The 116,160-nt window shown below is 37.1% G+C and overlaps 5 protein-coding genes across 12 annotated transcripts; 4 read left to right on the top strand and 1 right to left on the bottom strand.

The window, feature by feature from the left end:
* Window positions 1-2,310: 2,310 nt before the first annotated feature.
* Window positions 2,311-38,759, top strand: LOC137397927 (dynamin-1-like). 8 transcript variants are annotated; one of them, XM_068084010.1, is made up of 22 exons: window positions 2,311-2,551; window positions 3,255-3,328; window positions 6,780-6,929; window positions 12,577-12,780; window positions 16,198-16,305; window positions 16,657-16,828; window positions 17,781-17,903; window positions 19,076-19,211; window positions 21,210-21,236; window positions 21,868-21,935; window positions 22,782-22,920; window positions 23,852-23,950; window positions 25,413-25,523; window positions 28,491-28,502; window positions 29,408-29,521; window positions 29,641-29,773; window positions 30,502-30,620; window positions 31,911-32,205; window positions 32,672-32,792; window positions 33,931-34,170; window positions 34,309-34,329; window positions 38,085-38,759. In XM_068084010.1, exons 1-22 carry the CDS (start codon window positions 2,385-2,387, stop codon window positions 38,149-38,151), a joined length of 2,700 nt encoding a protein of 899 aa, XP_067940111.1. In that variant the 5' UTR covers window positions 2,311-2,384; the 3' UTR covers window positions 38,152-38,759. The 8 variants fall into 8 exon arrangements, with proteins under 8 accessions (XP_067940111.1, XP_067940109.1, XP_067940116.1 ...); XM_068084008.1 differs by having other exon boundaries at window positions 34,300-34,329; XM_068084015.1 differs by lacking the exon at window positions 38,085-38,759 and adding an exon at window positions 35,564-35,665 and having other exon boundaries at window positions 34,300-34,329.
* Window positions 38,760-48,209: 9,450 nt separating this feature from the next.
* On the top strand, window positions 48,210-59,944 carry LOC137397949 (uncharacterized). The gene is made up of 4 exons (XM_068084045.1): window positions 48,210-48,311; window positions 52,208-52,355; window positions 56,534-56,675; window positions 59,853-59,944. The coding sequence occupies exons 1-3, from the start codon at window positions 48,269-48,271 to the stop codon at window positions 56,646-56,648; spliced, it is 306 nt and encodes a 101-aa protein (XP_067940146.1). The 5' UTR covers window positions 48,210-48,268; the 3' UTR covers window positions 56,649-56,675; window positions 59,853-59,944.
* A 14,216-nt stretch (window positions 59,945-74,160) lies between these two features.
* On the bottom strand, window positions 74,161-85,320 carry LOC137397931 (outer dynein arm-docking complex subunit 3-like). The gene is made up of 12 exons (XM_068084019.1): window positions 85,186-85,320; window positions 84,943-85,064; window positions 84,568-84,645; window positions 82,514-82,695; window positions 81,931-82,114; window positions 80,878-81,045; window positions 80,287-80,450; window positions 79,881-80,027; window positions 78,795-78,951; window positions 78,070-78,225; window positions 76,852-76,936; window positions 74,161-74,688 (listed from the first exon to the last, which is right to left on the bottom strand). The coding sequence occupies exons 1-12, from the start codon at window positions 85,244-85,246 to the stop codon at window positions 74,561-74,563; spliced, it is 1,632 nt and encodes a 543-aa protein (XP_067940120.1). The 5' UTR covers window positions 85,247-85,320; the 3' UTR covers window positions 74,161-74,560.
* Window positions 85,321-94,477: 9,157 nt separating this feature from the next.
* On the top strand, window positions 94,478-109,526 carry LOC137397937 (trans-1,2-dihydrobenzene-1,2-diol dehydrogenase-like). Its single transcript, XM_068084027.1, has 8 exons — window positions 94,478-94,623; window positions 95,487-95,598; window positions 99,004-99,167; window positions 100,506-100,563; window positions 104,047-104,241; window positions 104,658-104,782; window positions 106,399-106,555; window positions 108,948-109,526. The coding sequence occupies exons 1-8, from the start codon at window positions 94,522-94,524 to the stop codon at window positions 109,046-109,048; spliced, it is 1,014 nt and encodes a 337-aa protein (XP_067940128.1). The 5' UTR covers window positions 94,478-94,521; the 3' UTR covers window positions 109,049-109,526.
* Window positions 109,527-111,993: 2,467 nt separating this feature from the next.
* Window positions 111,994-114,683, top strand: LOC137397942 (uromodulin-like). Its single transcript, XM_068084036.1, has 2 exons — window positions 111,994-112,286; window positions 113,997-114,683. Exons 1-2 carry the CDS (start codon window positions 112,223-112,225, stop codon window positions 114,632-114,634), a joined length of 702 nt encoding a protein of 233 aa, XP_067940137.1. The 5' UTR covers window positions 111,994-112,222; the 3' UTR covers window positions 114,635-114,683.
* Window positions 114,684-116,160: the final 1,477 nt, after the last annotated feature.

Genomic DNA, 116,160 nt, shown 5'->3' with positions numbered 1-116,160 from the left:
CTCAAGATTTGAGGGACTGTCCTTTGTCCTCATACCCTATCTGGTGGCTAAATAACCTATGCTATTGACAATGTATTATTACTGCATTGTTTCTTAGTTGAGATTCCTCGTTGTTCAAAATAGCCTCATATTATCGAGAGACCTGTATAATAGTTGGTGATTGTCTACTCTACCTAATACGCTTAGGCAAACATTACTCAAGGATTCAAGTCTATAAATCACATGTACAAGCAAAAAGTAATAATAGTGCATTCGTGCAATAATAAAAAAGATATATAAATACTTAGTACTAGTCGAATGGCCAGTGTTGCATGGGTATTAAAAACAGCTTATAAACAGTGGCAAGTAATGTAGTTGCAATTGGCTAATTTGAGTAAGCTAGTATACATATTGCTGAACTTACTAATAAGAACTGTGAGAGCAAGCTTTGTGAGCAAGTGACGTTGCACATAATGCGGAGTCGCTATGCGTATTTTATCCCAGATAATGATTCGTATTGCCCAAAAAATCCATAATATCCCATTTAACTTGATGGGTTAGCTGGTCACCTTGAGTATGGAAGGTTCTGAGATCAAATCTTCGGCGATACAGATTTTTCATTACTAGATTTCAATTGCTATACCTGGACAGACACCGAACAACAACGTACGATGACAAACTTTGAGATTTATATACATATCTAGATTAGTAGATCAACTGTGTCCCTCTTATCTTTCTATAAATCGCTCAGTATGTCATAATTATTATTTTTTGAGAGTTGTTTTCTCATTGCAAATTTAACTGAGCTGTTCATAGAACATTAAGTTACGTATATAATGTACATTCAAATTATGTGTCAAGTCTTAATACAATAGTTATCACAGGAGAGTGTAACCCTGCTACCACAAAGGATAAACACTTGATAGTGTTAAACAGGTATTATGCATATGTGCAGTATAAATGGATATCTACATTTGAGTAATATAACAAATCATTAAATTATATTCAAATTATTGTAAATAGCTAAAACAAGTACTAAAGGAAAATATAAAGAGAAATCATATATGTAGAAAATTCAGACTGGTTTAGCCTAAACATCTCATTTGCTATTGACTCACATCTACTATTGACTCACAACCACTATCGATTCACAGCTGCTAAACAATTTTCAGATAGTCTTTTACAATAACTCAGTGTAGCAATATAAGAAAACAGTAGTTTACTCCTAGTTTGGTGATAATGCCCTAAGCTAATGCTTGTCTTGATACACTTATTTATGAGTTGTCCGCAGCCAGTTTCTCAAGAATAACAGTTGTTCCATTTACCCACTACTACTACTGCAACTACTACTGCTACTACTATTACTACTACTACTACTACTACTCTACTGCTACTACTACTACTACTACTACTACTACAACAACAACTACTACTACTATTACTACTACTACTACTACTACTGCTACTACTAATACTACTACTACTACTACTACTACAACAACAACTACTACTACTATTACTGTACTGCTACTACCACTGCTACTACTACTTGGTGACTGTTTGTTGTTAAATAACCAATAAAACTAACCGAGTACAAATGTTTCCCAGGAATACACTAGTAGTCATCAAAAGGCCAGTTGATTGATCTTCGCAAGTACAGGACATGGTGCCATCAAAAAGAATTGTATGTGGACTCATTAGTGAGTTATGTTTAGTTGCCCAGTAACTGATATAAAATTCAACTATCTAATTTTTTAAAAATTTAACATGAATTTTAAACATTTTCATAACCAATTGGCTAATGCAGGTGTATCTGTCAATCACACATTCACACATCATGATGTGATGCCTATTGTATATACTGTTATATACTGCAGTGTACTGAAGCGCAATCAATTTAAAAGGTAATTTTGATGTCAATACACCACATCTGTTTTAATTGTACATTACTACTCTTTGATGAGTAGAATGGTTTGCCTTAGTTATTTAATTTTTTGCAATGAATGTTGAAGAGATTGTTAGTAGTTGCTTACTCTTGTCAAGGTTGACAAACGCTCGTAATCACTAGGCTGATCAATCATGCGGCAGATCAGACTGGCAAGCTCAATTAAAATGTTCGGCGAATTGTTCCGGTTTCCTAAGAGTAAAAAAATATCACAGACTTTATCATAGACACTAAACCTTGGTCTTATTTTCAATGTATTTGATGAACGCTAATTTGACTTACGGTAATCATGAATCACTTTATGATTTTACCACAAAGGATTTTAGTCTACAGTAAAAATGGGTGGACGTCTTCCGTATCCTCGGCCATATTGATTTCCGATCAAACTACAACTGGATGTGGGAAAACTAGGATTCGACAATACGAACACAATCTTCGGTTATTCTGAAACAGTTTCAAAATGGCCGCTGGAAACCAGGGAATGGAGCATTTAATTCCTTTGGTGAATAAACTGCAAGATGCTTTTGCGGTTTGTGGAACACCTATCAGTCTAGATTTGCCTCAAATAGCTGTTATCGGTTCACAATCGGCCGGAAAATCAAGCGTCTTGGAAAACTTTGTTGGCAGGTGTGTATGTGTATTTTGTTTGCTTGTTTTTTGTGGCGCCTTGCCAACGTTTTTGCTTTGTACGCGATGTTAAGTAGGTACGGTCGCTATGTAACTTGACAAAATTTTGTAACGGGTTATCTTACGTTCTGCATCTTTTGTCGCGTACACATTACATTTAATTACATGTACCTGTTATTAGGTTCCGTCAGTTATTTTAACAGCTCCGTTTATAGGATAGAAATGTCTGAATTTTTTAAAGCAAAATATGGGCGCTGAAGCTGGTGATCCATCAATAGCCGAAACATTAACAGATTAATTATATAACGTTTATAAATAGAATATTACACACATAAAATTGTTCTCTCGTACATTAGTTGTAAAACGTTTTTTTCAATAGACTTCAGGTTATCACCCAAGTTTTTATTTTAATAATAGCAGTGGTTGGCATAAGGCGTGTGGAATATTTTAAGCCCCCTTTCCCATATAGCAGCATAGTGTCATGACTACTAATAACCGTATTTATATTGATTGATCTTCTTAGAAGCTGTATTGATATTGTGCAGCTCATGACCAGCTCATTTGCCTGTTTTAATCTCTTATCTTTATCAGAGAAGCCGTGAAGGATAACTTGTCAGTACAGAATAAAACTGGTGTCCATCTATATCTGGGCTATATCTTACATCAATTTTACTCAACTATATAAAATAAAGTTTTATTGCAGAGACTTTCTGCCAAGAGGATCTGGCATTGTCACGAGGCGTCCACTGGTTTTACAACTGAGTAACAGTCAGACAGGTAAGGTTATCTAAAGGGATATTTTCTAGGGCTTTATCAGGGCTTTAATAAATTGCTGATAAGGAAGGTACATTAGTTTGCCTTATGGCAGCCCTCACATTGCCTCTATTTGATGTTGGTTACGCGACTGTCTCCGTATTGTACCGACATTTTTACAGAAAAAGGTGCTGTTGCACCAGCTTTTTCAAATCATGATGCATTACACACGGATACGGGCATTTCATTGTGCTGGTTCATTGTTTGGACTTGATCGGTTTCACAGTCTCATGATTCTTACCAATTATAATTGACAAATCATGCCACTCGCTCATCAAGCTCTCGGGCTTGACTCACGCTTGCTAATGCTCGCATTGGGATATTGCGTCATGCTTCTGATATCATGAGCTGTTAGTTGGTAGTAATCTATTTAGAGGTTTATGATAACTGGTCCCAAATTTCCCATTAAGGATATCTCAAGGGAAAGATCATTAGAAATGTTTTTGATTAACAGCGTGCTATTTGTGTTACTTTTAGTTAGAAAGTATACTTTTTTATGTACATAAGTACATGATATATAGCTAGTACAATGCGGTAAATTTTTATATTTTAATAGAGCTATGCTAGTGAACTTTTAACCAACCCTATTGCTGTTGTCTGGCCGTTTCATATGGTTGTTGGTAGTTGTTTAATGAAAACAAATGCTATGCATTTGTGAATTGGCTTTTTATGGTTTTTTTGAAAATGGCTGCAACCGAACTAATTTTTAAATTTGACATGATTTATACAGAAATATATTGTTTACTGTGCTGGTCTGTGGGCCGCTGCTAGATACACTTGATAATATATGATGTTGGTTTTTTCTTGCTAAATATTCAGCTACAAATTAGCTTATTTTATTTACAAAATGGCTGTCATTGAACTGTTTATTGGAAATATTTTAAACTGTTCCTCGATAATGAAATGCCTTGAACTTCTCGAGAGGTAAAATAGATGTAGTTTTTTAGAAGTACCATATTTTCCGCACTGCACTATAGGGCGCCCCGTATTATACAGTGCAGTTTTAATTCCGTGGTCTATTTATGTATTTGACCAAGATATAAGGCATACTATATTATAAGATGCATATAAAACACAATGACAACAACAAAGGCAAAACAGTGAGTTCAGTTAACCATATTGGATAGAATATTCATTCTTCCACAAAACCCTCAAAGTTTTCAACCTAGGTATCTGAATTAAACAGCCGAGTTATTTCACTGTCCAACATTACAGTGAAATATTTCCAGTCCAACATGCCGGTCGGCTGCAGTTCAACATCGGCTTTCTTAAAGCTCTACTAACAATAGATGCTGATTTTACCTCGACTCATGCATCCACACTCCATCCGCATATGGTGGCGTAACTTACTCACCTGCTGCCTCAAGTTTAAACTTAGTCTCCGTAAGCATGTCACTTTACCGATGCCATTTCTGGACGTTTTTTTTAAACAAGTTAATATCAATTTGCAGCCCATCCCGGCTGTATGATTAGTAGGAATTTTTTATTGTACCGGTGGGAAATGGCTCATGGAGCGTGGTTGTAGTGCACTTACCAAAGGCACACACAACAGATTTTAGAACCCAGTCCACATACCGTGTTAACGGGCGCATTGTCGAATTTGTTTAAAAGCTTTTAGGCTTTTAAGTGCACCTTATAGGTTATAGATTTTTTAGATTTTTGTTATATATCGGTTTGTATCAACTACAGGTATACCTGGGTATGGCTAGTCAGCATCACCTAGCAAACATGGCAGGTCAAGGGAGGTAATTTCAAATTCAGCACTGGCTTAAGTTCCTTGATGATAACATTCAAAATTAGCTGGGAATAATCTCATGTCATGCGCCATTAAGTATGTACGCAGCTCATTGGTATAAAGTGCTGCTATAACAATGCTGTAAAGTTCAAAGTATAATTGTCTATCATTTTGTCACAGATTCTAGACTTTTCTACATCATGCTTACCAAGCATTGTCATCATATGTCAGACGCATGCCATTACTTACTTACACATGATTAGTAATGTACTCGCTACAGCTTTGAGAATTTAATTATTTTGTCATTGATTATATGAAGTAAACTGCTATCTAGTAGTTAGAAAGTGTGGTTATTCTTTTATTTAAAACAAACTAATAAAATATAACAGGGATAATTACAGAAGTTTAAGTATGTGTTGCCAAATAGCTAGTTGAGAGTAAATTAATGGATAATTTGATTATAAATAAAAGTTTTGTAGGAAAAGACAAAACTAGAAGTAATGTTTACATACAATAAAGTGAAATAAATGTACCTTGATGAGTCTGCTGATTCATTCGTTGTCATTTGTGTGACCTTCACCCTGAGCTTCACCTTCTACAAAATATACACTTGTGTATATTTTCACTTGTACAATCATTAGAGCTACATTTGAGTTCCTCATATATCATTTATAGAATGGTAGAATTATTTGTAATATATATGGTATAATATATAATATGTAATATAGTATAATATGTATTATATATGGTATAATATGTAATATAATATAATATGTAATATATATGGTATAATATAGTATAATAACATATATCATATAGTATAATATATCATATAGTATAATGTGTAATATAGTGTAATATGTAATATATATGGTATTATATAAAAATAATATAATATGTAATAATTGTTGTATAATATATAATATATATGGTATAATATATAATATAGTATAATATGTATAGTATATAGGGTCTAATATAGTATTGTATAGTATTATAGTACTGGTATGATATCGTAACAAGGGTCATGTTCCTGAAATATATCTTCTGGTAACAAACAATTTTAAAATACATGTAGATGTTATTTTTACCGAAATCTATTGATATAGTGATTAAGTCACAAATAACTTATTATAGTGAAAGTGTTAATTTTTTCTGCTTTTATGTACAGTAGAATGGGCTGTCATGTTCCTGCTAGACATTAATTATAACCTGCGCGGTAGTTGTTTGCTCTCTCACTCCATATTTGGTTGTGATAGTCTGAAATATGGGAAGCCAAGCGTCAGTATTTTTTCACTTTTTCACCAGTATTCTTCTGTAGCACTAGTGTATCATGCCTTTGCAGAGAGAACTACTTTTACAGAGTTATCTTCTTTCGGCGTAAAAAATCGCATAAGTAATTTTGCTATGACAACTTTTGGTTCTAGTGTAAAATCTATAGGCTTTGAGTAGAAATATCAAAACATTCGATCAAGCCATCACTGTTTGTGTCATAAAATTACAAACATTTCATGTTAAAATGAGCTAATGATTACGAATTGGGACACACATTGCTTTTCTGTTGGTTTCTTGACTGACCAATTAGGGTATATCCACTTTGGAGTTTCTTGCGTTTAGTTATGGAGCAACAGCCAGAGCGCTGTCGGTCATGACAAGTGAAACAGGTGCTTGTTTTTGCAGAGTATGCCGAGTTCCTTCACTGCAGAGGGAAGATCTTCTCGGACTTTGATGACGTACGGAAGGAGATCGAGGCGGAAACTGATAGAGTTACCGGCTCGAATAAGGGCATTTCCAACATTCCTATCAACCTACGTGTTTATTCACCTCATGGTTAGTGTTTCTTCCTGTTTTGGTCATTGCTGTCATATCACCTTGTTGACTTATATGGACTCTGGTTTCAAATGCGCATTTGCTTTGGTAACAATATTCCATTTTTACTCGTTTAAATCATTGGTGTTAGTGCAGTCACGTTTTTATCTTCTGCAGATGATACCCACTAATTGCCCTTTATAAGTTGCCACCTTATATCGATGGGTTTTATCCTCTGATCGTATCTTATCTATTGATCTATAGCTCATTGGAGTGTACTTGATTCATCCCTACAGTATATAGTTTATTCATTGCATCAATAATCAAATTAAATTCACTGTGTAAAGCGACGGGTTCACTAGCTCTCCTGTTAACAAAAGGGTTTCTCAACTAGAAGTTTAGTTCACATTAGATGTCAGGAAACTGTGATTCAAATGTGAACAGTTGAATAATATACATGTATGTACGCTTTGGTATTGACAAACAAGGATGTTTAGGTAAGCTTTCTGCCCTGCTTTACCAGTTTGCACAAGGAGTTACACCCTCTTGATTGAATCTACCAAAAATTTCAAGAATCTTTTAAAGTATATAAACAGTTACTGATCTTTTAGTAATTTAGTGTTTTTGTATTTCATTGTCTATCAACACTCAAGAAACCATAAAAGCAGTTGGCAACAGAATACTATAGGCTACTACATATTTAGTAAACGACATACACATTTGTGTAGATGTCAACGATATACAATGTATATCTGTAATGAAGTCTTATCACTAGGTACAGTGACGGACATAATAGTTGGGTTACACGATCAGCTTCGGACTTAATAACTTTCAAGTTTTTACAGATAGCTAGCTCAAAACTATATATATATATATATATATAGGCCTATATATTGAAGTTTCCTATACTGCTAATAAATTAATAGGCCCCCAAGTGTAATTTTATCATTTCTCAGTAAAGTTAGTCACCAAGGGAGCATATCTGCAAATATCACCAATGGTCACCATTTTTTACAAAAAAGATTTCTCTGATTGGAACTCTTTAATATTCTATATTTCTTGAGGTTTTAATGACTTTTTTGTGACATGGTGGCCCTGAAAACGGCTGTCAAGTCAAGAAATTAGTTTTAATATTTAGTGTAAATGACCTTCACTCACAAGTTTGTTGCGCTGAGCCTGTTGTTATCGGGGTCTGTGAATATGGATTTAAGGGAACATAACTTCTCAACAAGCACTTCAAGTAGCTTCAGCTGCAACAGTAGCAGATTCTGATAAAACATTACAGATTGGGAGTTTTAATAAGTTTGTGTAATTTCAACCAAATACCAGGTTTTTTCAACATTTTCAAGTCGTGAAAATGAACAGAAACATTCTCGACCTATATTCGCAAAATATAGGCCAAAAACACCTGCATTCCTATATAGTTATATTAAAATCCTTTGTTTTTGATCTAGATTATTTAAAATTGTTGGTTCAAGATTCTTATTCATAAAGTAAAGCGTGTGTTAATAAGTTTTAAAGAGAAGACTTGCAAGGATAGTTAATTTTATGAACATTTTAAAAATTTCTTGCTCTTCACAAGATGTACTCAATTGTAGCAATTCCATAGCGGCCAATCGAAAGTTAATGCTGGACGTATAAACACAGCAGACTGTTCAGTGTTTGTGGAATCTGCTTCATTATTGTTTTATAATTACCGTATCTGTCATGTCACCAAAGGTGACATGACAGATGTAACCAAAGCGTGTAAATTGATGACTAGATTGGGAAATTGTTAGAATTGCGGCCAGCAGGAAAGCTTTTGTCTGTGGCATCCAGCATTGGCTAATCGTCAGCATTGACATCATATATCGTCATACGTCTGTTTTATTCAAAAAATGGTCACCTCGTGTCATAGGTTGGAGCTTGCATCGCGAGTGTTTTTGTCTCCAAATTTGGTTTTTGTTCAAGATTCTAAAATCAAAATCATTGCTGAAAAACATAATATCATCATTAAATGGGTGTAATTTTAAAATTCTATCAGTTAACTATTAATTTGAACAGCATCCATCATGAGCCTGAACAAGTTGAAGCATTTTGAACAACTAGTTCTGAAGACCAACATTTTTACATTAATCATTAGTATTTTTTCGTGAAATCATTTACAATTGTTTGATATGCAGGTCAAGGACAAATGCAGAGTATTACCGCTATATTTATGTCTTATAATTATATTAATAGTTATAATTCGCGAAATTTGCCTTTTCATGCGTTTTGGCGGATTATTTTATTCGTGGAGGAACACATACATGAATAACTTAATCCATGAATCCAGCTAACAATAAAGTGAAAACCTTCACACACAATGTAGCACGTGTAGCACGTGTTTAATCTTATGTAAAACTTTTTTATTCTACATTAGTAAACATTTAGTAAACATGTCTGCAAACCAAATCATATACCATAATGTCTAAATCAAAATCGTCATCGTCAATTTCATCAACTTCAGTATTAAAAGTTGTTGGAAGCGATTTCACAGTGAGAAACTACAAGAGCGACTTTTGACGAGGACAACATCACGCTGAATTCTATAGGGATTTTGACAACCTTAAATAACTTCGTAAAGAATTGTGATGCGTTGGCAATTGGCACAATTCAAACTCCCGACGAGGATCACGAAAAAGATTGGAACTCAGCTATATTTACTAACTGCGCCTAGTGACTAGTTTTTAATTTTATGTAGTAGTTTATTTTATATATTTAATTTCGTATAGTATTCTCCCCTTTTTAAGAAAAGAGCTACCAATTTTAAATATTAACATAGTTTAACCGCCAGTGGAATTATTTGCCTGCCAATTCGTGAATACCTTTAATGTTAAGTGGATGTTCATCTACTGTACTTCTCTATTAGTTTCATAGCTGGCTGTCGAGACAACTACAAAGGTTTAATATGGTGGTTACTGCATTATTACAGCTTCATTGGCTGCTGGTTGAGGCTTCTGAAGAACTTCGTTTAAGATATCGTGAGATCTGTCATGAAAACAAATGTGAATAATACATTTGTGTGCATTTCTAGCTATTCCATTTGTGTGCATTCCATTTGCTTCTTCAGAGAGTCGTTACTACAGATTCTAAGTTTGTTTTGAGCAGCTCTGTCTATACCGATATCGGTAGTATTATATAGTTGTTGCTCGAGTGTCAGCAAAGTTTAATATTGGTTGAATTTTGGTTTGTATCAAACCCATTTGAGCATTAAAAACAAAACATGTAAAATCTTCCATTGTCAGCTGCACCAAAGTATAAAAACCAACCAATTTTTCATGTTAAGTATAGTAAAGGAAACTACCGGTTCCCTTTACTCTCCACAAAGCAGTCGAGCAATAACACCAAGTGTTAAGTGGCAATGGTATATATATATTTAGTAAATAAATCTATATATATATTTCTCAAAGTATGTCGTATGTGTGTAGGTTTTCCGGCTATAGCTATTATTAGAACAGCTGATCTGGACAACAATGCAGACTCAAAGTCATGGCTTACCTTCATTGGAAGCGTAATTTTATTAACTAGCTTAGTGGAATTTTCCATTGGCAGTATGCCAGGCTACTAGCTCGAAAGGTACAGTTGTTTGACAAAGTTTTAAAACCTTTACAGTTTTTTCATTTTTTTCTTAATTTATTCCAACTACACGACACACTTCTCTCATGATATGTAGTTTGAAAGTTAGAATGGCAAATGTTGTTATATATTAAATACAAATCAATTTCCTGTCCAAAGACTCTTCTATTACACGGGCAACACCGGGTAGCACAGCTAGTATATACATATAGCCTACATGCATGACAATCAAGGAACATATACATGCAGAAAGTGTGTGCGTTACCACTTTGGCTTTCGAATGATATCTTCTCCATATTATTTTGTTAGTCATAGCTTTTGGTAAAAAAAAGTGGCGAAGGCCCCTTTTCTTTGTTCTTTTACACCGGCATCCTCTCGGTCTCCTCTTTCGGTCCCTCAGCTTGCTCTCGATAGCCCGAGCTCCTAGTGGTGGAAGGGCCTGTCTCGATCCCTCGTAGGCTCGGCCCTGCAACCGGGGTGGCCAGCAAGTTTATTATTACGGCCTTGGTCACCACGCTCTGCTGTTACACTATTGAATACTCAGCAATTACATCATGTAGCTGGCAGTATCTCCACAGCCCCATCCTGCCAAGGGTAGTACAAATCTATAATTGGTTTTTGGCATAATTTCAAGTGTGAAAAGGTTTTTACTCTAGAACGTCGTTAAACTTTCCCCATACACCTTTGATAGGTTGTTTATGGAGTGGATAGGCTGGTTGGCATGGTAATAGTAATTCACTAATAAGGGAAACTTACTTCTTTCCAGAGTAATGGTAAATGACGAGGAAAAATATTCTGCTGTATTCCCTTATCAGGCATGCATAATATCTCATTAATCATTCACTCCATCCATCTTTTCCTTGGAGGTACTCCGTATAGCTGGTCAGACAGCCACTCTGACTCAGTTGTTACCACCTATTAAAATATATTATATGATGAAAGCTTATCTTAGATTTCAAGACATATGAGAAAACCATAAGGCTAACATAAAATTGTTTGGGATAGCTTTGTAAAAAAACAGCTATCCTAAACAGCTTTGTTTGGGATGTTTAATGTAAAAACGGTACGTTACAGGGTTTTACATTATACGAACAGTAAATACACATAACTACCAAATCCATTCTAAGATTTTCTCAAACACTCCTTTGACCCTTCAAAAAAAATAAAAACAACTTTTTAATTTAATGACTATCATTACTGTTGTTAGTTTGTATCGATAACTTTACTCCTTACTGTAAAATAGTAATTATAGTCCTTTGATTCAAGTCCTTTGATGCCTTTGATTCACCCTACCATCTGATATGCTCCATTGGTTTTCTCAGTGCCACAGCTGAGGAGCTGCCATATATCTTGATATATGATACTTGTTAAGCTATCATATTATATATAACATGCATTATCTAATATATTACATCTAACTTTAGATGTGGTGTAAATATGTTTTCATAATTCTAATTAGATTTAGTTAGACATGGAATTCGATATTGAATCTAAGAACAAGTTCACTGGTGATCACATTCAAGGTTGTAATAAATTGTATCGATAATTGGTTCTTACTCTCGGGAGATACGTCTAGTGGACCGGTTGAAAGCAGCTAAGTCATTTTTCCATTATGAAACAAAATGTCTGTTTAAAAGTATATACTATTTTCATTGATTACAACTTTACTCCAAATTGACTTATGCTGGTTGGGCAGGGTAAACTAAGACAAACATGTTTTTTGTACGCTTTTTAGTACAGTGATTCACTGTGCTGTTTAAATTTCAGGCGTTTTTCATTCCGTCCTATTTCTTCCTCGGTTATACTCATACAACCAGTTTTGAATGAGTAGGTCCTTTCATGTGCACTTGCGCATGTGTACAGCCGGTAGCAGACGACTCCCAATTGGACTCTAGCATCTTCTTGCATGCACCTCATGGAAAACTTATTTTTTATTGTCAGGGGCTACAAGGCATGCCTGCTGCATTTGTGGTTACATTAAAATTTTATTCTTTGAGGTTTAGCTAGTAGGAGTTGTCAACCCTTGTATCATGGACTATACGTTTTGCAATGCTCAATTGGTCTACTCTAGTTCTCAACCTGACTCTCATCGATCTGCCCGGCATGACTCGAGTAGCTGTTGGTGATCAGCCACAAGATATCGAAATGCAGATTCGGAGCATGCTCATGGAGTTCGTCGAGAAGGATAACTGCCTCATCCTCGCGGTCAGTCCGGCCAATACTGATCTCGCCAACTCTGACGCACTTAAACTCGCCAAAGAGGTCGATCCTACAGGTCAGTCATCATCGTCTTACACGTTCATAGAAAGTCATTCATATTTTCTGTCATACCGATGTTCTCCCACTGCCAGATATATTAACTTATTCTACTAACATTTTTGGATTTAAAATACTGAATGGCTTAACCCCTTCACACATCACTGATATGTTTCAATTCTCAACTACCAGATATCCACCGCCTGATGGTTTTATTTAGTATTTACCAAAAGGTACACTCAACAATTATATGTCTTTCAATCTTTTTTATTAAAGAATTTCAAGTATCCTTCGTTTTTTCGTGACATCATTTTATCGTTGTCAGCCGTCTTTATAGACAATTTTATTGTTAAAAGCACGAAGCTTTTGCCATGAATTTTTGAAAACGATCCTTTTGTTTGCAATTTTTTTCTTATTGTATCAAAACAACACCAAAAAGTACTAGTAAATAAAGAAAAACGATCGTTTTCTACAAATATGGCGGCTTTTTCGTGAACGAGCGCATGTACAAACGACGTGATGGCATCAAAAAAAGCGATGGATTGTGTAAATTTTTTTATTGATTTTGTTGTCACCATATGTAAAACATTTTTTCATAAAGTGTATAAATGTTATACTATATATAATATATATTATATAGTATATACTATATATATATTATCCCACGACCAAACATGAGCGAAGCGATTGTTTTGGAGCTTTATGATAAGTGCATATGTGTACACAACTCACGAAAATTATTCATGAACGGCCAACCCAAACCCTTGTGCCCAAATTTCATCAACAAATTTAACCATTTTTCTATGGAGTCGTTTAAGTATAATAACGATACAAAACACATATAAACCTATTGAAATATGTCACCAAGTCTTTGAAAAGTTGACGCAATATCCTAAAAATTACCATCTGATCGGATTATACATAACTAGATAGATTAATTTGGCATAAAATCGCAATAAAATCTTGACAAGCCTTTTTTAATCAAAATTAAGACCGGCCAACGAAACGCCGATAAGGCCGTGCGACAGAGAGTAGAACCATTAAGTCGTGCGCATTTCATGAGAAAAACGTGCACATTTCAACAGTCTATGGCATTGTCCAATTGCCGAAGGTTTCTGTAATTAATGTAGCAGTACTGAAAAGTAATCGTTTCTTTTTTGCCGATTTCAAAGTAGGTAACTAACATTTTGGACACTTATAATGAGTACCTTGGTATTCCAACTGATGTCCAAAGCAGTAAAAGCAAAGGAAATGACGATGATATTTTTCTAACGATTCTTATAAGATTATTACAATCTTTAACTATAAGAATAATTATTCGATTTTGTAAGATTATTATAAGATTTAATTACAAGAAAAATCATTCGAATTTACAAGATCGAAGTAGGCCTATAGTGACCGATGGTGTGCAATATGTTACTGTTATTATTTTTCTAAAGATTTTGTCGATGATACTACAGCTGTGCCCAATATCGCGGTACTGCCAAGCCGTTTTTAATATCTGCAAAATTAAGTTATAGGCCTACACTTTGTTATAGATATACATCTATTTCAATGACAACCAACTAAAATCTGTTTAGATTTTTAAATTCAGCATAATCTTTTGCATGTGAATACAAAAATCTCGATAAATATCACAACTTCTTGATATTGGTTGCTATGACGTTTTAAAATGTAAACAAAACTGTGCATTGGTTTTCGTTTCTCAAACCTTAACTCCAGTTTTCTTAAAACTATGTTTTCGCACTAACGGTAAACATACATTCAGTTTATTGACCATAAAATCTGCTGTAATTAAGCTGGAATCATTTTTTTTGCAAAATAACTGAGAATTTTCTCCTTCTGCTAGTGTAGATAACTCTAAATCTCACACACCCGACTTTACCATGGTTTCTGTGACCATGACCCATTTCTTCACTTTGGTTACAGATCGCTGTCAAACCATTCTGCATTCAACACAACCAACTTTCAAACTGTGTATATTGCCTAGCAGCTTGCCATTTTACTTCTAATATTGCATTTCTCCTATTGCAGGGGGGAGATATAAACATATAATCTTTTCCTTTCATTATTGCTGTTTGTAGTACATAATAGCACCCAGTACGTTACAGCTACCATTGCAGCCACCATTGCAGTTCTCCTATTGCACTGCAGTGCCATTTGACTGCTAATATTGCATTTTTCAACCAGCAGTACCCTTTATTTTTTCCAATATCACTTTGGTCGTGGGCTGTATGACAGGAATTTCTAGTATCTATAATATGTATTACATATATAGTATATATTATATACTATATATAATATATGGTACATATTTGATATATATAATATATATTGTATATATAAAGTATATAAGCAGCACCATCAGACAGTTTTCTGGTGTGCTCTGATTATGTAAGCTTCAGTTAGTTTCTCTAGTTTGACAACCTTTTAAGACTTAGTTAATACTTTCAACTAGTTGTCTGTATTTAGAAAACACAATAGTAATAATAATAACTGTAAGACAAGATAATAGTAATAAGAGGTTATTTATCTCCCGCTAATCATACAAGATTTATATTACAGTCGGGATGACAGAGCATGATGACGTGATTAAGTTTGAAAATCAATATGGAAAATGTGAACCTTGCTTTAGCCATAGACATAGCTTTAGCCATAGACATAGCTCTAGCCGTAGACATAACTTTAGCCATAGACATAACTTTAGCCATAGCTTTAGCCCTAGACATAGCTTTAGCCATAGACATAACTTTAGCCATAGACATAACATTAGACATAGCTTTAGCCGTAGACATAACTTTAGCCATAGACATAACATTAGTCATAGACATAGCTTTAGCCATAGACATAGTTTTAGCCATAGACAGCTTTAGCCATAAACATAAGTGTTATAAGTGATACAGCTTCACCTTGTTTTATGTAACACGTTCTCTCTGTTTTTGGACAGAGTGTGTCAGTAGGTTGGGGGCGCATGTTACGTAGGTGGGAAAGAGATATGTATGGTGCAAACCATTTTATATCTGAATCTCCCTCTGTCAAAACCAGGGCTTCATGGAATCATTAATGGAAATGCTGCTGACAGGGTTCATGGCATGTCCGTGCTATCTACCATCGATGTAGTGATGCCTTACTATGGGAGCCAACATCAACCACTGTTGTAACAGTTATAACATAGAGTCAGTCATTTCTGGGTAATCGATGGAGTTGCTATTGACACCTGCTTCGCTTGTCAGAGTCGATTTGAATAATTTATGTTGGCTCCAACAAACAGAATAGTGTAACTCTTGATTTTTCTTGGTTGAGATACATACAGTGTAGATGCACTTCTCTGATTGAGCTTTACCAGCTTTTCAAAGTCCAAATGGCTTGTCATTTGGGTATTTAACTGTTGCACTCTTAACTGTTGCTCCGATTATCTTTGACCTCTGTGTTGTAGGAGGCAGGACTATTGGCGTGATAACTAAGTTAGACTTGATGGATCAAGGAACTGATGCTAAAGACATTTTAGAAAACAGGTTATTACCACTACGTCGAGGTTATATCGGTGAGTTTTTCACTCCCCATTACGCTCCTTGTCCAAACTTCATTCGTAAGTTTTTTATCGTCACAAACAAATTTCAATTTTTTCAGTTTTTCATTTTTTTCGCCTTTTTTCAGGAATTTTTCATTTATTCCCAATGATTTCAGCCATTTTTAAAACCACCCCTAGTTTTACTTATAATGTTCCGATCTTTTCCAAGGAACACGATTTCTACTAGCCTTACAGTGATTTGTCTCCTCCTTACATTTTCTACACTAGGATTCGTTTCCTCTTTACACTTTCTACACTAGGATCTGTCTCCTCTTTACATTTTCTACACAAGGATTTATCTCCTCTTTACACTTTCTAAACTAGGTGTGGTGAATCGTAGTCAGCGAGATATCGAAGGTAAAAAGGACATAAAAGCTGCTCTTGCTGCCGAGAGAAAATTCTTCTTGTCACACCCATCTTACAGACACATGGCCGACCGTATGGGTACTCCGCACTTGCAGAAGGTGCTCAATCAGCAGCTGACCAATCATATAAGGTGAGCATCGGATTTAATTGCCTTCAATCCCATGATTGGCTAATTCGGAAGTCATGTTTGAAAAGTATTAAATTACGCATGAGATATCTGAGAATTCTTACAATGCACAAATAAAACTACCTTGAGATATCTCAAAGAGAAACCTCAAAGAGAAACATAACTAGTTTCACTTTACTGCTAAGTATAAAAAGTTGTTCGCTTGGAATACTGATTTTGTTTTTACTACATATTGTATAAACTGCGTAAATTGGGTTGGTTTTGAAATGCTTCACAAAATTAATGTCCTTCAAGGTCATATAAAGTCTAAGTAATGGTATACACATCTTTCTGATTATTACTGTATGTATTTAACATTAAAATAAAGGTCTTAATTACTTTAATGTTAAATATTTATAAATTTAATATAATTTATTATTGTACTTTTACTTTTTTACATATTTTTATATACTGTATTTGTTTTAGTGCTCAAGTTAGTATCATGAAATATTTATCTGCAAGTTGAGTGAGAAAAAAACGAAAGACAATATATATAGAGGCTTGTAAAATTGTTTGCTCTGACAAGCGACAGTTTGTCAGAGTTTTCAGTTTGTCACAGTTTTTTTTACTACATGTTGTATAAACTGCGTAAATTGGGTTGGTTTTAAAACTCTTCACAAAATTAATGTCCTTCAAGGTCATATAAAGGTCATATAAAGTCACTTCATTCTGATTATTACTTTATGTATTTAACGTTAAACATTAAAATAAACTTCCTAATTACTTCAATATAATATAATATTTGTAAAATTTAAAGGTTGACTTGCAGCAAAATTTACGTTACAGTTATTTGGTATCGAAAGATTCACCATGTCTTACTCTGCTATGTTGTAGGTGCAAAATGTGTGGAAATGTGATTACAAGCTCTTAAAAGCTAAAAAACGAACACTTAACAGTTAATCATAATTTGTTACAGAGAAACTCTACCACAACTACGCAATTCTCTACAAACTCAACTTCTGGCCATGGAAAAGGATGTAGCCGAATATAAGCACTTCCAACCTGGTGACAAGCATGTCAAAGCCAAGGCTATGTTAAAGTGAGCCACGTACTTGTAAAGTTTTATCCTGTTTGCTGTAAATCATATAATTGGGGCATTCTTCAAATGTGCTCTTCAAATCAAGTTCAGATCATTTGATACTTTTATTTGATTTCCTTATTTGTAACTAGCTGAATGCCCGGCAGTCACGGGTAATAAAGAAGGTTTTTGCACCGAAAGTTCATTTTTAAAATGTTTACCATTCCAACTTTTAAATGAAAGTGTTTGTTTATTTCTGTGTGCGCTATTAGTTTAATTATGTTTATTCTAGATATACATAGCATTTTGGTGAATTATGGGCACGTGTTTTCTTTTAGTACACCGGCTGTCCCATGTGCCATTAAAGATTAGCATGTGTAACAAGTATTCCCAAGGTATATGGCAAAGTGGAGGCGTGGCATAGTGGTTAGCGCTCCTGTCTGCAAAACTGGTGTTTCCGAGTTAATTCCGGTGTGAAGTAGTTTTATCGTTCCTAGTAGTTGAATAATGAGCATTTTAATCGCTTTAAGTAGTCATATGACATACAAAAAACACTTTAATGTATATATATATACATTAAAGTGTTTTTTGACTCTGCTAGTATATATATATATATATATATATATACTAGCAGAATGCTCGGCATTGCACTGCTATCAAAAACAGCTTATGAAACAGTGGCAGGTAATGTAGTGGCCTGCCACTTGCCATTAGCCTGGCACATTGCTAATGGCTAATTTGAATAAGCTAGTTATCTACGGCTCTTACTAATAAGAGCCGTGAAAGCAAGCATAAAATTACATTGCACATGAGAGGTAGCACATTTTCATCCTCGTAGCGACATATATCGCCAAATTAATTAATCAATCTCGCATTGCCTAATTGGTAAGATTTTTGCCTGACGAATTGGAGGTTCTGAGATCAAATCCTCTGCGATATGAATTCTTTATTCCAATATTTAATAGCTATAGCTGGACAAACCGAAGTGGAGAATCACAGAACAACAGACATACAAACTTTGAGATTTTTATATATAATATATTTTTAATATTTATATATAGATATTATATGTATAGATGCCATTAGTCGCTGGCTGCACGTGCCTTTAGCTATCCTGAATACAAGCTGTATTCATTTCAAGAAGTTTATAAGCTTCTCCAAACCCATACCATAAAACCTCTGCTTTATTGTAGTATGATCAAATCCTTTGGAACAGAGCTAGAGCAGGTTATTGAGGGGGCTGGCGACAATGTCTCGACCACGGAACTCTCTGGCGGAGCTAGGATAAATAGAATTTTCTTTGAGAGATATCCATTTGAGTTGGTCAAGGTGAGTGTCGTTTAAAACAGCGAAAAAAGTTTTAAATAGCTTCACTGGTTCTGAATGAAGTGATATGATTGGATGATGAAATGAAATGAGAGATTGGATGTTTTTGTTTGATTTCTAACCTGGCTTTAGCATCTCTGATACCTGGCTAGCACACTACAGAACTATATTATTCACGGAGTAATATTTTGTGGAGGTTGTCTTCTCATGAGTTTTCGCGGACTATTTTATTCGCGGAGGAAAACACAAGAATAAATTAATCTGTGAATCTAGCTATCAATAGAGTGCAAATCATATACATACTATAATGTCTACATCAGAATCATCAGTGTCATCAACTTCAATTATTCGTCATTGGAGATGATTTTACAGTGAAAAACTGCTAGAGCGACTTTGCTGAATTGTGACAGAATTGAAGAAATTGTGACAACCTTGAATAATTTTTTAAAGAGTTGTAGTACAGTGAGCGCAATGTGTCACAATGAGCGATGGGTGCAACTCTAACCCCCGGCGATGGTTACAAAAGAATTTGGAACTCAGCTATGTTCACTGACTATGCCTGGTGATTAATTTTTAAGTTTAGACAGTAGTTATTTTTCTTTTTAAAAAAGACAACTAATTATTGGGGGATTTTAATTGTTCACGGAATTGTCTGTCCGTGAATTCGCAAATTTTGAAATCCACGGAATAATACAATTTTGTAGGGAATATACATCTTGCTCATTCTTTCATATTGTGTTTTATTTGTTGTTGTTGTTGTTGTTGTTTATTTCGACTAGATAATATTTTTTCATAGAACTTAGTTGTGCACCGAGTATCTAAATATAGTGATTGATGAGTCTCATTATATTTATCCACAAGTATTTTAACTTGACTCGATAGTTTGCTTTTATGTATTCCCACGCAGCGATAAGATAACTCCTGTTAAGCTTATTTGATACAATATTAAAACATCTTAAAAAGACAAACAAGCACATTCAAACCTCGATACATAAAGTTAATTCATGTATCAAAGCTGTTGTATGTTGGATCTAGTATTCATAAAAGAATACATCGTATTTCATTTGTATCATTTCGTATGCCATAAAACTTATTTGATAAGTCACTCAGGTACCTACATATAGCATTACCGATTATCTATTTCATAAAACCAAACCACATGAAAACTAAATTTGAAAACCTAAACTAAAAAAGACATTAAATAAAAAAAGTAATAAATCAATGAATGTTATTACTGTCCTATCAAGAGTAGAGATTTATGGTATAGCAATGGGGATGCAGCAAATTGATGGTGCGTAGGTAAATGCGTAGGTAGAGGATGCGATAGACACTAGACTATGCGAACTTATGTTTTTGTTTTCATGTTTTTGTTTTTTATTTACTCGTTATTTACTCTCAAGATGTTTCCCTTTCTCATCATAACTACTAACTAGCTTCAGGGATTTTGCAAGAGTACACCCAAAGATACTCGGCATGTTTTCCTATTCTCTGTTGTTTAATTTAAACAGAATTTGAATCTCAAAAACATTTAAAATAACTTTTTTTCATATTCTTTTTACCACTGCTATCTCTCCCACCAATCCTCTAGGTATCCATGATTTTAAAACTCTAAAGCCCAGTCTACTATTGTTCTACCAATGGAAAACCAACTGAAAGGCGTACGCGTACATATGTACCAGTTTGCAGTGTTTAGGGAATCTTTGAACATGATATATCGAAAATTGCATGATATATCGGAGAAAGTTTGTGCTCTAATTCTGTCGTATTATGAGATGATTCTAATTCTAGGTTTGACTGAATATTCCTCCAAGTGTTGAGGGTGTCATGCGAAATACTACCTGTTATCTGTTGTCAATCGAGATGCAATGCAATTTTTTATCTTTGAGCAAGATCACCAGTTATCTCATTCAAGGTTGTAATAAATTGTATCAATAATTGGTTCTTACTATCGGGAGATATGTCAAGCGGGCGGGTTAAAAGAAAAATGACAACTCATTGCAGGCATTTGGAGGGACAGTCTTGGGGACGGTGAGATTCTAAACTCACCTCGTAAGCACTCCCAATTCGAGGCTTGGAAAATAGCTCTTGGCATGTCTGCATGACACGTTTGAGCTTGTCTCCCTTGTCTCTTGTCGGCAGCAAAGCTTTACAGGAGTTGTCCTCTGCTGCTGCTTTTACTTTTAATAAGTTGTAACTATATGGAGAGCTGACAATTTCTCTGCAGCATTGTATATGTGATATGCACTCAGTAGCTGGCTGCATGTGCCTTGGGCCGTCTTGCATATATGCGGGTTGTATCTGTTCTATCTGGTTTGGATGATCGGAATAGGAAATCTTTTGATTAAACTTAAATTCTTGTCTTATTCACTAACAAGTGTGTCTCAAAAAGGGGGATAGCTTCCTATTCACAATGCTGCCCACTAGCACGCTTTTCCTACCCTAGGCTCGACCTGGTCTGACCTTTGACCTTTAACAATATACCACGGCAAGAAAATTTCAAAATTGGTAGAGTTGTCATTCCTTGGCGAGTTCAACCAGTGTCATTACTTGGGTGATGACCGCTGATGATCAGCAGAGCTGTCAAAGAAAGAGATGACAACTACTGACAAATGCTAGATGATCGCAGTAGACCCTAGCAGCTTATTTTTTCCGTTCGTAGGATGAGTTTGATGAGAGGGAGCTGAGGAAGGAGATAGCTACAGTCATACAGAATATTCATGGCATACGGTAAGCTTAGACTCCCTCTACTTTAAATTTAGGCGATTCAACTGCAGCCGTCGCTTTGAGTGATGATCTAGCTTGTCCGTTTCAGAGTATGGATTATCTATTTTCCTCCTGGTTATATTGCAGACTAAATGAGTTTTGAGAGCATTACAATGAGCTAATGTAATTCATATTTGCTAACGTGGTATATGAAAAGCAAGGGAAGGCGACTCCACAGTTGAACAGCTTTGCATTTTACCCATCAATTCTCTTCATGTCGATCTATACAGTGATTGTCTGTCAAAGGCTTAAGAATGCTGTTACTATACCTGATGGTTGTTTGTGCCTGCGTTGCAGCGAATGTGCGATAATTTGATGTGTGCGCGTCTTTGAGACAGAAAACTAATTGTGAATAGTTTATATAACTAATATTGCTAGGTGTCATACACTAACAGGTTGTTATGAGCACATGTGTTAAACATGCATAGTTGAATTGTAGCACCTGTTCAGTACTGCCAATTGATCGTTTGTGATGTCATATGTGTACCTTACCTCTAGAGAATGCATACTCTATTATCTGATGAAAAGTGGTTATAACATTATTTTCGGCTAAGCGAAATGAGAGAGGTCTAGGTTCGCAGCTTTACTATAGCATATATGCTTGTAGGAGACCCTCAGTTGAGTGCTAGTTGGTCTTCCATCTTTAATATAGTGTTAGAAATAGCTGTGAGTTAGCTTTGTCCCTCTCCGTTAGCATTGGAGTGTCATTGACGATGGCAGGTGCTCATTGGTTGCGTGTCATGTAGTGGCAAGTGCTCATTGGTTGCGTGTCGTGTAGTGGCAAGTGCTCATTGGTTGCGTGTCCTGTAGGACGGGTCTTTTTACACCTGATCGGGCCTTTGAAAAGATAGTAAAGACTCAGATAGCGAGACTGAAGGCTCCGTCACTCAAGTGTGTCGACCTTGTTATCACCGAGCTGACAAATGTCATTCGTAGCTGTACAGAAAAGGTTAGTATAATACTAGTGTTACATGTACTAGTAGCTGTACAAAGAAGGTTGGTATAATACTAACACTAATATAACGTATAACTTCTATTTGAACGCCACCTTTATTTGAACTCTACCTCTATATAAATGCCACTATAAAAGAAAGGTTAAAAAATACAACGCCACCCTTTAATTGAACGCCACCTCTAATTGCCTGCCACCTAGACATCTTTTGATCTTTACGAACCCAGAACTGAAAGTGACCAGTAGAAAAGTGTCCACGAAAGAGTACTAATAATGACTCGGTTACATCAATAACTATTAATTTTTTTCGTTGTTGCTGTATTGGTTGCCATGAGTTTAGTGACGGTGTTCTTGAAAAGATCTATCATCACAATCATCAGAACAACTCTCATTCAAAGTTACTAAGGTCTAAATCCTACCCATTGTTTTTATATTCGTCCATATCGTGCTTACAATCTTACCTGGAGACTATCATATTCATTGTTTTCAGATTCGTTCATATTGTGGTTTACAATCTCACTTGAAGCCTTTAAAATGTGGTGAACGATGAGAATACTCTTTAGGAACACCGTACGACGTAATAGCAGCCATTGTTATGGCACATTCTGGACACACCAGCCCTAACCGAAGTCAGAAAATTAATTCCATATCCGCTATATTCTGTCCGTTCGCCATTCTATTGCGTCTGTTACATTCTTAATTACAGTTGAAAAATGTGAATGTTGTATTTGCTGAGAAAACATTGTCCAATCTTATGCTAGGATCTGTTGTGCCTGACCAATCAACATTGAGCATTGCTAAAGCTTCTGAGCTTGGGTTGGCCAGCTCAGCTACAAACCGATAGTCTTGACAGTTGTGAGGCTGATGGTGATCTTGTCTTGTCAACAGTAGTGTTATCTAAAACACAACTCCGATATGTCTGTTGTAGATGAGCAGGTATCCTAGACTCAGGGATGAGGTAGAACGAATTGTAAATGACACGTTGAGAAACTACGAACAAGAGGCCAAAAATCAACTTATGCTCATGGTAAGTTCTGAGGTTATGAACACTTACTTCCCTGCCTTTCATTCAACTCTCTATACAGTCTAGATTATTAAAACAAGAATGTAGACTGGGTTCCATAAATCGCATGCTTTATAGTTCCCTGCTTTGCTGTTTAGCACCATTCCTCCTTTAGTTTATCATATAACTAGCGGGCTACCCGACGTTGCCTGGGTATTAGAAATCAGCTTTTAGCTTCGAAGTTGTGGTGTCGATCGTAGGAATGAGGAGGACGAATTTACATGATGCGCAGGAGTGGTCGCACCACTCGCAAATATTCGTAGCTGATGATTTTAAGCGCTATGAAGAAATTGTCGTACAACTCCGCGTTTTCTATATTAGTCTGTTGCGCTTTTATCTACAACGGGCCGCATAATTTATATCGCGGCTGGCACTCCTAAAATGCGTCTCAGGTCAATGTCAAAGCGTGTAAGAAATTTTTATTTAAAGTTCGGAGTTAATATTTTTTATTTTGAAGATAATATTTTTGAAACGCGTGCATTGAAAACAGCTGTAAAAATTCTGTAAGGATGTCACTAATGAAAACGATGAAAATCCAATCTATCAATCGCAAAGATTTGTGCAATAATATGAATATCGATGTTTACATGGTGCACAGTACTTCGTTGCTACGATGTTTTTAAAATACCCCCTTGAAACGGAGGTTTGAATCGCTTTGAAGATTTAAAGATTTGGAGTTTTGAATCATTTACATGCTACGAAGATAAAAAATATGACAAAACTTCGTAGCATGTAACACTAGTGAATGAAAGGTAATAATAGTTGCTTGCCACTTGCTATTAGCCTGGCACAGTGTCAATGGATAATTTGAGTAAGCTTACTAATAAGAACTACCAGCTTCTTACGACGTTACGCCATCACTTTGCATCGTGATGGCGTAACCCTATTTACCCTATCGTGAGCCTTTTTCCTCCCATATAGCGACATATGTCGCCCAATGAATTCATCGAGCTTGCCTGGCTGAACTGGTAAGGTGTCGGACTGATGAACTGAAGGATTCGAGAACAAATCTTCTGCGATATGGATTCTTTATTCCAAGGTTTTAATAGCTTTAGCTGGAACTACACATATACTCACAAACATTGAGAAATACATACTTATATAGATTCAGGCTACCTTTATCAGCCATTGATGTAACATGGATCACTCAGGGAAGGGCGTGTTGACACACTTCAAAGGAGTCCATGTAGCAACTCTTTGAATGGTTTGACCACCCTTGACCTTCATCTGTCATTGACCTCTCTGTGGTTTATTCATCTGATATTCTTCCTATATAAACACATTTATAGAGTTTCCACTGGTTTTGGCCAGAAAATTAGCATCGGCAGCAATCTAGCCTCTTCAAATTCAGCAAATAATTTTGCTATATATATTATATAGATATAGCATATATATATTCCACTGTATATATGTCTTGATCTCTAAGGTGGAAGTGCAGCTGTCTTATATGAATACAAGCCATGAAGATTTCATTGGTTTTGCAAATGCTCAGCAAAAGACAGATCCGACATCAAGTCAGAGGAAGCTAGGCAACCAGGTTAGTTCGAGCGTAAAGGTAGACACCTGCTACTGTCTGTCATGATGCTGTGATTCACATACAAAGCATAAGGTTAGAGACACCTGTTATTGCCCGTCATGATGCTGTGATTTACATACAAAGCATAAGGGTAGACACCTGTTATTGCCTGTCATAACACACAGCCAGGGACCGAGTGTGCAGGATTATATGTATAGATGATAGACTAATATATGCTCTAGTCTGATTGTTGTCTCTCTTCTCCATGTTCATGACTATATTATTTCCTATTAGCTGGCTGATCCGAGCTCAGGCTACGCCAGTGCCCGGTTGCGATGCTGTGAGAAAGATACAGATGCGCTCTCCATGTGAAGTTGTGTGTCTCTAAGCAACACAAACTGTGAATAGTCTTGACATAGTTAGGCGTTCAATCATACGAGTAGTATAAACAGGCAGGGTCATGACTAGTGCTGGGACGATATTACGATATTTCGGTATATCGTCGATATCACTTTTTGATACCGACCGTACCGAGTGCTTTCTGCCCATATCGAAATTTCGGATACCGTCGATATTGGACGATATCGACGATAATATAGATTCATCGGTTTTTTGACGTCATCGCATTGTTTACAAACGCGCTCGTCCACGGAAAAGCCGCCATCTTTGTAGAAAACTATCGTCATTCTCTTGATTAATAGTATGTTAGTTAGTAATGTTTAATTTTGCTGATAACAAAATAACGAAAAGCCTCTATTTTCAGGCGTATTATCAAATAAAATGAAACCTGTGAAAGTATCCTGAATGCAAGATAGTAGTGAACAATTCATGTTTAGTTTGAGATTATTGGTGTAAAAATTAAAATAAAATTTACATGAGATGATGACTTCAAATAAGTAATGAGGATAACTTTTACAAAAATAAATTGATTGATACTATATACAAGAGTTCAGGTTTAAAGAATAGGTCTTCTATGAGTATTGATTGTGGCAAGATTAATTGTTATTAATAATTTGATGACTATAATATGGCCTGCATCATCTGACTGTGTAAGTATCGTTGATGTTTACATGAATAATAGTATTTTTGATGTTGTTTTGATACTACAATAAAAAATTTGCAAATAAAAGCATAACAAACATAATTAATTGCAGAAGCTTCGTGTTTTTAACGATAGGAGTTCTCCATAAAGATGGCGGACAACGATAGAAAGACGTCACGAAAAACGAAGGATATTCTTCTTTACCTATTTGATATCCGATTCTTCGGAGAATTATACTGGTATATATATTCATTAGGGAGTTGTTCTTTCATGGCAGTTTTCTGGCAGGTAAGACAACTCCGAATAACATAACCGATATTTCGATATATCGGTTGACTACGCTATCATATCGTACCGAAATGAATTTTTGATATCGTCCCAGCACTAGTCATGACGCATTGGAACTGCACCGCGTCATTCTAGTGAAGCGCCTAGTAATTTCGTATTTTTTAATTTAATTTTGCATTAATTTTGCATTACAATTTTCTAATGTGGACATCAGAATGGATTTCCAATGGATTTTCTAATTTTGTAAACTGTGATCTACTGCGCATTTACTTCCGCGATGCATTGCCTTAAGCCCAGCTAGTCTTGCGTACTGCGACTACTCATTCTTTAAAACTAGAAACAGGATGTGTACTGCAGTTGCGCATTAATGCAAAGTTGATACGGTTGATCAACTGACACTGCTGACTTTCCAAGCATTTGTAATGCAATGTTATCGCATTGCCACAATCGATGGCTTTTAAAAGTCGAAAATGGAACTGGATTACATACGCGGCTTTAGCTTTGATCGCCTCCAATAATTACCATCGACTAATCCAACTGGCTTGAACTAATTTAGTCATTTCGGAGTAGGAGTCAGGCCTTATCATCATTTCCATCAAATGGGGGTCTTTGTATCATATTCTCATTAACATTATATATTAAAACCATAATCTATTGTTATTACAACCAAATACAACATGCTTACTGCAATCAGTTAATTTGCACACTTATACTCAAGCTTGAGCAGCATTTACATCTTGTAATCGTGTTGTTGTTGTGTCAAAGTCAACTCAATACTTGATCCTGTGATAAGATTTTACGAATATGTGCTGTATACAGCATAAATCAAAAGCTCCTAATGCATCTAATAGTACCAAATGTTCGCTAGCAACACTCTCACTGCATGCAGTACTGCACACTATGCAGTAGATCATACTGCCAATGCACCGATATTGCTTATTGCGCATTAATAAGTACTTGTACTGCATGTACCCTGTGTACTGCGCAGTAGTAAAAGTGCGCAATGCAATTTATTCTGCATGGTTGTGACATGCTTGCTACCACTGCATTGCTAATTCAACTACCCTAGGACACTTATATATTCGCCTCACTAACTTTCGCGTTTTCGCGGAGTCATCCTCTCGCGAAAATTTCATGAGCGAAAATAAACTATCATAACGAACGAGTGAAAACGCGGAATTAAATAGCTTTGTTCATTGATAGTCCAAGAAACAAATGGCAGTAAGAGATCAAATTGCGTTATCGATATCGCCCACATAATTTTACCTGCGGTTCCCAATTACAAACTAGTCCCACATTGAAAAGATTTTTCTTACCAGTAAACCGAACCTTAGGAGTCTAATTATGTTTGTTCCAATGCATTTATTTCACATCACTATATTTTCACACTCATTAAAGCTGCGAAATTAAGTTGCAGCGAACTTTTACTCTGTATGCTACTCACGAAACTAAATATTAGCGAAATATAAGTGTCCTAGGGTACATGGATATCAATATAATTCAACTACATGGACATCTAGGGAAAATTTAATGCAACTGTAATATATTTTACATTTAGGCATCAGTTATCAACACGGCAGTTATGATTTTTTAAAGGTCAAGACTGTGTAGCCATTGGTTTAGTTGCTGCTATCTGATCATTAATTGGCTGTTTGCAGGCCAACTGTCAGGTAAAACTGCTGAGTGACGTTTACACTCATTCTCATCACTCTCTCCTTTATTCTCTCTCTCGTCTTCTCTTCATTGATTTCATGTTTCTCTTCTCACCGTCTGTTTTGCAGGCTCGCTTGTTTTTGTATTGCTCTAATCCCTACCTCATAGACGTGCGCTCAAGTAATACCGTGAGCTAGGTACAATATTGTTACGTAGCATTCTGATATTATTAAGGGTTTTACATTTCATCAATATTTGATAAATTCTCTGTTTGTAAGGCGGTAGTTGCGTGATTACTGAAAAAATATGCTGGTAGTTCTCTCTCTCTGCAGAAAGTATCAAAGATCAGGTTATGTTGGTTTGCTTCAAATCGAATACTGATTTTGATTGGTCGATTGAAAATAGAGGAAAGTTTGTTGATAAATTCCAGTTTTTCATAAACATGTGAAGTTGAAAGCCTGGTCATGCTTGCATACGGTGTTGTAACAGTGGGGCTAGACGCTCTTGATATACACTGTTTTAAAAAAATGATAATGCTAGACTGCTCCTTCGGTTTACTTGCTGCCTGCTCCCTATGACCAATGCAACTGGCACCTTTGCTTATGTAGCGCCTGTATATTCACGCCTACTGACGTCTGACCTGTCACTCGCTGCCTTAGTTTGATCAGGGTAGCGGCTGCTTCTAGCTTTGATAGTTTGTGGTGTTTGACAAGAGGCGAAGGTGGGTATTTTGACATAGAGAGAGGCCTTATGCATATCTTCATCGCATTACCCTACAGGCCATGGAAATGATATTGTACTATAGGAAATTGTCTTATCTTTACAGTAGTTTCAGACATTATAGTTTTTGGGCGTTTTGTTTGTATTGAGAATGTAGGTAAGTTATCTCTGTCAATCGAGTAAACTTACCTTTGTGCTACAGGTCATCCGAAAGGGCTACCTTCAACTACATAATATCAGCTTTATGAAGGGAGGCAACAAGCTCTTCTGGTTTGTGCTGACCGCTGAAACCATCTGTTGGTTCAAGGATGACGAGGTAGCTACATACCTAGTGATATCAGATTTGTGGGTATTTGTTGGTTAGTTGTCTTCTCCTGACGGTTGTGGTGTTTATTTGTTAGTTGTCTTCTCTTGACGGCTGTGGTGTTTTTATAGGAAAAAGAAAAAAGGTTCTTGCTGCCTCTAGATAACATCAAAGTAAAGGATTTAGATTCTGCCTTCATGTCAAAAAGACACAACTTTGCTCTCTTTAACGTCGAAGGCAGAAACGTATATAAAGATTACAAAGGTAGGCTACAGTCTTAACTAGGCTGGCTTCCTATTCCTCTTAGTATTAAGGCACCTGCGACTACTTGTCACTGCCATCTTGTGTCAATATTGCCAGTATTGCTGGTACAGTAGATGCCTCTAAGATGTAAATACATCGTTATACCAGTAAAATACATATAAATCTGCTCCAAGGTTTTTCCAAACTCACTCCTTCAAAATGAGAAAAGCTTAACTTAACCTCTCAATATAATGACTCACAGTAACTGTAGTATTATTAGTTTATATCGATAATTTTTCTCTTTTCTAACACTTGGTTTATAGTCCATACTAATGGTAAGTTTACATTAAGTTAAATTGTTAAATTTAAAATTTAACGTTTACATTAATTTAAATTGTTAAAAGTTAAATTGGGGCACACACCGTCAATATCAGTTTGTATGATCTACAATCAATACAATAGAACAATCGATGCATTACAAAAACAAACGATACTCCTGCAATGATGAGACGCTTCACCATTGTTGGTAGAAGGAGATTACAGGATTTCAATATGTAGGAAGGAATCTATAGGTCGTAATCATTTGGCTGTAAACATGAAATAATGCCATCCTCTCATATTCAAGATAATCCTTCGATGTGTCCAAGCTAAGCATTTCCAATCACTGATTCCGTATAATAAAATATTAGTACACATTTTTTTTAATAATGACGAGGTGATTGAACCTTAAAGCTGTCGTCTGCTTGCAGAGTTGCAGTTGTCCTGTGAGACTTCGGAGGAACTCGACTCATGGAAAGCGTCTCTGCTGCGAGCCGGCGTTTATCCGCAGAGGGAAAAGGAAGCTGAGGATTCAGCGAATGGCCACAAGGTAAGATGCTAACCCTTTAGGAACCTCAGGCTATAAACACGCTAGGGAGTTTTGCTAGCATATTTGCTCGCAACATAACGAGAGAATGCACATTAGTTTAACCCTTTGAACCCTTGTCTGTTCTTGTCAATGCGTGTCAGTAACCCTGGGCAATTTGTCCAACGATCCAAAGTTTTTAAACTTGCATTAAATACATCTAAATGTGCTCATAATACAATGGTATTTAATAAAACGCTAGCAAAATAGTCAGGCAGCCCACAGCAAATGTCATCAAACAAAAAAAAACATTACTTGACCATTATCCGGGCTAAAACTATAAAAATTGTACGATTTTAAATACTTGTAAAATAATTTACAGTAGTATCACATCCATTGAGCACATGTTCATCATCATTTCATGACTAAACATATATTGGAAAATTATAGTTAGTATCATAAAATTCTTTATCTGCATCACAATCATTTATGACCTACCAACAAATGAGTTGTATGGATTTTTTCGCGATATCGTTCTGGTAAAGTTTGTTATTACGACGAGGGAAATAGATAAAGATATTTTGAAACTTACAAATGGAAGTGAAATGTCTGGTCTAACATCCTGTGCAAGAATTAATTTGATTGGTTTACACTGTTACTTAGAAACAGCTTTTGTAAACAAAGCCATGTGAATGCTAGGGTTCCGTCTGCACCCTACGCAATTTTTGGGTATTTTTGTTTGTAGAGTAAAATGTAGCAGCTTTTCATTGGCTAACTTGGTTATTTTTACAAACTCAGCTTGACTGTTAAAATAAATTTGAAAAGTGTTTCTTTACCTGATCGTACTGGTCGCTCTCTCGCTGTTTCGACAAACTTCAATTTAAACTGTTTGTTAATTGCAGTGCAGTTAACTACGTTTTTTCAGTAGATCAGTACATGTAGATGTACTGTATGTCTACTAAATGTACAGTAGACCAATCAGCAAGCTAGATGCTTAGTGAGTTTTACTTCAGCAATTGTTTGCTGAAAGTAAAGGGAGTTGGGAGTTGTTCACCCTTACCTTATACTAGTTTTTATCTCATCGCCCATTTGCGGGTCTGCTCTATACTAGGTGTGGTTGCTATAGCAAAGGCTCTTCAGTTTGTAGATGACTGCTGAATTTAGTTTTGTAGCCTTAAAATGTCTAATTTGTACAACGAATCTTTTAGTTTGGTCACAAATAGTCTGAATATTGGGTGATAAGCATTGTGGCTTGATCGTGAATCGTTTGTGTATCTGATAATGCGGCGCCTGATAGCGTTTTTATTCTTACAGCCATCAGAGGAGAAGTCTCTCGACCCTTTGCTTGAGCGACAGGTGGAGACGATACGTAATCTTGTTGACTCTTACATGAAGATCGTGCGGAAGACGACGAGAGACATGGCTCCCAAGTACATCATACACCTTGTCATCAATAAGGTTAAAGACTTCGCAAGCTCAGAGCTTGTATCGCACCTTTACACGGCGGCCAATCAGGAGGACCTGATGGAGGAGTCCGAAGAGGAAACGAACAAACGAGAGGAACTTCTAAAGATGTACCATTCTACAAAGGAGGCGCTCCAAATCATCAGTGAGTCGTCTTTTCTTGTTTCTCTTAGATCTCACCGGTAGCATCTCCTCCGCAGTTCATTTATGTCTTGCATTAAAAATATGTTGGAGTTGTCTTCTTTCAGTTCTACCGTTCATTTTTGTAACAAAGCAAAAAATCTATTTCAAAATTTTTTTCGTTTTTATTTTATTATAATTATTGTTATTACTGTGACTGTTTCAATCTGACTTGATGACCCATACAGATTTGGCTATTCCGGTCTTATAATATGTTTAGTTTCTCTATGATTTCTTCTGTTCTGTAGGTACCAAGGCTATGCTTCTTAACCAGGTTATGTTGTTGTAGCCTAATGCACCGCTTTGGCTACTTTCATCTTCCAATTTTCATAAAATTTTGTCGGTCTAATCTGGTTTGCTCATCGAGTGATGATTTATCATGAGAGGTTGTCAAGTGTGTACAAGTGTCCATAAGTGCTTCTGTCCTGTAGGTGATGTGAGTACACGCACTGTCAGCACCAACTTGCCCCCTCCTGTCACCACCGATTGGATACAGACCGATGACTATGGCAACAGGGGTCCCTCTCCTGTCAACCACAATGCCCCTACCATGTGAGTTCAAATACTAACATAAGAACCCTACGTCAAGTTTGTCTGCTTAATGTAGTAGTTGCAAATACAGGTTTATATATGAGCTTTTGGAGTTGTCCATCTTTAATCTTGGTGAAACTCATAGCTGTTACACCGACTATAGCTATAAAATGATGCAGCTAATCTACACGTGATATCGACAAGCAAGCTCACTAATAGACTATCGACATCATTCGGACGGTCCTGACATCAATGCTGGATATTCCCGACCGTTAGTTGGTATAGATGTTCTCTTACATTTTTATTGAACGAGAAAAATATTCCGAATGGTGATACATTTGTCAGCGCTGACGAGTCGATCTGAGATACAAACATTTGAAACTGGATTTTTTCGATTAAGGCTCATTTTTGGATATTCACAGGTGCATCGGTTACTATTCTGGCAGCTTAAGTTTTAACATCTCTCTAGCCTCAGTTTTAACATCTCTCTAGCCTCAGTTTTAACGGTTCTCTAGCCTCAGTTTTAATGGCTCTCTAGCCTCAGTTTTAACGGTTCTCTAGCCTCAGTTTTAATGGCTCTCTAGCCTCAGTTTTAACGGCTCTCTAGCCTCAGTTTTAACGGTTCTCTAGCCTCAGTTTTAACATCTCTTTAGCCTCAGTTTTAACGGTTCTCTAACCTCAGTTTTAATGGCTCTCTAGCCTCAGTTTTAACGGTTCTCTAGCCTCAGTTTTAATGGCTCTCTAGCCTCAGTTTTAACGGTTCTCTAGCCTCAGTTTTAACATCTCTCTAGCCTCAGTTTTAACGGCTCTCTAACCTCAGTTTTAACGGGTTTGATCGAGTTATTTTGAGTTGAATTGTCATCTCGCATCCCATAAACAAATATTATTTCCATCAGGTTATTTGCTGATCGTGTTCATTCGCGTTACCAATTCATATTGTATTTTATTTGGTACTGAAAAAATTATTACGTGATTATTATTATGGTTCACAATTTTTAATGTCTGTAGTTGGAGAATTCAGCCAATAAATAAGCACATTTCCTCGGCTTGAACTGAGGAACAGATAAGGAGTTGTTTACTCACGGCAGCTCCTCATTTTGCATGAGTCTGTCATTAGATATTCGAAGTGGTGCATCACTTGCTGCATATTTTGCTGCAGGAGGTCTACATCACCAGCGCCCAGCACAAGACGACCAGCTCCTGGTCTGCCCAACAGGCCAGCTCCTGGCCCTCCTTCACGCTCAGCCCCAAGCATTCCAGCGCGGCCTATCTCCTCCGGCCCGCAAGTCCTTGCCAACTCTGTTGGCAAGCCTAACTCGCATCAGGTCAACACAGCTGCCGGCATGGCAGCGGGAATGGCGAGTTCTTCGGGTAGTCTCCCACCACCTCTCATACCGACGTAAGTAACTACTACTTTACTACTGCGTGAAGTGCTGCGCGTATTTTAGCCAGTCTACGCTTGCTTGTTAGTCCATGCTTGCATCGGTTCATCGCTCGTGTTTATCATTCTATCCTCGGTTATTTGAAGCTCTTCCAGTGCGGCTGCAGATCTTTCCAAGTAAGTGAATATATTGTACCACCTGCTCCATAATGCTTTGCGCTCCTTTTTTGGATCTTAGGCCATAATATTTACACCTTCTACTTATTCTCTGCCTTGGGTTATTGCACTAGCTTGTAATCTTGCCGTATGACTCGGTTCAAGGTCAGAGATGCATGCTATGTTGTCTCCCCTTCTTCCACACAATTTGCTCTTTCATCTCTCATTTTAATGACATCGCTCACTCCCTGGAGAGGGTACTACATGTAGATGAGACTTGTGTATATTCGATGCAGGACTACTTGTCGGCTTCTCCCAAGATACCACCAGCCCCTAAAATATTCATCACCGACTTGTAGTGTAGGTGTCAAGAGATATGACTTCTGCGACCATGCGTTGATTGCGTGCTATTCCAAATTTCTTCCTTGTAATTCCTAATAGTTTCTAATAATTCCTTGTAATGCCTTGAAATGCTGGCACCCTAGAGTTACCTGTCACCTAGTGTCACTTGCCACCTAGTGTCATTTGCCACATAGTGTCACCTGCCACATAGTGTCATAGTTTATGTCAGTAAATCAGTTACTTTACTGACTTGTGAAGTATGGCTAGTGACATGGGTGTTTGTACCAGTAAAATATTTGTTTTTAGTTAGAAAAATGAGTGAGTTGGCTTATCTTAAAATATCCTGAGAACTCCTGACAATGCACAACATTGTGTTCAATTTTTGTTTACTGAGACGTGTGATTGGTCAGTTATTAGCTGACTCCTAGTTTATTGAGCATTTATTCAAATGGAGGTTTTCTTACCCAATGCATGGCAAGTATGACTTGGTAGTCTTCTCTGGTTTCTGGTACCTCCTTTGTCATACACGTGGGGCCGGTTAACCACAGCTTCGGGACTTTCTCTAACCTAATGCAGGCAATCTAGCATTTAACCATCTCTCTGACCTCATCTGACACATCTCGGCAGCAGGTAGCAGGCAGCTTGAACTAGCCTTACTAAACTTGATATGACTATAGCCTTTTTCTTTGCCAAGTCCTTGGCATGGTATACTGGAAGAGTAGTTGGCAAGGCACGTTACTTGTGTAACACCCTGCATATGCAACATTCTATCTCCTAGGAGAAAGAACTCATTTTTCTTGCCAAAATAATTTACAACTCTAGCCTATGAGATAAATGTGAATTTTCGAAATTGTCCCTTTTTTTGTCTTTGGCATAGTCAAGGTCTTGTAACATTATTTCCTCTGCGGTGCAGGTCTGTCAAGAAGTCTCAACCTCTCATCAAGTTCTAGGTTGGTTCTCGTGTAAGCTTGTAAGTTGTTTGATAGTTGTCTGTCTTTGACACTGTCCTTGAGCAAGCACTGCTGAAGTAAAGGTCAAGTTGTTAGGCTGTTGAAATGCCAACCCGCTGCCTTTACTATATCTGTTGTTAGTTGTAAATGCTGTGCATTATGATTGGCTTAATAAATATTTTATAACACGCTCATGACACGAATGCCATAGTAAAACATCACTTATTCGAATTAAAAACAATGATCGGAACTTTAAAAATCTATGCACCACAATATCTCTAGTCCGATCTGGAGTCATCAGGCAGTAATGTTGAAGCTTTTAGCAATACATCATAAAAAGTATTTAGAAGTAGTTACATAGTTTTCTCCACATTGTGCAGATTACTCCAGTGGTGCTTGTTCAGGATTTTGTGCTAATTACTGCACATATTATTTACCCAATGATTAGAAGTGGCTTGCTATATTGTATTGTGGCCTCTGCTGACTACAATAGTGTCAGTTGATGCTGCCATCCTGCATTTGTGACAGCTTATAAATAAAGACGCATAATTGACAAATCAAACTGCATGTGAGAACGTATCGCGGTTGGCCAAGCCTTTTTTTAATGATGAAAATTTTGCAAGGCGTTTTTGACACTACCTGTTAATACTATCATTTATTGAAACCAATAGTAATAATCAATAATAATAATCGATAATAATCTTTGGTATCCTAGAGGCCTTAGCTTTGTGAATTTCCTAAAAAGAGCACAAACCACTTTACCATTGGGTCTCCAGTCTCACCCTGGCGAGTATGGTTAGGTGCTGTTGTATCTCTTGTAACGAAATCAGGGTTTATGTTTTTTTGTAGATGTGAACTCGTTTGAAAAATTAAAAAATTTAGGTTGAAAAAGTCAGTATGAATTAGAAAATATGAAAATACAATTTTATTCAATAGTATTCAAAATATTTTTGCGCTGTTTACGATTTCCGTGGCAAATACTCATTGGGTAATGCTCTGACTATGTGTAACCTCTTGTAAATAAAATAAGAAAATGTTTTCGCACAACTATAGTAATCTTGTATTTGTAGTGGTCACTCGATTGTATACTTCTAATGGGGTGTAAGATGAACTTACGCAAAATTTAAAATATTTGCATTTTTCTGTCATTTATGATTGTTATTGATGTTTGAGGTGATCTGACTGCCATGATATTTCAGGATCAAAATCAACCAAACTTGACCGCGGTTAAAACGATCAGATCAAGCGAAAGTGTGATTATGACATCTACAGTTGCAGAGAGACTGACAGAATAGATACGCACAACGCTGCAACTTGAAAGCCATAACCGATGTCAACTGTCGCAATGATAGCAAATAGTGATGTCATTTCGTTCATGTTGCTCTTCCGAGTGTTTTAACCGCAATCAAGCTTTGTCGATTTTAATCCTGAAACATCCTGTCAGTCAGATTACCTCTAGCATCAAAAACAATCACAAGACATCATCATAGAAACATACTGATACTTTCTAATAAAATCTACTGAAACTTGGTTCAAATTTATCCTTAACCGCTGCCTATTCACATGTCGGTGAAATGTATCTGTAGAGGCTCAAAGTTGGAGATCAAGTTAAGGTGTCCGGTATAACTATAAAACCAAATAAATAATAATGGCTAGTGGCAGCCCTTTTTTTGCATCCTTTATCATATATCTTCTGACAACCAATTCATTCATTCATAGGACTGTAGTACCACCCGAGGATGAGTGAGTTGCTATTGTCACTTATCATTTACTGTTTGCTCATACTGTTATATGATTGTTTAGTTGCTGCCTCGCACCGTCGTTGCTGAGTCGCACGAGTGGCATGCAGCGTTAAGTGCTCTTTATTATTGACAGTAGTTAAACTATGGAGCGTTGTAACAATATGTTGTGTTAGTAATATTTAGTTTGCATTATGAACTGATGACAAGGTTAGCGGCTCAGGAGCTTGTCTGTCGTTGTCAATGTATCTAGTAGCGTTTATTATATAAAGGCCAGGACACACAAGCCTGAAATAGGGTGAAAATTACCAGGAAATTCGGGCCTATGATCACTTGCCCGGCATTTTTGTGCGAGATCGACACGCTGAACTTTTTTCTTGTCCGTAAGTCGAAATGTGTTTTCAGCAGATGAAATTAACGCTTCAATAGCAAAGGGATCATACTGTTCCCTTTGCTATTGTATCAGAGAATAGGATCGTATTTTTAGTCAGGTCACACCTTTTTGGTCAGATCGGAACATTCAAATCTATAATTAGGATCCCAGTTATTTATGACACAAAATATTGGCATTACGTGTGTCCGGGCCTTTGGTGTTTAGCTAGACACAAGCTGTTGCTTTTCACAGGTACCGATAATGCGTCGGCACAATTGGTTCAAGGCTCAGCCAATAGATGGCTTCTAGTCTAAGCAATTGCATCATGGGTAGTTAGAACTTACGAGATGTTCTGTTAATTTACCTTTGTAGAAGACCAGCCACTGCTTCCAACCCACGTATACCAGGTCGACCAGGAGTTCCTGCACGACCTCAATGAATGGAATTCTATATTAACTATCTATTATATAAAAATTTATTTATATTAGATTTCTTAGGAGCAAAAAACTGCCGGAGTCTAGCGCATTCACCAAGATCTTTCAGTTGAGATCAATGAACTATAGGTCATATTGTTGAGTTGACTTGACTTGGATGTCATGTGACCTGAAATCTCTTTCTGTTCGTGTGAAAATCAGTATACACCATAATTCAAGTTTTCCATGAACTGTCACACCAGCACATATATCGTTGTAATCAGCTGAAGTCATCTTAATCCACGTGTCTAGTCATAGAGTTCATAAAATATTGTTTGCTCCATGGTTAATAGCTTGGTAGCCGTGACGTAACACCAAGGAACAAAATGTTATTGGAAAGTTGCTGATAGTTTTATATTTTTTCATTGTCAGTTTTATTTTATAGAGTATAGTTTCTATGCATAGTTTATCAGTTTTGCACAAGCAGCCCGCGACCTACTTATGAAATGTTTGGTCATTATGTAACTTTGTATTGGCTGCTGTGTACATAGCAACAGCATTTATCATACCAACTATTCTCTGATGTTCACTTATTTTGTTGTGTTGTATTGAAATACAATCGAATTATTTGGAACTCTCCCATGTCTCTTCTAGCTATAATATTTACTATAATAAGATCAGTGTACATTTTTTTGAAGCCACACTAGTGCGTTAGGAAAAACATTGCACTGCACAGGAATTGGACACAGATATTTTGGTTCTCAGCAAATCTTACTACTACCCTAGGACACTTATGTATTCGCCTCATCTAACTTTCGCGTTTTCGCGGAATCATCCTCTCGCGAAAATTTCATGAGCGAAACTAAATTGTCATAACGAACGAGCGAAAACGCGGAATTAAATAGCTTTGTTCATTGATAGTCCAAGAAACAAATGGCAGCAAGCAATAAAATTGCATTATCGATTCCGGCTACACAATTTTACCTACGGTTCACAATTACAAACTAGTTCCGAATTGGAAAATATTTTTTTACCGGTGAACCGAACCTGAGAAATCTAATTATGTTTGTTTCACTGCATTTATTTTCACATCACTATATTTTCGCACTCATCAGAGCTGCGAAATTAAGTTGCAGCGAAATTTTACTCTGTATGCTACGCACGAAACTAAATACTGGCGAAATATAAGTGTCCTAGGGTATTTGCGCCACTCGACCCGACCACCTTTCGTCATCTAATGATATTTGAGCAGATAGTTATTAAATATGAATATTCTCTCACAGCGCATGGGACTACCTTCATAATTCATACCATCTATTGTTAGATTATTACAGTTAAATAAATATCACAGCTTGTCTGAATGTTCAATATTTAATAAGCGTCTTTCATAAGTCACACACAAATGAGCATGAGTCACTAGAAACTGCCAGAACAGTGGGGTTAACAGCAACATAAACATGGGGATAGACCACTCTTAATAATACAACATCTATCTGTCTGAAGCCAAGCATGTGATTAAAAAAATTGACTCGCTTGATAATAAAACATAAATGTTTGGCTTAGCAGCCATGAACGCAACGATCTGCGTCACTTGACCACCTTGCCGAATCAAAGAATAATTGTGGACATAGCTATTACACTGAAATTCCTTAATTAATACTAAAAGTTGTATATTTATGTTCGCTTCTATTCAAGTCTGTCACTTAGCAACGCATTATTTTGCTGGTTTTCTCTAGTAGAATTACTGTGTCAAGCAGATTTTCCAACATAAAAGTTACTAAACTAATAATTGTGTAGTGGTATATCAGGGATGTCATGTTGTAAAGGCAACTGCCGTGTTCCCCTACTGCTCCACAAGAATCAAACCACTTGAGTATGATGGCAAAGATATATATTTGATAAATGTATATTTATAATACAACTCGGTGTGTGCGCTTACAATGAATTGTAAGCAAGAGAATGCCAGTGGATCTGTCTTTTGTTGGCTTGGGTATGTAGTCCTTGCGATGCACGGTAAGGATTGACTCAGCAACCGACCCAATGGTCGACCTGGTGGTTCTACCGAATGCGTTCGTCTGCTTGTCCTATCATACCCTTGGCCTCGGGCCCAGCGATCTGCCGCCACATGTTTGCTGCAACGTTTTTCCTGGCTGACGTCAGTTGCATAATTAGAGTCGTACAAAGCCCAATGGGTTTAGTTGTCATTAGTCCTGACTGATACTTTGTGGAATTCTAGCAATCATTAGGAACAGAATGGGTCTGGGAATTGCCCTGTAATAAGTCTGGGAGTTGCCCCCAGAGTGGGTCTGGGAGTTGTCCCAATAGTGCTATCATTTGTCAAATATTCTGCCAGGGACAGGTCCCTCTTGCCATGATCTTATTGAAATGCTTGGATTAGACATCTTAGGAGTTTACTTACGAGGCTACTGAGGTGATTTTTTGTTTCTTGCTTCAGGCTCTGTCAAGGTTGTTTCCCTTAGCACAAAAGCAATTTATGACTGGATACCCTTTCTGGTTATCCCATAGTGGGAGTGCTGACCATTATAACATGGTCTCTCCTCGCGCGGTATCACAGCTGATATGATAAGACAATGGAGAATGATATTGTCTATAATAATAATGATATATAATATCTAATATAATAATCTACTATAATAATGATATATAATTGTCTCTTGTTGTTACTTGCTAGTAAATAAAACACTCCTAAAGGCTGATTCACACTATTATATCGCTGTATCTCGGTGTTGATTCCACAATACTTCAGTGATGGTCAATGATAACGATGTTCAAACCATCACAAACCTATCCTGTTTGCATCAGTGACATAGTGCTCTCATTTTTCTTTTTAAATGTCCGCGAAAAAGACTTTTTGTTTTTGCATTACTGAAATCAAATACTAGTCCTGCAGCCACTGTCATAAACGGAAATAAATAAATCACGCTATCGGCAACAGCGAATTACCATCGCTGAAATGGTTCAAATTTGAAACGCGGTCATTGATGCTTGGCGAAATATCGGGTAGGTTTGACAGCTGCAAACTTTCTCGATGTTGCTTCATCGATGCCATCGGCTTACGGTTCACATAATCGACGATGAACGCTGAACGGAAAACATGGACCTACGGCGGCGATATAGTGTAAACCAGGCTTGAGCCAGCGCAGGATTATAGTAATAAAATATCATGTGTATTATCAAAGATATTCTGTTAGAAGGCTGCAGACACGCAAGGCTGTCTATATCCGTAACGTTGTAAGCGCATGAATAAAGGTAAACAGCAATAATCACCAGCCTATTCATACATATTTGTATAGACCTTTCTCGACAAAACACCTTCACAGTTAATCAGTCAGCCCTTGACGAATGCTCGCAGTATCTGCGCTGCTGCCAGTCAGTGATTATCCAGTCAGCAGAGGCTTAGCACAGATATCTGCCTGCATAAGGTATGTGGCTGCCTATTTAGTGTTACCATACTGTTCTGTAATAACCACCTACACTAGTTGGCTCATTTTAGCAAGAACTGAGTTCTACAACAAGTTGGTACGCAGCATGGAGACCATATCGGTAGCGTATTGAGTACTGATTTAGTTGAGCAGCAACTTGGGGGATGTCTGAGACATGCTAGTAACTGCAATGTTAATAGTACAGAAAGTAACACTTTTTACAAACATTTGTAAGCGTGTATTAACGTTTGGTGCCATGCATTAGCACTGGTACCACGTGATAGTGCTTGTTGCATGTGTTAGCATTTACCACAATGTTCTCACACTTGTTACCATGTGTTAACAGTTATTTACTGGTGGGAACACTTGATACCATTTATCAACATTTATTGCCACTTGTTGACATGTGTCAACAATTATGACGGTGGTGCTAGCACTTTTTACCAAGAATCAACATTTATTGTTACTCATTGACATGTGTCAACTGCTATTACTCTGGTAACACTTGTTACTAAGTGTCAACATTTATTGTCACTAGTTGTCATGTGTTAACAAGCTTTTTCCATTCCAAACTGTTTTACCTTTGATCTGGTGTGGTGTGGCTAGTTGATACAAGGTATTCTTTATATAGCTTTGCACACACCTTTTGGGCTCTGGCCACTAGATTAAGTTTTAGTATGTTTTTAAGGAAATTCAAACAATATTTATGGGCCTACGACTAGTATATTCTGAGTACTATATATGAATAGAGACAGGTAGCTGTTGCAGATACAACAGAGCTTCTATAGAATATAGATCATTAAAGTAGTTTTGAGATTGGCAGTCAGCATTCCCTAAATGTAACTCCAAACACAGACTCACAGGTTTCCTCTATTTGCTGCCAAACATAAAAAACATGGACAAGCTGCACATTTTTAGAACGTTTTAGAGGTTTTCTTAAAGGACGAAGTTTTGGTATAACTTATAAATTTTAATCTTAGCTGCAGAAAAGCGATCATAAGTTATTGGAGTATGTTGACAGATGACACCTGCTAGCAGATGCTATAATATAGCACCTGCTAGCAAGTGTCATCTGTCAACATACATTGTCAACATTGCATTGCCATATTATGACAATGCAATGTTACGTGCCCTCATAGAATGAGATGTACACAGCTAGTATGTTCTATTAACTAGCTGTAATGATAGGTACTGCTTGGACTGTGCTGTAACAGTGCACAAGATTTGCTCATGACGTCTTCTCTAATCAATGTTTGGCATTGTTTGACCTCTGACTATCAGCAAGCTCCATTGAATCTCTCCAACTTATCAAAAATTCTACTTTTCTTATTGTGAATAACCAGCTCACAGGTAAATCATAAATTATTTTTATTTGGTTGTTTTGCTTGGCAATAGGTAGGGATTGTAGATTTTAAAGTTTTATGAACTACAGTCAATGTATGAACTGTATGAACTGTCTGTGAAATGCAGTAAATGTTACCAATAAAGACATAATTAGGCGTAAGCATGAGAGGGCTATTTCTAACACTTGCCTATTACATGTTTCAAACTATCTTGATGACTCGATGGCTCAGTTCTGTGGATAAAATGCAGAAAGTTATATAAGAATTTCTCTGTGATAAGTAAAACTTACAATCATATTTTTACCTTTATTCGTATCAAGATGTTTATAGCTTAGGAACTGCTCATGCAATTTTGAACCAATTAGCTTGAAAAAATACTTACTTTTGGTTTTTCAAAAAAGCTTCATTTAGTTTTTGCGACATATCGGAATTCCTCTCTCATGCTATTGGCTGGTCGTTGAATTCAGGCAAAGGTTCTGTTGATATCTTTCTAGTTTATGTTCCAAAAATAGCTCAGTAGAAATGACGGGTGGGTTCATGAGGCAACCCATCTTGGAGATAGCTATCTTGTAGCTCTTTCTTTAGTGGTTTCAACACACAAAATTTATGAGAACATGGCAGACGATGGTAAAACAAAAAAGCTTTTACCAAGAAGTGCTGCTTGATCTCTCTCGTAACTTAACCCTGACTGGTTAATTAGTTTATTTGTGAATCAATTTTGGTTGTTTATGCTTTAGTTCAACAGTTTCAGCGATCTTGCGTATTTTCAATAAAATACTTCTAGACTAAATTTGCTAGTGTGCATCTGTTACCGTAACAAAAACAATCATTTATTACCGAATCATCTCTGATCTCCTAAATGCTGACTTTGAATAGTATAACCGGCAGCAATACTTATTTCAATTCAAATAACTAACTTTTTATACATTTTTTAAGTATAGTAGATACGTAATTCTAGACAGAGTTCGTACTAGACAACTCTGTGTGTGGTTTCACAATATAATGTCATCAACTAGCATGCTACTAGTTGACTAAGCAATTCTCATACGCAAACAGTCAGTCAGGAGTGGCGCGGAGCAATCTAGCAATTGCATGCATGTATGTATTTATTTGTATCACTTTTTATGATAAAAGTGTTGTTTAAGCTCTGCATGAGAACTATTGAAAACTACAAATTTATATGAATATATATAAAATAATAATAATATATTATTATAATAATAATTGTAAAACTGATGCTAAAAATATTTTAAGCGGTGGTTTAGAATTTGAACACATACTGAGTGAAAGAACCATTTGCCAGAGTTTGTGCAATACACTACGATACGGTATGATACGCTATGATACGCTATGATACGATACGCTACAGTACTGTACGTGGGATCTGGTCTAGTGTGATTCATCTCAGGTTAACATGATTTGGTGGGTTGAAAGATCAATAATAAATTTGCATTAGTTTTTAGACATTTAACATTTCTAATTGCCCAACTATAATAACATTCTCTCGCATTGCTTCCACTTGTTGATAGCTAACTTATTTTGGAATAGAGAACATATCTTGCTGTCACTATTCTCATTGGCTAAGACCAAAACTCAATAAATCTGGGTGACAAGGTGGAGACTGCAGAGAGGAGTCAGCAAAAAATAAAAAAATGAAGAGGTGTAACCAACGAAAGGACAAAGTCAATCAAGGTTAGAATAGTCGGAGGTAGGGAAACGGTAGAGCTAGTGAGGAGATGAGGACAATAAGAAAACTGAGCCAATGAAGAGGCGGAGCCAATGAGGAGACGGAGCCAGTGATGAGGCGGGACAATGTCAAGCTAATGTCAGTCTTTCCTTAGTTAACTGGTTTTTCCAGTGACGCGCTAGAGACATTGAAAGAGTGAATATTTGAATCAGTGAATATTTGGAGACGGGACTTTGTTGCTTATTGCTCTAGTATGTGGTGGGCTAGTTATGCCCACCACAAACTAGAGCGAGCGACAAATCAGAGCTGATGAAAAGGCGAAGTGAGTCAAGGTACGCAGGGATAGAGTCAGGAAAGGATGGAAGACGGTAAAGCGATAGAGCCAATGAAGAGGTGGAGCCGATGGATAGGTGGAGCTAATGAAGAGGCGGAGCCAATGCTGAGGCGGAGCCAGTGATGAGGTGGGGCCTATGAAGAGATTCTGCTAAAGAAGAGATCAGACCTGTCAATAAGGAGGAGCAGCTAGGTATGAGCTGGTACCCGTGAAGATACAAAAGAAGAGGTGGAGCCTATTAATGAGAAGGCGGAGCTAGTGATGAGGCACCGCCTGTGAAAAGATGATGTCAAAAGTAGGTGGAGCTTATCAACGAGGATGCAGAGCAAGTGATGACGTGGTACGCATGAAGATATTATGTTAAGAAAGAGGTGGAGCTTGTCAATGACGCGGCGGAGTTAGTGATGATGTGACGTCCCTGAAGAGATGATGTAAGTAAATTAGCAGGTGGGGGCTATCAAAGAAAGGGTGGAGTCAATGATGAGGCACTGGCAATGTCAAGCTAAAGCCTAGTTCCCATATACGCCGCAAGCACTGGCGACAGCACCGCAGGCTATCAACAGTGAAATGTGAATTTACGCGCCGAGTACCGCCGATAGCTGCCGGCGATCAACGCAAGAGTTTAGCGCTGTTCAAATTTCTTGATGAGCCGCGGGCAAACCCTTTCAAAAATGCACTGTACAGGTGAAGGTCAGTATAATCGAAACGGCATGGAGAGCGAACATTTTTTGTGCCATTATTAACGATACAGCTTTATGTGAACCGAAGCCACCAAGCCTAGCGTCGCAAGTGTTTTGCTGCGCAAGATTACCGCCGGGGTCTCGCAATCGATATGGGAACCAGGCTTAATGTCAACCTCTCCTTTATCTGCTAAACAATGGACACCTGATGCCACTTGTTTTTGTCGAGAGTATAGATACATGTTAAGAGACTACAGATAGAACCAGCCATACATTTGAAGCTCTTACCGGCAGCTATCCAATTAGACGACTCTATAGACAGGCAATGATCTCATGACTCCCAATAAACATGATAGATGAACAGCAAGCCTCTCGAGTTGATCAATAAGCCTTTATTGATGGCCACCGGTGATTTCTAAGCAAGTCGTGTACGAATCACTACGAACTGTTATTTCCAGGCTATTAACTCTTTGGACGAGTAATTCTGTTTGTATATCTATTATATAAGCTTATTGACCTCCTGTAGCATGTGACATTCACACGGCTCTCCGACATCGAGTTGCTTGAGGCTAACATCTTTATTAGTGTACAACGACAGCGCATGCCTTAAAATATAGAAATGGTTTTAAAAAGAACAAAAGAGCGGAAATTTAGTCATCAGTTCATCGATCTGAATTTCTAAGAAGCTGCTCGCTATATATGAGATAACTAAGGTTTGAAGAGTAAACACAGGCAAAGACCTCCTACAGACCAGCATCTAGGTGTCAGTATTCTCTCCCTCAGCGATGCGATCGCTGTAAACAGGTTCATGGAGAGTGAGTCGTTGTGCTGCCATACTTGTTTATTTCTAGCTGCTTTTGGAAAAGAGCATATGTCACCATGTATTTATCTCGTGTGACTTTTCAGCTACCAGTATTGATAGCTGGGCTGACATAATACGTATTTGATAAAGAGTATTTGCTGCCCTTCGGATATTAGAAGCCTAGTATCCTTAAATCTGTTCTCTCTAAGATCCACATGTGTTTGAGAGTTTTTATTTCTAATGACCCAGGGCCAAAGGCGAAGTACGCTACTAGCTTTTATGTACTATTGTTTGGAAACCTTACCAACGGAGCCATGATATTTACTTATAGAGATCTAGTGTAAATGTCATCACTCCGTTTTGTGCATTTTGGCATTACATTTTATTCACTTATCGTCAAATCTGAATGTAAACAGTATTAATCTTGTAATTAGTTATATTAACCTAGTGGTCTAGTGGTCTAGAGCGCCTAAACTTGTAAACGTGTAGAGGTTGGTGGTTCAATTCCCAACATAGCCGCTGGTTGTGACAAAAATGATATTCAATCTTAAATTGCTCCCTGCAGCCTCCAGTCATTGAGGTTCCTTTGCTGCTGGACTCAAACACGCCCAGCCAAGATCACAGAGCCATTGCTTGTATTACAATGCTCTCAAAACATGTACAGCTTTTGCTTGTGATAAAGCCTGGTTCCCATATACGTTGCAAAGCACTGGCGACAGCATCGCAGGCTATTAGCGGTGAAATAGGAACCTAGGCGCCGGGTACTGCCGAGGACTGCTGGTATTTGCCGGCGGCATCGCAATAGTTTAGCGCTGAACAAATTTCGCAAAAGGCCGCAGGTAAAACCTTCCCGAAATGCAATGTACGGGTGAAGGTCACCATTATAGAAACGGCATGGCGAGCGAACGTTTTATTTGATTACGCGATTATGTTTAGCGATGCAGCTTATATGACTATACAGTTTATATGATCCGGACATACGGACATACGACAATACCAAGCATACTTGATCTCTGAGAGATTGCTTACAGTCCCTATCAACAACCAAGGTTTTCTGTACTATAATATTGCTCATAAACTTCTAATAGAAGTAAATAAGTTTTTTTAATGATTTATTAACCACTATTTAATTACAATCATTTGTCAATGAAAACAATACAAGTAAGATACAATAATACATAATAAAAAAAATAATGACCACATTACCAAAGCTTTTAAGAAATCGTTAAAAAGCCTTGGTGTGGAGTCGTACACTGAGGAGTGCATTGCATCTTTTAATACTGAAAGAAAATTCTACACCCGTGATTTTTTTAAGCTTTTATAATCGCACGCTTTCAAAAATAAATAGGCCTACTTTAAATATTACGTATATTTGATATCTTATAGAACGTACGTGTAGTTTGGGGTACAATGAGTAGGGTGTATGAATGAGCAAGTACCAGAAGATGGTCTTTTGGTCTGACAACTCCAAAGATTCCAACTTCAATTGTTCAGAGTAGCTCAATCACTAGAAGTAGGTATAACTTCACAACAGTAAAGAGATTTCTAAAGATTTCATGCAAACGCATAAATATAATATTATTAAATATAAAATAAATAACGCATAAATATAAATAAATATAATATAAATAAATAACGCATAAATATATTTTTATATTTCAATTTTACAGAAAGTCCTGACTAAAGAACAAGGCTTTGGGAATCTTTGTTGGACAGAGTCATCTACTAGCAGCTGATCACACTCTGTTTATCGGACAGGGAACAACCAATAGTAGACGAGCTAGGGGTAGCTCGAGTTGAAATATGCCCACCGGTCTATCCGCAATAGCCTGAGAGTTATAATATCCAGCGGCGATGGGATGCGGGAGTAGTGTTCGCACTGCACCTGTTGAGTCTAGTAAGTTTTTTATGCTAACAACTTCAAACTCCCAAACAAAGCCTGAGGGACTATTACAAAGCTGAGGCTGAGACGGGGGTAGTGGGTAGCACCCGCAAAAACAGTTTTTAGTTTTGATGATATGGCATCTACCTTAGTTTATTTACTCTATCATCATCATTGGCTAGAATATTTCTTCTAAGTAAGAGTTTTTGTAAGAATAGTTACAGCATATGATATAAGATAGAGTACTGTGACTGGTTACTTAGCATCTTGGACTGTCAACCACGAGGTTGACGGTTTGAGTCTTTCTTAATGCCGATCTGACAAAAAGCTCTCAGCAAGCTTTCAACCCTAAATTGCTGGGTCTTTTGGATCTAGACCATAATTTGGAGTCTCTGTGTACCACACTAACAACGCGGGCACATTAAAGATCCACATCTGTCATTTACACATTGGGCAAGTGAAATGGCTACCTGGCTCTGTCAGATCGGACGTGTTGCGAAATGCATCCCTTCAAGTTAATCTGACAGTTCCAGAAGTGGTAGAAACTGAGAACAGGGTCACCTCTGCTCTGCCGTACTGCTTGACCCACGCATGCATCACTAAGATGCAAGTCATTGTCGATTTCGACGAACAGCCAGAGACTGCGACTTGGTAATGTGATTTCCTACTGCAGCCATATTGAAATGGTGTCAATGTCACTACTATTTTTGCTGCACTCTGGCAGAAAACGGCTCAAAAGGAAAACAAGTAGACTTAATTACATTCATATTAATAACATTTGTTAGTAATACCGTCTAGGCCGAAATTAGGACATATGCACTATGTTTCCATGGTGCGCAGTACTGCGATGCAGCCCCCTCCGAAGTCGAGGGGATTGTACGTTTCCATGCTGCACAGTGGTTTTCAGCAAATTAGCCAGAGAAGAGAAATCGTATAAATCGAATCGCCTGGTGGAGAAATAGAATCGATCACGGATACCGAACGTCAGAAACGGTCTTTTTATGCTTCTGTCATCATTATACTTTTATTTACAATACACATTCACAAGGTTTTGCAAACCTTAACACAATTTTTACAAAGTAATATATTTTTAATAGGTGTTTTTAAGTAATATATTATTTAAACGTTAATTTAGGACTTGCCACCTATTTTTCGAAAAGTGTTGGCATCGAAAACAAAGTCTAGGAAAGTAAACACCTCATCATCCTCGTGGGTGCAGACCATAAATAAGTTTAGGTGAAAGAAGATTGGACGAATAGAAAAAAAACACAAGATTAGCGGGATAACATTTGTACTAGTTTATGGCCCTCAAAGAATCCATCTCCACGGCATGAGAGCTATGCGCAGCCGCTGCGCAATCGCTGTTTCCTTGCTGCGAATTTGCACTGGCTTCGCACTGATCAGTGCGCAGTGATTTCAGTGCGAAGATGCCGTTTCCATGATTCGGAGATAGCGCAACTCCGAAGCACTGCGCATCATGGAAACATAGCGATGGAGGGCTTTGATGAACTTTTTGTACTTCTGAATCTTCTGTTTAAAGTACCCTAACAGACTATCCTGTATACCCAACCACCCACTTCATAGCTCCGCCTCACATACAAAAACAGCTGAACACACCAAACTTTAACAACATGCCCGTGCTATACTTAAAAAATTCGCATTTCATGAGAATGTTTTTTAAAATAATATTGAATTCATATGTTGAATTTTATTTATTATTTACCAGCAGATTTTCTTAAAGGTTGACTGCAACAAAATTTACATTATAATTATTTAGTATCAAAAGATTCACCATGTCTTACTCTGTTGTGTTGTAGATGCAAAATATGTGGAAATGTGATTACAAGCTCTTAAAAGCTCAAAAACAAACAGTTAATCGCAGCCATCACGAAAACGCTGTAGATTGGAATCTCTTTATTTCGATGACATATTGAAACATTGTGGTTATTGTTTTGACACGTGATCTTATCACGTGAAATTAAAAGCCAATAAAATATAAAAAGGCTCAATATAAAATGTTAAGTTAAAAACCTTTAAGTTAAATTTTATTTTTTCTACACAAGCAGATTTTCTTAGGTTAAAACAAAATAAAGTCAAATCAGAATACTAGCAATATTCCCGAACTGCTAAAGTGTTATGTGTACAAATGAATGCTTCCAGCAGTGCACGGTCTCTACGTGTAATAGTCTACAGCCTCTGCTAGCTTTCAGTGTTTTTTACACACATAATATCGATGATATCAGCGGTCGAACAGTCCAAAGAATTCTATTTATGTGATGTTGTTGATTAAATGATACAAAGATAGTACATGTATAAGCGTTTCTATGAAACAGTTGATAGGATCTAGGGCTTTAGGTACATTTAGAAAGAACAAAGATGTAGCTGATGCTAATCGAATTAGCCAATAAACTGCTGAAATGTATTTTAGACAAACAGCAACATGTTATATCAGGCGCTGATCACGTCAGGAAGGATATTTTCAGTGCTACGAGAATAGATTATTTCAGAGCAAACATGCAGGACATTATTGATCTGATATTTTTAGCTTGAGATTAATTTCAGATACTAGCAGAGGCGTTGTGTCCCAAAAGAGCTGATCAGCACTGACTTTTAACTACACATCAAATCAATATGCTGCCGTGGTCTTACAGAGCCAAAGCTGCTGACTGAAGCTGCCGGCTTTAGTAAACTTTCTATATCTAATAATTATGTATTTAGATATGGAAAGTTAGTTAGAAATATTAGTTTCAATTTACTAACTTCTATAAGAGCATATTATAAGAGAAAAAAAAACATATAAAATAAATTTAAATTTAAAATAAATTAAAAAAAATGTAAGTATATAAAAACTTTTTTATAAAAGTTATAAAAAACATTATAAGGGCGTTTCAAAGAAAGGAGCAGATTTAAGGCATTTTAAGTATTATAAAGTATTTATAATTATAGTATACATACATAAAGGATACCCATCATGAACAGACTCTTGTCAAAAGATTTGTCTTATTATACCTTGATGTCACCACAATATCCTTCGAATAAAAGAAAAATCTCTTCCATGCACTGCTATAAACTAGTATATATGTTTGGGCCGTGCAGACATCAGTGTCTTACAGGTTCACATAGTAGGGCGCTGTGGTTTCCAAAATCTAACCTGCTGTCCTTATGAACTTAAACAAAGTTTTAGGGGCTTTTATAAGAAAGTGTATGTATTTTCTATCAATTGAATTAGTTTTTGATGTTTGAGATGATCTGACTGATTTTGGTGTTTCAACAGTAAAATCGAGAAAACTTGATCGCCGTTAAAATGCACAGATTATTTGAAAGTGTAACTATGACATCTATTATAGTGGCAAAGAGCAACGCAATAGTCAATATCAATAATGAGAGAGATAGGTAGCCGAGTAACTAGTGACATCATTTCGCACATTTTTTTCTGAGTTTTTTAACAACAATCAAGTTTTGTCAATTTTAATCTGAAAACATCCTGGCAGTCAAATCACCTTAAACATCCAAAAAATCGCAAATGATAGAAAAATATCATTAATTAAAATCTACTAACTTTTTAAATTGCCCCTGTGCCTCAAAGATAAGGTCTCGTTGTCAGCATAATTGGTTGTTAACCCTACTGACAGCAAAAAATACTGCCAGTAAGGTTTATCACGGAAGCTTTCTCAGGCCTTTAAAAATATGCCCGAAAGGCATGCTAAGTACAAGCTCAGTGAAAAAAATCAAGAGTATTTTTGAGTGTTTTTGTCTACCATCTACTATGTTAGATGTGAAGGTCTATTCAACAGACTATTGATCTCTATAGGAGGACTGAGTATTCCTCTGTCGGAATACGACTAGTAGGTAGTAAGATCTCTTTACTTCCTGTTCTATTAATAGAAAGTTGAAACTTCAACTATTTGCAGCAAGAAGACCTTCGAAAGCCAAACGCGAAGTACTTGAAAACTACAGAAGGAAGTCCCAGTCATCAATTGTTGATCGTCCGTCCGTCACTCATGAGATCGTAAAGAACAGCAAGCCAGGAGCCTCCAATCTTCTGAATACCAACTCTGTGTACGTATGCATACATTTATGTATAGTTGTTGCATTTTTTTCTTGTCGATAGATGCTTATAGTGATGTGTGTATGGTTGGAGTATTTCAAAACTTTATTTTAAAAGTTTAAACTTCAAAATTTTAAGTATTTTAAAATACTCACAATAATCTAAAATAATTTTCCTTTTTGTACTTCTTCAAATAGAGTAAGAAGCCTTGCTCACACTACTAGATGTCTGTCAAACTTGTTTTTTTTTTGACAACTGTATTTAGGAATGTGTTTTTTCTTAATGTATACGCTGTATTGATACAAAACAATGCAAACCCCTGAAAACTTTTTATTATGATCCTGATATGAACAGACTCATAAAAAAGAAGGAATGCAGAACTTGCAGCACCTTTATTTTGTGGCAGCAGTCGTGGTGAAGCCGTTACTACCAGGCAGCAGGTCAGTAGTTCAATTCCTACGATGGAATGTCAGAAAGGTTCTCTGATCTTCCTTTGCTCTTGTGCTAAGGGAAGCAACCCTAACAGAGCCTGAGGCAGGAAACAGGAAGCCACTTCAGTACTTTCCTAAGTAAATTCCTGAGTTGTCTAATGCAAGCATTTGGAGAAGATCTGAGAGATCTGGCCTGAGGGACCTGCCTATGGCAGAATACTTGACAAATGATAGCACTACTGAGAGCTTCCAGATCCATTCTGGAGACAACTCCCGGACCGTATTTTCTTTGTACTTAAACAAGTGAGACTCCCAAAGGTCGATGAGAAATCAATTTAAAGTAAATAGAAATATGAATCCTTTCATTATTTATTTCTCCCAAGATTGTAGTTTGATCTGGTAAACTAGCAATGTGTTACACATAGATTCATAGAAAGACTATCTCACCTTACACTGCTGTTTACTATGTGCCACTTCATCATATTTTTAAGTTAGTTAGACTAGTAGCCTACACAATGTAGCGTCTAACTCTCAAATCGTTTGAGTATAGCGACAGCGGTTTTGAAAAACCTTTCTTCGTTTTCCTTGTGACTTTGTATATCTAATATGAGGTGCCGCCACCTGCATACAATTATAGATGGCTAGATACCTGGTCAAGGCTACATGACTTTGCTCCTGAGAAAATGTCTGTTATTTAAGAGGAAAGCTTAATTTCACGTAAATTTAAAGATAGAAAATATTCCTATTTGTACATTTGCTTTACTAAGGAAAGTGCTGTGAGACGTTATTACAACTTAGTAAGAAGCAAAATCTTTGGCAGCAAAACTTTGGCAGCAATGCTTGAACCATGCTGCCTTGTATGTTAGCTACACAGACATAATAATAATAATAATAGTAGTAATAGCTCTCAAAGAAAAGTACTGAAATTCCAAGTTCAGCTGCTCCACTTGATTCTTAACACAATTATCTATCAAACCCTGTGTACAAACATTAACAATAATATTATAGTTGACTTGCAACAAAATACTACATTACGGTTATTTGGTATCAACAAATTCACCATGTCTTACTCTGCTGTGTTGTAGGTGCCAAATATATGGGAATGTGATTACAAGCTCTTGAAAGCTCAAAACTGAACAGTTAAAAAAATTGCCGTTGGTTAGAATCTCTTTATTTTGATGACGTACTCAGTTCGACGTGGTTATTGTTTTGACACGTGATGTTATCACGTAAAATGAACGGCCAATAAAAGGCTCAATATAACACTTCTTGTAGCGCTAGTTTATGACAAACACTTTGGGTTCTACCAGAAAGCCCTATCAAATATAGATGCTCACTACTTTACAGTTTCGTTTCAGCTTGCTCTAATTATCTGGTTGTAATCTGATCATATGACCCATATCTTTCACCAAATGGCGCGAACAATTTATGCAGCATTTTTCGACCCTCACAGGTGACCAAGAAACTCCTCATGTTTATCAGAGGATGATATGCACCCCCTCGAGCTAAGGGAAAAAATCAAACTAATTTTTAGGCTAGGTTTGGGGATATCAGTGCTCAAAGTGACAGCATTACAATAATAATAATGAAATAGATGGGTAAGAACAATAGACGTGTAAGTGTTTTATTGAATGCATGAAGTATATTTTTGAAAATATTTCAACGAATGAGGGTGCATGAAAGTGTAAACAGAAGCACATCGTGTTCAACTATGTCACATTTGAGCTGTTTTGGAGAGGTATTCCAACCTACAGCGTTTTTGGAATGGCTGTGATTAACTGTTCGGTTTTAGCTTTTAAGAGCTTGTAATCACATTCCCACATATTTTGCGCTTACAACACAACAGAGTAAGACATGGTGAATCTTTTGATATCAAATAACTGTAATATGAATTTTGTTGTAAGTCAACCTTTAAGGATAGAAATGGTAATATGGCAGATATGTCTGATTGATATGGCTGTACCAGAAGATGGGAGAGTAAAATACTGAAAACAGAAAAAGGTAGAGAAGGATCAGGATTTGGCAAGAGAGGTCAGGCAGGTTTGGAAGACACCTGTGGCGATTGTCACTATCGTGGTTGGGACATTAGGTGCCCCACCCCTATCATGGTTGGGACATTAGGCACATTCAAGAATCTGGAACACGAGCTCATCAAACTGAATACTGACCAGAAGGAAATCACAAAAGTGTAATTTGCTGCACTGCTGGGATTGGCTAGAATACTCAGGAAGATGTTGGATCTCCCAGGTTAGTTGTTCTGACCCAAGTTCCAGAAATACTGACACCAGCTCAACATCATGCTGTGGTAACCGCCTGTCATAGTAATAGTGATATTATGCAGCGTGTATCAAGACTCGTGCATTGAAATCTCTGTCAATGACATGAGTTCCAAATATGGAAAAAATGGAAGAAATGGAACAGCTAAAATGATGATAAATGAAAGAACAAAGAACAGAGCTTTGGGAATCTTTGCGGGACAAAGTCCCCTGCTAACAGCTGATCAACCAACTGTTTATTGGAACCGAAAGAACCAATAGTTGACGAGATAGGAGTCACCTACTAACAGCTGATCAACACACTGATTATTGGACACGAAACAACCAATAATAGATGAACTAGGTGTAGCTCGAGTTGAAATATGCCCACCAGTTTATCTGCAATAGCCTGAGAATTTTCACATCCAGCAGCAATAAAATGCGGAAGTAATGTTTCCACTGCACCAGTAGAGTATGGCAATACAGGCAGACCATGTGATTGTTGCTAAGCGACCAGATATTGTGGTGAAAAATAAGCTTCTGGTGCAAACCTGGCTGATCGATGCAGCTGGACCAGGTTGATGTAGTATAAATAGGAGATGAAATAGTGGCAGACAAGGAATGATAAAAAGTTAAAGATTTCAAGAATTAGCAGTGGAATTGAGGAGACAATAGAGGACGACATCTGGTAATGTGACAATGATTGTGATTGGGCAATTCAGCACAGTGGAAAGTTTAGAGAATGAGTTGACCACACTAAAAGAACAATGAGATCATAGATTGTGCAGTTTGTTACAATTTGGTCATCAGCAAAAACCTGGAGAAAAGTGTTGGACCTCTCAGGTTAGGTGTTTTACCCAAAAGTTTAAACCCTAAACATACCGGCAGAATGTCAGCTGTGAAAAATCACAAAAGTAATACTTGTTTTTCGCTTTATCAGCTGTGGACTGTGCTCCTGGAGTCGATTAAATTCAAAACTACTGGTGGATGATGTATAAATCAACATGGGACTTATGATTGAATGAACGGGTGAAAACCATTGAGGGGGTTTGGGAAAATGGTAAAAATGTCAGGCTGGCATTAAGATATAATAAGCTGACACTAAAACCACAAGAGGCACCACGTAAAAAACTTACTGTCAAGTTACGCACCTAAAAACTCCATACAAAGTATTCACACAGATCCTGGCAACGTAAATGAAAGAGCATGTAGAACAGAATGTGTTAGAGGTAACAACTAGATAGGGGCATCTAGTAAGGTACAGAGAACAGTTATCCTTTCGGTATTGAAAAAGTACACAACTGAAATCATAGTTTAGCAGTTGTCCGCTCTTACTACCAAAATGCGTACAACAAGATACAGCATGACGGGATTATAAAGGTCTACAGATGGATCCTATATTCTACAAGACTAGATAAAGAGTCTCCTAACTCCTCTCAATTACAAAGTCAAGGTCAACGATTATCCTGAACTTCATTTTATATTTTAGATTTTATTTTGTAGGGCAACGACTGGGTCACAGATAGACTTCTTCCGCATGCTTGATGATAAAATGGATCAGGGTCTGGCTCTGTCTAAGCAGAAAGAAAGAAGAGAGTCTACAAAACTTAACCAGTGACAACCAATCATAATGACTATCTTACAGGTGAGTCTGATAAACTTGATCCTTAACTTCAAAGCTTTTATAATATAGGATCATGCATATTAATCAGTTTTAAAGTAAAAACAGGATATGGATCTCTTACAAACACTAGTTTTGAATGTACGAAACTGTTGTTATTAGTTAGTAGGTTAGATTTTAAATAGCTTCTTCAATTTGGTAAAACGGTGGCATAACAGAGACATTAAAATAAACTATCAAAGGTAAAATGGCTGGCAACATATTACATGAGAAGGCGACTCCTGATCAAAGTATATCTTTTTGCAGGGTTGTAACCATTATGAAAAAATCATGATTCCGCAGTGTTGCTAGTGCTCATTTCACAGAGCTAGATGCAGTAGGAACATCTGCATTACACTGTACACACATGTGTAACACATTTTAATGAAAACTCATCGCTGAATCAAGTATTGAAGTGAGCTTGGCGCAACCACAGAACAATTGCAAGACGTGAATGCTGTTCAAAGTGAGTTTGAGTGGACAAACAAATCGATAATAATTAACATATTGTACAGAATAAAAATTAAAATTTTTTTAAATAAAAATATATTATGGTTCAAATAATGTTGACGAGAATACTAATAATAATAACACTAATAATGGTAATAAGAATACATTACAAAGACCCTAATTTCATCCGAATGATGATAATGCCTGACTTCCTATTCCAAAATGATATGAAATTTAGAGTGCAGGCTCATGAATTTGTTAAACATAGCATCTGACTATTTTACTTTCAGTTGATCAACAGTATCAACTTCATACAAATGTGCATTTGCAGTAAAATGCAGTTTCAAGTTTTGATGAATGCACATTCGCAGTATGCGCGAATTGCTGGGTTTCAAGTAATGCGTCATGGATGTGAATGTGCAGTACATTGCAGTGAGCAATTTGCAGTAGAAATGCAGTTGCAGCAGCACCAATTGTCAACTAAACATTAGAAAGTTGTAAAGCACTGCAAAATTACTACGTACTGCACTGCAATGATGCAGTGTATGCAGTGCATTACAGTGCAATGATGAGCTGCACTGCAATGATGCTGTGCAGTTCCAATGCGTCATAATCCTGCCCCTTTGTGTCTGCTTTGCGGGCATTGATATTACTTATTCATAATATTTGTTAATGAATTATTAACCTCTTTTCATATTTTTGTTTAGACTTCTCTTCTGAATACAGAGGGATAACGCGGAGCCTTAATTGAACTGACAAAATTTTCTCATTGCCGAAAGTCTCAATACTGCAATGAACAGAGAAAGTTACTATGAAAAACTTATGAAATATCCCTCTAGTGGTACTTATACCTAGATTAGTTTAGTAATTTGATTACTCCATATTGTAGAACTTGATACAAACAACCCTTATTTGTTTGAACAAGTACAGACTCGGCCAGGTCCGGACATTGAAAATTTAGTGTTGTACATTAAACAGTCGATATCGTACACAATGATACTCCTAGGCTACAAAACGGTACAATATGCATACACAGTATACATGAGAGAGTAAAATATGATTATACTTGTGATAGAGTACAGTGTAATATTAATGGCAGTAACAATAACTAATGAAAATCGCAGTACAGCACTCACTCAAGCGCATGCGTGACTCTCATCGTCGGTCGCGAAACTCACCTATCAATCAAAGTTGTCATTTTTTAGACGGACATGGTCACGTTAGACCAGTGGTTCCCAACTGGTGGTCCATGGACCTCTAGGGGTCCACAGGAGATTTTGAGGGGGTCCACAGGCTGGTGCCAGTATTGGTTTTTCTAGCTAGTTATTTACAGCTATTTCTGTCATAGTGGTTGGATCAATGATATAAAACCCTAAAAGGATAGACGACGGCTATCATATGGGCGGGGTTTAATGATCAAAATATGTTGGGATTGTGCTACCCTGGGTTTCTGGGCTAATGCAATTCCCCGCAGTGTGGTTGCGTTGTCTTGTTAGGTTTTTGGGTTTAGACTTTTATCACCTATGTGCGTCAATCGCTGGATAGTACCTGATTTCCGGTTAGTAGAACAAAACAACACAACCTTTAACCAGCAAACACGTAATTCTCACTTTCCCTCTTCAATTTCAGCGATATACTAAGATCCATGGAAAATAAAACATTTTAACTTACTTATTTTTACCAATTTTCAGATTGGTAGTGGTCTTAGTATATGCTTAAATTTAAATATAATTTACCCGAATTCACCCAAACAACGGCCTTTTTTCCCTAGTTTTTCATTAATATTTTTCCACCTATAATATAAAATGGCAAAGTATTTTGTCGTTGTCACATTGTTTGACCTAGTCAATAAAATAGGACAGCAGCAAAGCTGTGCAGTTTAATTTTTATAGTCAAAATCTAAATGTAAAACTAAATTTGGGTCATTTCACAATGGCGACTATTAATATCATGAATGCTTGTTAATGGTAGCTGACTGATCATAATTGTGACAATATTTGGCAACTGTATTTATTTGATAACAAAATGAAACTAGCAGATCGGTAAAATAACCAAAGATGTTTATGAAGATAAAACCATTGAACAATTTTGGCCTTCCATGATTCATCCATATCCACAGACAGCCAAACACGCCCTTCGAATTCTGCTCCCATTTGTGTCTACATACTTATGCGAGTCCGCTTTCTCCTCCATGGCTGTTCTCAAATCGAAACAACAAAACCGACTGGGACTTGAAGAGGACATGCGATGCGCTTTGTCAACCATTTCCCCAAAGATTGAGAATTTGGTGAAAACAAGAAGTATAATCTATCCCACGAACAAACTGAAAATTAACAGTCAAAGCAATTTAGTATAGCATTGCTTTATGTAAATAAATAAATAGAAAACTGTCAAATCTACTGACTCTTATATTATTCTAATTTATAATGTACGCCAATTTAAGATGCATTGTTATAAACACCAAATATTATGATGTTTATAAAGGGGTCCGTGACTTTGAGATAAAGAGCTCATGGGGTCCATGGCTCCAAGGTAGTTGAGAACCACTGCGTTAGACAATTGTTTAAGCCCAGATATTATCCAAGGCTGGATAACTCCAAATTCCAAGGTAGTACAGCGGGCTTGTTTTCGCTTTGGAGAAAGCTAGTTGGTGAAGCCAAAGCCATTCCACCTTTCACCACTCTATGTTTAATCACTCTATGTTAATTTTAGATCGTTGATAAGATGATGGTGAGAATATTTCATCGCTTAACGAACTATTAACTGAAGTTGTCTCCCCGAGAAATGAACCTAACCTATTCAGCTATCTCTCAATTAATTCTAGTCCTCAAAGCTTTAGCTAAGTTTCTTTCTAGTTTGATTATGGTCCTAAGGCTTGTTATTGCACTTTTATACTGATTTTTATTATTTATTCTCAAGTCTGAAGGTACTTACTTACTAATCAAGTATTATGTCTTTTTATATTCTATAAGCAAATGAGTATTGCTCAACACTGTCTTCCAACTAAATGAGACATGCATCGATTACATCATATCCTGTTTTGTGTTGATCTAAATATAATATATCAATAGAATTGCTGTTGTTACTTTTGTAGACACTTACTTATGTTTTTAAGAGAGTTGTCCTCTTATGTTTTTAAGAGAGCGTTGTCCTCTTATGTTTTTAATAACAATAAAATATAATCAGCTTCAAATCAGAATCTAATCCCTGGATGAGGTAGTAGACTCTTTAAATAAATAGATTCTGTCTTCAGAGACAATAACCTTTTAAAAAATGAGATGCTATTCTCATGCTGTAAATCGAAGTTTCACAAATGTTCTATAGAAGATTCATAAACATTTCATAGAAGTTTCATAGATGCTTTATAAATGTTTCATAAAAGTTTCATAGATGTTTCATAAATATTTGTATTTCATATAATATTTCATAAAATATTTTCATTAATGTTTTATAAATGTTTCATTAATAGTCCATAAAAGTTTCATAGAGGTTTTATAGAAGTTTCATAGAAGTTTCATAAACAGTTCATAAAAGTTTCATAGAAGTTTCATAGAGGTTTTATAAATGTTTCATAGATGTTTCATAAATATTTGTATTTCATATAATATTTCATAAAATATTTTCATTATTAATGTGTTATAGAAGTTTCATAGAAGTTTTATAAATGTTTCAGAAAAGTTTCATAAAAGTTTCATTGGTGTTTCATAAAACTTCCATAGATGTTATCAGCAACCTAACCATTTGGTTATTTGTTCACTTTGGTAGACATGTTTAGGTTGATCATTTTGCAGGGATGATTATATTTCAAGCAACATATAAGGAAATGATTGATTTGTCATAGAATAAACAACAAGACTATTATGCTCTGCACGCTATAAAACTATAATAACAATCGTAATGCCTCACTGAATAGTCATCCAACAATCCATTGAACACTAGCAATACAATGTATTTCCTATTTCATCTATATATCTATAAATCTCAAAGTCTGTCGTACGGTGTGTCCAGATATAGCTATTAAAATTTAGCAAATAAATATCTACTTTGTGTTGAGTTTGATCTCAGGGCCTCTAGATCATTAGGCCATAATTTTTTCAATTAGGCCATGTCAGCTGCAATGGTTTCATTAGGCAATATAAGCCGCTATTTCCGTTAAAATGCGCATAGCGCTCTGCCTTACGCAATGTCACTAAAGCTTGCTCTCACGCTCTTATTACTAAGTTTAGCAATACGGATACTAGCTTACTCAAATTAATGATTGGCAATTTGCCAGGCTAATGGCATATAGCAGAAAACAGCATTACCTGCCACTGTTTGTAAGCTGTCTTTTAATATCCGTGCAACGCCAAGCATACGGCTAGCTATCAATAAGCAGAAGTCATTTTAAAAAAAACACACTTTTCGATTTTGTACATGATGTCTAATACATGTATCAACAGCCAAATTGAGCTCAAAATTAAAGAGCATCTAAAAGGCTCATATTTAGAATATTTGATTTATTAGATCAATGTGTCACTTCAACTGAATCAGCGACGTATACATGTAGGTCACCTTCTCATGGAACTCTTGTCCAAATTCTAGCAGCAACAATTTCTAATTGGTGAAAAAAACGATCTAAAGTGTAAATGTAGTTGTTTATAAGGGAGAGCAGAGTGAGAACCTTTCCTTTCTTCCGGTCATAAAAAATGAGCAAATACATAACACCCGTGTCATTAACAAACTAAATCATCTTTCATCATCATAGATCATTTATAAAATCACAATTATACAGCAAATAACTTGTTGAGATGTTTTTACATGAGTTACAATGTCATGAACATTTATTAAACATATTTTAAATGTATTATTTCTCTTTTTTCATTTTTCCAACAACTTGATTATAGTAGTAGTAAAGAGGCAGTTGTCAGTTTATACGGGAGTAAACAAATTCAAGTCTATTAACACTAGAAACTGTTAACATATGATCATCATCCAGCAATGTCTAAAAATTGTATGGTCTGTATGCCTAGATATGCAATAACATTGGAAGAGTATAAAAATAATCTCACACGTACGTTGCAACATCATATAACTAACCGTCTGCAAAATTGCTTAGTTTTTCTCTGGAAGACAAGAGAAGATGCCATTTAAGTGGAAAACACAAAGAAGAAATGTATATACGCACAGAACATAAACACCAGCAAAAAGTATATTAGTGCTCATTATAAGATAGATGCTATGGTGTCAGCAATAGATAATTTCTGTTGCCACCGCCTTTTGTTTTACAAATGTCCAACAGGTGACATACTTGACAGGTGTCCTTTCTATTTCTGGAGACACTTTCACTGACTATTAGTCTCACTTTGATTTAGACTATTAATTGTTTGCCACTAACTAACAGGTGTCTGGTCTTTGTGTATTAGGAATGTCTATATGTGCTGTAGTTTGCATGACAGTTTTAATTTCTCATTAATCCTCATATAGTGAGCTCTAAGGAAATATTTGCACCAATTCACTACAAATGTAAAAGACATCAATGGCTCATTGAATAGAATATGAATTTAACTCAGACGAACTGTTAGCTTTAGTAACCTGGTAACTTGGACCTTTAAGTGACCTTATGAATGCAGAAGAGTAGCTTTAGATATTAACTAGAGATGACTGTAGAATAAGGTAAATTATAAAATTTTGATGGTTTTTGGGGACACGCAGTACCGCTAAACACAGTATCGCTAAACGCAGTATCTCTAAACTCAGTATCGCTAAACGCAGTACTGCTAAACAAAGTATCGCTAAACACAGTATTGTTAAACACAATATCGCTAAACACAATATCGCTATACACAGTATCACTATACACAGTATTGCTAAACACAGTACCGCTAAACGCAGTATCGCTAAACACAGTATCGCTAAACGCAGTATCACTAAACGCAGTATCGCTAAACTCAGTACCGCTAAACGCAGTACCGCTAAACAAAGTATCGCTAAACGCAGTATCGCTAAACACAGTATTTTTAAACACAATATCGCTAAACACAATATCACTATACACAGTATCACTAAACACAGTATTGCTAAACACAGTACCGCTAAACGCAGTATCGCTAAACACAGTATCGCTAAACACAGTATCGCTAAACACAGTATCGCTAAACACAGAATCGCTAAACACAGTATTGCTAAGCACAGTATCGCTAAACACAGTATCACTATACACAGTATCGCTAAACACAGAATTGCTAAATACAGTATTGTTAAACACAATATCGCTAAACACAGTATCGCTAAACACATTATCGCTAAACACAGTATCGCTAAACACAGTATCGCTAAATGCAGTATCGCTAAACAAAGTATCGCTAAACACAGTATCGCTAAACAAAGTAATGCTATACACAGTATCACTAAACACAGTATTGCTAAACACAGTATTGCTAAATGCAGTATCGCTAAACACAATACCGCTAAACACAGTATCGCTAAACACAGTATCGCTAAACAAAGTATCGCTAAGCACAGTATCGCTAAACACAGTATCGCTAAACAAAGTATCGCTAAACACAGTATCGCTAAACACAGTATCACTAAACACAGTATCGCTAAACACAATATCACTACACACAGTATCACTAAACACAGTTTTACTAAACACAGTGTCGCTAAACACAGTATCAGTATTGGTTTTAATCAATCGTTTCCAAATACTGTTAAAATGTTGTCAGGCAATAAAATCCCAGCACCAAATTCGCAAACAAATATTCGGCAAAATAAAATACAATATGATACGCACTATTTGATGCAATACAATACTGCATAATCTAATCTTGTACAATAAACATATTGCAGCATAAAATGGTAAAGTATAATACAGTATTATATAATAATATATTATAGTATAACATATGATATAATATAGAGTAATATGATATGAAATATATAACATAACATTATCAACTGTGATGATTTGTAGCCATTCAGATGCAGGGATGACGTTTCCAAGGACTACTAGAGCGAGACCTCGCCTATTGAACTGTGTTTACCTCAGTAAATAGCCCCCAAGGATCTATTATAGTCTAAATACTTGCTATTGTTATGATGGCTTTTATAAACTGAACTAATCAATATTGGCTATCTCAATGTAACTATAGGATGTTGTTATGCTTCTGTCCCGTATGATACACAAACATGAAGGCCTATTGATGAATTCCTTAATCAACCCACGTGCAGCGAAACTGCTCTCAAATCTGAACAAGTTTATCACATCCTACTATATTGTATTTACTGTTGTAGTTATATTGGAGTTACTATTGTAGTTACTATTGGAGTTACTATTGTAGTTACTATTGGAGTTACTATCGTAGTTACTACTGTTTTACTACTGTAGTTACTATTGTAGTTACTATTGTAGTTGCTATTGGAGTTACTATTGTAGTTACTATTGGAGTTACTATTGGAGTTACTATTGTAGTTACTATTGGAGTTACTATCGTAGTTACTACTGTTTTACTATTGTAGTTACTATTGTAGTTACTATTGTAGTTACTATTGTAGTTGCTATTGGGGTTACTATTGTAGTTACTATTGTAGTTACTATTGTAGTTACTATTGTAGTTGCTATTGGGGTTACTATTGTAGTTACTATTGTAGTTGCTATTGTAGTTGCTATTGGGGTTACTATTGTAGTTACTATTGTAGTTGCTATTGTAGTTGCTATTGAGGTTACTATTGTAGTTGCTATTGGAGTTACTATCGTAGTTACTACTGTTTTACTATTGTAGTTACTATTGTAGTTACTATTGTAGTTACTATTGTAGTTGCTATTGGGGTTACTATTGTAGTTACTATTGTAGTTACTATTGTAGTTGCTATTGGGGTTACTATTGTAGTTACTATTGTAGTTACTATTGTAGTTACTATTGTAGTTGCTATTGGGGTTACTATTGTAGTTGTATTGGAGTTACTATTGTAGTTACTATTGGGGTTGCTATTGTAGTTACTATTGAAATTATCTTGCTGTTAATACTGTAGTTTTCATGAAGTAAATCTGGAATTAGTCTCTCCCAAGAACTTAGAGGCAGAAGAAAACATTAGATAGAGCAATTATTTAAAAACCTTCCTTGAGTAAATATTCACATGCTTTGGAAAAGATTGAAAGCTGTCTAATGCATATTGTAAATGCCTGGTAGAATGTAGTGAATGGAGGAACAACTCTGGTAAAGTTGTTGGCTCTGAAATAAAGTATCAGACTCCTTCGATGCGCTTAGTTTTCTACTCCAAAGCTGCCAGCTCTAGTTGAACCAATTGTGAGAAACAAGGAAGGTGAAGAATGGGGGAAGGCAGGAAAACAGCTTGCCTACCAGGTTTCTTGATTACCATTATACTGAACCATAAGAAATTATAATATACTGTACTCTATATTAACTGTATATGAACAGCATATTTATATCATATTAACAGTATATTAACAGTACATATACAGTATGTTAACTGTATATTTACAGTATAGTAACAGTACATATACACTATATTAACAATATATTACCAGTATCCTAACGATATATTAATAGCACACTAATAGCATATTAACAGTATATTAATATCATATAATAATAATAATTTATATTGCAGTGTAATACTATTATATTATACCGCAACATAAATAATACATAAATTGTAATTTAAAGAGATAAGATATACTATGATATGACACAATATACCAAAATGTATGCTATAGTATTATAGTGCAATATAATAAAGAATAATATACTATGACATGATATATTATATAACTAATATACTAGAAGTAGAAATAACATTAACTGGAGAGAATAGAGAGAATCTGCAGCAGAAGTCTACTTGTTTCCAACATCTAATGTATTAGTAAGATAAAATTTGTACTTTATTGTTTATGTTAATTTAAAAATTAAAGTATTTATTTTATAGGATGGAGTGTAGCTAATTGCAATGTTTAAATAGATTGTTCAAGGAGCTGTAGACTAGCAATAGAATTGTACAGTTCTTTGGAGCAAAACTGCTTACAGGGAAATGAGATTATAGATTGACCCTTTTGCACTCAGACTAGCCTTGCATTATCTGCCCACCTCTTCACACCCACACGGCTCATAAAGAGTTTAGAAGTTTATTGGATTCTAAAGGTAGTGAGTATTATTAGGCCAGAGTTTTAGAAAAAGTGCTAAACTCTCCAACTTCATAGTAAATAACAACATAATCATATAATAGGCGTAAAAAAGGAATCAATTCTGTACAGTGTTTAATGCTACTAATCAACTGAGCACTAACATCTACTAGCTCTGCTACTGGGAGTTCCAAGAGAAGAATTACTATCTTCACCCAAGAAAAGACAATTTCTTAAACCCATCATAAAAGTTCCAAATCCTTTACCAAAGTCTTTCTCTTCATTTTTGTCTCTGTAGGTGGAGTAGAGACGGATGGGCTCACCACTCTTGTCTCTGGCTGTTTTGACAAATTTTTAGCATTTATCTCATCCCAGTCTACCCCTCTGCTGCCGTTAATAGCTGCCATGTGGCCTGCTGTCTGATTGATTGTTTGCAAGCGATTGCATTGAGATGTGATCTGAGTGGTTGTTGGCTGCTGGGCCATGTTCTTCTAATATCAATATATCTTCAGCGTTGTCTGGCACTTTTCGCTAGTATATTAACTACAATATATTTATTATTTATTCTGTAATATAATATAATAATATTATAATACAATATAAATTATTATTAATAAATAATACATAATACATAATTATTTACATTAATAAATTATATACAAATATTAATAATTTTGTAAATGTAATATAATAAGTTATTTATCTATATATATTTACAACATAAAAAAAATAATATTTTTGGAGAACAAAGTTTCCCAAAGCAAAGGTAAAAAAAGCAAAACACATTAGCTGATAATTTCTCTAGGTTGAGGTAAAAAACAGAATTTAAAGATGACGAGAGAGATGGTCTTAGGAAAGCAGTGTATGGCAGCAAAGTTTAACTTGGGTTCACGTAGTAAATAAAAGCAATGCTGAGGCTACAAAGTACTCAACATTAATCATGGAAAACAAACAAATTTATAAACTAGAATTTAGAGTCAACTATAAGTATGAATGTATTCTTGTCGTTCAACGGTTTGTCTCACTTCTGTGTAATTCATATTATTTGGGTTTCTCGTCTGAACGAAATCATGAAGAGGTTAATGTAATAAAGAAAAGCATCTACAAAAGCTTTTTGTATAAAAATCCTCAAAATGATTGAAAAAACAAAATGAAATACGTAGAAGACTCTACATGATGGTTTTAAGAGTAGACCCATATACAGTTGATCAAGCAGGCACATGATGTGCAAAGTTATGTACAGAGATGATAACATCACTCAAATAGGCACTCAATATACTTTAGAAAACATGACTCTCTCTGTACTTTGACATAAACTGTGTAGATAAAAAAGACTGAAATTTTCAGTTTAAAAAGAAGCTAGTCGTAATCAACTTATGAACTAACACAGAATATATTACATTCGTGGTTTGATAAATGTAGAAATTATATTGTTATTACTATTTACTCCAGTTTTACAGAACATTTTATGAAAAGAGTAATGTCACAGAACGTAAAAAGAGGCCATATTGGGTCCATACATGATCCCTGGTGTCATTACCCATTATAAACAATGCTCTGATGCTAGGTTAAAACTATGGCAACACCAATTTAGATAATTAGTTATAATATCTAATTATCTAAATTTTATATTTGTCTAAATCTATATTATCTAATGGTATATTGTTACTTTTAGAAACAAATTAACTTTTGTTGAAACGTTTAATCAGATGGTTAACTCTATGCAGCATGACTAATACTTTCTTGTTTCAAAACGAATTGTAATCTACCGTCAAAAATATATATGAGGAAAAATTTAAGCGATGAAAAGCAAAGCTGATGAGTTTTCAACGATAATATCACTGTGAGATCTATGTCAATTAGGTTTATGTTTGTTAGGTCTATGACTTTCAACATGTTGAGCCTTTATTTATTTATTAGAGCTCAATGAATGAGCTTAATTATTCAGCATGTGAATAATGAATGAAATGTTTTCATTCGAAGCTCACTAAACAATTGGTTAAAAACTGCTAAAATGGAGAAGTTATAAGTGAACCAAAGCACTCATATTATAGCAATGTCCAGCGTGTGATCTACTAAACTATCTCTAATAATTTGCTTATTCATATTTGGCTCACAGGATAAGAGTGATACAAACTAAAACTTACCTCAACTGGTTGACCTAAAAACTGAAACTTATCTTTACTCAGTGACCTCACCTAACTTTGAGGGAAACAAGACCTTACCTTCTCAACAGAATCGAGAAGCAGCAATGAAGTTATATGTCTAGCGGAATCTTACGCATAAACATGATTAGTGAGTGAATAGATGATAATTCATGCCCATTGCAAAATGACTGCCGTAATTCTGTAGGCTTATTGTTGTCGGGCAGCGTCATCAATAAAACTCGAATAAATGATTGATAATTCATAGCTATTGATTTCTGTACTTGTCAGTTGAAAGAAAGATGCTGAGAGGATGATTAGACAGTCTTTCGCAAGCCTCAAGTACTGCCAAAGCTATACTTACCTTGCTGACACGCCTTTCGAATATAAAGCACCTGCTTATGGCTGCCAGGCATATAATGTCAACCTTTGTAGGTGTTTGTAAAGCTAAAATTTCAAGGGCTTTATCCTAGTTGTTTCTTAAATTGACTGTTCTAGTATCAGTCAATTGCAATTTTTAAGAAATCCAGATGCCTGCTACACTAAAAATAGCGAAGGAAGTGTAACGTGCTGCCAAACATACTCATGATTTTGATGAAAGTCAGCATCGCACTGTTTGCTGCCGAAAAAGAGTTTGCTGCAACATATTCAACTTGCAAAATCCCTAAAACAAATTTTTATTTCATTCACCTACCTACATAGATGGTTAGATCGAAAAATTAATCCTGCACCTCTGTTATTCAACAAACGCTGAAGTTACAGACACGTGCTGCTGATGTCATCAGCCATATGAGAGCGATTATGTAATTGTTTAAATGAAGGTCAATATTGAAAGGTCGATTAAAATGTAAAACTAAGTTATAAATCATAGTCATTGTTGCCCCTGAGAACAAGATTAAATATACAAATGCAATAAAATGATCCTGATAACAATAAAAAAAATTCAATAATTTGGCAAACAAACATAGTTTAACTCCTCACCTTTTTAAGCACTTCTAATATTTGTTGAGTATGGCAAGGTCAAAGGTCAAAGCTTGTCTCCACTGCGCTTGCTGCCACAACACTTACATTCAATGCAGAGCAAGTTCCACCACTGTCCTGTGCAAATAAGATTGAACTTTCGATTTTCTCTGCATCAGTTGGTGCAATCAAAGCCATAGTGAATTTGAAATTTGCCCGAGGCAGCATGCGAGGAGGTCTTTGTCACTGTATTGTACCTAAATTGACTTACGTACAATATTTTCTTTCCAGCAAACAAAAGAGGCACAATAGTCGCAGCAGGTAAGTGGATACTTTGACATTTCGAGTAGCTCTTGTAACTACCTGAGTCCCTTTTCTCATCCAGGGGCATACCCGGAGCAACTACGGATGACTTCACATCCAGCTCAGTATACATCTTGTATCTAGCCTATTATTTTTAAGTACTATACTTGAGCTTTATAAAAACTGGGGCTAACAAGATGTTAACTGAGCAAGTTCTCCCAATACTAATAAGAACTGAGGCTAGTAAACTGTTAACTGAGTAGTTGCTCTTAATCTGTATAAAAACTGAGGCTAATAAGCTGTTAACCGAGCAGGTCTTCCTAATACTTATAAGAACTGAGGCTAGTAAACTGTTAGCTGAGCAGGTCCTCCTAATCTTTATAAGAACTGAGGCTAGGAAGCTATTAGGTAAGCTTGTCGTCTTCCTGTCAATGTGGATTCATGCTTGTTCTTTCGTACACTGTTTAGTTTAAAATAGATTTGGTGCAGGTGCTTGTTGTTTAGCCACAGTTTCTTGCTGTTTAGCCGCAGTTCTTTGCTGTTTAGCCTAAGTTCTTTGCTGCTTAGCTGCAATTCCTCGCTGTTTAGCATAAGTTCTTTAATGTTTAGCCGCAGTTCCGTGCTGTTTAGCTGCAGTTCCTTGCTGTTTAGCCACAATTCTTTGCTGTTTAGCTTGAGTTATTTGTTGTTTAGCCTAAGTTCTTTAGTGTTTAGCCGCTGTTCTTTGATGTTTAGCCGCAGTTCCTTGTTGTTTAGCCACAGTTCCTTGCCGTTTAGCCAAAGGTTAGCATTCAAAGGCATGGATGAGTTATACCTTACTTATCTATCTCAATACTCCCTCTATACAAAGGAGTTGCCTCTACCTGGACAACGAAGGCTAAATTTTGAATCTCTCACCAGTGAAGCGGCCAAAAATTGTTAGTAAACCTCAAAACATTATTCACCACTTTTCTCTAGGAAATGCTGACGTCTACCGCATTTGAAAGCTGCTGCAGGTGGTTGTAACTTATGACTGAGGTAATAATGTAATGTTTTGGTTAGATTTAGGGCCTGGAGAAAAGGAATCAATTAAAACTACCCTTAATCAAAGGTTACTCATAAATGGCTTACATAAATATAGAAATTTTCAAAACTGATACATTGAACATAACAGCAGTCTGTAGTAAGTGCCATGTATACAAATGCTATAAGAATGGAAAAGAACATTTACACTGCAGAATGCTCTAGGGAAGGCAAGTTCTCTTTCAGTGCACCATCTACATCGTGTTATTGCCTTCACCTTTGAACTTTTCTTATTTTTCTGTATAATTCTATTTATTTCTTCAACAGGTTTTTGGTACAATTCTGATTTAGTCTGTGAAAATGCGAATTATATTATTTTATAATACATTACAACATATTATGTATAATATGTTGTAATACATTGTAATATATTATGTTGGAAAGTTTTTGGATACTCACAAAAATTTGCAGTGCTGTGTTTTTATATACAATAGAGCATGCAGTATTATTTGCATGCTGTTTGCTTGTGACGTGTTAATCAGATGACTATATATTGTCTATTGCTTGTGACGTGTTAATCAGATGAATATATGTTGTCTATTACTTTTGACGTGTTAATCAGATGACTATATATTGTCTATTGCTTGTGACGTGTTAATCAGATGAATATATGTTGTCTATTGCTTGTGACGTGTTAATCAGATGACTATATATTGTCTATTGCTTGTGACGTGTTAATCAGATGACTATATATTGTCTATTGCTTGTGGCACGTTAATCAGATGAATATATGTTGTCTATTACTTTTGACGTGTTAATCAGATGACTAAGTGCTGTCTATTGCTTGTGGCATGTTAATCAGATGGCTATGTGTTATCTCTTGCTAGTGATGTGTTAATCAGGTGACTATATGTTGTCTACTGATTGTGACGTGTTTATCAGATGTTTATGTGTTGGCTGAATGGTGCACGATTTATATTCTCACTTGTTTGAGAGTTTTCAGTTTTTCTATATTATATAGAAATATTATATATTCCTATATAATATAATATATATGATATAATATATATTATAATATATATATTATATTATAGTTTGACTATATCATACCAAATTGTTTGCTAGTAATAAATAAAAGTCTAAAGCAGTTTTATTTTCTTTCGTAATTTTTTTATTTAAATTAAAAGTAATAATACGCAATGTTCATGCAGCAGCAAACGCAATCACTGTCAATCAAAAACAAGAAATAATTTCTTTTTGGATCTCACTCTTTTTTGTATGTACTTTTTACAACAATAAAAGAACAGATATATTTGCAGTTATCATCGAGGTAACTTTCATATTCATTTTAAAACTGCTGTGTTACAGATATTTGGTGGTTTAAAAAATGTGCATCGGTTTGTGGTAGTGCAAAGGCAATAAACAGAGTCTGCACAAAGATATCAAGATAGCGTGTGTTAAGCCCTCTTACTGATCATGCCAGCTACTACCATGCTATAGCTAATCAGTTAAGTATTGGTCTTTGAGTTTAAATCTTGCTCAAACTGCCAACAAGGCTTCATTGAAACTCTGCAGTTAGATGGTGTATAATTGCATTGCACTTCCAGATACCTGTCAATAGCTGTCACGGACTTCTCCAATCCCTAGAGGATGAGAATTATAGAGAAATCTCCGGTCATTGACCCAAAGTCTTCACTCTAGCCGGCTACTTGGTCAATACTCACACAAAGAGGAATCAAACTTGAAACCTTTGGGCTCTGGGCATATGTACACTTTTTAAATTTTATGTATAATCTATACTACGATAGGATCAGGCTCTGTGCGCTTGTCTGAATCCATGTCAAAAGCATTAGAAAAGGATTACCTCGCATAGGAATTGAACCCCGGCACTTAAATTTATATTCCAGTACTCTAACCACTACACCATTCAACCACCTTCCTACTTCCAAAATTAATGTGCATATAGAGATTACTCATTACGATCTCTCACGATGCACAATACTGCCGAGATTACTAATTTCATTTAGAATATTCATGTCCGCTCTAAAAGAATTGTGTCGAAAACGTTCAGGATTGCAAGGGTTAACATCTTTTTTTCATGGAGCACAGTCTATTTATGTCCGCTCTAAAAGAAATTTACTAAAGTTACAAATATAATATTTTCATCACATCTACTTTTATTGTTCACAGTTATTCGTACTACAACTGGTGGTTCGCTTTGATGCTTTCATTGGTTAGTTCATAAAATTTAATTTCTTTTTGATCTGCAAGAGAAGACATCAAAAATCCTTATCAAATAATAAGTATTGTTTATAATTTTTCAGGTTTATATTTCACAATTATGAAACTCTTTTAATTGATGCAACAAGCAAAGAAGCAAACTGCAGTATCTCAATTAGGAATACTTTCTATTAAACTTACAGGAGAATCTTGTCTAGTTTGTACGGTATAGTATAATTGAGATAGCTCTTTGTGAGATCATAGCCAACGAGTTCTAATCAGTTTAAAAACTGTGTAGCTGTGTAGGCCATTATATGTAATCAGTAGTACTATGGACTTAAGAATATAGTTTTGTATATCTTTTTTAACTTTAACTTTTTTGTTCAACTAAGAAACTTTATTTCTGTAATTTATTTAAAAAATTTTTTAAAAAAGAAATTTATTTCTGTGTACGTTCCGCAACCGAGTTAGGAACTGCGGGCTAAAAACTGACAAATAGTTATCTCTTTTAAATTTTACCAGTTTGTACAGTAGTTCGTCATGGGTAGAAAACTCCAAACTTGTATTTCTGCTTATTGCAAGAATTCTGTGGTTTATGTTTAGAACTTGTTCTTTTTATATGATAGTCTGCAAACTCTTAGATATTTTAATCTTAATTTAATCTTATTTTAATATTAAAAAATTAATTTAATTTTTTAAGATGTTTTAATCTTAAAAACACTCTTAGGTCAAACTTCATCAAATTGAAACTATTTTCAAGCTAATATTCAGAAACTCTGTAATTTTTAAGATTTTTCAAAACTCCATCTGATAGAAATAATAATTGGTTTGTTGTAGTTGCGGTAATTGCCAAAAGGTCAATTAGTAAGAGACATAATATTGCTGCCAATTCATACAGATGTTAAATAATGAAAGGTTTCTTAGCAAATGTGTCTAAAATGTTCAGGATTGCAAGGGTTACCATCTTTTTTTTCATGGAGCACAGTCTAATTACCACTCACTAATTTTAGCTACTTCTTATATTTGTAACGATTCCATTTAGTTGAGTCTAAATAATAATACTGGTACTATCAGTTTGTTTTGCTGCTTTGGGTAATTCCACTAGTTTTAATTTAACGCTATGATAGACAGAATAAAGGGAAACCTGCAAACACTTGTTAATAGTTGACAATGTTAGTGTAATGATGCACACAAAGTTTCTTGAGACTTGAATAAACCTGTTTTTTTATTTGTCCATTTTGTTTATAAGTACATAAAAAATTTATTCAGATATTATATATTTACAAAACCAAAACAGCTTAACAGACTCATAAAAAATGAAACTTTAGATTTACTTCTTCTGTGATAAACTCAGCTAGTAGTTCAACGTTGTGACAGGTAGTTTGCACTTTTTCTTTCAAAGAAACGCTTAAACACTAACAGACACCTGTTTATAGTTGACAACAATCATAACGTTCATCTGTCAAACTTAGAAATGCTAATACCATAAGTGTTTAATGGCACTCCTGACAAGTTTCATGTCAGCCAAAAAGTGTCATGAGTAAACTAAGTGACAAGTGGGAGCAAATGGCCAAACTGACATATCTTGCATCTGAGAATTTTATCAATCTCATAAACTTCAGAATTGTGCCTATCAACAGTGAGTTGTTGGGTTTTATGTGCCCTTGAATAATCTATTTCTTTTTCCCCTTTCGCTTAGGCATGCGCCTCTTGTTCTTGCTGTCTATCAGTGACTGCGACTGTTTCTTCAAGTTTGACCTTGTCATTAGCTCTCCATCATCATCACCACTTTCATCCTCATCTGTAACATCAGAGTATTTCATTGAATACGCAAATGTCTAAACATTATTTTAAACACCTCTTTGATCGTAGCCTAGTTTTTTACTTTCACTATTGACATTTAAAGTAAATTTTACATGCCTGATGTATTAAGCTATTTAATACGAAGAAAAGGCTAATATTTAGTGGTTAGCAATTGGAGTTGTATGCTCTTTCTCAGATACAGACTTGTGTTGACGAATGCTTATGTGATAAGTAGTATTTATACTTATGACCAATGACTAACACTCCTCAAAGTCATGAAGTTGTCTACTCATAGAATCTTTTAGAAACATTCCTAACCAGCAACCTGTTTAGACATACACTTCCTTTCCTCTTAGTAGGTACTGACACCTGTGAGCAGGTGAGTGACAACAGCTGGTACCACAACATAGTTTAGACAGAGAATGAAGCACAGAAAGCCGGGAAAGATTTAGTGGCTGCTGGGCAAGGGTGATACTCATTGATAGCAACTTACTCGTGTTTATTCCAAATATGTTGTACACTGGTCAACAGGGAACAGAGGCTATTTAGACAAAGCCCTTCAACAACTACTAATTAGGTGAAGTTAGAGCTTCGCAATTTGGCAATTTAACTGTTTGGTGGCAATTTTTAAAATAGATGATTTAAAAATCGCCCTTTTGTGAAGAAATATTGCATATTATATAAATGATATAATCATGTAATGGCGATTTATCTCACACCTGACGGTTTTTAGAGTAAGTGATAATGTAACTAAAACATATCAGTCTGCTAGCCTTATAACAAGCTCATTTTATGGCTTTCCACGCACTCAGAAATTTATGAAATAAATGCTTCGAGTTATTATTAACACAAAACAGTTTCTTTTTAAGTTGAAATATACAAAAAAGTATTAACAAAAGTTTACAAATTTTTTATACAATAATATTGCAATATCAACTCAAACCATCTGGTGATTTTTAAAAACTGTGAAGCTCTAGGTAAAATATGTCTATGGTCAACTGGAATCTGTTGCAGTCATTCGAGCGTAAAATATTATCAGATGAATGAATATTATTATCTTTTAAAACTGCCAAACATAAAATCTTCTAGAGTGCAATCTACATGTATCACCAGACATCTACATGTATCATTAGGTATCTACATGTGTCACTAGGTATCTACATGCATCACCAGATATCTACATGTATCACCAGGTGTCTACACTTATCACCAGGTATCTACAAGTATCACAAAGTATCTTCATGTATCACCATATATCTACATGTATCACCAGGTATCTACATGCATCACCAGATATCTACATGTATCACCATATATCTACATGTATCACCATATATCTACATGTATCACCAGGTATCTACATGCATCACCAGGTATCTACATGCATCACAAGATATCTACATGTATCACCAGATATCTACATGTATCACCAAGTATCTACATGTATCACCAGATATCTATTTGTGTCACCAGGTATCTAAATGTATCACTAGGTATTTAAATGTATCACTAGGTATCCACATGTATCACCATATATCTACATGTATCACCAGGTATTTACATGTATCACCATATATCTACATGTATCACCAGGTATCTACATGCATCACCAGATATCTACATGTATCACCATATATCTACATGTATCACCAGGTATCTACATGCATCACCAGGTATCTACATGCATCACCAGATATCTACATGTATCACCAGATATCTACATGTATCACCAAGTATCTACATGTATCACCAGATATCTATTTGTGTCACCAGGTATCTAAATGTATCACTAGGTATTTAAATGTATCACTAGGTATCTACATGTATCACCAGATATCTACATGTACCACCAGGTATCTACATGTATCACCAGGTATCCACATGTATCACCATATATCTACATGTATCACCAGGTATCTACATGTATCACCAAATATCTACATGTATCACTAGGTATCTATATGTTTCAGCAAGCTGTAACAAGTCTATGTTCTGATCCTTCCAAAGAAACTACAAGCTACTAATCATCCGACCAGTGAATCGGCAAATCAGCCTTCCAGCATGCAAAAGCAACCTGACATCTCAAAGAAAGTCATGCCATTTATATAGCAAGATCACAGTGAGACAAGCACGGACATAAATTCTAGCCAACTATACCTACCATCATACACATTGTCTCTCTGGGTCTGTGGCAGTTTTACCCTTGTGTTGTACTCAGGAAGTTTGCCCTCCATCTGAGCGTGGTACTACAACAAATAGAAAAAGCTAGCACTCAGGCTAAACTAGCTCTAGGAAGGCACTTACCACTGGGCCTCCGCCTATCCATCACAGCTGATGGCAGACGGATTCGTCTGTTGTACTCAGGAAGACGATTTTCCAAGTGAATACGATACTGGAAGTAGAAGCAAAAATGCAATGCAAAGATTTTTGCGCCATTAGCGCAAAACTTTTCTAAGTGGACAGACATCCGCTGACAATAACCTATGTACTATTTTCAATAACAAAACACCGAGAGACTCTCTCATGTATGTCCTCTGTAAAACATGAAGTAGGGCAATGAACTCACTGAGCTGTGTATTTGTTACCTGAACATATAGAGAGGCCAAAAAAGATAAAATAAACTGGGCAAGTTGCCAAGTTGGTTTTAAATTTAAAATACTTTGAATAGTTTAGGTATGCATTGCAAAGCCTTCAAATATATATAGGAAAATATATATATTATATATATATTAAATATATAGTAGCATATATATTAAATATATATTAGTATATATATTAAATATATATATTAATATAGATATTAAATATATATATTAAATACATATGCATATGAATAAAAGCAAAAACTTCGAGCCGAGCGCTCAGTGGTAAAATTAGAGCAAGTTAAAATTGATTATAGATATTTAATATATATCATATATATAATAAGTATATATTTAATAAATAATATATATATTTAATATGTATATAATATATATTTAATATATAAATAATGTATATTAATCATATATGATCAACAATATTTCTAAATAAATGGTCAATAATCAAATATAACAATATAAGTAATTTTTAATAAGTTTTCAGATTAAATTATGGCATCAATAAGATTCAAAGGAGTGAGGTTGTATCTTCACTATAATAAACCCTATTGACCGATCAGGTGCAAGCTACTGGCTGCCTCATTTGATTACTGTAAACCACCTGTTGATGAAGGAATACAAATTAACTGATCAACAATATTTAATAATTTTATTATAAGCAGAGGCAGCACTTTTTAGCCAAACAAGCTATGAGCTCAACGTTCTAGTTGATACGATGCTGAAGCTCGGAAGCTGCTGATGCTGTCCTTCATGTTAAGGTCAATAAAATGTAGGCTTACCTCTTCTTCTTCCATCTGTTCCAGAATATCTGACAGATCCTGTCCATCGAGCTCTTCCAGCAGCTTCAATAGCTTTTCCTCTGAAGTGCTTAGCTGGTCTAAGACATACTCATCCGAAGATTTGGATATCTGGGTGCCAGGTACATGCCCCTTGTTCTAAAAGAACCAAAACTTTTGGAACACAAGCTATTTAGAATCATTTGTACACAGAACAAGCAATGTCGGTGTCCAACTATCTACATGATAGATGTATTGTAGGTTCTGAAAGCAGATGATTTATATGGGTGCCAAAAGGAGACAACTCCAAGTTGTTAGTAGCTTCTAGGCTCATCTTTTTACAACTAACAGGAGTAACCATCATAGGTCTATACAGACAATGACCTGTTAGTAGTTTCCTAATATCTGCTCAGGTTTTGATTGGCTTATAGGTAGATTAGGTTTGTTGGTTGAGGCAATCACCAAATCTCATTGTCTGTGAGCATCTTTTAATTACATAACCCGACCATATAAACAAACTATGTTCCACAATTACACTAATATTTACTAAAGTCGTTAAACTTTTGATTATTTAGCAAAATCTTTTATGTTTATGGAAAAATATTCATTCTAGTAGTGCGTATGTTATCCTGCGGAAATCCTCTGCTTCCGCAGGAGCCTAAAACTAAAAAGCAGTTAACACACATTTTATTAACAGGCTGGGGCCGCAAAGACCCACTCATACTTACTGCCTTTAAATGGCTAAGTTTGTCAGCTAGATGGCCGACACCTGATTTAACATCAAATAGAATGTGGCTCTGCCTGCTGAGCTTATCGAGAAGGTCATCGCGTCTCTTCGTCTCCTTATCCAGGTGGTCTTGGAAGTCTTCCAGCATTCTCTGCCCACTGCAATCACCCAATAAACTGCCCTTCATCTCTTCATTTGATGGTAGCTAACCAATTTACATGTGTCCAACTGTCTAGCGTGTTCTATCCAACCTGTTCTAGCCTAGAAGATGAATTTTTAGGTTCAGTTTTTTTAATTCATTTTGTCAAGTTTCACCAGTTTCTTGCCTGGTCTGGGATTGTTAAGAAGTTTTATCACTACAACTTCACCTAATACAGTTAGAGAAATCGGAAAAATCTGAAACCTGTACCATGAATGATTATAGGTGCGGACAAGTGCTCACATAACTTTGGTGAACCATACTAAAGTATCATATAATAAGTTGTCTGTTCTTTTCCTAATGTTTAGAATTAGGAGAAAGCAACTCCTAATTTCATATTTTCAAACATGATCTAGATTCATGTACGATGAGTTGTCATATATTTGCCAGAACTCAGCCTGAATGTGCTAGACAGTGTTTACCGGAAGATTAGTAAACAGGTAGCTAATTCCCGAATATTCTCTTAAGTTGTGATATATTAAGTTATGCAGATTTTCACATAGTTGGCACAGTTGAATCTTTAAATAATACTTCAGCCTGTTGTAATATTTCCTTTAAACTTTGTCGACTCAGATGCACCATTCATACTATAAAACACATAATAATATACTTGAGTCAAGGTAAGAACTTGATGCCAAGGCGAAACTGTAGACACTGGCAAAAACCCCAGCCAATCAGCCTAGACGATACTGCTTTATGGGACCAACCACAATCGCTGATTATATAGGCAAGCTCTAAGACAAAGTAAAACCATTTAAACTGTGCTAGAAAAAACCTTTTCTTTTTTATTCTCTTCAGCTTATACCGAGAAACACCAAGGCATATGCTAACTAATTATTGCAAAGCATCATTCGTTTCAGCCAATCAGAAACATGAGTGAGCAAGTACCTTGATAGCTTAGCTTCTCCACTGTATTTCATATCCTCGAAGTCTGCCTGCAGTTTCTCTTTGTCAACTCGGAGTCGTTCGATCTGTTTCTCTGCTGCCGATTGTAGGTCCTCAAGGTGTGAAGTTGTCTCTCCCTGATGCTCAAACCTGTTGCAAAAGCAGAAGTCAGTTATTATCCATATTCATTCGGCATAAAAAGCAAGATATTCTAAATATTGATAAGAAGTTATCTAACCTTTTTTGAAGATAACCTTTTTGCAACTAATCGCTACTGAATATAGTTGACTTTGACACTTGTATTTTATCCAAAGCATAAACCAAATGTTATATGCTATAAGAGCCCACAACTCCAATAAATACAATTTACATCTTCATTACTGGCACATAACAACCGCATGTCACGAACCTTTCGACTACCTCAGTGATGTCACTAACACCTGTTGCCTCCTTTATCTGTTGGAAAGCCTCTTCATAGGTTAGTATCTTGGCAGCGTTTTCTTCACTTCCTGCATTATTAGCTGTCTGAGCAGGCTGAGAGTCATCCTGAAGGATGGATCCAGCTCTGGCAGCCTGTAATACAAATAAAATGTTTTAACAATGGCTATAAATAGTCTGTAAATCAGAAAAGGAAAGACAACTTCTATCATGTCACAAATAGGCATAGTTTACACTTGAGAAAGAAGGAGGCTCGAGTAAGACTTTCAAGACACTAGCTGACAGTTGTGGCTTCATTTTGCTCAAAAACAGAAATGTTTTACATACAACGGCTATAAATTGCCTGTAAAATAAAAGGAAAGACAACTTCTATCATGTGGAGTCGAGTTAGCGCTACGTACTCTCTGTATACTTTCTTAACCATAGTATGTAGCTTGTAACTGAATCAACTACCGTATACTATAAATCTAACAGTGAGTTGTTGGATTTATGCTCTCTTGAATAATCTATGTATTTTTGCCTTTACTCTAGTAAACTTTAATGAGTATGCTTAATGACTTACAATTCTTCTCTCAATTTTTTCATGGGCCAATTTCCTGTCTTCAGCTTCCTTCTTCATTTCCTGCAGCTCGATCTCTCTCTTTTTCCTGTCAGCATAGACTGCCTCCTCATGTTTACGTAGCTCACTCTGAGCTGCTTCCTTTGATATTTGAGCATCGTTGTGCATATTCTATAAGTCAAATATGAACGTGAATAAACAAGCTGTATCTAGGTTAGAAAGGAGAAAAGAGAGAGGAAGAAGAGAGAGGAGAGGATAAAAAAAGAACAGAGTGAGATAGAGGTGAAAAAAAGCGAAAATGAGAAAAAAAAGAAAGAAATGAGAAAGAAGTGAGGAGAGAGAAATGAAAGAGAGAAAATCCCGAACAGAACGAGCGGAGAACGAGAAAAGTGAGAAAGAAAAAAAAGAAAGAAGAGGGAAAGGAGAAAGAAGAAAGAAAAAATTTAAATAGAGAAGAGAAATGAGTAAATATAGCATCTAAGTATGATTATATTATAGTTACTCATTTAAAATACATGGATTCTTGAAAGCTGTTTTGATGCTGAAAACACTTAATAAAAAAACTTCCACAGCAACTATCATCAGTTACTATGACCAACTTTGAGCCACTATCTGATGCTGCTACGATGCAACTATCTGCACTACTGCAATATTATTATTGTGCTACTGCAATAATACTACTGCACTACTGCAATATTACTACTGCACTATGACAATATTACTACTGCACTATGACAATATTACTAATGCACTACTGCAATATTACTACTGCACTATGACAATATTACTAATGCACTATTGCAATATTACTACACTAACACTACCCAATTAGTAGTTTTGTTCTCACAAACCAGCCTTACAGAAATCTTTTAATTTTCCAATGAGTCTACCTGAATATTAGCAGCTGTTCTTTTAAACCTGCAACTCTAATGGAACTGACTGCAAATGAAAAATGTCCTTACTAATTTTTTTCTTTTTCTATGAGCTTCCAAGAAATCTATGAGTAAATCTATGAGTAAATCTATTGTAAACACTTTAAAACTTATTCTATTTCACCTTGAGATCTTTAAGCTCTAGTCTGAGTCTCTTGATCTCAGCCTCCATTGTGTTTAGCTGGTTGGGAAAGCCGAGAGCCTCTTCCTCAAGTTTGGACTTGATCTGGAGGTAAGTCTTCTTTATCTGCTCAGCCTCATTGCACTTCAGCTCAGCCTTGTCTAACCGATTCTCAAGATTTCTAAGCCTATAAAGTTAACCACAAACTTACTGATCACAGGCTATTAGCCAATTTGTAGTTTGCAGAAGACTATGTCTACCCAACTATGGCAGGTAGACAAGCTATTAGGTGGCTAAGAAAAAAGTTTGACTGTATCTTCTCTAGAAAGTTCCTGAGTGCAGATCTGTTTAACAAAATGTGTTGCGGTGAATTTGACCTAATTTTGTACATCATCTTTTTTAAACACCATTTATAGAGTTCATTTTCATTGTTTTATTCTTTATTATACAACTATTATTACCATAATATTTAATATATTTTATTTAAAATATTAATATATCTATTATTATTATTACTGTTATTATTATTCATTCTTGTTGCAAGTGACAAAGTACAGCTAATTTAGCCCACGCTACATTGACATACTTCTTGGCGTCTTCACTCTCGCCGGCATCAGTTGCTACAGCTTCTGAGGCGTCCTTGACCATAGAGTTATACATTGTCTGTAGCCCTTCCACCTTTTTCTGTTTGGCTGCAGTAGCATGTTTAAGTTGGTTGAGTCTCTTAATCTGATCTGAGAGTTTTTGGTCTTGTACTTTTATGGCTTCCTAAACGTATACACACCAAAACAATGCTACAATATAGGAGTTGTCATTCACTTAAGTAAATGGCAGCTAAATATAGATATTAAAGTCTATGCTTTTGATAGACGTAAATTTTTATATTAATTATGGCTAAAAGCGAGCCAAAACATTTGTCAAATTTAAAAATGTACAGGATATTCTGCAATTCATTGACTTGATGAATTATTTCTGTTTATTCTGTTTATAGAGAATTTCAACATTGACATGCTAGCTATGAACTTACAGTATATATATATATATATATATATATATATATATATATATATATATATATATATATATATAATACAAACAAGGCAACTCCAAACGAAAATCTATCACACTAGAGACGATCCTAGATGCAGACTGTGCAAAGATGCACCTGAGACCATCCAACACATCATCAGTGGATGCAGACAGCTAGCAGGGAACGCATACACTGAGCGGCATAATCATGTCGCAGGTATTGTGTATAGAAGTCTATGTGATGAGTATGGCCTTAATAAACCACAACACTGGTGGGAAGCTCCTGGTAAGGTCAATGAAAATGACCGCGCTAAGATCCTCTGGGACTTCTACATCCAAACTGACAAGCATGTCCTAGCAAACCAACCAGATATAGTGGTGGTAGACAAGGAGAACAAGAGGGCTACTATAATAGATATAGCAGTACCCAATGACTACAATATAGCCAGCAAAGAAAAAGAAAAGGTAGAAAAATATCTCCCTCTTGGAGAAGAAATTGAAAAATGCTGGAATGTAAGAACAACCGTAATCCCAGTAGTGATTGGGGCACTGGGCGCAATAACACCGGCGCATAAAATGTGGCTTGCCCAAATACCAACAACAATCAACTCAGGTGAGTTGCAGAAAAGTGCGCTATTGGGAACAGCTAAGATCTTGAGACGAGTGCTCAAACTCCCAGGTCTCTGGTAGGAGACCCGAGTTAGAGCAGAATTTACCACCCATACGGGGTATCCGGGGTGAGGAAACAATTTTTTTTTTATATATATATATATATATATATATATATATATATATATATATATATATATCTATATATATACATATGTATATATATATATGTAAATATACATAATATACATATATTGTGTATATATATCCATAATATATATACATAATCAATAATAATATAATACATGGACATATATTCTTAATATAACTAACTAGAATGTTGGAATAGGTTAATGTTACTTATCTTTCTTCCAGATTGGTGTTTTTCTCTGGGGTCACGACAGATCTGTTTCGTGCTTCTGCACTCATCAGGTGACTTGTGTTAAATCTATTGCGCAAGTCGGCTGACGAGTGCAGAAGCATGAAACAGACCTGTCCGTGACCTCAGAAAAAAAACACCAATCTGGAAGAAAAATAAGTAACATTAACCTATTCCTACACTCTAGTTAGTTATAACACTCCACACTTTTCAAAGCATAGAGTGCTGTTAGCAGTAGGCTTGACCACTTATTTATTTTATTCTTAATATATCTCCATATATATATACTGTATATATACCGTATATACATGTATATGTATATATAATTACAACCAGGGTTCTAATATATTATATGTTAATACAGAAAAGCAATACTACAATCAAAGAGCTCTACAAGAAATTGAAGCAAATAGTGCTAGTTATAGAAAATAGTTGTAGCAGCCAGATGATTCACAGGAGAGGTCATGAAACTGACAGTTGCTGCAAAGACAAGTACAACTATTTTCTATAACTAGTATATATACAGTATGTATATGTATATAAATGTATCTATACATATACTATATAATATATACATATATATTTATGATACACAAATAATACTCTGTTGTATTGATACTCACTGGACCAGACTTGTTTTTCATTGCCGCCCTCTCAACATTTCTGTTTTGAAAGGCTTTGTTGATTACATGCTCATCAGCCTGCATAAAAAAACAAGGTATAAGTCTACAAAGTTTTTATTATTACTATTATTATTACTATTATTATTACTATTACAATCATTATTATAACTATTAGAATTATTATTATTACTATTATTAATACTACCTATATTATACTACTATTATCAAATGCAAAGAATAATGGAGAGCTTAGAATTCTGGTTTAAAACTTTTGAATAAATGTGCAGAGCTATTAAATGCTTACACGTATTTAAAGATCATGAAACCACCTGCATGTATGTATCGCTATAGATTTATCCAAACTGTTAAACTTACCGCTAAACAGTCGCTCAATTTCTTACGCAGAAGTTTGTTGTCCTTACGCAGGGTACTAATGGCATCTTTGTTTTGTTTGATGGTCCATTGCGAGTTTTCATAGTAAGCTTTTCTATCTCCCTCTACAGCAATATAGTGAGTTAAAACATAAGTATATGAATAGTTTGAAAATATCATAACAAGTTTTATTAAAAGTATGAACAACATGATGTAATATTGAGATTTGTAGCTTTTTTATCTTACCTAATAGATTAATTCTAGCTCTTAGCTCATCAATCTTCTCTTGGAGAGTTTGGGTAGCCATATTTAGCCACGTAGAGCCACCTAAAAGGCAAAATTTATTTTAACAATATGGTCAAGCGTTTACTACCGAACACTTGCGAGAACCTGTCGCTATGTTTAGTTTTTTCCTATCCGGTTGCTAAGACGTTACGCATGCGTGTGGGCGCTATCAAAGCGGATATAGGATTGTCAAAGAATCGCGACAACAGTAAGCGCTTAGGCGTTTATGTATACACACATATTTTGTATACCTTTTATACTTTCTGTGTACGTCTATGAATATCAGATCTTAGTCTAGTCGTTTAAGTAGGCGGAGTGGTAGCATTTTTAAGCCAACTATGACAGCAAACGTTTAATTCGCACAATTTGCGCGTGACATCCGGTTGTACGATCTCCATTAATTTCGTAAAGCAGAGCATTGAGTATATACATGTTTAACTATTATGCTCTATAATTATATTATATGTGTTAAATCACGTTTTTACTTATATGTTATGTGTATTAAGTTATTACAACAAAAACTACAGTTTTGGTAGTTGCAGCAACGATATACAAACGTGCTACAAATATTTATGACAATGTTTTTGCAACTTGTTTTGAGTTAACATTCGACAATGAGCTTTCTTTTTTGTTTCTCTTGCTGCACTTTTTACAGCCTTAGTTTAGTTAAGTGTATCAAATGTAGTTTTACTTTTTGATAGCAGATTGTCTTCTAATATTTCTACTAATTAATAACTCATTGTCTTATATTAACAGTTGTGTTGGATTGAGCCACCAACACGTAGCGGCGTACAAAACGTCTTACACTACAGGTAACAACAATCCCTAACTCGGGGAGCACTGCGTTGGACTGAATCACCAACACGCAGCGGCGTACGAGATGTCTTAACGCTACAGGTGACAACCAATCACTAACTTCGGGTAGCACTGCGTTGGGCCGAGTTACCAACACGCAGCGGCATATGGAATGTCTTATGCTACAGGTAACAAGTCACCAACTCGGGCAACCTTGCGTTAGATTGCGTCACCAACACACAGCGGCGTACGAGACGTCTTACGCTATAGGCAACACAATTGCTCGTCTCTAGACAGGGGTCGACCCCCGGTCGACAGGTCGACAATCTACAGCAAGGTCGACAGGGTCGACAGCCAGTAGAGGTCGACAGGTCGACTTGTCCTGATATACCGAGCAGCGCTTAGAGGCAAAATGCCGAGATACTTGCGATAAAGCAAGTAATTCTCCTTATCAGAAAAACTGAAGAGAGAGATGGTTCATGGAACAACATGTATTTCAGAACGAAATAATAAGGCTGATGCCTTCCTTTATATACTATAAGATATGCAAATTAGTGGAACATAAGGCCAGTCCACGAGGGCGTAGCTACTCAGAAAAAGATAAAAATAAAATAGGGCACAACTCCCTATAAAAAGAACGTTATTTACGTGGTGGCAAATCCACCACACTCGCCGCCCCTATAGACGGATACGGCTATAAAATAATAACAAAGAACATAAAGAATATGCATATAAGTATATAAACCAATACAAGGGGAGTAGATACAGTAATGTTTATTGTCTGTGGGTCTTGGGTGAAAGGTGGCCAACTCCACTAACCGACGGGCGGCTCTCCGGAGGTCAGTGGTTTCTGCTCGAAGTGCGTCGGCGGGGGAGCGGGGTCGACACCTTTACAATTTCTTGCGTGACTTCCATATTAGTTGTGTGATGTGGCAAGGTTGCGATGCGACTACAGAAAGAGACTACTGCTTGGCATCTCGGCATTTTATTGGCCCAATATCCTTGCCGTAAGGAGGAGACTCCTGATTGGATCCCTCCAACAGTAAAATCTTTGAGATAGGCAGGGAGTTTCCTGATTCGCTGAGGCCTCGTGGTATTTCCGGTCCCAGTGGTACTAGCCTAGACTCCTTCATTCCCCGTAGCTCTTGTTTCTTCGGTCGCCAATTCGCAGCCAGTGTCGAGGCCAGCCCTCGAGTCAGAGTTGTGTTCACTCGGAGAGACCAAAAAATCTTCGTTGTGGAGCCGAGGTGGTTCCAATCTTCCTGGCGATTGCAGTATTGGTAAATCTATTAATCGACTAGGCAGAAGTGATTCGGAAATAACAGCATCTGGATTACCGTCTTTTTGTGATACTCGTTTCCGGGGATAACCTCTCATGTTGGGACGTCTGGCAGGTTCGACCTCAGTTGGAGCTCGACCTTGTTGCACAGGGCTAGGGCGACAGAGCCTCAATCTTCCTTCGGCCTGAGTGGATCGCTGTCCATATCTTTCTACTTCGTACGTATGATTTTCGTGACTCCTTAGTACACGATAGGGCCCCACATACTTGGCCGCTAATTTCGGATTTTCGCCTTTTCTTCTCCGCTTGCTTAGCAACCATACGAGGTCACCCTCATTGAACAGCGGGGGCTCCCTCACATCGGTTGATACAATTTCTTTCTGTCTATCTTGGAGGAGAGTGTGAGCTTGTATCAACCGGTCGTGAACAGTCTGGACATACTCGTGTGTGCTAGTAAATGACTCCAACCTATTTCCATGCAGCAATTGGTCAGGAAAACGAAGCTCTCGACCCAACATCAAATAATTGGGTGTTTCCTTAGTGGCGGAGTGCGGTAGCCCTCGCAGGGTCCGCATGATCTGTGGCAATAGTTGATCTCAGTCCTCTTGCCCTCTGCCCAGTAAAAGTGGATAAAAGTGGATAAGACCGAAGTAACTGAATACTCTTTCATCCAAGACTTGGGCCGCCGTTGGAGCTGTAGCGTCAGGGATAGCTAAGGCATCCGACCACCGAGTGAAATGGTCAGTGAGTACCAACACCCAGCTATTTCCTCGAGGTGTCTGAGGTAGGGGTCCCACTAAATCTACTGCTAAACGTTGCCATGGCCTCCCAGCGTACAATGGTTGTCGATTTCCGGAGGTCCGGGCCTTTCCCGTCTTAGCCCGCTGGCAAACTTCACAGGAGAGAACTGCCCTCCTGATATCTCCAGTCATGCCCGGCCAGTACCAATCCAACTGGTTGCGCTTCAGGGTCCTTTCCACACCGCAGTGAGTTTGTTCGTGGGCCTTCCACAGGATCTCCTGTCGCAGAGTCTGGGGGCACACCACCACCACCCTTTCTCGCCCATTCTGAATGAGATGAAGGGTCAATACACCTGATTCGTCAATATGAAGCTGATGGAACATCCGGGCCAACCGCTGCAACCCGGGGCTGCCTACTTGCAATACTGTCTCTTCGACTCTTTTCCGGTTCCTGACGGCCTGGTAAATTATCCCTAGGTCGGTAGCGGGTCTCTGTTGCAATGCTCGTACTTCATCTAGTGAGGTTTGTACTACTGTCAACAATTCTGGGACCTTTGGGGCATCTGGCGGTGAAAAATCTAAACTCGCTGCCCTAGAGTCTGATCGTACTGTAACTTGGTCGGTCTCCACAACGAGTCCTGGCTCACCTGCCACCTTGATGGCCCATAACCGAGGGTCTTGAGACTTTCTGAGGGAGTTGTCCAACACTCTGGGTGACCCCGCACCGCATGGCAGCCGTACTGGAACTAGGCTGGCTGATGTGGGAGTCGAGAGGCTGGGCCCTGATGGATGTCTGCTGCTGGGTAGTCGAGGCCATTCGTCTTCATCCAACTGGTGGGCGCTAGGACTGGGTCCTCCTGTACCTCTTGGTGGCTGTACTGGAACTTGGTCCACTGGTACAGTAGTTTCCCAATTAGTCCCTGGGGGTACTAGAGAGTCACACACTTGTGACCTAGTTGGCCCCCGATCCCGCTTTTCAATGGCAGCACACTGCCGGCAGTCGATGCACTGTTGTCGACTCAATCCATCGGCGTTACCGTGCTTAATGCCTTTTCGATGGATGATTTGATACTTGTGCTCGGCAAGGCTCTCCAGCCACCGGGCCACCTGGCAAGAGGGTTCCTTTCTCCGGTGCAGCCAAACCAAGGAGGCATGATCTGTCCGGATGGTAAACTCTCTGCCATATAGGTATGGCCGGAAATGTCGGACAGCTAGCACGACTGCCAGCAGCTCTCTTCTAGTCACGCAGTAGTTGCGTTCGGCGAGGGAGAGGGTCTTGCTATAGTAGGCTATAGGTCGCTCCTTGCCTTGCTGGACCTGGGATAACACAGCTCCGGTCCCTACGTTACTAGCGTCAGTATCGAGCACGTAGGGTAAAGAGGGATCAGGATATGCCAGCACTGGAGCGTGCGTCAGTGACCACTTGAGCTTACTGAAAGCTTCCTGTTCATCTTCTCCCCACTTCCAGGGGGCCCCCTTGCTCGTCAACAGGGTGAGAGGTTTGGCGATCGAGGCGTAGTCAGGTACGAATCGGTGGTAGTACCCAGTGGTACCCAAGTACGATCTTAATTGAGTCACATCTTGTGGTGCTGCCCATTTACTGATGGCCTGAATCTTCTCAGGGGTCGGTAGCCACTCCAGTGTCGCTGACTACGTGGCCCAGGTACTTGACTTGGGTCTGGAACAGACTGCATTTAGAGGGCTTCAATTTTAATCCTGCTTTCCTCAATCGTTCCAACACCTCTGCCAGCCTAGCTACATGACTAGAGAAGTCTGCCGACATGACGATGATGTCGTCTAAGTATAGCAGCAAAGTTTTCCAGTGTAGCCCTTGGAGGACGCGTTCCATTAGCCGCTGGAAGGTGGCTGGAGCGGATGTCAGCCCAAAGGGGAGCACCTTCCATCTCCATAATCCACTGCGTGTGGTAAATGCTGACCGTTCCTGGGCCTCAGCAGAGAGAGGTACCTGCCAATACCCGCTCATCATATTCAGGGTACTGAAAAACTTGCTGCCGGACAAGGCATCTAAACTCTCGTCGATCCGGGGAAGGGGGTAGGCGTCCTGGCGAGTGACACTATTGAGCTTTCTATAGTCCACACATAGTCGCCACGCCCCGTCCTTCTTCCTCACCAAGACCACCGGAGAGCTCCAGGCCCCGTGAGCGGGCTCAATCATGCCTTGTTTCTCAAAAGCCGAAACCTGTCGCTCGATCTCGGCTTCTTTCTCATGTCCTACTCGATATGGGGGTTGACGGATGGGCTGTGCCTCGGGGAGAAGGGGGATTTCATGTTGTACCAGGGTGGTACGCCCCATGTCTTTGCTTCCTTGGCTGAACACATCCGCATAACGAACCAAAAAGTCTTCTGTGCTCGGTAGGGGACGAGCAATGAGGCGCCGCTTGTTGGAGCAAGTCCTGCATGTGGGGGGGGGGGGGGGGCACGCTTGAAGGTGAAGGGGGATGTTCCTTAGGAGTCTCGACATCCTCCTTTGCTGTCCAGGGAACCCCTATTTCGTCCGGCCCTACTCCAGTGTATTGTCCCACAATCGTCCCTTCCGTCACGCTGACTGGATGGTCGGTAGGATTCATACAGCGGATGGCCACTCTTCCCTTTTTACCGGGTTGATGTAGGCTGGCGGCCACCATATCACTGCTTCTTACTCCTTCGATCAGCCCTACTGGCTGATAGGATGAGGACGTGAGACGCCCAGCAACTAGGACCTCGGCTCGAGGAGGAAGCGTTGTGGCTCGCATTATCTGAACTCCACTTGTCAGGGGTCGACCCTCTATGTCAGTGCAAGTCAATTTCTGCCCATTTAACACCAACGTGGGTTGCTGAAAATTCATCTCACATTGGTGGTCGACCAAGAATGGCATGCCCAGAATGGCATCTTCCTTCAGGGCACACACCACTAGAGATACAGTGACTTGGACACTCCTGACTCTGACTGGGAGAGTGATGAGTCCGTGAAATTGCAGCCGTGTGCCATCTGCCCATAGTCTTCTCGAACCTCTAATCGGCTCTTGACATCCTTGGGTAAGTGCTCAAAAACATGCCGTCCCAACAGATTAGACGTGCATCCGGTGTCCACGAGAAACTGGACGGGCTGCCCTCCGATGCGACCTGGCAAGAAATAGCTGCTATTATGTGGCTTCCACAATTCATCTCCATGAGTTTGTCCGGCTTCGCTCATTCTCTGGGGGCCTTTTTTGGAAGGCCGAGACGGCTTTGGCCAGACGTATGTTTCTTCCTTGGTTTCTGAGGGTGGGAGACCTGCACACTCAGGTAAGGGCTGATACTGGTTATGCAAGGGGACCGGTGGCGACCAGGGGGGATCCTGTGTCGCCTAGTCCGTTGTGGCCGTTGCCACTGGTCTTGCATTGGTATAGTAGATCCACAGTCAGCACTTCCCCCTACTGCTGTGGATGGGAACCGTTTCCCGACCTCGTGGCTTGAGGTGGTTGTCTTTGGATAGCTTGAGGGCACCGGCGCTGTACGTGCCCTGTCTGGCCGCAGCCCCAACAGTTAGGTTCCTTTAGCTCCGCTCCTCGCCGCCACAATCGGTTTCCTTTTTTTAGTCTATCTGTTAGCCCTTTTATAGCCAGTAGGACGTCATTCAGGGTGGCTGATGGGGGATCCGAGTGGATGGGGCGACTGTAGCAGGGGTAGTCTCCTCATTCTCCACTGTCATTACTAGGGGTCGAGCACCAGGTCGAGGAAGAGTGGGCTGAATTTGCAGGAACTCATTTCCTGCCTGCACTGCTTCCTCTAAGCTCTGGGCTCTTACTGCCAAAAGATGGCGTTGGAGGTACGTGTTTCCTAGAGTCAGGGAAAACGCATCCATGGCCATGTTAGCTTGGTAGGAGTCCGGAAGGTCAGCGTATGCTATCTTCACTAGACGCTCCATCTCCGTTGCGTGCTCTTGAAGGCTAGTCTTTGGCTCTCTTTTGAGGTGGAGCCTACTCTTGGCCTCTCTCGAGGAGAGTCCGTACTTAGTGCGTAAGGCCGAGTAGATGGAAGCGGGTGAATCTCCTCGACTGTAACCTCTGGCCCCCTCTTTCAATGTCTCACGAAGGTGGAGGAGAGTGGCCTTCTCATTCCACTCATTAGCTTCTGCAACCTCTTCGAACTGGGAGATGAATAGTTCCACGTCTTCACTCCCATCGAATTTCGGTGGCTTGAAGCTAGCCTCCCTCCTAGGTATTTGTAAGGCTCTAGTAATAGCCTCTGTCATCTGACCAATCTGGTCGACCTGTTGTAGCTCTGCCTCAGCCAGATGTCTGGTAGCAGTCCGTCGGCTGCTTGGCATGGTTACAAAGGTTGTCTTAAAAGTCCTTTTTACAGCAGTTTTATCCCACCGCTGCCACCAGTGTGTTGGATTGAGCCACCAACACGTAGCGGCGTACAAAACGTTTTACACTACAGGTAACAACAATGCCTAACTCAGGGAGCACTGCGTTGGACTGAATTACCAACACGCAGCGGCGTACGAGACGTCTTACGCTACAGGTGACAACCAATCACTAACTTCGGGTAGCACTGCGTTGGGCCGAGTTACCAACACGCAGCGGCATATGGAATGTCTTATGCTACTGGTAACAAGTCACCAACTCGGGCAACCTTGTGTTAGATTGCGTCACCAACACACAGCGGCGTACGAGACGTCTTACGCTATAGGCAACACAATTGCTCGTCTCTAGACAGGGGTCGACCCCCGGTCGACAGGTCGACAATCTACAGCAAGGTCGACAGGGTCGACAGCTCGACTTGTCCTGATATACCGAGCAGCACTTAGAGGCAAAATGCCGAGATACTTGCGATAAAGCAAGTAATTCTCCTTATCAGAAAAACTGAAGAGAGAGATGGTTCATGGAACAACATGTATTTCAGAACGAAATAATAAGGCTGATGCCTTCCTTTATATACTATAAGATATGCAAATTAGTGGAACATAAGGCCAGCCCACGAGGGCGTAGCTACTCAGAAAAAGATAAAAATAAAATAGGGCACAACTCCCTATAAAAAGAACGTTATTTACGTGGTGGCAAATCCACCACACAGTATTAACATCGAGTAGATGAGGCTCTCGTAAATCATGTTTGCAGTTGCGTGTCTCTAATTAGGGTTTTAGTTTTATTGCATTGTATGTTTAGTTGCTGTCTATATGTTTGATTTTTAGAGAGTACATTCCATTATTTTCAAATTGTTTCTAACATTGAGATATCTAAAGGCCGGTAATGTTGTACTTTAATCATATTTAAAGCCTAGGTTACCTTAACTTGGTTTATGGGTTAGTTAGAATCAATTTTATAACAGTTTTTTTTAATTTTTTAATCAATGCATACAGCTTCTGTTTTAGTGAAATTGCAAACTTTGCTCCAACAACAAAGTACGACACTAATTACCAAGATGCACCAAGATCTCCTCTCATTATCTTATAAATTTTTGCAATGCTAGTAGTTCTGCTAACTAGCTTGTTGCATATTTTAGTCAATGATAAGTTTTCAAGGTTTTACTTTGAAATGTTCTAGAATATAATCGCAGAAGTGGCATTATCGTGTCACTTGAACTTTGTTTTATAAAATGTTATTGCAAAGTTATATGACCTTCGATTGTTGCAGCTCCATGCAATATTTTGTTATGTAATGATTACTAAGGAACCAAGCCATGCATAATAAATTTATCATTTATCCATTATCAAATATTAAGTTTGCACATTAAGCAAAACTGGAGGCTTATTGGCCCAAAGATTCACGAATTCTTTATGAATAAAGTAGTTGTGCTACTTGGCGTTGCCCGGGTGTTAAAAATCAGCTTATAAACAATGAGAGGTAATGAGAGCTGCGTGTCAGGTTCTATTAGTCCGGCACATTGCCAATGGATAATTTGAGTAAGCTTACTAATAGGAGCTACTGCTACGCCATAACTTTACGTCGTGCTCACAAGTGATAGCCTATTAGCTTCGATATATCGACATATATCACTAATTGAGTTCATCAAGCTTGTGTGGCCTAATTATTAAGGCATCAGACTGATGAACAGGAGGGTCTGAGATCAAATCTTCTGTGATATGGTTTCTTTAATCCAAGGATATAATAGCTATAGCTGGAACGACACATCAACTTTGAGAAATATATACATGTATATAGATGAACCGTTCATTTAAAAACAAACTGAAATTAGTGCAGCAGTTATTTGATAAAAAACTACTTATCAGTTTACGGCGTTTGTTGTAGTATAGCCTCTGTGCTTACTATAGCGTAGCCTCCATTCTCAGATACAACTATTAATCACAATTATTGCTTTGTATTTTTTTGTTGCATAGAACTGCTATTGTCAGACTGTTTAGGTATTTTAGCTTTAACCTTTTAGCTAACTTTTGCATATTTTAATTCATTCTGTACCTGTTATTTGTCGCAGAAGTATTGTCTCTCTTACTGCCTGTCTATAATACATCTGATTTTCTTCTAGCCGTGTTAAGAAATGGAGCGCATGTACTGGGGGATCGTATCAGCTGGTAAAATATGCCATGACTTTGTCAATGCTTTGAACGACCCAACAGGTCCAGCGGCAGCACATAATAAGGTGAGATAATTCCTCATTTAAACTTCATAAAGGTGTGACAACTCCTTATTTACATATAGATCTCACATTGAGATAGTCTAACTGTTGAAAACATTAATTTTCACTTGGTTACTGTTCTATGTTTATTCTTTATCAAATTCTTATTGTTTATATTAAATATTATTATTAACATTCATGATTGAACCATACATTGCAGGAGTAAGAGAAGTTCCCATGGCTTAAATATATAGTATGTATTTTCTGTGTAAAGTTCAAAGCACACTGGAGTAATACTGCACCCTTTAGAGTTGATGCTGTCATGCAGGCAGTGGTTAATAAGGACATATTGACTTGTGTCGTTTTTTCATGACTGGCTTGTTGATTCAGTTTTTTAAAGAAAAATCTGCAAGGCTCTGCCACGAAATCATTCAAGTTATTATAAAAATGGAACTATTTTAAAATTATTAAATGCGTATCAAAATAGAAATTGCTAGAAAAATACTATTCACCAAAGCTTATAGACCTGAGAGATGCACTTTGCTGATACTGCGGTCTCTAGTGTGCTTTGTAGAGCAGTTGCGAAGCTGGTGTTAATCCAATCTCGATTTATGAGTGTTCTAGATCTCAACAAATTTTGGAACAAATATTTTAGACTATTTTCCACATATTGAACAAAAGTTCAGAATTTTAACACTCCGAGATAGTGTTATAGAGTTTTGTTTGCTTTTCTCTCTTATCTCAGTCACTCTAATGATCAGCGATGCACATGATAACCTGTAAACACGGCCACTGCCAGTTAAGTACAGTATTACCTGATTTCTTTAGCTTTCATTCTTCAAAATTGCAACTAAAGCCCTCTAATCAGTCAACTTCTGTTTTATCAGGTAGTCGCTGTCGGAGCTAGACAACTAGACCGGGCAAAAACATTTGCTGAGCATCATGGGATATCTACTGTTTATGGCAGCTACCAGGAGGTTGCTGATGATGAGAATATCAGTGAGTTGACTTTAGCTTTTACCTGTTTAAAGGTGACAGTGGCCATGTCTATGCACTGTATGGGCAGACAACTTCATATTAATCCTGGGTAATTTCATTGTAAATAAATTTATAATTGTTTGGTGTGCTTGCTCCCGATTAGGAATGCAGGCCAATGGTATCTCATCGTTATAGTCGTGTATCCGACCGTTAACTCGATTAGCTAAAAGACTTAACGCTCTTTGCAATGTATTATTACTGAGTAACTTTATTTTACTCGAGGCTTTTAAAGACATTTTCACAGATGTCCTAATATTCGTCCTGAAAAAAGACTTATGACTAGGATATTTCCGATGCGTGCTTTTCCATTTCCTTTTCTGGATATGCAAGATTATACCAATTAGGCTAATACCTGTTTAGTTATAAATATTTTTTGGTGGCATCATTTGGAAAGGCTTTTTCTACGAAAATATTTATGGACTGACTAATATATACACAATATGCACAACTTTGAATGTCAGTTAAATTTACTTTTACTTAAATTTTTGTTTTTATCAAATTTATTTCAAAACAAAGAGAACACCCATTGAAACTCCCATTTCTATGTGCAATAGCAGACAAAAGTTTGTCAGATAAAATTCAGTATGGGTAGGCTACAAATCTACAAAAGCAATATAAATTGTAATTATTTCTTTATATTTGCTTTTGTGAAGTATTATATACTCAACTATTAAGTGCATAATCTTCGGCATTTTAGCATCCGCTGCTGGTGAAAAATGTAGACAAAGGGAGGCAAATCCCTGATTGGTTTTAGCACAAATTTACACATGAAAAAGTTGATTAAACTTTTGTTCTAATTTACTGACAGCTGTTGAAAACTGAAGGATACCAGAGAATAATGAACAATAATTTTTACCTACTAATCTTCAACTTGTTATGGTTCGTCTCAGATAAACCCTCAATTATATTTTATAAAGCAATTTTCTCACATTTTGATGGTATTTTTATGAAGCAGTGCGAATTATTGCCAATAAAGTAATGTATTGTATTGATTTAGTATAAGTCTTTATATAATTTAAATATCTGAGATCTGTGAAACTGTTTGCCAATAACAAATCTCTCCATACATGCATATGTAACGGTTTGAGAATCTTTACTTTAAAGCATATAAATTACATAATTTTTTATTATATATTTCAATACATCAGAGTCTTGGCTTCCGAATGAGCCTATATTCAACACACAAAGAATAATAGAACTATGAAAAGCGGGGTGTCAATAGTACGTCCTGCAAAAAAACCACTTGGTTCAGGTACTCAAAGTGTGATGTCATAATTCTCATTTAGCCTTAGGTCGTCGATCCCTTTCGCTGCCATTGAGGCTGTGTTTTTCTGTGACAATCGGTGCTGTTAAACCCAGAAAGTGCTAATAATAAACTAAGATTCTAGATAATCAACAATGCCTGCGGATCGTGCTAACGCCCGACCAATACAAACACATGTTCTGGGTTAATTAATTATGCTTCAATAAATGTACTATCGTTGACAAAGGCAATGCAATCACATCGATTAAATTATGACCTGCGGTTGTGTGGCCCTAGGACTAAATGTCAATTGCACTTTCGCGAGATCACGCAATGCTTGAAATTAATTAGTCTCAGTCATCACCCTCAACATCACATTAAAAATAAAGAGCTAGTGCATAATATCATCAGGAAAATATAGTATGGTTCTTGGAGTCTGAGGTACTTATCATAGAAATAATATGTACATGGAGAACTAATGACACTGATTCCTTTGTCATCTTCATTCGTTCTCTGGAGTTGTCCTACCTTCGCCTGCCACTAGCGTCATTATCGTCACTTTCATAGTTGATAAATAAGCGGTAATAACACACAACAACGAATATGAGAATTGTGACGCCACAATTTTCGAGACAATGCCAGAAAATTTTTTCGCGGTAGAGCTCTGGGGAAATCCTATAAACACCAACCAATGTCTGTCTCACCATGGCAAACAATAGCTCATTCGAAAGCCAAGACTCTGATGTACTGAAATATACAATAAAAAAATTTGTAATTTATGTGCTTTAATACTAGCTGTGTTTGTCTGTCCTTCCATTTGTCTAAAGTCACACTTACAGGTTAGTAAAAAGAAATGCACCGTATGGGAATTGAACTCACATATTCAGTTTAGTGACTAGACACACTAGCAACTGCACTACTCAACCACCTTGCTGTATCATGGAATAATTGTGCTCATACTTATTACACATGCCGATCTCTCGCTGCACACGAGATTGCCAGCGTATCCTTCGTTTTTTGTGACGTCATTCTATCATTGTCTGCCATCTTTATAGACAACTTTTATCGTTAAAAACACAAAGCTTTTGCAATTAATTATTGCAAACAATGCTTTTGTTTGCAAATTTTTTATTTTAGTATCAAAACAACACCGAAAAATACTATTAATCAAGAGAATGACGATCGGTTTCTACAAACATGGCGGCTTTTTCGTAAACGAGCGCAGGTGCAAACAGGGTGATGACGTCAAAAAAACGATGGATTAGTATGGAATAGTTAGGGATTCTGATGATGTAATCAAGTGAATGAGAACTCATCAGTCTTTGAAAGACACGCACTGCCAGCACAGAGAATACATCATCAATTAATTCAAGTGTTTTTAATATTAAACTCATATTTATTCAACTTCCTGTGATGAAACCAGACAAATACATTGTAGAATTTTCTCGATTTATTAACTTCCTGTTTCATGTTTAATACTTGAGCAGGCTGTATGCGGGCAGGAATAAAAGTCAACCTACATTTAAATATTACTCTTTATATTGTCACTGGCAGTTATTAAGGAACATTAGTGAAATAAAGGTGGAAGTACTGTTCTTTATAAAATATGATATAAAAAAGTTACGATATATGTAAATTACAATATAAAAGCACGCTGTTTTTTATATTGTCACTGGAAGTTATTAAGGAGCATTAGTGAAATAAAGGTGTAAGTACTGTTCTTTATAAAATATGATATAAAAAAGTTACGATATATGTAAATTACAATATAAAAGCACGCTGTTTTTTATATTGTCACTGGCAGTTATTAAGGAACATTAGTGAAATAAAGGTAGAAGTACTGTTCTTTATAAAATATGATATAAAAAAGTTACGATATATGTAAATTACAATATAAAAGCACGCTGTTTTTTATATTGTCATTTGAAGTTATTAGGGAACATTAGCAAAGGTGGTTGGGTTTTGGCAGCTGCAAACAGGTAGTTAAGTGTCAAAAGCTGCAGACAGGTAATGCGATCAGCAATCTCACAGCAGCCAGCATCTAAAGCAGTTTAGATGTGTAGACTGTCTGAACACTGTAGGGGAAGATAACTCTATGGTCTGAACATGTGTAATATTTACAGACATTGTCTACATCGGCAATACGACTGGTCAGCACTTTGAAGTCTGTAAAATGATGCTGAACGCGGGGAAACACGTTCTCTGTGAGAAAAGTCTGACAACTCACTACAGCGCCTCTAAAGAGCTCTATGACTTGGCCAGCTCTAAGAGTCTCTTTCTCATGGAGGTAAAATTATACAGTAGGCACTCCTATAACCTATGTCTTCTATAACATAAATTCCACATAACGTAAAAAATTTATGTAAAGTTTTTGCTTCTCACTATGTGAAAAATTCAAACTGTCAAATTGATGCAAGTTCTCCAATTCGATTTAAATAACGATAATCTTGTAGTTAGCCTTAAACCATAACTGTCATGAACAACTTTTATCGTATTTTCTATGTAAATCAGCCACGCTGATTCCGATTTTGTACTCAAAATAAAGATTGGTCCACTAACCTTCAAAGTCATTTAGGCTTTTTTTAAAGCGTTTCACTATCCGTTTCGAAAACAACACAATCGGCATTACAAGCTCCGCCCATAAATATGTGACGAAACCTAGCTTTTTCAGGAACTAATCACCTACTCCATTAAATGAAATTAATGTGGATCAGAAATAAATATATAATACACAGGTGAATGGCTGACCCTGCTGCTTGTAGTTGGGGTGGCGCTGCTAGGCTAACAATAATGACTGTTGAATCCTAATCAGCATTGAGAAGACAACTCCTTTTATCGTAATTGGTGTAATTTTGGCATTATTTTTGTTTTTGTAAAAGTCCTGTACGGAACTTTGCCAAGTGTATGCTCTTGTTGTTTTAATTTGGCAGCGTACTGGTAAGACCCTAGTACTAGGGTCTTACCAGGGTCTTACGTACTAGGGACCCTAGTACTAGGGTCCTAGTACTAGTACTAGGTACTGCTGCCCTAGTAATACAGAAGAAAGAAAGCAGAAGTTTGCAGCTGCCTATAATGTTTATAGCAGATGTTATGACATTTCCTTTATCTATAGTTATATTTTTGCATATTTAGATACGTTCTGTCATATTGGATGCCTATGGCCTGGTCTGACTGCATACAGCATACTCTATAGTTAATAGTTTTAGCAGTAACTCTGAATTGGCTCGTATTCTGTTGCCCTGATAAAATAAACAGACCTTGAAACTATTAATTAAAATGATGTCGAGTTTCTCACATCACTAGCCTTAAAGCTTGAACAAGAATCAAACTTGATTTTGTGTATTGTCCTCTTTAAAGAGAAGACAAATCTCAGTCCATGACTTGGAATTTTATATAGTAAGATTGAATTTATCATTAGCTTTAAATTCATGCGTAATCGCATCAACGTGTCCAAAATGTATAGATGGTTTGCTTACAGGTGAAAAGATCATAGCCAATGAGCTATTCAAACAGTACAGATTTGACAACATTGTTTGCATCACACAAACTCACCTAATGCATTGTGTTCACATAGTTCAACTGAGTCACTGCAGAATGACCTTCATACAATATGTTGTCATTGTAGGCTCTCTGGTCAAACTTCTTTCCTACCTACATGGAGATTAAGAATCAATTAGCATTGGGTATGTAGCCCGAGTTTACCTTGATACTTTATTCTTTCTATGGGTACATAGCCTTGGTTCACCTTAATCATGTATATGGGTGCACCGTTTCTATTTGCCGCCTCCGTATCAACATGCATTGTTATACTACATCATTCTTGTTGTTACGATACACTGGTTTATTGAGAATGCAGGGTGTATGGAACACTTTCGACCAATTCTAGAAAGTTCAATTCTCCGGGAAAAACCACTTGGGAAAACCTTGAGCTAACAATAAGTTCTAGACTAACGTTAATTATGAACAATGATTTACTAGCAGATCATGTTGAAACTGTTCACTACTCAAGATCTTTGCTATGCTAAAAGCCCTGTTTGTAAACTAGCTCTCTCCGGTACGAACAGAACAGGCATTATCAATGCTAGTACCGTGACTGCGCCGTGAGTGATCGTCGGGTGTGCCATCGGAAATTATCAATAAATGGTTTGTTTTTAAACCTCATCTATATTATTTTTTGTTCACTTTTTCTATAATAAAGGTCAGAGAATAGGTATGTGAACAATTAGTGCAAACCGTAATGTGCTGGACTGTCATCCTGAATGTGGTAGGTTCGAATCCCGTTTGATGCAGTCTTTTTCTCAAATTACAACCATGGCTACGTGGATGGACACAGCTTTTATCCTAGTTAAAATTACATCTGATGATGGCGTGGCTTTTGTTTCAAGTTGTCTCACCTTTGAGTATGCTATGAGAATTCGCTTTTTCTTACAAACCGTAACCACCCAGGAAATCAACATTCATGGGTGACACTTTTTGGCTTCATCCACCCATATTCTTAGTATTTTGCTGATGCAGCCCGTTCTTACTATACATACTGCTAGCAGTGCCAACACCTGTTACTGCTGTCATATCCTTTCATAGTATCACATATTCATTCCGAGTATTACACTATGATTGTATTATCCTATCCAACTGCTAGTGGATACAGTAAAGCTACAGCTTATAGTGCGGTGTTAAGGATGAACGTACACAAAATTTTCGTAGACATTATCAGAAAGCATCGGTATTTTTCTATCATTTGTGATTGTTTTTGGTGTTTGAGCTTATCTGAGTGCAGAGTTAAAAACTGCTAGGCTGCCTGTTACCCAGGGCTGATACTCTCCCTGAAAGGCCCATTAGGTTCGGCCCAAAATCACGTTTTGGGGGGGGGTTTAGACCATGGGGCACTGTCAGTGAATTTGCTACTTTAGGGGGGGGGGGGGGGTTTCCACAACCAAGCCAGTAAAAAGGGCCCATGATCATTAAGGTTTTATTCAGCCAAAGTGATACCAAAAATTGCACCGAAAATCCAGTCTTCATTTTAATGCAGATTGCTACTGCTTGCCTGCTGATGTGAAAGGAAGGTAAAGGAGACAGTCGACACAGCATTATCTTAGTAACCCTTTAGCAATATACTCAGAATGAATGATATATTTATTTCATTGATATTCATTGTTTTTCTTTGTAAATTAAAATGATATTCTGATGGTTGATGTTTGGAATAAGTTTTATTAACCCTTTTGCAGTCATACCGACATTTTGCCGTTTTGCGATACTGACGTTAGTGGGCAGAGCGACTATTATGTCGCCACACGAACGGTTTTTATAAATAGATTTATGGTTAGCTAATTGCCTTTTTTTGTTTAATTTTTTACCAATAGTAAACTAAAATATATTGGTCTCTGTTAACAACAAAAAATAATTCGTTTGCAGAAGAAAAACGATCATTTTTGCAATACTGTACTAAACAAACAAGAAATCCGAAATAAAAATGAAATTGGGAATTTTGTTTGTAGCTTGTTTCTGCTTTATTAATGCATGAATCATATTAAATGTTTAGCAGAGCGTGGAACCTGGGTGCCCTCTAGGGAACTCCCAGTGTTTAGGGGGTGTGTTTCAAATTGACCAACCAGGTGATTGGGGGTACAATATCCAAATTCAAGTTGACCAACCAGGTGATTGGGGGTACAATATCCTAGTCTTGGCCTATCCAGGTGGGTGTTTCTTTCAGAGTATCAGCCCTGGGGCCTGTTAAAACACTCAAAAGATTAATATGTGCTGAAATGATGTCACTAGCTGCATGGCTGCCTGTCTCTCTCGTTATTGATATCAGTTATCACGTTCTATTCTATTGTTATCTTTGCCGAAGTTCAGCTATAGTTCATAGGCATCGTAATTGCACTTTTGCTTGAATCTGAGCTTTTTAACTACTTTTAAATGTTTCTAGATTAAAATCAGCAAAGTTTGATCACGGTAAAAACGCTTAGATTCAAAAAAACTTGATTATGACGTCTATAGTTGCAAAGAGACCGACAGAAAAGAGACGCGTAACGTTCCAACTTGAACACAATTGCCGATATTAATAACAAGAGAGACAGGCACTAGTGTAAGACTTGACTAGGACTAGACTAGGGACTCGCAACTAGTGACATCATTTTGGCGCGTATCTTTCTTCTGAGCGTTTAACTGCAATGAAGTTTTGTCGATTTTAATCTTGAAACATTCTGGCAGTCAGATCACCTCCGACATAAAAATAATAGATGACTAGATGCTGAAATAATAAATGAGTAAGTGAGTAACTATAATATAAATCAAAAGCACAAATGGCTTGTTTCAAATTAAATGCTTCTAATTTAAAGTTTAAAACGTTTTTATCAAAAAGTATAGAGATTTTTCTATTACTTGAGATTGGTTTGTTGTTTGAGGTGATGTTATTGCCAGGACGTTTTTTAGATTAACATTGGCAAAACTTGATCGTTGTTGAAATGCTCAAAAGAAAAGACATCAGTACATATACAAACTATAATATAAATCAAAAGCACAAATGGCCTGTTTCAAATTAAATGCTTCCAATGTAAAGTTTAAAACGTTTTTATCAAAAAGTATAGAGATTTTTCTATTACTTGAGATTGGTTTGTTGTGAGGTGATGTTATTGCCAGGACGTTTTTTAGATTAACATTGGCAAAACTTGATCGTTGTTGAAATGCTCAAAAGAAAAGACATCTTTTTCTTTTGAGCGTTTTACCCACGATCAATTTTGCCGATTTTTCTTGAAATTTATGCAAAGATTACCTCACTTTACCTTGCTTCTGAAGGGCGATCGCTAAGCGGATGTTTGGTATAAATCAAATTTCACCAAACCTTTAGAAAAGTCGTTGACAAAAATATTTTGCCGATGGTGGTAATAACGACGCTTATGAATTACGAAAAGTTGAGGTTTACCTCTATGGCTTGGAATAAAGTGATTTTCTAAAGCGATAACAACCGTTTTGGTAGCGGTTGTTTTGGTAGCCGTTGGGAAAAAACAGTTCGAGTTAACAGTGTTGAGTTTGAGTTATCTATAGCAATTTATCATTACGTGGGTATGGACCAAAGAAACTGTTCGAATTAACCATGTGTTCGAGCTATCCGTGGGCGAGTTATCCATGTTTGACTGTATTTAACGCTTATCTTCTGTTCCCTTTAGAGACGGTCGGTAAGGTCGTACACATGGAGGCGAGCTTTGGACTCGCCATTTCAGATGTTCCTCGTCTGAACTTGAGAGATCTGGGAGGAGGGGCAAGCCTCGATCTTGGCGTCTATCTAGTTAATCTTGTGCGGCTTGTGTTTGAGAGGGAGGAACCCATAGAGATAATCGCCAGAGGAGATCTATACCCTACAGGTGCTTTTTATGTCTATGCCATTGGTTAATTCAGACATATGTTGTATCTAGAGCATTTCTTCCAATTTGGCTTTTACTATGCAGACAGATTACAACAAAACCCCTTGGAAAGGCTCATTTCTTGAAATCAGGTTTAGCATAAGGAGTTATTGAACTGAAAGGTGACTGCTAAAACTAAAGGCATTTTCTGGTTTGTACAGTTGAAATAAATGGCTAATAGACATACGATAACCGAAATTATGTCTATAATTTGACCTCATGAATACTGGTATATCTGCCTACTGTTACTCTGACCAGTGTTGCCCATGCTTGCTGTGATAAGCTGACATACCCTGGCTATCAATATATTATATTCATAGATGTAAGCAGTGCTATTGAGGGATATTTTGGAACATAGCCTGGATATTTATCTGTAGGTGTCGACTCTGGATGGGACGCTATACTAGTTTTCTCTGGTAACAGACGGGCTGTCCTCAAGTGCAGCAGCAAGTATAAATTGAGTAATACAGCCAGGCTGGCTGGAATGCAGGGGTGTATTGAAGTAAGTGTTTGTGTACAGAGGTGTATTGAAGTAGGTGTTTGTATAAAGGGGTGTACTGAAATAAGTGTTTGTATAAAGGGGTGTTTTGAAGTAATTATTAATACACGGGCATGGATTCAAATATTTTTGTGTGTGCAGGGGTGTATTTTGGTGTGTTGTAGAGAGTGTAAATAGACAGGGCTGTATTGAAGTAAGTGTTACTATGCAGGGGTGTATTAAGTGAATCTATGTAAGTGTGCAGGAGCATATGCAAATAAGTGTTAATGTACAGGGGCGTATTGAAATATGTGTTTGTGTATGGGGGTGTATTGAAGTAAGTTTTAGTATGCAGGGGTGCATTGAAGTGATTGTTATTATGCAAGGGGTTGGAAAGTATTGACGATGATAGAGGCTCTTGAGTCTCTAGTTTGCCAACATTTACCTAATCAGTAGGACAAGTGCACCTGGTTCACTGAACATTGTAACTAATGGATTTCCGGAATGTTAAAAAACTACAAGAAAGTTTGCCCTTTCTCTATTTTGGTAGGAATGAATTAGAAGACAACTCCAAATTTCACGCTTTGTAACTCATAATTTACAGTTAGTTAATGATTGACTCATTTATCAAACTGTTTTTTATGTTTAAATATTTAATTATTAGGTAAGTATTTGTTCATGTCTGCTGACATACCAAAAAGAGATCAATACAAGTAACTAGCATGATAACAATTTCTGTCGACCTCCTTTTTTGTATTATGTCTGAGTCATTGTTCATAACCAGCTACTACTAACTACTACTAACGGTTGCGTTAAGGCGGTTGGCAACTTTAATACTCTAACTTTTTCACGAGAAAGTGATAATAGAACTTACAGTACTCAGCCGACCTTACAGGTGAACATACACAATTTTTGTTTATAGATTTTTGTAGAAAGTATCAGTATTTTTCTATCATTTGTGCTTGTATTTGATGTCTGAGGTGATCTGACTGCCAGGATGTTTCAAGATTAAAATCGATAAAACTTGATCGCGCTTAAAGAAAAATATACCTATGCGAAATGACATCACAAGTTGATATCGTTGTGGTGATATTGTGGTCAAGTTGAAGTGTTATGCGTGTCTATTCTGTTTGTATTTGCACTTATATACGTCATAATCACACTTTTGGTTGACTTGGACGTTTTAATCTCGATCAAGTTTTATCAATTTTAATCTTGAAACATCCTGGCAGTCAGATCAACTCAAAAATAAAAAACACAATGATAGAAGTGATAGAATGATAAAAAATGATAGAAAAATACCGATTCTTTCTGATAAAGTTTACTGAAATTTTGTCTAAATTTATCTTTAAGTAAAATGATGTGCTGCTACTTCTGCATATAAGTATAAAAATAAAAAATTGCCAGCAATAAATGATAATCTTCCAAAAATAAAAAAATTCACAAATAATTAACCATAAATGACATTGTTTCATAGGTAAATAATCCGTATGATAGTTTGTGTGAAACCGAGGTATAACGGCCAGCAAATGAGGCATGAGATAGGCATGACTGTTATATCCTACACTAACATCACTTGCTCACTTTCGGAAGCTGTATGGTGTAATTTTCACCTGTGTGATTGTATTGAATGATTGCAGCTGCCCGACCCCTTCCATTGCCCTACATCTATTAAGCTACCCAATGGAGACAGCTACAGCTTTGACCTGCCAGACCAGCCAGCAAATGCGTATAACTTTGAGAATTCTGCTGGATTAAGTTATGAATGCGCAGCTGCCTCGGAAGCTATACGAGCAGGTCTGTATTTCTTCACCCCAGAAATTTGTATCTGTTCGCTATAGGCAGGTCTGTATCTCCTCACTGTAGGCAGGTCTGTATCTTCTCACTGTAGGCAGGTCTGTATCTCCTCACCATCGGCAGGGCTGTATCTCCTCACCGGAGGTATTTCTATATCTTTTTACTGTAGGTAGGTCTGTATTTCCTCACTGTAGGCAGGTATGTATCTCTTCTCTGTAGGCAGGTCTGTATCTTTGCACTGTAAGCCGGTCTGTATCTCCTCACTGTAGGCAGGTCTGTATAGTTTAATGTAGGCAGGTCTGCATCTCCTCGCTGTAAGTAGGTCTGCATCTCTTCACCGTAATCAGGTCTGCATCTCTTCCCTGAAGGCAGGTCTGCATCTCCTCACTGTAGGCAGGGCTGTATATCCTCGCTGTAGGTAGGTCTGCATCTCCTCGCTGTAGGTAGGTCTGCATCTCTTCACTGTAGGCAGGTCTGTATCTCTTCACCATTGACAGGGCTGTATCTCCTCACCATTGACAGGGCTGTATTTCCTCACTGGAGGTATTTCTGTATCTCTTCACTGTAGGTAGGTCTGTATCTCCTCACTGTAGGCAAGTCTGTATCTCTTCACCATCGGCAGGTCTGTATCTCCTCACTGTAGGTAGGTCTGTATCTCTTCACCATCGGCAGGTCTGTATCTCCTCACTGTAGGTAGGTCTGTATCTCTTCACTGTAGGTAGGTCTGTATCTTTTCACTGTAGGCAGGTCTGTATCTCTTCACCATTGACAAGGCTTTTTCTCCTCACCATTGACAGGGATGTATTTCCTCACTGAAGGGAGGTCTGTATCTCCTCACTGTAAGCAGGTCTGTATCTCCTCACCATTGGCAGGGCTGTATCTCTTCTCTGTAGGTAGGTCTGTATCTTTGCACTGTAAGCCGGTCTGTGTCTCCTCACTGTAGGCAGGTCTGTATAGTTTAATGTAGGCAGGTCTGCATCTTCTCGCTGTAGGTAGGTCTGCATCTCTTCACCGTAATCAGGTCTGCATCTCTTCCCTGAAGGGAGGTTTGTATCTCCTCACTGGAGGTAGGTCCGTATCTCTTCACTGTAGGTAGGTCTGTATCTTCTCACTGTAGGCAAGTCTGTATCTCTTCACCATTGGCAGGGCTGTATATCCTCGCTGTAGGTAGGTCTGCATCTCTTCACTGTAAGCTGGTCTGTATCCCCTCACTGTAAGCAGGTCTGTATCTTCTCACTGTAAGCAGGTCTGTATCTTCTTACTGTAGGCAGGTCTGTATCTCCTCACCATTGACAGGACTGTATCTCATCACTGGAGATATTTCTGTATCTCTTCACTGTAGTTAGGTCTGTATCTCCTCACTGTAAGCAGGTCTGTATCTCCTCACCATCGGCAGGGCTGTATCTCTTCCATGTAGGTAGGTCTGTCTTTCTTCACTGTAAGCAGGTCTGTATCTCTTCACTGTAGGTCTGCATATCTTCACCGTAGTCAGGTGTGCATCTCCTCACTGAAAGCAGGCTTGTGTCTTTTCTGTGTACAGTGGAACCTCGGTTCTCAAACGCTTCAGTACTCGACTAACTCAGTTTTCAACCAACAACTTTGAAATTTGTTCGTCTCGGACCTCGACCAAACCGGAACATGCGCATTTGAATTAAACGTTCGGAACAGCTCCGGAGACAGCATGTTTATACATTTAACAACGTTGTTATGAGCCACTTTCAGAAGGTTCTCAAAAAAGGGAAAAGTTTCGCGTCATCAATGCTTTACAAAAAGGAGCCATCTGGGAAGACGTCGCCTCTACAGAAAAGATTTTCTAGGGACACAACACCTCCAGTCGAATTACTCTAAATTGTTTTGGAGGAGGATTTTTCTTCAACAATGTGAAGTAAACATGCCATTGATGTTTCTATTTTCTTTTTCACACGATTTTTGATGCAACTGATCTGTTGCATTTTTTTTGCTGTTTCATTATCAATTTCTGCGATTTTTGGTTTTGTATCTTAGCCTTTAATGTTTTCAATATTTTAAGAGCAAAGCATATGAAATGTTTACTTTTTGTTTTATTTTTTCATCATCATAGATAGAAAAGCTTTTATTAAATTTAAACACAATCGATATCTACTCGTTTTTTATTTATAGTATACAGTACAGTTTATGGTGTAAAATGTTAAAAAATACTGTACCGAAGTTGTTAAATCGACTTGGAATGGATTAAAACTTACATATATTAATTCTAATGGGCAAACCTGTTTCGGATCTCAAACAACTCGGTTTTCGACCAACCCTCTGGAGCGTATTGTGTTCGAGAACCGAGGTTCCCCAGTATCTCTTTTTCAACTCTAACATGTAATAGGGCTAATAAGTATTCTACATCAACTCTCCTGTGTTGCAGGCAAGCTTGAGTGCGAGGAATACACACCTGCTGACAGCCTCTACATTGCCAAGATCCTTGAAGAGATCAACAAACAAATCGGGTCAAAGATGGCTGACTAAATACCAGAAACCAAACAATCCTCTATGCGAAGAGTAAATTTGAACATTTTTCTTGCATAGATATTTATGAGCATTATCTTGTAAAAACTGATCTGTGCAAAGCCCTTCACCTCAGGAGGGATATCTAGTTTCCTAGCTTATTTCCTAAAACAATGCCCTAATCAATCCAATGCACTCTTCTAGCACTCATCTTTCTGACATTGAATATCATGTAATCTAGTTTAGTTTTACATCTGTGCTCTAGTCTTTTTTTTTGTTTTTAGCACACTATATGGTGGTACATAGCTACATGGTTATTATATCCATTGGCATACTTGCTCTGTTTGCAATGCAATTCACTGTAGGAGTTATGTATTCATGCTTTAGGTGGTGACAACTCCAAATTGCAGTTTTTGGTTTTTTCTTTTTATGCAGTATTTCAATTGGTGGTGGGTGAGAGAGTGGCTGTTCCTAAATTAATAAAATTATTTTGCTCTTATTTTATAAACTCAGAAGTAGAAATGTTGTCGGTGACAGCAGTGGATGTCTGGAAGACAGCTGTTCTATTTTTGCTTGGGACGAGAATGAGATATTTTTATGGCTAGATGAACCATTGGAACTAAAAAAGGTAATATTAACAATTGTAATAAGATTTCTATTTCGAACATATATCATTGGTAACAAGGTTCTTCAAAGCTATCCACACATCTTCAACCTAATCACTTCTTGTTATCAAAACGCCTAAGCTGCATTGTATAATCTTCTTTTTTGGCCTTCCCGTCTATAGCTCTACCTTGGCTTCTTTCCAGTAGCGATGATGATGCAGCTCTATTAGCTGCTGCCATGACTCAAATCATTTAGGTTGAGTTGAGTCTTAATTCCAAGATGACGACATTGAAATCGTCTAGTTATTATCTGGATGCGGCGTCTTATAAAGGTAAAAGCTAATCAACTGTTTTGCCAGAGCTCCAGCTTGTCTGCCAGCCATTTCATCTTTAGCTGTTAATACCAAACTATTAGAACAAACTGGTGGTGTTGACAATATTTCCCGATTCTCTTGTTTTTGAATTTGTATCATGCAAGCAAATAACGAGAGTTAAAAAAGCTTTATTAACTTTGTCACCTATTGACAAGTCTGTCACCTGATGACAAGTCTGTCACCTAAAGACGAATCTGTCACCTATTGCCAAGTCTGTAACCTATTGACAAGTCTATCACCTATTGACAACTCTGTCACCTGTTGACAAGTAGTCCACCGGTTGCCAATTCTGTCGCTTATTGTCAAGTCTGCCACCTATTGTCAAGTCTGTCATCTGTTGACAGGTTTTCACCTATTGACAAGTCTCACCCGTTGACAAGTCTGTCACATATTGACAGTCTGTCACCAGTTCTTTGTGTCAAAATGATTCTGATAAGTTGATACCACATGATGTTGAATGTAGTTCATTATCTCGGCATAGAGATTTTAAGCTGATAAAATCCTAATACTTATCTTCATTGCAATGCATCTTGGTCATTTGCGTTCTGTCATGTAATTTGAGATTCTGTTGATGTTTTTGGCAATTGTATTAATGTTTCAGTGAGGTAATCCTGCTCCAGTGCGCAAACAGAATAGCTCGTATAGATGATAGACATTTGATCTGGGAAGCTAATTTTAATGTCTGCAATAGTGCAGTTATGACTCATGTAGATAAATGGATTTGTTATACTATATAATAATTTACATGTTAGTTCTGTTGCCCACCACTCAATACATCGTATTGATTTGTCTGAAGTTACGGTTACTAGAATGGACTAATCTGCCTCCATACCTCATTTTTCCCATCAAATTTTTAAAACTTGTTCGCATAAAAATTGTCTGAGAGTAGGTTGCTCAACAACCTGATCACTTCCTGTTAGCAGTTCATAGTCAGCCAAAAAACAAAGCCAACGGTTTTGGCACAGTTATATAAATTTGCTGTTAGTACAATAGATATATACTTTGGTCAGGCATTACATTACTGAAAAAACTGTAAAAATGCAGCATTTAATAGATTTATACCTAAACTAGTAAAAGTTTATAAAATACAGCATTTCCTACAATTTACATAAATTCGCAATCCCCGATTAAACGATTAAATCTATTAGTTTTCACTTGCGTATTTTGGCAGCAATTTCATCAATAAAATGTGATGTGATTGGAATAACTATGAGTTAGATTTGTGTGGACTGACAAGGATACTGTACCATGTAATGATACAGTATCATGCAATGTATATAGGGGTGTATTGAGGTAAGTGTTTGTATATAGGGGTGTATTGAAGTAAATGTTTGTTTACAATAGTGCGTTGAAACAAGTGTTTCTATATAGGGGTGTATTGAAGTAGGTGTTTGCATACAGGGGTGCATTGAAGTAAATGATTGTATATAGGAGTGTATCAAAGTAGATGTTTGTATACAGGGGTGTAGTGAAGTGTTTGTATATAGGGGTGTATTGAATTAAGTGTTTGTATACTGGGGTGTATTGAAGTAAGTTTTTGTATCCAGGAGTGTATTGAAGTAAGTGTTTGTATCTAGGGGTGTATTGAAGTAAGTTTTTGTATCCAGGAGTGTATTGAAGTAAGTGTTTGTATCTAGGGGTGTATTGAAGTAAGTGTTTGTATCCAGGGGTGTAACTAGAGGTGTGAGTATAGCAATACTGTACTCGCACCTCTAATTCCCCAAGTCAATTGGATATTCGATATTTGAATTCATGTTCAACGGCTGCTCTCATTCACAACTAGATACATATCATTTTTATTTAAATAAAATTTGGTAATAATAATATTTATTATACCCACTTGAAAAAGTGACTTTAATTTCTTTGAAGATAACTAACGTTTCAGCCAGTGAATCATGACATTCCACAGAATGCGTTGGAACATGAGCTCATGTAGGGTCCCTTGTATCGATAGACATAGTCATACTTAGTATTGCGAGAGCAACAGATTACATCCATTGGCCTGCTGACGTGCCTACAGTCATTTCCGACAACTCCATAGACCCTTATCTCTTTCATAACCCCGACATCTTCTGGCATTGCATCGTCAGTCCAGTATGGATATCTTGCACCACAGCTGAACCACTGAGGACAGCTATCTAGCATTTTGTTTCCTCCTTCACCCGAGAATCTAAACCACTGCAAACCTTTACGATGGTCACACGCAAAGCCACCTGATGACTGCTCACCGCCAGGCTGGTAGTAGCCACCCTCGTGATCAAGCCGCCATGACTCATTCAGGTTAGTTGCTGCTTGACACTCTTTTGACTCCAAAGTGGCAGCAGGTGGTGCTCTTGTAAATTTGTCTGTGACTTGACAGCGCAGTAAGATCTTCATGAGTACACCGTATTGAGTCCTTTGCTCTGCCGCTACGCTTGAGCCTGCTGACGGGAAATCGGGTAGAATGTAAGATGGACATTTAACCTCGATGAGCTGTTTGAGAAGCAATATTTGAGCGCCGTAGTCTCGTTCATAACTCGCTGCTGTACATACAAACAATAAAACTACAAGAATAGATATTAAAGCATCCCTCATCTTCCTTACGGTTGTAATTGTTACTCTTTAGTGAAACCCGTGGCCATTGCTTCATCGGTTGTATAAACAGCTGCTGGTTCTCATTACTAGTTCATCTCATTACTAGTTCATCTCATTACTAGTTCATCTCATTACTAGTTCATCTCATTACTAGTTCATCTCCTTACTAGTTCATTCTGCTCATGGTTCACATTGCTAGTTGTTGTTGCGTATTTTTCCCACTCACTCAGTTGATTAATGCAAACTTTGGTTGCTAGCAAGGTTTTATCTTAACAAAAATGATACTAACTATTAAAGTAATAGAACATTTTAATTTTAGAAATTTTTCTTCTTTCTTGAAAGAGCAAATTAAACCCCAGCGTCACCCAACAGAAATTACAGAAAACGATATGATAAGTTTAGTTTCTGGGGGAGGTTTTGAGAGGTGAAGTGGTAAGGAGCAACGGTAGCGTTTCTTTCAACTTTTACCATTGGTTGATCAAGTAGAACAATGACCAATCAAAGGAAATAATATTTTTCCCAAACAAGATCTTGTCAACAGATCTTGTTTGGAACAGTCTGTGAACTACAGAGATACTACATTCTAGTGTGTCTTTGAAGTTCACAGATCACATCCAAAAGCAGGCATCTTATACTGTTTAGTATAGTGCTGAGGTATTTGAGAGCATTGAAATCCAGTTATCGCAACTTGGCAGAGCTGAAATAGTCTCAAAGTTTTTGCTTTGCCAGTCAAAGCCTTTGTTTGCCAGAAAAACAAATCATCGGAATTAAATCCGAGGTCAAGTGAGAGAAGACAACAACCGCTAACTGGGAGAAAATATGTAAACACTTTTTCTCATTTAAATATTTGACCGAGTTGACCAGCCGTCATGATAGATAATTTTCCAGTTAATGACAGCTATTAAAGACAAGTTACAGCTACTATTATAATATATACTCATCATATATTATTATGTGAAATTATATTATTTTAATATATTACACATATTAATTATACTCATACTAACTCGATGCCTGGCATTTCCCGATTATTAAAAACCATGTTTACCTACATGGGAATTACCAGATGTGGCTTTAGGTTGACAAAACATGTAATGGAATACAAATTAGCAACCAGTATTATTTGTTTGTGAGTTTCTAATTAATTTCATTTGTAAATGACTTCATACAGTTATCATTGATCTAATATAAATTATATAGAAAGTATCTTAACTATTCAAAAGCATAGGTCTGTATCGTAAAAATTTCCCCTTTTATTCTTGTCACAATCTATATCCACCCCTGGTGAAAAAACAGTAATATTGAGATGGGTGCTTGGCCATTTATCGACTTTTAATCTACCTTAAGAGGAGCACTGTGGACTTATCATGCAAAGTTTTCTCTTCGCTTTCTTATTAGCTGTCATTTTTCAACTAGGAGGCAGCGCTGTCGTTAATGACTCAAGCAAACAGCAGTATGATCTTTATCATTCCCGTGTTGAAGTGTTCAGAAATCTGTTAGCCGCCTACTGTCCTGATTTTAAGGAACCGGCGAGACAACCAAGAGACCAGTATCACAGCGACGCCGAAGCTGAACAGGCCTTCTACAGAGCATTGAGCTACCAGCTAACAGTTTGTCAACTCTCGCACCAATCCTACCCTCAGCCACCGGAGTGTGAGAATGCAACGACCTTCACCCAGCCTTGGAGAAAAGACCATGATGGAAAAGGTTTAAAACCTGGTGGACCGTCTTCACTCCTTGGACGGGCATGTGACGAAAGAAAGGACTTGCAGTGGTTCAGATTCAGGGGTGAAGCAGGAAGTAGAATGCTCGACTCTGCGCCAAAGTATGAGAGCTGTGGTAGTTTATGGCCTTACTGGACCGATGCCGAGATGCCGACCGATGTAGGCGTGGTTAAAAGGGTCGAAGCATTTGGTGTGCAAGACCAATTCCCAAAAGCTTACTCCAGTCAGATCGAAGTGATGCGATGCTCCGAGGCAAAGAATGACTTCATTTACAGACACACCGGGCCCTACTATGACATGTGTCAATCAACCTACTGTGGAATGGACTAGTCAACTAGTGAATGTGACAGACACATAGGTGTGTTTTTACTTAAGTTTACTGTGGAAGCTTACCATACCATGTGATTATTTTTTATGGCTAACATGGTGTCAGTTGCGGTAATAATTTCAACTTGGTGCTCCAACGCGTTTACACCAAAATTAACATCAATATTTTGACACAAAAATTGGTTTTGATGACAAATTTTGGTGTGAAAAGTCTGAAATTCATGTAAATTTAGGTAATAAACAATCTTTGAAACTTTCATTTTCAGCATATGGTCATGTCGTCATTTCAGTTCAATAGGGAGCAGCCGTGGGTGAGTGGTTAGAGTGCTGGCTTATGATCAGTAGGTCAGGGGTTCAAATCACTCAAGCACCATTAGTGGTGTTAGGAACAGCATCCAATCACAATTGCTCCTGTGTCAAATCCCATAAGTAAACAGTCACAATAAATCATATACAAGAAAAATCATTTGATCTTACGCAGTGAGACTAACAAATTACATATCAACACAATGTTAGAATCTGAACTGATAATAAGTATCTGGAGGCAGAACATTAGAGACATCTTAACGGCAGAGCGCTGTGTCCAGGGCTGGTGAGACCATTCGCATGACCAACGTCGAGTGCCAAGTCTCATTATCACAGCAGGAAACTCAGCTGCCAGTTACCTGACTCGGGATGCCGAGCTACAGGAGATTGCTCACAGTGATAAAAAAGGCGCAGAGCCTATCTCAATCAATATATATATTTTTCAAAGATTGTTTTAGTGTGTATGTCCAGCTATAGCTGTTAGAACCAAGAATCCGTATCACATTTGATTTCGGACCCTCCCCTTCACCAGTCCAATCTCTTACCAATTAAGCCACACGAGCTTAATGGGTACATCAGGTGAGATATGTCGTTATGTGGGTGCAAATACACTCCCGCTCTCCGTTACGGCGCAATGTCACGGAGACAGCAATGTAATTTTATATGTGCTCAATTGCGAGAGCAAGTAGTTGGATCTTATTGGTAAGCTTACTCAAATTAGCCATTGGCAATGTGCCAGGCTAATGGCAAGTGGCAGGCAACTACATTACCACTCATTGTTTATAATATAGACTCATTAACTATACTTAATTAACTATACCTTAATAGGTCTGTGGTTTATAAGCTGATTTATAATACCAGTGCAATGCCAAGCATTCCGCTAGTAATCATTAGAAATCATTAGCAAGTAATGACTGAATATAGTCTGTTTTGCTACAGTTACAATGGAGAATCATTTGGTATACAATTAGAGTGGCATAGAAATCATAGTCATTATCTAAAACAAACACTTGGTAAAATCATCAAACTCGTCATTATTAAAAAACAGTAACAAAGGAATATGTTAACCATATAACCATATATGTTACCATATATATTAGTAACTATAGCTATCTACAATAACTTTTGTGCATTTCGTGATTGTGATTGTGATCTGCATGGAAATGTGACATTATAATGTACTCTGTGTAGAAGGTACTGTGGAGAGTTTTTGCCTTCGAGAC

Source organism: Watersipora subatra, chromosome 6, assembly GCF_963576615.1.
Source record: "Watersipora subatra chromosome 6, tzWatSuba1.1, whole genome shotgun sequence".
Taxonomy (NCBI): Eukaryota; Metazoa; Bryozoa; class Gymnolaemata; order Cheilostomatida; family Watersiporidae; genus Watersipora; species Watersipora subatra.
Note: the sequence above shows the minus strand (reverse complement) of the source record. Positions and strands in the feature narration are given on the sequence as shown.

Coding starts and splice junctions, on each gene's coding strand:
- LOC137397927 (XM_068084008.1), top strand. CDS start 2,385: ATGGCCGCTGGAAACCAGGGAATGGAGCATTTAATTCCTTTGGTGAAT. Junction 17,904..19,075: donor AAAGCCAAGGCTATGTTAAA/GTGAGCCACGTA, acceptor GCTTTATTGTAG/TATGATCAAATCCTTTGGAA. Junction 19,212..21,209: donor ATCCATTTGAGTTGGTCAAG/GTGAGTGTCGTT, acceptor AACTCATTGCAG/GCATTTGGAGGGACAGTCTT.
- LOC137397931 (XM_068084019.1), bottom strand. CDS start 85,246: ATGGCTACCCAAACTCTCCAAGAGAAGATTGATGAGCTAAGAGCTAGA. Junction 85,065..85,185: donor AGCTAGAATTAATCTATTAG/GTAAGATAAAAA, acceptor ATATTGCTGTAG/AGGGAGATAGAAAAGCTTAC. Junction 81,046..81,930: donor TAGAGCTTAAAGATCTCAAG/GTGAAATAGAAT, acceptor TTTGACTTATAG/AATATGCACAACGATGCTCA.
- LOC137397949 (XM_068084045.1), top strand. CDS start 48,269: ATGGGATGCGGGAGTAGTGTTCGCACTGCACCTGTTGAGTCTA. Junction 48,312..52,207: donor CACTGCACCTGTTGAGTCTA/GTAAGTTTTTTA, acceptor AACTATTTGCAG/CAAGAAGACCTTCGAAAGCC. Junction 52,356..56,533: donor CTTCTGAATACCAACTCTGT/GTACGTATGCAT, acceptor TTTATTTTGTAG/GGCAACGACTGGGTCACAGA.
- LOC137397937 (XM_068084027.1), top strand. CDS start 94,522: ATGGAGCGCATGTACTGGGGGATCGTATCAGCTGGTAAAATATGCCAT. Junction 94,624..95,486: donor CAGCGGCAGCACATAATAAG/GTGAGATAATTC, acceptor CTGTTTTATCAG/GTAGTCGCTGTCGGAGCTAG. Junction 106,556..108,947: donor CTCGGAAGCTATACGAGCAG/GTCTGTATTTCT, acceptor CCTGTGTTGCAG/GCAAGCTTGAGTGCGAGGAA.
- LOC137397942 (XM_068084036.1), top strand. CDS start 112,223: ATGACTGCTCACCGCCAGGCTGGTAGTAGCCACCCTCGTGATCAAGCC. Junction 112,287..113,996: donor AGCCGCCATGACTCATTCAG/GTTAGTTGCTGC, acceptor TTTTTCAACTAG/GAGGCAGCGCTGTCGTTAAT.